Here is a 144,179-nt window from a genome sequence, read left to right on the forward strand (position 1 = left end):
TTGTTCCACAGAGAACACTGGCCATCCCAGAGCTCCTGATCTGAAGAACTTACTGGGTCTTTATTTTGTGTGCTATGTTGTCAGGTGGGAGACTTGAACCCTCTGTGGGGGTTTCAGTACCTGCTTCCTCCAACTAAGCCCTACCTTCTGATAGCCCATTCAGCTATGAACAATACAATCGCCACTCCAGCAATCACTTAATCTAGCCAAGTTGATCATCAAGATTAACCAGTAAATTATGGAAAGGCTTGTTCTTAGGTAGTCAAGACTAGAAATATTGTGTATCCATGATTGTGTATCTATGGATAGTTATCATAATGAAGAGAGGAATATATAAGCAAACTTATTACATTTGCTGTAGTAAAGTTTCACAAACTGAATGGTTTAAATAATAGAAACTTTCTAGTGGCTACAATTCTGAATAACGATGATGGCGTTATTTGTTCCTTCTAAATGTTGAGAGAGAATCTGTTCCATGACTATTGCTGAACTTTCCAGTCATTGGCATCCTTGGTTTGTAGAAGCATCATCCTAGCTCTGTCTTAACCTTCACATATGGCAGTTTCCTTGTACATGTGTGTCTGTTCTTCAATTTCCTGTTTTAGTAAAGATACCAGCCATGTTAGATCCAACCCTACTGACTGCATTTTAATTTCATTACATTCACAATGACTACTTTTAAAGAACTTTTTGAAGTACATACAACATACATATTTTTGGTGACACAATTTGTAATATGAGGGTTCTCCAGAGAAACAGAACCAATAGGACAGATACATATGTAGGATTTAGTATACTGGGCTTATAGCTGATAAAACATAATTGCTTTGGGTGTGCCTGCTGTCTGTGAAGGTGTTTGCAGAAGAGATTAGCATTTGAATTCATCAACTAGGGCAAAGGAGATCACTCTCACCAACATGGGTGAATAGCATTCAAACTATTGAGGGTCCAAGGCACAGGAAGAGTGAATTTAGTCTTGCTTGAGCTGGGATATCAATGTTCTTCTGTCCATGGATGGTAGTACTGTTAGTTTTAGGTCTTTCAAAATCTGATGGTGATTTATTTATGCCTCGGTTACTCTGTATCTCAGAACTTTGGACTTGAACTGAATTGTACCACTAGCTTTCCTGGGTCCACAGCATTCAGAGAGCAATATATGATATTTCTTAGCCTCTACAATGATATAGGTAGGTCAAGTCCTATAATAAATCTATATGTGTTTATAAACATATGTATTTGCATGTTTGTGAGTATATGTGTAAATATACTCTAGGAATATTGCTATCTTAGGACATTATCTTCACATTTACAAATATAAAATATTAATTTATTGGAATTTAGTGCTTTAAACAATGTATTAAATATTTCAGTTTACAAATATTACTCTTTTTGTTAGAATTTATCCCTACATACTTGTTCGTCCTAATGCCATTGTAAATTGAATTGTTTCTGTAATCCCTTTTTCAGGTTATTCACTGCTAAAATATATTTTTGTATATGAATTGCATTATGTATGTATGTGTGTATGTATGTATGTTATGCTATGTATCAGGGTTCACAAAAGTAATAATATAATATAATACGATATAAATAGATTTACAAAGTAGGCTTACAATGGTCACTTACGGTCAGGGGTAGAAAAATGCAAAATGACTGAAGAGCTGGAGGATGCAGAGTTGGAGGATGTGGTCAAATGTCTGAAAGGTGAAGGTGTGGAACCCACTGCTGGGTCTGGTGTGAGTCTGTAGTAGGAACCTGAAGGGTATGTGTTGTAGGCTGGAGTCTGTGCTGGACCTGAAGAAACTAGATGCCAGCATCCAAAGATGATGGTACAGACTAGAGCACCCCCCAAAGAAGCAAAAAGGAAGACTTTTTCTTGACCTTTTTATTCCATCCTGGCTATAGGCTATTGCTGCCACCTACATCCCAGTGGGTCTTCTCTCCTCAGTCAGTCATCCACAGATGCACCCAGAATTGTGCTGCACTGATCAGACAGACATTTCCTAACCCATCTGAGTTAACATCACAATTAACTATCACAGGTGGGCTCTGACACATACTTAGGTTTAGAGGAGAGAAAGGCCTTCTGTGCTTTTCATACTTTTTGCCCTTCACCATTACTCTAAATGTAGGAAGGGACACACATGCTTAACATGCACATATGGTGTGATTTCAGCCACCTGCATGCCAAGAGAAACAGGCTCAGAATGAAATCTACCTTTTAGGGCTTCATGTGGACTTCCTAGCATCAAGAAATGTGAGAAACAGGTTTTTATTGTTTCAGCCACCCAGTCTATGGTATTTTGCTGTGGCAGTCTGAGTTGATCCTTGCTGATCATGTATAATTCAATCTTAGTCAATATATTTGCATTAAATGTTTGTGTATATATATATACATGCTTCTTAATATTTCTGTGTACAATATTTCTATATCATGGATCTGTAAATAGATAATTTTATTTCTGTCTATTCTGGATGTCATTTTTCCATTCTCTTTTCTTGCCTAATCACCCTGCCTAAATAAAATATTGAATAGAAATGGTAAGAGTGGACATTTTTCTTCTTACTAATGTTCAGAGAATTTCTGTTCTATTCCTAGTTTGAGGGGCTACAGAAACATAAAAAATTATGTTTTTCAAATGCTTTATCTATGCCTATTGAAATTATATCATTTTATATTTTATTCTATTAAATGGAACATGATTAATTGATATTTGGGTGTGAAGTCAACTTCACAATTTTGCAATAAATGCCCTTGACCATGGAATCCAATTCATTTTTACATGCTAGTGATTTTATTCTGCAGGTATTTTGCCTTTGATGGTTTTTGCATCTATTCACAAAGGATATTTATCTAGAATTTTTATTTCTTATACTTAACTGTGTAGTATCAGAATTCTTATCTTATGCAACGAACGAATTACAAAATGTTCTCATAAAACTTAAAACTTTTAGAATAGTTTCTGAAGCAGTATTCTTTAAATGTTTGGTAGCATTTACTAGTAAAGCCACTGAATTTGTGTGACGTTTGTTTTTGGTGGGGATTGAAAGAGCCTCACACATGCTAGGAAGTGCTCTTCCACTGAGCTATATCTTCTACCCTAACTTAGATTTTTTTTCATATTCGTTTTAATTTTTAAACTTAATTTTGAGTCAATTTAGGAAGTCTGTTTCTTTCCAGCAATTTATTCATTTTATCTGTGTTAACAAAGTTTTTAGCATATAATTGTTCATAGCTTTTCTTCTTAGTCCTGTTTATTTGTTTAAGAATGTGGATGTTTCTTTTTAAATTTTTGATGGTTACCGAGTTTTGTCCTCTATTATAACATCTCCACCCCCACCCCGTCTCAGTAAGTCTGCAGGGAACAAACTGCAGGTTTCAATCATTTTCCCTGAGGACATTCTGTTTGATTTTGCCCTAGTCTTTATTTTTCTTCTGCTTGCTGTTTTAGTTTTCTAGTTCACACCGCTAATCTTGCCTCACCTTGTCTAATTCATTTTTATCATCTCTTAACCAAATTGCTTGTGTATCTGAAACACAACTATGATAGTGTCATTCAGATACTTAAAATTATCTAATTGCTTTCATTCCTACGGTGTAAAATTCAAATTGCAGAATGGCATGCAAGGCCATGAGTGTAACTATAACCAACTACTGTGTGGTAAGAAGTTTCTATCTTACATGTGTGTGTTTATTATATATAAACAATGATGTAGAAGAACTACTGTAGTTATGTGCTCGCTCAACTCGTTATGCTCCCTTTACCCTCACTTTTTGGAAAATTCCATTTTTAATGTCAGCCACCCACAATTTTTGGTGAGTCGTTTCTTAGTCCCTGCTACCAGAGCACTTTGGACAAAGCTCTGTTAGAACATGTGTAAACACATTATTAATACATGCTTGCATTATTCTGTGACTTCTAGAAGGTGAAATCCTATGTTACAGACTGTGTCTCTGGAACTGACACATAACGAATGCTCGCGGAGGGTAAGTGGAGAAAGCGATATTGTTTGCGATCACTTCTGGGAAAACGTGAAAACAGATGAATTTAAGCAGCGAAATACAACAGAGCGATGGAATGTCACCTCGCACTACGTGCTGATTGGTTCAGAGGCAGAGAATACTGATCCTTGTGATATGAATTAATCTTTGCGGACGAGAGCTCTTGAGATGATCCTCAAGCCACATTAGACAACTCATTTTAATAACTGCGGAAGATAAAATTACTAAAGATTAAGCAGAGTAAGTACACTTTTCTACAAAACAACTATGTCTGACGACTCTTTAGCTGTCTCGACGGGTTGAAGGAACACAAAACACTTTCCACATAAACTTTCCACCTGCTTATCTCCAAACCTGATCTCGACCGGCGCGTACTCAGTGCGCACGCGTCGATGCTTCCCTTTTGGGATGGGCGGGACTGAGCCTTCGCTCCCTCCGTAGATCCTGAGCGGGTGGAGCCGAACCGTCTCCAAGGTGACGGCTTGTGGCCTCGACAGTCGATTGAGCGGGTCTGAATGAGGTTCTCGGCGGGCAGAGTTCTGTTGGCTCATATGCGCTGTCATGGCGGGTGTGCTGAAGAAGGTGAGACGAATGGAGGTCGCCGTTGACGTTTGGCCTGTAGAGCCAGTCTGCAGTCCCCTTTACGCGGGTGATGGCCATGACCCGCGCGGGCGCGGCGGTGCATCCGGCCGACTTGCTTTGTGCTGCCCTCGGAGTGCTGGGGGTAGCGTCTGTGCTCTGTCTCAGAAGCGGAAAGGCTCGGAAGAAGCGGCATTGGGAGGACGGTAGCGGGGCTTAGACCTGTTTACCCTGGGGAATCGTAGTTTTGCTTTTCCTTAAGAGGGGGGAGCGCCTAGAAACCATGGTAAACAATTTATGAGTCGTGCTTTATTTTTTAACAGACCACTGGCCTTGTGGGATTGGCGGTATGTGAGACTCCACACGAGGTATGTACCTCTTTCTTTCATCTTGAGTTCCAAGGAAGTCTAGAAGCCTGTGATCTTGTCTGTGTCAAGGCTAATGAGATATGGTATTTCAAGTCCCAAATCACAGCCGCTTGTTTTCTTGTTGACTTTGACCTTGGGACGGGCGCGATTCTGTGAGCCTTATCAAATCCAGCTCCTTTTTCTGTCCTTGCCCCACATCAAGTTACTGCCTAGGAACTGGCTTGAGTGCATGTTCTTGAATCTACCTAAGGTGCTGTCAGACAGAAAAACAGAATCAGATCCCTTGTTGTTCCTTCAATGAACGTTATCAGTTTTCTTCTTGTACAGATAACTCAGAAGAGTTATCAGTGCTTATTATCTCCGCTTTCTCTTTTATTACCCCTATAACCCTTCTACGCGCTTCTGGCTAGAACTGCCCTTTTCAAGGTCATCAGGGAGCCCTGTGATGCAGAATCTGATAGTCAGTGCGTCCTAACTAATGAATAGTAGCGCTTCACACGTTTGATATTCACCACCCAAGTATGGCTGGCAACCTAAAGTTTTCATACACTTTTTTAAAAAAAATTACAGAATTTCAAACAAGAAAAATATATAAAAAAGAATTTAAAGAATTTACAGTGTCTAGGACTGTGATTTGAAATATGCTTATTTGCTAAATGATTTGATTTCTGAGAAAGGTCATTTTCTGCAAGTTAGTTTTATTTCTGCTTATTATTAATCCTTTGACCTGCACAACTTTTGTTATATATACAACCTGCAAAAGGAGTTTCCACATATATTCAAATGTTTTCTAAGGTGTATTGGGGATAAGCAATAGACATGAAGAAACTGCAGGAGAGAAGAGTTAAATGTTTTCAAAAATCATGAGAGTCTTTTATTTGTCTGGTGATATTTTAACCTATAGAAATTTATATGGTTTGTTTTCTCAGAGGCTAAGAATATTGTACACGAAGATTCTTGATGTTCTTGATCAAATCCCCAAAAATGCTGCATATAGAAAATACACAGAACAGATTACAAATGACAGGCTGGCTACAGTGAAAGCGGTGAGTAACTAAATCACTTTGATTTCGTTGGATTTATGTATCCAGTGTAACATTTGACAACAGCAACAACAACAAAAAACCTTAGTTGCTTACTTTTGCGTATTTTACACTTTCTTAATTCAGTGCATTTTCTTCAATCTTTCATCCCTTTTCTTTAGCAAACTGCAGTTTCCTGAGTGCTTTCTATATACAAAGCACTTTTAAATACTGTAGTACATATTCTTGCCCAGATTAACATGATAGCTGTACCTTTTACCTCTCTTTTTTGAATAGTTCTTTGTTATCTCTAGATACATCAAACTGGTTTTTGGGGGTTTTGTTTTACTTTGTTTTGATATGGTTTTCTGATATAGGCTGGCCTTTACCAAATGGTTCTCCTCAGTGGCTAGGGTTGTAGTCTTGTGCTATTACACTCAGCTGATATATCAGTCCTGATCTCTTTTTGTCTAATCACAGAGTGGAGAAGAATCAAAATAAAATGTTTTATTTTGTTTTTATTTTTTATTAATATAGTATGTTTGCGGTATGTAAAGATCACATTCCTTGTGGGGAATTGGTATGTGTACATAACATATCTTAATTCATTTTTTATTCCCAATGTCTTCCCCATTTACAGCTTCCATTTCTTGATCCCTGCCTCATTTGAGGAAAATCTATCTGCCTACTTTCTATTATCTGTCTTTTGTTTTGTTCTTTGTTTATATTTTGGATTTCTTTGTTGTTTTTAAATAAACTATCTAAAAATTATTTTAAAGAGTGCTTTCTTCATAAAGAAGATCAAATTAGTTTCTCTTAATGATCAAAAATTATATCAGGCATTATGTTCAGACTACATGTTTGTCTCCTTGGGAAATTCATATGTTGAAGCCATAATACACAGTGTGGCTTTATTTAAAGATGGCACCAATAAGGAAATAATTTGAAGTCATAAGGCTTGAGCCCTGGTTTTGTAGTGTTCATGAAAAGGAGACACAGACAACTCATCATGCTCGCTGTCTTTCTCCATGAACACACAACAAGGAAAGGCCATACAAGCATACAGCAAGAAGGCAGCTGCCTTCAACTTAAGGGGAAGAGCCCTTACCAGAAACCAGCCCACTTGTCATTTTGATCATGGACTTTAGTCTCCAGGCCTGTAAGAAAATAAATTGCTGTTCCTTAAGCCACCCAGTCTGTGGTATTTTGCTGTTGCAGCCAAGCAAACTAACAAGCATTTTAGTTTTTGAATCAAAAGTGCTAGACAAGCATACAGTAGACTACTGCTGGTCTTTCACACCAAACTCTTGCACTATTGTTAAATTTTCACATTCAAATTTATGAACTTCATGTAATTATCAAAAATAGTGTTCATAGACCCTGGGTATTTTACATATGAGCTCAGGTGATCTTACTTATTATTATTAGATTATTAAACTCCCAGTTAGTGAGAATTACTTTCTCCTTAGATATGCAGCAGAACAGTACAGTTTATTTGGAATATTTATCTTGGTAATTCTGGAAGTTATAGATTAAAGTCTCTAAAGAAGTTCACATTTCTTTCATTTTAATGTCTTGCTTGAGAAAACAACACTTTTTAAAAATCTCAGAATAAGTTTTCCCTTTTCTTTTCCTGAGATGAATCTGTTCAGCTCTACCTTTTTGTGTTCTTCCCAATAACTTTGTTGCCTTTTAATCATTTATTCTGTGTGTTTTCTTTTTAGCCTTTCCCATTTTATCAGCATCTTCAGTAACCTCAAGGTGTTTTTAGTGTGTTCCCATTTTAGAAAAAAAAAAACTATGTCTATATTTGTACTTAGTTATTACCCTATTCTTTTGTATGCTCACATAGCCAAGGTAAACAAGGAATAGTTCACTGTTAATATGTCTATACTTAATAAGCTCCTAAATGCTTTTCTTTGCTATTTAAGTTTCATTCTAACTAATTGAAATGGTTCCATCTTAATTATGTGTCCCACACTGTCAGTAATAGTGCTTATGTTACTTCTCAGAATCTTTCATTTTGCTTCAGTGTTTCTCAGAGGGCGAGTTTAAGGACTTGTGCAGAGCTTGTTGTATGACCTTTATTTGCATGATTTTACTATAGAGTCAACCGTGTTTAGGAACCATGACTGTGACAGGATAAGGCTTTTAGCGTGGCATGTAAAGTCACCCAAGGTCTCATCTTGCCATCCTGTTCTGTCATTTCCTGTTGTACCCTATACTTCAGTACTATCAAGCTGCTGGCAATTCTGTAGATTCCATGGAGTTTTTTTACTGTGTTTGTTTTTATTTTCTCTTTTCCTGGAATGCCCTTTGCATCTTATCTGTCTGGCAGTTTATGGTTTGGGTATGTCTCCTTCCAAACTCAGGTGTTGAGCCCTCGTGGTCAGTGAGGTAGTATTGATCGATCACTGGGCCATGAGATCTTCTCTATCTTAATGAGCTTAATCTCGTATAAATAAATGACAATTCATGCAAAGTTTAATTCTGTCTTTCCTCTATTGCCATCATGTCAGAATACAATAATGTTTCTCACCTCCTGAAGGTGCAGTCCTTACCAGACAACGAAATTTACCAGTGCCTTGATCTTAGACTTCCCTGTTTCCAGAACTATAAGAAAATAAATTTTTTGAATGAATTACCTAGCGTTAAATATTTTGTAAAAGCAGCACAGATGGACTAACACACAGTTCTTACTCAGTTCTCAAGTCTTTACTTCCTCTGTGAAACTTTTTCTTACCTCCTGAATAGAGTTTTATCTCTCAAACTGTTCTTTATTCATGCCTCTTCTAGTAGTTGTAAGCTACTTCCTAATGATAGTGTAGTGATCTTTATATCCTAGGAATCTTGGGATAGTTCCTGGCACATAAAATCCATAAGAAATATTTGTTCACTTAAAAGATTAAATACAAATCAGTTATAACAACTCCAAATACTTCATAATAGTTGTGTCTCTGATTTCCTGTTTTTTGATAAAATTATCAGAGATTTCTTTTAACCCAATATACAGGCTTCAATATACCCAACATAAATATTGTTGTGATAAGGCATCTACATATTTACTAAACATAAAGAAGAAATGACAGTAAATTTATTACTGAGAAGATAGTAATCAAATATTGGTAAAAAAAAATATTGGCTGTGTCCTGTGCAAGATTTTTATCTCAATTCTAATATTTGCTGAATATTTTGACATATTACTCATTTTCTTTGTCTCAGTTTCTTCATCTGTAACTTGGGTATAGTAATGCCTGTCTTGAACACATACTGCTAGGATGAATTGATATATGTAAACAGTTTGATTTGATCTCATAGATATAGTAAACACTTAGTAAATTATTAAGTACATTACAAAGCTTTATGGCATTATATGACTGGTAAACAAAAATTATACTATTGATTGATTTTCACAAGAGAAACTATAAATTATACATAGGTCTTTTCTGAATTGAAAATAATTGTTAATATTTCCTTGCTTTACTTTACCCTTCTTGATGTCTTATAACAGTGTCCAGTTTTCTTATTTTTTTTTTACTTTAGGCTTTGTAGCTGAATTAATTCTGTGCTAAATAGTCTTTCTGAAACATACTTATCTGTTTTCTTTTCTTTTCCATTATTTTAAAATGTATTTATTCAACCAAGAAACATTCACTGCCATGTGTAGTTCTTGGCATGGAAGCATGTACCCACATAGCAATGAGCAAAACAGGTAAAATTCCTGGCTATATGGAAATGATATGTTAACAATGGGAGACAAAAAGACAAGTCAAAAATAAGTATTGTGCATATTGTTGTACTTACATAGTGCTATACTTGTTAAAGGGTAACAAGCTGTGGAGAATAAAGCAAGGGAAAATGATTTGTGTCATGATAGGATGTCTTGATACATATAATGTGTATCAGCTTCTTATGGCTGCTTTATAATAGTTACCATAAACTTTGTGACTTAAAATAATAGAAATTTACTGTCTTTTATTTCTGGAGGCCAAAAGTCAGAAATTGGTTTCAGAGGCCCAATCAAGTTATGAGGACTATGTTTCTCAGTGTCTGTGCATTAGAATTTATTCTTATCTCTTCCAGCTTCTTGGCATTCTTTGATTTTTTTGTTGCATCATTCCAATTTCTGCCTACATGGCTGATTACCTTTCTCTTTTTCTGTGTGTAATTTCCCTCTGCCATCTTTTATAACAATATTTATGATTTCCAACAAGATTAAGCCAAGGAAAAATTTTCTCCTATCAAGGTCTTTAACACTCCCACAGTATTTACCATATAACATTCACAGGCCCCGCAGATTAATAATTACATATTTTGTGGCACATTGTTCAGTGTACAACAGTATAAGTTATGAGTAAGCCTCATTAAGAAGGTGATAGTTGAGCAGAGGTTTGGAAGACAGTGAAGAAATAAACCGTGCAGATGTCCTAGGCCAGTGGTGGCAAACTTATGGCACACATGCTGTAATGAGTCATTTGTGTCATTGAAACCTGTAAAGAATTTGCTGTCACTGTCCTGGCCTATTCAGATTCTGTAAGGCAAGAATATGCCAATTCCTATAATAAAAAAACAAACAATTCTTGTTTTTTTCCTTTTTATTCTGGTAGTAGAGCATAAAAATCACACTAATAAACTTTTGTCTACATATGTGTGTATAGTGCATGGTTCTTAGATCTCAAAAAGCTCAGTTTACTGAAAAATAAATACATGTTCTTGATTCTAGATGGCATATTTATTAGCATTTAAAAATGTTTTGTGAAAGAATAATTACATAAAAACCATAAAGATAGAGCTTGATCAATTTTTACAGCGTGGTCAAACTCAGTGCCAGTCAAAATAGGACATTTTGAGAAGATCAGAACCCTCTCGTTTTCCTCCCAAGATGCTATGCTCTTGTCTTTACTTTTCTTATTGTTGTGACAAAATGCCCAAAACCCAAAGTTAGGAGGGAAAATTTTTATTGCAGTTCATAACTTGTAGAGTTCCCTGCCATAGTCAGCTGGCTCCAAGTCAGGGTGGCATGGCAGAAGGGCATCAGAGGAAAGCCGGGCAGGCAGAAGGTAGCAAGCAGCAAGCGAGAACAGCAACTGAAACAGCGGAGGATTACAGCAGCCCTCTTTCTGTCCCTTGTATTTTATACAGGCTACCTGCCCTAGGGTGGGCAGCACTCACACTGAGGCTGCCACAGCCTTAATCCTAGCATTGCACCATGAATCAGTCCCCGCATCATATCCTTAATCCCAGCATCACACCCTAGATCCAGCCACCTCTGAACAGCCCCACCTCTGACTGCCTGGGCCTTTGGGTAATATCTAGATAGAAACCATAACATTCCTAACTATAACTACTATTCTAATCTCTAAGGTGACATTATTTTGACTCTTTTCAGCTGTATATAATTGGGATAATTATTATATACTGTTTTGTTTCTCATTTCTTTTCACTTAATATTATGTTTAAGAGAATCATCTATGATGTATATGGCTGTAGTTTATTTGCATTGCTGTATACTATTTTATTATATTGAACTATCACGGCTTACTAATCCATTCTATTTTAATAATTTCTTTTTTTTTTTTTTTTTTTTTTTTTGGTACCGGGAATCAAACTCATGACCTTGTGCTTGCCAGGCAGGTGTTTCACCGCTGAGCTAAATCCCTGGCCCCCTTCATTTCTTTGGTGTTGGAGCCACAAGCTATAATGCTGTGGATCTATTTACTAATATCATTTGTTTATGTATTCATTTTTATTTGATATACAGAAGAGGAATTTCTATATCATAGAATAGCATTTATTTTTAATGTTCATTCTTAGGAAATATGAAAAATATTAAGAAAAGCAAAGTGATTTTTAAAACGTACTTTACAAAGACTGAGTTAGATATATTTGTCTTTTGCTAAATATGTCAATAAATGTGGAGTACTTTCAGTATTTAGATGGAAAAATAATAAAACAACAGCGAAATAATGGCTTTTCACTAAATATTTGGTGAAGACTTCGCTTGAAAGAGAAATTATATTAGAAGTGCATTTTATATATGAGTTTCAATATAAGATATTGAAACATTCAGATATTGTGCTTCTATGTTTAATTTTTTTTTCTTTTCCTGAAATTACAGGAACAAGATATTAAAAAATTAGAAGACCGACTTCAACTTGGCCAAATAGAGGAGGTGATTCTTCAGGTAAAGGAAAAATTCAACATTTAGATATTTGATTTCAGTTTTTCGTTTTATATAGGGGTACAAAATTGATATTCCAAGAAGAAAGGAAACTGAATTTATAGATTCACTGATCAGATAGTCATGGCAAATTGTGTCATTGATTATAACTTGACTTTAGTGAGGCTTTTTTAAAAGAAGATTGCAGTTTGATGCTCTCTTTCCACTTAATCAGCAAGTTCTTGATAGCCTTAGATTAGTAGCACATTGTTACTTTTAGTAATGTTACTTTTTTAGATACAGTTATTTATTTTAAACTTGGAGCAGGCCTATAATCCCAGGATTTGAGGAGGCTGAGGCTGAAGAGTACAAGTTTGAGTGACACTAAGTCTGGGCAACTGAGTAGGACTGTCTGAAAATAAAAAAATAAAAAATGGACAACAATACAGCGTAGTGGTAGGGAGCCCCCTGTATGAGACAGGAAGGTGGGGTGAATTATTTGATAAGTTTAAAACAATTTTTAACTGTACATATTTTACAGAGATTCATTTTATAATATCTCTTTGCTAATGTTATGAAAATGTTATGAATACTAAAATATACACGATTATGAATATTATGGGCAAATTCTCTTTCTTTAGAATATTTTTCCTTTTAAGTCTTTTTCTTGTCCCTCTTACTACTTATACAAGAAAAAATAATTGGCTGAGTCTAGAAGATCACAAGTTTTGAGGCCAGCCTGAGCTGTGTAAAAGAGCTGGACTCAAAAAGAAAATGGAGTGCTGGTGTGTCTTCACCACAGGACTTTCATTGGATATGTGCACAGTAGTGGAACTGTTGAATCATATCATACTTCTGTGTTTAAGATTTAGAAGAAATTTCTATACTACTTCCAATTAGGCTGTGTCCTAGTTTTTAGTCTCATGAGCATTAGAGAATAGTAAGATGAGAGGGATGGGGAAAAATTGGTCAGTCGGTTTTGCTTTTATAGTTAGAACAGTTAACTTACTGTGTTTTGGCCCGTGTGATGGTACATGCTTGTGGTCTCAGCACCTGGGAGGCTGAGGCAGAAGGATTGCCCTGAGTTCAAAGTCAGCCTGAACTACATAGTGAGACCCTGTCTCAAAAAGAGGGAAAAGAAAAGTTATTGCACAGAAGGGTGACTATAGTTAATGATAATGTAATTTTTATTGAAAAACAAAAGCTGATAAACAGTATTTTGTACGTTTTCACCACAAAGAAAGAATAAATGTTTGGGGGAATAATTAGGCTTACCCTTATTGAACATTATACCTTGGACATCTATATTGAAACATGGTATATATGCATAGTTTTTATGTGTCAAGTTAAAATACAGGATAATTTAGAAAAAGGGATCAGTTCAGTCAGTAAATACTTACTGTGTACCTGTTGTGTTCCCCTGTGTTCTACAGATCACTATTTTCCAAACTGTTAAGTTTGTCAAGTCTCAAATGATTGAGTCATGAAATTAACATTTTTAAAAGAAGATACAATAGAAAATGTCACAGTAAAGATAACGATTTTTTTAGTTTTAGTTATATGTGTATATTGTGGATCCCAATGTAAGAGGTGTAGTGGTTCTTATTTAAAGTTTATCGTTCTGTGATATCAATTACCTGTGGTCAGACCTGTTCTGAAAATACTAAGTGAAAAATTGTAGAAATAAGTAAGTTTAAAATTACATGCTGTCTGTAACAGTTTGATAAAATCTTACACCATTCCACTCCATCCTGCCAGGGATGTAAATCATTGCTGTGTTCCCTGTTGCTACCCTTTACACAGTAGCCACTCATCAGTTACTTAGTAACAGTCTCCATTATCAGATCAGCTGTCATGTCATAGGGCTTGTGCTCAAATGATCCTTATTTAATACAGCAACTGTTTTATTATTAGTTGTTTTGTTGCCAGTCGCTTATTACAGTAAATCCTTGACTTACGCCCAAGTTCTGTTCTGGGAGAACACTGGATTTGTTAGTACCTATGACAAGATGAGTCTTACATCCTTTGGCCCATTATACAATATGTATGCATTGAGTTTCCTAGTATCTCCTCCACATCACACTGCTTTTCCTCTTGCTTCTAGATATCGTAGGCTCAGTTTGAGCATAATACTACTGTATCCTACCACACTGTACAGTAAACAAACAGCAGCACAACTGTGACAATGTCTGGTAGACACGTGAGCTACTTCCGGGATTTGTCCCCATCTATGAATGTTCATAATGCAAGAGGTCCCTTCCTTGATAACAGTGAAGGTTAGCAACTCGAATGTAAGTCTGGAACTTACTGTATCCCCAGTTCATAAATTAAACTTTATCACAGTTTTGTGTACATATGAAAAGCATATAGGGTTCAGTGTCACATATGGTTTTAGTAGTCATCCACTGGTGGTCTTGGAATGGTTCTCCGTGGATAAAGAGGGGTCATTGATTGTATTTTTTACTGTGAGCCATGGTGAAGTAAAGTTTGGAAGTCAGTGATACAAATGAAAAGACATACTACTGATCCTGAAAGTTCTTGTGAAGCACAATTAAGATTGAAAATTCACGAGCTGAACTTGAGAAGTTATAGCAAACTTCACTCAGACAAGAAATCAAAAGATAGTCTTTTGTTATTCATGATTGTCTACCTATAAAAATTAAGGTAACTGAACTGCAATATCCAATACTTAATAAGATATTAGTATGAAAGTAGTAGTTCTAATAGTTAAATTTCAATAAAATACCTGTGAAACAGTTAAATGATCTTTGAAAAATTTTTATTAACAGGCTGAAAGTGAACTAAGTCTGGCAAGGAAAATGATACAGTGGAAACCATGGGAGCCATTGGTGGAAGAGCCTCCTGCCAACCAGTGGAAATGGCCAATATGACTGTCATTTATTGTCTTTGATGGGTTGATATGAAACTGATATAATTAAATGTTCTGTTATATTAAAGGTGTTTCTGTTATTTCTTATCAATAAAAAGGGTACAGGATATTTAGGAGTTGTTCAACTCAGTGACTATGGCAGTAGGGTCTTGTGAGTCACTTTTTGGTTTGCACCATATTCACTCAGTTTATTGCACAGACAGTATTTTGAGCAAAAAGGTTGTGGGAGGGTTTGAAAGTTAATTGGAAATTCCCACCAATCATAATTATAGATGCTATAATCAAAAGATGAAGTATCTTCAGTAATATCTTTATCCAAAAAAAGGAGAAAAGATACTTTTATATAAACACACTTATTGGTCACTATTTAAAGTATGGTAGTAAAGTCAAATATGAACTTATGAGAAAAATGACAGGAATGACAGGAATAGTTCACATTAAAATTTTAAACTCTGGCTGTGATCTGATATGTAAAATAAAATTTAAATATACAATTATATACTGACTATCAAATCCACTGTAAATGTTATTTTAGTCCAGATTTGGATTCTTTATTCTATTTGTTTACTGTGTGTGCATGTATGTGTGTATGTACTTTGATGTCTTTTATGGCAGGCAATCATAAGAAAATTGCATTCTTTATTTTACATTTCTCATCTCACTAAGCTATAATGTAAATACCGAGCAGACAGAGGCAGATGGGTTGACGTTAGCAGTCAGATTGCAAGAAAGCTGCGTTTGATGGGCAAAAGGAGATGTGCTGGGGTGTCAGAAGCCTGAGGCTCATTCCTGTGATCTAAGCCTGAGGCTCATTCCTGTGATTATGAATTCAGTCATGAAGTTGAGGCAAGTTGTTGGGCTCTCAGGCAGCCTGTTCCTACTTCTTAAAGCGAGTAGAATTTATGATTTATGACTTTCAGTTATGACATTTACTTTAGTGTATTTATTAAGGTTAATATATGATCCTAAAGCATGTGTGCATGGATGCTTTCAAGTCAAGGTTATAACCAACCATTTTTTCCAGGTCCTTTGAGTACACAAAAACAAAATTGGTCTGCCTTGCCTTTGTCACACTTTGAGTCCCATTTCTCTCATGATTTTTGAGGAGTGTTTATGTTTTACCAAAAATACTACTATTGCTTTATTGCTAAAAGAAAAGTTTATTGGTGTTTGTGTTAGAATTGCTACTTGTAGAATAATGGCTAATATATAAAACAATGTTTTATGAGATTTAAATATGAATTCTAGGTACTGTTAAGTACTTTACTATTGTTGCTCATTAGATCTGTTCCACAAACCTAAAGAATGAGATACTGCAAATTATTATCTCCATTGTCCTAATAAGGAAACCAGAAGCCAGCCTGAGTTCTGCCTTGCAGTTGTGTAACGTGAGAAGCTGGAGAAACTGAGGCAAAGAGATGGATTTAACAGCACATCAAAGGGTTAGACAACTAATAAAATTTGGAGCTAAATTTTGAAATTAGTCTGGCTCTAGAGCTCTTGTTCCCAACTAAAATGTTAATCTTTACTGTTGTACTTGGGATGTTGTCATTCCTACCATGCTATAGGAGTTGTATCCATGAAAGCTAGATCTTGCTGCTTTGAGTTTTCCTATTAAAGTATGTACAATGAACAAATATGAACAGAAATAGTAAACTGGATTTCATTTTTTGCAGAGATCTTCATAGATACTTTTTTAAAAGACATTTGTAACTTGGTTCATCATTCTTTGGCATTTATTAATGGCTCACACAACCTTACACCTGTAGTCAGAGTTTGCAAGGGAACAGGTTTAATTCAGGACACATAAATCTATAGGATTACCTCATAGTATTTACCCAAAAAGTCACATGTAGAACAGTGCAAGAGATCTCTCTGTGTGCTTGGAGACCTAAAGAATCCAGCTAAAAGCCTGAATACCTTGGCAGTGTTCTACAACACAAGTCCAGTCGAAGGCCAGAGCCCATGGCATTTGTTATGATTTATATCAGTGGCCTTCAAGCCTCATGCAATTACGGGTTTGTGATTGGTTCATTGTCTAGTGCTCTGATTGGTGGTGTGAGTGCTACACTTGCCTAGGAGTGGAGCCAGGATGTGATGTAATGGTGGGAAGAGGATATGTCTCTTGCCAGCTCCTCCCTTGCTGTTTGCATCCGCCATGAATGGCTGCCCCACCATGCCATGCTGCCTTGGAACCAAATGAGTATGGACTGAAACCTCCAAGAACTGTAAGAAATAAACCTTTCCGTCCTTTATTTTGGGTGTCGGGTGTTTTGTCCCAGTAACGAGTAAAAAGTAACTAAGACAGCATTATCCTCCATGGGTCCAGCTAGAGGCCTAGAGCTCGTGGCAGTGTCTCATGTAAGACCATATCAAAGATTGGACCAGAAAGACGCAAGGGCCAGTAGTGGAAGCTAGGAAAAGTGAAGGCTCTGCTAGCAGACAGGGATCTGCATTGGAGCAAGGTAGTGGTGCTCAAGACAGGTAAAGACCAGAGCTCCCTCAAAGGGAACAGCAGTCATCCCCAGGGCCAGCGAGGACCTGAGCTCCGATAATGGAAACAGTCAAGTTTGAATCAGAAAAGACAGCCACAGCAGAGCTTTTCCTGGGAAATAAGTAGCATGTAGTCTGCCTCTCCTCATATGCTTTCCAGCACAATCCTCAGATGAGTCTTCCATGCATAGAGCTATGTTTATGTAGTTCGGCTGGCTGTTGCCACTCAAGTTGACCATTAATTAATCTACCACATACCTGATGGCTTTTAATCCATCAAATCTTTCTACCTATCAACTTTTAGATTAAACATCCTGATCAAGCACTTTGAAGATGGTGGCTCTTTCATGCATTTTCAGGGCTGCTAAGTGCCTACTATACTAATTTGAGTCATTTTCGGAATAGAAAATGACAGAGTTGATACTCCCTCCCACATCTGGACTTACTTCGGAGCATTTCAATTTTTGCAAATTATCTCCTTTGGAATGAAATGGCTCTTACTTAGGAGAACGTATAGCATACTATGCAGTACTTTCATACGGATGACACTGTGACTGTCCTGGACCTTACTGAACAAGGGTCAGCAGTCAAGGGTGCCATAGTTCTGTAAGAGGAGGAGCTAGGCAGCTAATCTGCCATCCGCATAGAATAGGATGTATCGGGCATCAGGTTTGACTGTGTCCTTTTATTTTCCTCTGGCTTCTCAGAATTGGTACAGGAAAGGGAACTTACCTACTTTTTTTTGACTTTTGACTTTTCCTCTTTTACCCCCTCTTCCTGTACTGGAATTGAATGGTGGGTGTTCACACTGAGCCACATCCCCAGCCCTTTTTACTTTTTATTTTTAGACAGAGTTGCCTGTGTGAAACTTGAACTTTCGATCACTCCTGCTTCAAATCCTAAGTGTAATTAGAAAAATCAGAGGCTAATTAAGCTGGTAAAAGTATCCAGGAAGAAAAAAATCCATGAATGTGTCATTTTTCAAAGAGGAAATATCAACAATGTCAATACATGGAAACTTCTACATATAATCTAATGTGAATTTTTTTTTTTTTAATACTAGGTTCTGTCATTTAAACAAAACCTAACACCCAGGAGTTTAGGGTCATGTACCATATTGCTGAACATACAAGTTTGTCTTTCTCTCTTTCCTTCATTTATTTGTTCCTTCCTTTCTTTCCCAATAAAAGTCACATTTCATGAAATTCTGGACTGTAAGAGATTCAAATATCAATGGGAACTATAGAAATGCATTTGGAATCTGTTTAGAGTCAATAAGCGAAAGCTCCAGATTAAAAAAAAAAAGAATGAAAAAGTGATTTAGCATAAGCAACTCCTAAGTCTCATGTCTTAAACACAAGTTTATTTCTCCGACGTACTATACACCTAAGAGGGACTGAGAGTGCTCAGAAGAATCATACAAGGGATCCAGACTGCACGGCACTAACTCGTTTCCATGAAGGATACTAAACATGTGAAGAAGACAGATTCATATACAGAGACAAACTACACACAAAAAAGTTACAGATATTGAACATGTCATAGAACTCAAGTTGGGTTCGCTATACATTGCTAACAGTTTTCAGAGTGCTCTTTAATGTCAGGATAGATAACTTTTTTATGGTGCACTTAAATGTAATTTGTGATAGATGAGAGTAAAGAAAAAGCATTGCTGTGATTTTTTAAAAAAATTCTCATGATTTTCAATTTTTTTAGGTGAACCTTAAGCTTTTTTTCTACATTTTTAAAATTAGTGCATATTGGTTAAGTTTCATTTTGGCAGATTTCTACATGGCCACGATAGACTTTAATCATTACCCCTGGAGCCTCCCTTGCCCTGCCTTCCCAGATAATTTCACATGTTGGGAGATTTCATTTTGTATAATATATTTTGATTATATTCACCCCCCATTAGTTTTATTAAAGATTATTATTGCTCTTTTATTACAGAATATTGCATTTTACCTCCTCTAACTGCAGGGTAGATTCTCTTTCTTCAAGGTAAAACAGGTCCACAATTTCTTATCTGAATTTCAAAACTTTCTGAAAATGGAAAGGTTTTCATACCTCATTTGGAAACAAACTTGACCTCAATAGATGCAAAGATACTTATGGCCTTTATCCCACTATAATATGAATATTTTGCCACAGAAGTATTAATGTGTTTGACTCTGGGATCTTATCTCCAAATTCATGAATTGTTACCTAATGTAAAGCATATGCCCATATTACCTTTCAAAGCTAAATACTATCAAACAGATTGGACCAACTGAAAAAGTTTCAGAAAAGTGATGATGAGCCTGTACTTCTGTTATCCAGCTCACAATAAAGACCCAAGTTGAATTCATATAGATAATTTCCAAAGCATACTTTTCAGGTCCTTAGTTTTCTAAATAATTACTCAAATACTTTTTTTCCTAATATCCAACTACATTATGATATGTTTTAACCCATTTAATCCTGTTCCTTTTTAAAAAATTTAACCTTTGTCTTGGATTTCTCATTAATAAAGTGGAACTAATTGCAGTTTCTGTTTAATAAAATCTTTGTAAGGACTAAATTAGAAATCTATGTAAGATGCTTGCTTAGTAATAAGGGAACTACTTTAAGATGCTCAATTTCATAAAGCCACTAGGTGGCATCTTTGTAAAAGTATAGTTCAAGAAAGTTAAAACTAATGATTATTATATAAACATACTGAGGTAGATGTTTCTTGACAAAGATAAGCCATTTTGGACAATAAACTCTCAGAAAATGCATACATGTAGGGTGAAAATGGAAAATGATAGCAAAATATATGAAATATGAACATAGAATGGGTATCGTTACATTTAATTCTATGAAATATCTCCACTACCCCTCTTTCTTCTCTAGTTTCTTGCCTATATTTGTAACCCAGTGTTTTCCTACGGCCCCCAACATGGATGACAAAGAACGATAAATTTTAGAGGATACCTAGAAAAGTGGGGATTAAGATTTACTAATAGGATTTATTTGTAATAATAAGATTTACTAATAGGATTCAAAATACATTATGATTTTGGAAATAGAAGTTGGTGTTTGGAGAAACCTTTTTGCAAACCTCTATACGAGGTCTACCTGGTAGACCTGGTCTATGAAAGACAAAGATTATTGATTGTTTCTATCACCTTTTTCCTGAATGTGTAGAAGTCAATAAAATGCTAGCTTTTGCTTCTCTTAAAATCATTACTAAAACAAAATCAATTTTATCTGAGAATATAATATGCCTTCCATACTCTCATAAGAAATAAGCATTTTTAAAATGCGTTGACTGGAAAAAAAAACAGCATTGAACATCAGGAAGTTACAGGAGAGATGAAGGTACAATTTTAGGAGCATGGTATAAAGAAGTGAAGACCATCGTAAATGAGGGAATAGACTCACACAACATGTAGAAAAGCTTTAGTGTTGCTAATTCCATTATCTTTTAAAAATACTTTAGGCTGTTAAACATAGTTACAAAAATTAATGGTTTAAAATCTGAGCGCTGCCTGGGTTTAATTCTTTTTTTTTTTTAATTTAATTTTTGTGTGTCTTAGTTTTCTCATTACTAAAATGCAACTAATAGCAGCTCTCCTTTGATAAAATCTTTGGGAAGACTAAGTTCGCAATCTATGTAAGGTGCTTAATGACAATAAGCACTATTTTGAGACTATTAGGCGATAGTCACATGAAATTTGTTACTGCATTTTGAACAGGAACATACTTGATCCGTCCCCCAAAACTACTGCGTTCTTCCAAAACTTCCTTAAAGAAGCTAATTATGAGGAGGACCATTTGCAATTTTAGAAAATATTTTGTTTGTCCTTAGAAATGGGCAACTATTTAATAACTGTCGTCTCCCTTTTTTCTTGGGCTGCCAAGAAACCAAAAGCTGAGCTTTAAAATTAATAAAATCGAGAAGTTAGTGCTGTATACTTATGCTCTCTCATTAAACATTTTTTAAAAGTACGCTTAAATTGCTACTAAAGTTTGGATGGGAGAGCGGTGCCCTTTGACCAGGGCAGCAGAACTCCTGGGAGCCGGGTCGGTGCAGCTCCCGGACCTCGCCCGGGTGGGCGGGGCGCCGGAGCGTTGCTAGGACACGGCCGGCAACAGACGCTCCCCGCGAGGGCCGGCAGCTTGCGGGGAGCTGGGGAACCGCCTGGTACGCGGGGCTGCGTTTCTCAGCAGGTAGGAGGCCGAGTCGGGCTGCCTTTGGCCGGCCGCCTATCCCAGCACTGAGCTGGTGACTCCAGTCGGCCCGGTTCTGGGCTGCTGGGCCGCTGAAGAACTCTAGCCTGGGCTTTCAAAGTCCCGAAAACCGCTCCTGCTCTAGCTCCGCCTCTGATTTGGGATTCCGAAGCTGCAGTTCGGAGCTGGGAGGTGTGCATCGCCTCTCACCCTGAGTGAATATCCCGAGGTAACAGCATGGAAACAAGACCCTAGAAAACGTGGAGCCTGTCCTCGAAATACTTTTCAGGCTAGTAACTCCAGGGCTCTGCAACTTTCCTCAGCAGGCAGGCTCCTTTTCTCCACGTAATCTCTGTAATCTCTGCGTAGTAAATTCACATTTTCAGTAGGCCAGGCTGACTGGAAGAGGGCAAGACTGAGTCCCTAACTGACTACCTACACTCATAATCTAGGTGATCCAAGCCTTAAAAGATAAGAAATGAAATCACGCACTGCAAGCGAAAAGGAGAGCTTCCTTGTATAGTCATCATAGAGAGTGCTTTTTTATTTTATTTATTTTTAGTAGTTATTTGCCACGCACAATGAACACATTCATCATGGAGAGTTGGCAAGGATACGTATTACCTTTTAATCCTTTTTATTTCCCTCCCCCCAACTCCCTCCATCTCCAGATCCCCCTCCCATCAAATCATCTGCGACCTTGTTTCCTATAATCTCTTTTATTTTGGTCTTTAAGTGATTTATACTTTGGTATCTCATGAAAGAGGAAATGGTGTAATAATCAACCTTCTGTGTCTGGTCTATTTTACTTAGTATTATAGTCTCAGGGTGCATCCATTTTTCTATAAACGACTCAAATTTATCCTTCCTGATGACCGAGTAGTAACCCATTTTGTACCTGCTACATTTTCTTTAGCCAGCCGTCTGTTGGTGAACATATGGGCCACTTCCAAGATCAATCCATTATGAGTTGCACCCATGCACACATGGGTGTGTATCTTTCAGTGTCACATGATGTCTTTAACCCTTTCAAGATGAATTTCAAATAGAATTTTTGTTTCTAGTTTTTCTGAAGAATCTCTACACTAATTTCCCCAGTGGTCGTACGGTTTTACATTATACCAACAATGTGGAAGAGCTCCTTTTCTCTTACAACTTCATCAGCACTTGTAGCTTTTCAAGTTTTTCATGATAAAGCTACAACTTGTTTGAAAAGGTAATACATAAAATGATTAAAAGTTTAAATAGGAAGAACGAACATTGAAAATCTGCTTTTTACTTATTCTCCTTCACACCTCAAGTTCAATTCCAAAGATGAGCTTATGTACATACAATTCTGTAGTCGTACCTTTCACTGTATATATGGTACTGTTCTCAGGTTTATAATTAACACTGTGTATCTTGAAACCATAGTCTATCATTTACAGACATGCCTCACTATGTGTGGATGGACGTATATGTGTTTCGTTTTGAGGTGTTCCTAAGCATTTTATGAAATTTGGAAACTTTAGTAAGCAAAAAGGTGAATAAATTTCACTACCTAACAATTTAAAGCTTCAGTATAGTAAAATAGGACTCCAATGCAATATCAAATATATGATGGGAAACACAGTGCACAAAAACAGGACATTTGGTTAAGCATCATAAAACAGTATAAGCATGGGAGGAAACCTGCTAAGTTGTAAGAGAAAAGACACTATATGATGCTTCCTTTTTGCAAAACAGTTTGATGGGATTTGACAGAATTTAGTTCTGCATATACTTTGGTTTATTAATTCTAATTCTAGGTAATATTTCTCAGCAGGTAGGAGATACTTACATGTGTATACAGAGTAATATGTACAAGACGATTATTGTAGCACTTTGTGTTTAATCATTTTATGTATTACCTTTTCAAACAAGTTGTAGCTTTATCATGAAAAACTTGAAAAGCTACAAGTGCTGATGAAGTTGTAAGAGAAAAGACACTATATGATGCTTCCTTTTTGCAAAACAGTTTGATGGGATTTGACAGAATTTAGTTCTGCATATCCTTTGGTTTATTAATTCTAATTCTAGGTAATATTTCATGTGATACTTACATGTGTATACAGAGTAATATGTACAAGACGATTATTGTAGCACTTTGTGTTTAACAGCAAGGAACTGGAGACAGCTTAAATGTCTGTAGTAGGTTAAACGGCTGAAGATGGCTGACCCTTGTGTAGTTGACAGGAATGAGGTGGAAAAATAGGTTTATGCAGAAATAAATGTTAAGAAATATGTGTATTAAATTTTAAAAAGTTGTGAAAGAGTACGAGGCTTTAAAATACATGATAATATGGTTTATACATTTGAATTTGTACCAATATAAGCTATATTACTGGCCTTTTCTGTTGCTAGGACAAAATACCTGATTGCACAACTTAAAAATAAGAAAGGGTTATCTGGGCTGATGGTCTCAGGAGTCTCAGTCTGTACTTTGTTGGCTCCAAGATGTGGGAAAAATAGAAGGATATAGTGAAGAAAATGCTGTGTAACTCATGGCATTTGGGAAGCAGAGCAGGGGAAGAGCCAGAGATATAGGGGCCCAGGACCAGATAGCGTCCCCAGGCCATGCTCCTGGGACTCCTTCCTACAATGAGGCCCATGCAACTGTGAACTCATCCTGCTGAGGTGAGTTCCCGCCTGTCTCCCAAGAGCACCCTAAAAGCACCCAGGAGCAACCTATTCCAGCCAAGTTGACAATCAAGACTAATGACACATGAGCATAAACAAATATGATTAAATATATAATTATAGATAATTTCTGGACAGATAAATTTTGAACACTTCCAAACACTGAGGAATAAAGTTAAGGTGTCAGGCCAGTAAGATGGTACTTTTATGTTCTATTTTATCTCCTTCCATTAGGTTTACTTTATTTATTTATTTTGTAAGCATATACTGCTCTCTTAAAAACAGCAGTTGCGTTACTCAGAAGATTGAAACAGGAGGATTGCAAGTTTGAGGCCAGCCTGGACACCTTAGCAAGATCCTATCTCTAAATAAAATTAATTTTTTAAAGAAAGGTTGGAGATATAGCTCAATGGTAGAGTGCTTGCCAAGTTGCCGAGGCCCTGGTTAACAACAACAAAATTAACAATAATAGTAATGAAACATATTAATAAAACCTTTCAGGCCATAGCTATGATGCTATCACTACCTGTTTAGGCTGGAATTTCACAACATTTTATGTTTCACACTGTGATATCTGTGCTTTGTCTTTGACATTTAATATCTACTAACTGAAAGTTTATGCATATTTATAAGTATGAGTACAGCATGTTAATATACATCTGGGGAGTATTAGGAATCACTGTAATTATTTGCTTATCCTAGAAGGGTGAAGAAAACAAAACCCTGCTGAATTTTCTACTCAATTTTTAAATCAATCATGTTTCTCACTAAAAAATCAAAGAAAATTTCTGATTTTAAGACTATAATTTAACCCTTGAATCTGACTTCACTAACATTGCATTAGGCATCCTAGAGGTTCAGTCTCCTAATCTAGATTAAGATCAGTGATTCCTAGATTTTTCCTTAATTACCAGAACCCTTACCTGTTCTCCCAGATCTCCATAAATTCTCACACAAAAGCGGGGCACAATATCACAATTAAAAGCTTGGATCCAAATTGACTAGATTTGGATCCAGATCTTCTTTTTTGCTGGATGGTATTCAAAACATTATTCAAGTCTCTTTACCTGTAAAATAAGCACAATAACATCAATTATCCATAAGAATTAAATAATTTAGCATAAATATTTGCTAATTTTATGTTATATTTCTGAAATGCTTTTTCTTGTTTCTTTTTTATTTATTTATTTTTGTACCCGGAATTGAACTCAGGACCTTGCACTTGCCAGGCAGGTGCTGTACTTCTGAGGTATATCCCCAACCCTTATTTTTTCTATTGAATAAAATAAGTAATTATGTAACACCTGGAGGCATTACTATTGTATAATTATCACTAGCCATTTTGAAATTTAGAAATAGTCCGTTAGTAGTTGGATAACATTTTAAGTACTTTCTGTGGGCCTGGAACTTTTTGCTAAGTATTTTTCTATGCAATATTTTTTTTAATTCGTAAGAGAACCTTTGATGTTGAAGCTATCAATAACCCATTTCACAAATGAGGAAAATGAGATTTAAGAAACTTTGTATCTTGAAGTTAAACAATTAGTAAGAATCTAGAACTTCAAAAGTTTGGATTTTACCTTATTTGCATAGGAGTACATTTACCTATTGCTGTTTCTAGTATGCTGGCCAGAGACGAGGGACTCATGACAGAAGTAGCCAGAACTTCAAGTTTATGCCAATTTCCTATTGTCTCTAAGTCTGCGGGAGTGACACAGGTAGATATATTAGTCTGTTTTCTGTGACTATAAATCAATAGCTTCTATTGAGAAACTCATAGAGCAAACAAGTTTATTTAGGTCACAGTTTTCAAGAATGAAAAGACACAGTGCCAGCCTGGTGAGAGTTCCCTGGCTCCACTGTAGCTCATGGTAATGGTGGGAGGTCATGTGAGAAGGAGCCACACACACCTCCAGGTCAGAAGCCAGTGGTGGTGAGGAGTCTCTCCTGAGCAGCTCATGATCTAACAGCAATCCTTTAGCCTTTTCCAGGGCAGAGCCCACAGTGACTTCCCACTAGGCTCCGACTCTTAAAGGTCTCCTACTTCCTGACACTGTCAAACTGAAGGCAGGTTTCTCCATATATGAATCTTTGATAGGCATACTCAGAGCATGTCTAAGCAAAACCTGCTCTTTGGGGAAGAAATTATCTCAACTTTTAGGGCTCTCATCACAGACATACCCTGAGATATGGCCTTGGTAAGCGGTGGTCTTGGCCTTTCATTTTTGCTGTGCTCAGCCAGAATGCATCGGGACAGTTAGAACCCATGGAAGACTGCTTCTCTCACCAGGAATTTGCTAAGTGAGGATATGAACACAGATATAGACTGGCTCTAGGGTTGATTTTTTCCTGAAATCCCACTTTGGAAAACTCAAGTTGAGAACTGCAGTACTAGATAGCAGTGAGTCCTTTCTGATCTATAACTATGATTATATAATTTAGAAATTTAAAATTTCTTATTTTTAGGATAAACAGAGCTTTCATTACTCTTATTATTATAAGGACAGTGGGTAATCACTTTCTTTAAAGACAGCTAACATCTTGAAAACTTTTTATGTACTACTTTCTTTTTATGACTTAATCATGTTACTAATTAAGGAGACCCTATAAGCTATAGATACGACCATACATAGAAGCTACAGGTTGTAAGGAAGAGATACTATCAGTACTGTCTTCCTCGCAAGGATACATCTTGCATACAGGAGGGTAATCAGATCATATAATAAACTAGCAATGAAGTGAGTATGTGCTTCACAAAACATAGCAAGTAGGAAATGGAGTCAATTGCATTGCCAAGAAAGGTGGAGAGGTGTTGATTTATATAGTAGCCATCAAAGGAACTGCTGTTGAGCATGAGGCTGCTTTTTGTAACTACATAGATGTCACATGTCTCATACCATCTGCACACTTCTAACTCTCCAGGTTCTATTTCCTGGACAGCTTCTCAGAACTTCAAACCACCTACCCTACACTGATTGTTCAGTGGGCATCTCAAACATCTGCTTCTCCTAAACCAAACTGTGATATAACTCCCACTCACATTTCAATCCTGCTTTATTTTCAGCTTTCCTCATGTCTATAAATGTAACTCTATCCTTCCAGTGCTCCAGCTAAAAATATTAGCAGTATCCCTGATTCATTTCTTTATCTCATAGCTATAGCTGGTTCATCATCAAATCCTTTCAGCTCTATATTTAAAATATATGCAGAATGCAGCCACTTCTCACCACCCATCCTCCGCTATGACTCTGGTTCTTTCCCCTCCATTTCTTGGCTACTGCCATAGATTTCAGGAGACTCCTAGTCATCTACCGGCTAAACTCCTCTTTTTCCTCCCATAATCTCTTTGACAACCCAGTAGTCTGGTTAGGTCTATTGAATCGTAAGATGTCATTATTTCTTTCCTCTATTGGCTTCTCTAAGGCAAAGCCAAAGTCTTTCTGATGGTCTGACCTGACCGGCCTGACATGATGAACCGCTCTCCCATAACCTTGTTCCTGACTTCGACTCCCTTGGCTCACTACATCCAGACACACAGTCACTAGTTATTTCTTGGGTCTTTGCTTGCTATCATTCTCCTATTTGTCCTCGTGCTTGGCTTACTTTCTATTTTCAGGATTTTCTCGAATGTCACCTTGCCCTAGGTGAACTGTTCCTTTCCCAGAACACTGGCTCCAGCAAACCCCACCACTCTACTCCACAATGCTTTCTCTGCAAACAAATACTTCTGAGGTGTCTTTGCTTTATTAGCTCCCCGACACTTGTCTTTATCTGACCTAATACATATTTTGCTAACTTAGTTGTTTCTTGTCTTGTTTGCACATCAGAATGTAAGTTGGATTGCTGCAGGGATGCTTCAGTAACTGTATTTTGTTCATTTCTGTGTCCTTAGACACAGCTCATTGGTAATGAGCAAGAGTCCAGTGAAATTTTATTGGAAAAATGAATGAGATCAGTTATGACTAAGCTTTTTTTTAAAGGTGGTGATAGAATAAAAGGATGGAGAATGTGAATCTATGTATCCTATTTTCTAATTTCTGAGTATTTCTTTCAATAATGGATGTTCATATTAATTTCATTATTCTCACTTAAGAGGGACTCATAAATGACAAAATTTTGGCGCTGTCTTCAAATATTTATATCTCATTTCCTTTTCCTTTATGGTTTTCATCAGCAGCAATAATTGCATCTTTTTTCTGTTCCTACATTAAATGAGATTACATTTAGTTAGTGTTTAATTAAATATTTTGCAAATTGATGCACTTTATCAGAAAAAATAAAGTTTGATTTTACTTTTTAATTCATAGGTTTTTAAAATCAGGAATATGTGCAGATTTTTAACATATGTACAGGTATTTTTCCTTTTGCTCAGTATATTGAATTATATCAACAGTTCTCATAATGTTGATCTTTGCATCCTGTGTTTAACTATAGATCAAAGCCAAGATTTTTTTTTTTTTTTGGTCTTTTTGTGACAAGGTTTCCCTATGCAGTTCAGGCTGGCTTTGAACTTACTGTGTAGCCCAGACTGCCCTCAAATCCAGTGATTCTCCTACCTCAGCCTCCATGTGCCGGAATTACAAAAGTCAAGAATATTTGAGCATGTAACGATTGCTAAGCCTAATTCTCATCGAGGAGAACCAACACTGATAGGGCAGAAAAGATTCTTCCTCTCATGACAGCATTATTCTACTAAGGGATGACAGACAATAACCAAGCAAATGAATGAAGAAATTATGCTTTTCAACAATGATTAAGTCTATGAATAAAATAAAATAAGGAGGGGAGTCAGGTGTGGTTAGCCATCCTCCCGAGAGAAGTTGAATTTGAGCTGAGATGAAGAAGATTAATAGAAGTTGGTGCAGACCTGTGGTAGCACACTTTTGACAGAGAAAATGGAAAATGAAAATGTGGTGTGGCAGTCCACCTCTGTGATCCCAGCTAGTTAGGAGGTGGAGGCAGGAGGATTACAGGTGTACAGCCAACCTGGACAACAGTCTAAAAATAAGAATAGTTGAGGTGGTGGCTCAGTAATAGACTGTTTGCCTAGCATGTTCAAGGCCCTAGGTTTAATTTGCATTAAAAAGAAAGAAAAATAAAGAAAGAAAGAGAAAGAAAGAAAGAAAGAAAGAAAGAAAGAAAAAGAAAGAAAGGAAAGAAAGAAAGAGAGAAAGAACCTCCCAACGTGGAACTCAATATATATTAAGATTGGGTTGGGGGGTGGGATGTTTACAAAATGAGCTAAATCATTTAGGACGTCTCTTGGAGTACATTTTATTATAGAGGTATTTAAGCATGAGAGGTCCATGACCTCTGTGCCTGCTAAGGGCTTAGGGTGCTCAGTGATAGAGCAGGTAACAGTATGCACAAGGTTCTGGATTTGATCCAAATCCCCCTCCCCGCCCGCAAGTCTCTGGCTGCTGTGGGAATAATGGTCTCTTTCTGGAGGTAAGGGTTTCAGAACTGAAATTGAAATGATCAACAGACTCTTACTGCTGAAGTATAACTAATACTGAGCTTCTAGGTCGGTATTGGCAGGGCTTATTGAATGACTGAAAAATGTTAGAGAGAAAGGGAAGAATTGAAGATGATTCCAATAGCAAACCTTATGTGTTTATGTGGTTATTTTCTTACTGCACAGTTTGGTTAATGTTCTGAACTTGACATCCTCACTGAACAGCTATGAGATAAGAGCCTGACTCTGGAGACTTCTTGGTGCTGGCTGATGTTTCTCTTGGGAGACAATTCTTCATATCTTTGTTGTATTTCTGCTTGAGAGACAATGGTTGCTTTCATCTGGACTGTCTTTTCAAAGATATTTGTATGATGAGCAGCCTTGGGAGACAGAGCCAGTCTCCTAGTGTTAAGACCATCTTTTTTTTTTTTTTTTTCCCCAGCACTGGGAACTGAACCCAGGGCCCATGCATGCTAGACAAGTGGAAAATATTTCATTTATTCCTTTTTAAAATTTAGATGCTCTCCCTCTCTTCCTTCCATTCCTTCTCTTTTTTTCTTGTCTAGTTGTTTTGACTAGAATTTACAGTACTCTGTTGAATACTAGTCAAAACAACTAGACAAAAAAAGAAAGGAAGGAAAAAAAAGAAGGGAAGTACCCATCAACAGATGACTGGATAAAGAAAATGTAGCATCTGTATATTATGGAATACTAATTGGCCCTAAAGAGTGATACATTTGAGGAATTTGTAGGAAAATGGATCCACCTGGAAACTGTAATGTTGAGTGAACTGGACATACAAGCTTAGATACTGTCTAGTATCTTTCATGTGAGTGAAGCAAAGTACAAAGAACATGAGAAAGGACTGATAGAAAGGGAAAGGGGATGAATATCTCACAAAGTGGTGCAAAGGAAAAAGGGTAAAGGCTGAGGAGGAAAGGAAGAGGAAATAAGAATAAAGTGTGTTGCATATTGGCAACACACTAATATCCCCAGTTAATGTAAACACTATATGTCATAATATGAGCTAACACAAATAATAACAAGCATGATAAAAGGGATTGGGGAAGGAGAGGGGAAGGAATGAGGGGGAGGCAAGGGAAATGAGACTTTTTAAAAAGGAAGCTGTGCTATGTACATGGAACCGCTCCTCAAGATGGTTGCAACATGCGAGAATCTCAAACATGCACTAAATACATAAGATAAATGCTGTTGAATTCAGTTTGCCTAACATAGGTGGAGTATTCCTTTCCCAAAATAGAACAGAAATATTTCAAAATTCAGAGTTTTTCAAATTTTGGAATAAATTTAAAGTTTAGATTTAGTAGTATTTTTAATTTTGACTTTTTGGATTAGGAATTTCAACCTGTACTTTGTTAAGGATTTTTTGCAACTGTGTTCATAGGGATTTCGTATGTAATTTTCTTTTCTTATATGGAGTCCTTGTCTGACTTTATTTTCAGTATAATATTGGCTCACTAAAATGAGTGTTGAAGTATTTCCGAAAGATTTTTGAGAAGTTAAAACAGATTCATATAATTATTTAAATGTTTGGCTGAATAATTCTTCCATGAGCCCATTGGTTCTGGGTTTTTCTTTTTTGAAAGACTTTAATTACTAATTGAATCTTCCTATTCATTACTAGTATGTTCAGGTTCTCTGTTTCTTTGGTATTGTGTTTCTACCAATTTATTAATTTCTTCTAGATTTTCCAATTTGTCGATATATAATTATATAGTAGTGTCTTACCTGTACTGTTTTGATTTTCTATACTAATTTTGTACTAACAATATTTGTTTGAATTTATCTATATATTTGTGGCTTTATGTGTTCATCTTTCCTTGTTTAGATTGCAGTTTGGAATCATTTTTCTTCTTTTACATATATTCTCTAGAAATTGCTTTAAACTAGATATCTTTGTGGTAACTTATTGATGTTTCCATTTTTTTTCTTGAATGATAATTTTTCTGGGTTTATGGTGCTCCAATGATAATTATTTTCTTTCATAATCCCTTCTTGGCTTTTATTTTTTTTTTTTGGCCTTTTTTAAACTAGCAAATTAAAAATGATTCCAAACAAAAGATGATTAAGCCCTTTTCTACTGTTCTCAGGATTCTGTCTTTGGCTTGCTATAATTTCATTATAATATGTGTGGCTATAAATTATTTATTTTATTAGCTATGCAGATTTATTTTATTCATACTGGATTGGTGGATTCATACATTCTCTTGGTTTTGCAAAATTCTCAGCCACTGTCTTTTAAAATATTTCTTCTTCCATAATCTTGTTTTCTCCTTCTGAACTCTAATTTGACATATGCTAGATCAGAAGCTGACAAAAATTTTCTGAAAAGGCCATTTTTAGGCTTCACAGGCCACATGCAATCTGTGTTACGTATTCTTTGTTGCAATTTAAAAATACAGGGCCATTTTTTTGCTTGCTGAAAAATAGCAAAACCATATGCCAGACTTTTTTCCCTCTTCTCCATGGTTCTTACAGTTTTATATCCTAATCTCTTTGTGGCCTTTAATACAAAATATTTTCTCCCAGGTGACTAATCTTATCTTCAGCTCTTTCTAGTGCTTTATAGCTTATTCATTGAGTTGAACAATTATATATTTTTATTTCAGATGTTTCTTTTTAAAAGCTTTTATTTTCTAGTAGTCAGATATCTCTACTAAAGATGATTTTTCTTTCTCTCTCTAAGAGAGAGGTTTGTAGTTAAATCAGAAGCCTAACATATAGCTTTTGCATCTCACTCCTTTTCCCAGGTCTAATCTTCCGCTTGCTGTTTTCTAGAAATGAAAGCTCAGGGCTACCACCCCATCCTCCCTTCCTGGCTGCCAGCTCCTGTAGCTTGCTCTTTGGGCTCTCAATGCTTTCACCCAGTTCCTACTCTTTGTACCCTAACTCTGGGTTACCTTGGACCACCCTGGCCCATGCTTACATTTGCCATCATCCTGTTTCCCAAGTCCAAGGACTCTAGCTCCAGTGAACTCTAAGCTCAACTCATATTTGCATGTTTGTTCTGGTAGGCACAGGTCATTGGTGATCTGTGTTGGAATCTGTGAGCAAAGAGCTAATGCAAAGACTACAGCAGCTAAGAAGCAGTTGCTGTGGAGCTGACTGGTCTTTGAAGTTTCTCACCAATTCTAATGTCAGAAGCATATGTCCACGTCAGTTTTGAATTTAGAAAAGAGTACTTCTGAAAGTCTTTTTATTATAACACTTTTTACTGACTTACTCAGTAAAAATGAATAACAAAATGTATTCAAGTACTTTTCCATGTATTATTTATAGAATGTCACTCTCAAGATTCTTGTTTTGAAGTTATTTTACTTTCTGTGTTTTAAAAATTCACCGATACATTTTAACATTGCCATTATAAGATAATCAACACTTAAGAAATGAATGTATTAATTTATGAACATCACTGTATACCAGCAAGAAGATTGACATTTGATGTAGAAACCCTTACATGTGTGATACATGTGTTTTTTTTTTCTTAATTTAGAAAAATGTCTAATCAAGAGGAGCAGTTGAATACTCAAGACACAGTTGATTTAATAGAAGAAAATGATGAAGCTGTTGATATTATCAATATCCCAGTTCCCTCAGATGCACTGGAAGAATCAGAACCAACTGAAGAAAATAGATCTGAAGCAGAACAGTTCAGTGCAGATCGTGAAACACCTGAAGAGCAAAGTCACCGGAGTGTCACAAGTCTGGAATCTAATGAAGAACAATTCTCGGAAGAGGCTGTGTCCCCAGGACAAGCTTCCAGTTTTCTGAGCCATGAGGAAGAGCAGCATGCAATGGAGCTGGATGAACAGAATCTAAGTTATGAAAATCTGGCTTTTCTGGATAAAATAAGGGCTCTGAGGCAGTCTTTGAAAATATCAAGTAAAGAGTCTTCAGCACAAGGTATTACCTAGAAAAGATAGGATATTTTATTTTCCCATTTTTAAAAAACGGATGCTTTTTCTGTTCTGTTTTCTTTCTTTTTTTGATGCTTTTTCTTGTTTATTTTTGTTGAAGATGCATTTACATCTGATACTACTTTCCCGTTCCTTTGTCTACCAGTCTTCTGTGGTTACACCATTTGAATCTATTCAGCATCTGTGAAAAATTCTGTCCCACGCTCCACACTGATATTCTCTCTCAATAAATGAGCATCATTCAATTCGTATTTGTATATTTTTTCAAAAAGTATCTTTTAAAATTGCTCACGGAACATCAGAAATGGTGGACAAATGCTTCAGCATAATTGGAATTTCTTTGCGTGTCAATTTGGAACTATTTGTTGCACATAGCTAGCAAGCGGTCAATGATTTTCTTGATTTTTCTAGTTTCTTATTCAGGGTCCATTCCACTAAGCAAGTTGCTTTTGCACATGACTATACTCTGTCTGCTTTGTGTTAACTTCATATTTAGCTTTGGAAAAATCATTGCTGTCTTTCATTGTAGACCCGTTTTAAAGACATTTACCAAACGATACTGATGGCAGTTAATGGTTACTATTGCATTCTTGATAGCACAGAATGGGAACCGGGAATAAGGTGTTTGCACAGAAAACCATTAACTCACTACTCCTTTCCCCCTTATTTTGAGTTTTAAGATGGTTTCCACCCACAGGGTGGAGAACATGGCCATTATTTAACAATAATAGCAGCAGCAAAGGTTTTCTCGTCAAATGTAGTTTTTGAACACAGAGGGTAGCTTATTTTTGTGTGGTGTGTCCACAAAAGTAAAGAATGAAAAGGAAACACAGAAAAATAAGCCATTTGTATTTGACAGAACAGAGTATTTCTCAGTTTCATTAATTAGTGTAAATTTAGGTTTCATTTTGAGTATTTTTGTAATTCTCTGATATTTTCACTTATAACACATGGTGGTTAAAAACGATTGTGTTAGTCCCATGAATCCTGAGTTTGAAAAATCTCTTAATATGACTGCTTGCTGAATGCTCAAGAAGACACTATTAAGGAAGTTTTGAAATCTGTTATAGTTTTTTATATTCATGAAACAATTCAAACAGTTATTTGACAATGTTTAGCTCTGAAAATATTGTCTTTATTTACATTGAACTATTAGGACAGATTTTAGCAAGGTCAAAGAACCTTAATAGTACTAGTGCTTAGGTAAGTTTTGTTATGGGATTATTTATTGACAAATATTTCATTTAGCTTCATGAAAAACTGTCATGTCTGACATTTAGAAATACACACAATCTTTTCTTTAATGTGAATTCTTTACTCCATCTTATTAAACACTCTCTAATAAAATTTAAAGTTTATAGCTATAAAAGAAAAAAGTTTATTCCATGTTAATTAGGTTATAAACACTATTCTTTTTCATAGTTTTTGAACAATCATTTTCTGATAACAATTTTTCCTTTTAAAATTAAGCATCTTGGTGCCCTGTTTCGTAGAGTCTGAGTCATTCAGTTCCAATGTTTGTGAAAAATACCTGTTGTGGGTGAGTGATAATAGTCATTTTTTTAAAAAAGTAGTTACACTGCATTCTAATTTCTGGTGCTTACAACACAAAAATGTCTGATTTTTTGAGATGTTTCCTAGGCTTCTATCAGAATAATATATACCAGCTGTTGAACATTGATGAAAATTTTTGATATTGTAATGTTAATTTTTAGAGCCAAAGTTTTCAAGTCAGCATTGGCTATTTCTCCTTACATTTGACTGGATGGAGGGGAGAAGCAATTTGCATTCCATATGATTAGAAAGGGGCTCATAATTTTGCATGTCTGTGGAGTATAAGTTGTTAGTCCTAGCTATGTTTGATTATGATCATTTTTCTCTTTTTCTCTACAGTAAAAGTTGTACTTATTCCTGTGGGTCAGGAAACTATAATATTTTTTAAGGTTGATACCATTTTAAAATATCTTGTGGATCACTTTTCAAGATTATTAGCTATCCCAGCTTCTGAATTGCAGATACATTGTGCAGGTAAATTTGAGGGTAAAGAATTTATTAAGTCTTCTCTAGTTTTAATGGTTAAACAGCATCTTTGATTTCTTAAACTAAATATCTTGATATTTACTATTTGAGCATACTGTGGTTATATAATCATTTAAAATAATGATGAATATTAAATATTAAAAATAATGATGAATTTGTGCTACATATTTGGCTAATAACTGAAAATGCAAAGAAACATGAAATGAGATACTTATTCTCTAGTTGTCAATAGAGGAGTAAAAAGAATTGCATACAACAGTTACTACATAATATGTAAATGCTTTGGTAAATATATGCACAAAAATCGATGAAAAAGGGATAAAAGAGCTTCAGAGACTTAAGAACTATCTTTTGTTCATTCATTCATTCTTTCTTTCTGTACTGGGGAGCAAACCTAGGGCTTTGGACATGCTAGAGAAGTACTATTTTACTGTGCTACATCCCAAGCCACTGAAAATATTGTGTTCTCTATGCAGTAAGGTCATTACCATGTTGTTAGGTTTATTTCTATTTTGTGGGTGATATTGAAAAGCTTCATAAAAGTTATGTTATCCTTGTTTCACGATTGGACGTAGTTTTTGTAATAGTTTTATTGGATTAATATATGTTTCTATAGAATATATCTGAACAACACTTAATATTTTGTTTCAAGAGCTTTTGTACTGACTTAAGAAGTTTCCATAAAAAACAATTCAATTGAAAAATTATTTTAAAAATCCACTATAGTGAATGTAGTACTCAGAAAGTAAAATATATTCAAATAACTGATTAGATGAAAGAAACAGGATACATTTTTAAAAAATTATTAGTAAAATGATAATGGTGATGATCATAATCAGTTTATTGAATCTTTATTATGCATTAATACTTCTACAAAATATTTTGTCTATACTACCATTTAATGCATATGACAATCTTTTGAGAGAGATATTACTATTAACCTTTTTTGAGAGAAGAAAACTAAAACAGGAAACTTTCAAAAGTCATGCAAATGATAAATGGTAGAGTCTGTACTGAAACATAGGTATGACTCTAAAGAGGAAATCTGAAATTGCTTGCCATTTTCTCAAAGCTGAAGTTCAAAACTGAAGGAGAGAGCATTAGAGACTGAGACACATGACCAGTGGTACTTATGGAACCCTCAATCCTATGTACTTCATGAGCAGGTATTCTTTCTAAGCACCAGGTATTATCACTGGGTGACAAGGAATGCCAGCAGCAATGACAGAAGAGCTAGGTTTTTTACCAGCCATTCTTAGAATAGGTGGCTTCTAGGACTGGAATTGGAGTTTGTTTGCTGGGATCATGCCCACTCTAGAAACAAGCAGAAGAAAGAAAGGAGCTCTGGAAATTTATATTGTTTTTCGATGGCTGTTGTACCAACCATGAGTTTAGGGGCTTAATGAAAGTAACACGTGTATTTCTCTTACAGTTCTGGAGGCCAGAAACTCTAAATCAGTTTCCAAGGCGTCAGCAGCTGCTGTCCCTCCAGAGCCTTGCGGGGAGAATCTACTTCCTAGCCTTCCAGCCTCTAGAGTTGCATTCCTAGCATTCATTGATTCATTGGCCTCTTTCCATCCTCAGAGGCCCAACCAGATAGCTTGGATAATTGCTTTATCTCAAAACTCTATAAAGTCACTTTTTCTGTGTAAAGCAGCTATGCTAGGAGTAGGATATGGATACATTTGGCAGCCATTATTCAACAATCATGAAGTTTATAAAAATTCATATATATTTTTAAAATTAAGATATAGGGTATGACATTGAAGCTCAAAGATCTTAAAATGTGTTTTCTGGAATATAGCCAAAATAGATGACTAGTGTTTGATATGTCTTATGAATATGATTGTTGCTGTGTTCAAATTCTTAATTTTAATTGAGGAAGATTGTACATTTGAATATTGATATAGATTCCATCATTGTTTCCACGACACAAAACAACAGCCAGTAACATTGTTGCACTTTTGTATGACTTAAAACAGAGTAAGACAGTTAATTTATTGAGGAGCCAGAAAAGGGGCATACAAGTTGAGGTAGTTCAACAACAACAAAGAATAAAGTGATGGAGTGGTATACACTTTTTCCAGCATAAAACTGAGGTTAACTTTCACTCTGGCGCTTATTAGTTTCTGTGAATTTCTGACTATGGAAAGAGAAAAAGGAAAGAATTCTGTGGGATTTTGAGTCTATGCTTTCAAGCCTAGAGGGTTTTTTAATAATTTTATAATAACCCTGCTTTCCCTAATATTGTTATATCCCATATTTACATATAACACATTGTGGTTTTCCATAGAGTCAAGGTTTAATGCATGATCCTGTTCATACTATAGAATATTTTTGTTTTTAAATGTTTCATGGTTGTTATATGATTATGTATTTAAAGAATTCAGAGTTGTAGATTTGTTTATAGTGCTGAATTCCTGCACAAGAATTCCACTTAGATATATGTACATATGTCCTCTTGTGGTGTTTAAAGTTTATTTTATTATTATTTTAATTTTTATACATATTTATGGAGTTCAGTGTGATAATCTGACACATGGATTCAGTGTATAAAGATCCAGTCAGGTAATTAGCATTAATAGTTCCTTAAATAAATTTTTTTGATTAGTAAATATGTATATTTATGAAGTAAATATATATATTTATGAGATAAAAATAATACTTCAACACATATATTCACTGTATATTGGCCAAATCAGAGTAACTAATGTTTCCATCTCCTTGTAATTACTCTAGGGCCAGGGGTATAGCTCACTGGCTCAAGTGTTTGCCTGGTAAGAGTAAAGTTGTGAGTTCTATCCCTGGTATAAAGCAAACAAGAACCACAAAAACACCTTATAATTACTCTGTACTTGGAGGTTTTGAACTTCCTGCTTATAGCTATTCATAAAATGTATAATACATTATAGTAGTCTCTTACAGAGTTTTCTGTTCTAACATTAAAGCAAGAGGCAGAAACTATTAGCTATCTATTTAATAATTAAATAATGTATGTTTATATAAACATCCTCAGTAATTTATATAACATTAAGATGAGTTTACCTGGTTATGTACTTCTAATGACTGTTGTAATCATGGTGACTATAATTTATAATGGTATATTGCCTACTTGAACACTGCTGAAAGGAAATTTTAAGTATTGTCACCACCAGATAATAAATATTTGAGGTAATGATATGTTAATGAGGTTGATTAGCTTTATTTTACAATATGTACATAAATTCAAACATCATGTTGAACATTTGAAGTATATAGAATTTTATTCTCTCTTAAAAACACCAACCAAAAATACAGCCATTTCTTTGCCATAAAACTTAAACTTTTCATTTTTAGGTAAAATTCTTAAAAATAATGAGACTCTCATACAACATGGAATTAAGCCACAGGAAAGTGTACAACTGGAAATCTCTTCTCTAAATCCAGATCTGTATCCCATCAAAAGAATACCTAAGTTAAATGATGTCTCTCAAATCATAAGTGTCATTGTACAAACTGGTAAGTTATTTGATGCCTTTTAGATAAAGTATTTTCAAGTCCCTCTTCAGCTGAACTTTCATTCAGTCTTGGGTTTTTTCTTTTTAGGCACTGATCAGTTCCAAGAGGTCATTGTTCACATTGTAAAATCTGACTTTCATAAGCCATTTCTTGGTGGATTTAGACATAAAATAACAGGAATAGAATATCACAATGCTGGAACACAAACTGTACCTAAAAAGATTCCTGAAAAGCTTAATATATTTTGTAGGGACACACAGGTAATATTTTAATTTTTCTACTTAGTTTTTTAAAGCTATAAAATCAATAATTTGTTGCATGCCATATGACTCTTAAATTCTCTAGTTAGTTACATGATAATATACCTAGTAAAAGAACTTAACTTGAATGTGTAGAAAAGTTCCCGGTATATGTACATATGAACATGTGTATATATAGTGAAAACCCTCTATGGTGAAGACTTACTTAATTTTTTGTTTATTTTAGACAGTTTTTGAGAGAAAAAAGATCCAACAAACTGCAAATACAACATCCACACAAATGACTAAAATTGGTGTGTATGTATCAAACATCACAGATAAACTTAAAACACCAGGAAAGTATTTTTCAGCGGCAGAATACCATGCTTGGAGATTAAAGGTGGTAAGATAACTTTTGTTGTGGGCAAATGCTAAAAATCAGCTGTTCTCTGTGTGCTTTTCTCAACCACACTAGCTTGAGATAGAACCTGGATGAATGTGGATCACTTTTCATGTGTACTAAACCAAGTCTTTATCTGAAATATCCCTCTGGAAAAGCAACCAGAATCCTAAATGTTCCTAATCCTCTGTTTCTCCTTAAGACCTCTCAAGCATTTCATGTGTTGTCTTTGGTCACATTCTGCTGATCTTACTGAGTTTTACTTGGTCATTAGTTTTAACACTTCTATCTGTTGGCCTTACCCTTGTCATAGCTGAATTACGTAGGGACCTTTTCCAACGAATTGCAGCCAAACAGGACATTAAAAATCTATTTTGTCTGACACTCGTAAAGTCTCTATGACTCTATCATCTCCCCAGTTTATTCTTTCAGCTGTTTATTTTCAATCTCTTTGATCTCCTGTAGGAAGCACTAGTTCAGTCTACCTCCTAGTATTATTTTTTCATTAGTAAAAATAACCTCAAAGCAGGCATTTCAATAAGATTTTCTCTTTTAAGTGAAAGGAAGATTGGAGCTAAGTGTGATTAGTCCATTCAGCCCAAGACTTCGACAGGTGAATCTGCAGTTCAAAGTCAGGTTCATTGACTCACTCCTTGAAGTAAATTGCACACAAGGGTAACCACAGAATCAGCCTCATAGTCTGCAGATGAGGTTTTCCTTTTTCTAGTCCAAACTTACGTTCACTAACACAAGGGTTAGTATACAGAGTTAGTATAGAGTTTGGAAGGCAGTAAAATTTAGGTGTGATTTAAGTGATGGAGTCTCTTGTTAGTCTCGGTGCAAAGGCTGTGCTTCAGTGGGTCAGCATCCAAGTGTAGCCTGCAAAGTGGGTCAGGGGCTGCTCCCTTGGGAACACAGTTAAAAGAGTATTAAAATGTTTTTTCTCTGAAGTTCTCTGAACTTCATCAGCTGGGTTGTAAATCAAGGCTGCTTCTCTCTGTTAAAGTGACTTAGATCCTCTTGGCAAGAGTGAGATGTTTCATTCTTACTGATCCAATTTGAAACAAAGTTTCTGACACTTTATGATTTTAGAGAACAAAGTGTCTCAGGGAGTAAAAAAGTAGTAGTCACTCAAAGAAAAGGATTGCTATGACTTTATAGCTGCAGCAGGTCCTCTGGGGAAAGTCTGTTGCCTGTTAACTTTGTAGCACATTCCATTGGGTCCAGTTATTCCAGACTGATGGGTTCTCTACTTTCTTGGTCCAGACTAATTTTTACTTAACTAGTGTACTGGGTTTGGATGGTAGTTTTACAATATTATCAGGAACCTCAACCTGACTGCATTAATCTCATCCTGACCTTGTTGCTGTGTGATGTGGAACTAGTTGCCTGTTGCTCATCACCACCGCTGCATTCTGTGCACAGAGAAGGGGAAAGTCAAGGGTACATGTCCCTTACAGTTTGCCATCTGTAATGGTGATACTTTGTGTCAATTTGAGAAATCTAGATATTTAAGTGACTCAGCAGTGAGACAGGGTCCTCATTTTGTAAACATCTTCATCATGTGCAAGAGGAGGGGGGCATGGAGGTAGTGTGAGTGCTACCCTAGCCGTAGAGGGGCTGGCCTGCTTCCAATATAAGGGAGGAAAAGAGGCCTGCCCCCCAATCTTTTGCTCTTGTTGCTTTTGCTGTATTCTGACACCTTCAAGTGTTGCTGCTTTCCCATGCCACCCTGCTTTGAATCCAGCTTATTACAGTCTGAAACTTCCACAAACTGTGAGTTAAATAAACCTTTCCTTCCTTAATCTTGGGCGTTGGATATTTTGTCTGAGCAACAAGAGAGAAAACATCATCTTCAAAGGTTTCCCCCATGAAAGCCTCACCCGGTGACTTTCAATTACATCTGATTGGCCTAAACTGTGTCATGTGACTATCACTATGACAAGAGTATGTGAAAAATACATTTTAAAAGAAGTATGGTGTTTCTCAAGAGAGTTGAAATTTTCTTTGTAAGAGGAAGTAGAAGAGAAAAGATATTAGGTAGAGAAATAGAACTCTATGCCACTTTTGCAACTCCAGTCAAATGATACTAAAGGACTAGAAAAGTATAAACATGCAGGGGCACAGAATACATGAGAAAAGAGTAAATGCCAGCTGAATGTTTGAACTCATAAAACAGAGCAAGAAGTGCTGGCTTACTGGGAGCTGAGAGAGTGACAATCTAAATGCCTACCAAAGACGATGACATCAAGAACCACATGGATCTGCCCATGAAATCTTGGAAAGTGAGTTGGAGCCTCTGTGGGAGGAGGGCTGAGCAGTGAGCTGTCAAAAGGAAACGGTTAAAGCCAGGGTAAGGAACGCGGTTCCATTTAAGAAGTTCCTTTATCTTCACAACTTACCTTTCTACTAAGGCACAGTTTATTTTAATCTTTGGTTTCTAGAGTTCAATCCTTAGTGTTTACTTAAACGTTTCTTATTTTAGATGAGATGGTATGATGTATGCCTGTTGATATTTTAATTTATTCTTACCATTTCACCTGGTTAATTTACAGATCATTTCTGTGGATCCTTTACTGCCTTTCCTTCTTCTTTTTTTTTTTTTTTTTGCCAGTTTCGTTAAACTATTCTTCTTTTATTATTTTATTAGCCAGAAGTAAATATTTAATCTGTATATTTTAGTAATCACTAATAAAACATTTAAAGACACATCTAATTGTTTTTATGGCAAATATGTATGTAATCAGACTATATATCTTCTCTATGAGCAAGTAAATCTTTAGTAGGCCTTTCCATTTCATATTCTTTCTTTCTTTCTTCCCTCATTCCTCCTATGAGGGATTTGATCTTATAATTATATATAATTTACTATATAGTTACATTGTTAGCCATTTGGTTTAGCATGTATACTGATATATAGGATTTTTTAAAATAAAATATATTTAGGTTAATGAGTTTTTATTTTGCAGTTTTTATTCACTGCTCTAAACTACCCTGTAGAATTTATTAATTTTGCTGAAATGTATTTTCTAGTAATTCTTTCAAAGATCATGCATGGAAAGTAAACAGTCGAAGTCTTTACTCAATAAAGCTCATCCACAGATTTTTAGTTTGAGTAGATATAAAGATTAAATTCAGACTTATTTCCAGAATTACTTTCCTTTATAACTTTGAAGCTCCATTTTATTAGAAGTCTGATATCAATCTGATTCTCATTTTTTGTTCCTTGTTTTCTAGAAGCCCTTGGTATTTTCATTTTATCATTGTTATTTTGTAATATTACTGTGATATAGTTGAGACTAAGTAATGGACTCTTTCTATCTGAGCTCCTATCTCCCTTTGGAAAATGTTCTTGTATTATGTTTTTAGTAATTTTAGTATTCAACTTTCTGTATTCTCTTGGAGTGTCCAGAATCAGTCATATTTTAGAATGTCTGAATTAATTGTTCACATTCTTTATTTTCCTTTATTCTCTATAATATTTACGACCTTTCCTTTTACATTGTAAAAGATTTTCTCACCTACATTTTTACTACTAATTCCTTCATAGGCATTGTGTGTTCTCCAACTATGATTGTACATTCCAAACACCTGGCTCTGTTTTAAAGTTCATTCTTTCCTTTTCCCATTACGATAATGTTATCTGAGCCACCTGTACAAGGCTACGTTTCTTAACCTCTCTTTTTAGTCGTTCTGGGCAGTGAGGACTGAGGGGTGGCGATGTGAGACATTGCCAGTTATGGCTTGTAAAGTGACCTTTGTCCCTTTCCCCTTCTGCTGGCTGGATGAGTGGACCAGCCAAATGGACATATGAGTAGGATGAAATTTGTCACCTGTGGCAGAACTTTTCTCCCAGCTCAAAACTGATTGCCAGTCTCTCATTGTTGTATAAGAAGGGGGAGTTTTCTGTCATTTAAATATGCTTTGGTTGATGACAATATGTAATCCATTAACTAGTGATTTCCTACTGTTTATTTTTTTCTGTAAATCTGTATAACTTGTACCCTTTCTCTGCTTTTTTTTTTCTCCTTAAATAAAATTTTTAAAAAATATGCTTTGGTGTCTTTAAATTTAATAAATTTGGCAGCACTCAAGATAATGCATATTTTTTTTAGTTTCACAAATATTATGCTGTAATTTTTGTTGTTAAATTTTACATGATGATTGTTTTTTCTGATAAATTTTTCTCTAAAAATGTTAATTACATTTAGTGTGGTTTTGTTTTACGTTAGTAAAGTTTGTTAATGTACAGGATTTTGGGTTGCACACCAACTTCTACCTCATCAACTCTGGCATTGGTCCTGAGAGTTTGCAGGGCTGGTAATTTTCCAGATAATGCTTATATTGCTGCACAGGCCACTACTTTTCAAGACCTACTATTTTAGTATTACAATCTAGGTGCAGATGTTCTGTTACTGTTCCCTAAATTGTCTTAGAGGACCCTGTGTCTTTTATTTGTTGATTGATAACTGATTGAGTGAGTGAGGTCCTGGGGACTCATTGGAGGGCCTTCACACTAAGCTACAGACCCACATCTTTTAAAATTTATTTTGAGTGAGGGTTTGGATAAATTGCTAAGTAGCTCAGGCGGGACTCAAACTTGCAATCTCCTGGTACAGCCTCCCAGTGCGCTAGAATTATAGGCATGCACTACCAGGCGTGGCTATCTCTTTTGCATTTTCCAAACTGTTACCTTGATAGCGGGCCTGCTGCCCAGAGCATCCACCAGTTTGTAGCTTGAACTAGTCTTGGAGCAATTTCTATGTTTAGGTTGCTTTCCCACTGATGACTCGGTTATATATTTCTTCTCCAATTTATTTTATGTAACTTTTCTAGAAGAGATTCCTCAAAGTTTCTATTCTTTTGGTGACCCTAGAAGTATGAACCAATGTCTTTTCCAGTTTTCCCTTTGCATATCTTTCTGTAATCATTAGATATTAAGATGAGGGAAAGCAATGTGTCAACATCTATCCTCAATGTTGATGCAACCTCTTCATATTTTGTGTTTAATAAATAAAAAGACAGACTGTCCCTTACCTTTTTGAGGGTTATAGTTTACCATAATACCCAATACATGTGTATAGCTTGCAGTTTAATATGTATCTGCTTAAATGCCTCTTTTACACAACCTATCACACAGTACTATGTGTTTAAAACATACAGTTTTGTTTTAAATATATTTGTAAGCTAATGGGAAGCTTGAGATAATTATGATTTATAATTGATTCATAAAACTTGTAGCTTGGGCTAAACACATTATTTTATGCATAGTATGCTCACTGTTTTACAGATGAGGGTACTACAGCAGAGAGATGGGCCTTACCCAAAATCATACATGTATTGTAGAGATGGTAAATGTACACTAAGTTGTACTCCACAGCCTGGACTTATATGCACTGTATTAACAGTCTCCTAAGGTTGTTAGCGTGTACTGGATATCTTGCATGTACTAGATTTTAAAGAGAAAGAGCTGCAGTGTACATTATCTCTGGTTTTCATTTAATAGCTATAAGAAGCCTGCCACCGAACTAAAACTAGACTCTCATTATTTTGTTATCACTGAATTGGGAGCAAAATAATCATTGCTGCCTTCTTTATCATCTGATCACCAAGTAGATAATAGATACTTTTTATTTCTTTTTCATTTAACACAGGTCATTGTAATACAGACTTACTACAGACGATGGCATGCTAAACTCTTCACAGAGGATTTAAGAAGACAGAAAAGGTTGAGGTTGGAATGGGAAGCACAAGAAGAACTAAGGAAAAGAAAAGAAAAAGAAGAATGGATGCAACTAGACTATTACCGAAGGCATAATCCTAAAACAAATGAAGATTTTGAACTTCTTTATAATGCACTGGAATGTAAGTTTGCCATAAGTTTTGCATAAAATACTAATTTAAAAAATTTTTCATGACTAGGAAATAGTTCATTGAAGACAAAAGAAAACTTCTCTTATGTTAGGAAGATGATTTGAGAATTAGGGCTAGAGAATTTAGAAAGATGAATATTATTTTACATTTAGGATGGGAATAAAGGCTGCAATAAAATTGAAAATGTTATTAACAAGAAACGTGCCTACTGTTATGTGGTTTTATTATCTTATTTCATTTGACTCTCCTTCACTGAGATAAAGAGAAAAAATATTTTCTCACCTGGTTTGCTGCTGTTTTGGACAGTTTGTCAAGTCAGAGACAAATTGTTTAGTGTCTCAATCCACCAATGAATCTGGTTATGCTCTTCAAAGGAAGAGGTTGGCAATAATAATAGCAGTAATAATAATAGCAATAATAATTTATGCCTTATTTTTTCTAAATATGTGTGTTGGGCAATGATAAACTAAAGGCTTCAGTTGCTTGAACAAGTCAAGAATCCTTTACTCGCAGCAATGCTCACCATTTCCCTTCCTGGAGTCCGTCTCCCTTTTTCAGTCTGCCTCGGTAAATGTTGCCTGCCCAAAGAACTCCATGCTGGTGGGCTGTCTTGAATGTTTCTGATGTCTTCTCATGGCATTCATCACACCCCACTGTGTTCATTTACTGCATCACAGCTTATAATAATACATCTTTTGTTTAACATTTATTTCCATTACTGGATTACAAGCACTCTGGAAATATAATCCTTTTATTTTTGACAATCACTTTTTTTCATTGTTTAGTTCATATACTTAACAAATATTGGTAAAATGAGTGAGTCGAGGAGGGAAGCAGGAGTCCAGAATGCAGTTGTTTCTCCCACATCACCAGAAACACTCACTGAAGTGGAAATGACTGCCAAGAGGAATTATTATTAAGTATCTGAGAATGAAAAACTGGACCCTTGTAAAGATGCAGAACTTTTAAAATAACAAATAGCTTCATAAATTTTTATTTGAATGTAGGGTCTTTTTATCCAAGGAAATAAATCTTTAATCTCTCTATGATTATTCAAAGCATGAAGCATATTTTTTTTTAACATAACTTTGTTTCTTCACACGCTGTTTCTTTGTATTATATGTTCTGTTCTTTCAGGTCATGATTTCTACTCTTAATTGAATATATTTTTGAGTGTCCAGGTTTTGGATTTTTTTAAATAGCTATATGACGGTAACCTCTTTACTAGAGACAATATAATAAAACTGTAGGGCTAATAATCAATATTCACATATTAAACTGTTTGGTAATATATACCATCAAGTGACTTCACTGTTTACAATGTCAAGTATCAATGTTTGAGGTAACTTTAAGATGTCTTTTTACTTGTACATCTGTTTTCCTGATGCATTTAAAATGTTTGTTAGGAAAACTGATTGTTTTATTTTAAATTTCACTTGTATTTCACTGTTTTGTCAGATGATAACAATGGTCAAGTATGATAATTCAACAGAGAACACTTAACCACGTGTCTGTGAAAAGCCTTACATAGAAATACAAAGCTAACATTGTGCTAAAGTAGAGCCCAATAAAAATCACATCCCAAATTTATATCTGAGTTAATTACAGGTTACAATTGTTATACTTCTTTTGTTAACAAGGAAATGTGAAAAAGAAACATGTTGAATGCAACTCTGACTTGTCTATATATTTGTGGTGATAACTAGAACAGGGACTCTACTGGGCCACACTTTTTGTATTGATAAAAGGCAAAATAACTCCTGCTATATTTATTTCATGTAGCTTAATAAAGTGAAAAATAACACAAAATATTACATTTATGAAAGTACTTAAAAAGCACCATACATATGTGAGTTACTGTTATATGGTGTTTTAGTTATTTTCTTAATGCTGGGACAAAATACCTGACCCAGAAGTTAAAGGAGGAGAGGTTTATTTTAGCTCATAGTTTGTAGAGGTTTCAGCCCATAGTTAGTTGTCTAAAGCAGGACCATGTGGCATGGCAGAGGAGAAGCAATTCATGGTGTGACAAGCAGCTACCCTTTCTTCTTCTCCTTTCCCTTTTTATTACATCCAGGCTACACGCCTATTGGTTGGTGCCACCCACACCAAGGGTGGGTCTTCTGTCTTCAGTAAGTGCATCATCCACATCCAGACTATGTTAAATCAATCAATGGAGTGATTCAGTATCATGCACTCATGATGTGGTCATCCCCCAAAATCCAACCTATGAGCACATGAAGCTTTGAGGGGGAACATCTAGGCATAAGGCATATGCTAAATAACTTTTTTAAAAATAATTTTTATTTTAAAGAGAATAAAACCAAGCTAAATAAAATAGAATAAAGCCAATCAAAATAAGATAATAGAAAATCAACAATGGTTACTATATTGCCCCTTGTCTTCAAAATAGCTGCTCATATCTTCCGACATAGTAAAAATCAAACAGAACAGAATATAACCATTAAAAAACATAACAATTGGGGCTGGGGATTTAGCTCAGCGGCATAAGCCCCTGCCTTGCAAGCAGGCAGTCATGAGTTCGATCCCTGGTACTGATAAAAAGGAAAAAACAAACAAACAAACAAACATAACAATGAATGCAATAAAGGGCTTCAAAACTAGATAATAGTAAATCCAAAATGGCTACCATAATATATCTTGCTATCTGTGAAATAGCTGCCTGTACCATTGTATATAACAAAATCAAACAAAACTGGGCATGGTGGTGCATGCCTGTAATACCCAGCACATGCAAAGCTAAGACAGGAGGACTGTTGTGAGTTCAAAACCAACCTGGGCTACAAACTGAGCTCAAGGCCAGCCTGAACTTTTTAGTGAGACCTTGTCTCAAAAAGACAATAAATAAATAAAATCAAACAAGATAGAATCAGCACCATTTGTGGACTTAGGAGGAAGAGAAGCAGGCCTTACCAGGAGGTGAACCCAGCCTGGAAACCAATGCCAAGGGTGGGCTGCTGCCAAGCAGGGACAGCTAGACCCAAGCCTCTCTCCATGAGTCAAGCGCTATTTGCAAACTGTGGAGGGAGAGAACCAGGCCTCACCAGGCAGAGATCCCTGCCTGGAAACCATATCATTTCCATTGTTTTGTTGCGTTGGGTTTTATTCTCTTTTGTTTTGCTTATGTTAAATCTGATGGCATGAGCAGCTAATTAAAAGACAGCAACACATATTATGGTAGCCATTTTGGATTTACTATTGGCTTGTTTTGAACTCCTTTGTTGCATTCATTGTTTTGCTTTTATTGTTTCTATTCTATCTGTTCTGTTCGATTTTTACTATGTCTGAAGGTTTATCTGCAGCTATTTTGAAGACAACAAAAGGCATTATGGTAACTATTGCTGACTTTGTAAAGTTTTGAAGTTCATATCACCTCTACTGGTTTATTTTGATTGGTTTTATTCTGTTTTATTTTTAGTTTTATCCCCTTTAAAATAAAAAAAAAATGAAATAAAATACAAAATCAAACAAGACAAAAAGGAACAAAACTCAACCCAACAAAACAATGAAAATGATACAGGATTTCCAAACAAGATAATGGGAATTAACAATGGCTACCATTTTCAGAAGGAGATCCTCCATAGGTTCCATATTGTGTATTGTTATCCTCCAAACAGATGATCAGACTGCTGGCTCTAAGGCCTGCAAACTCAGTGAAACAGTAAACACCACAGGCATTAAGCTGTATTCCAGGTCAATAGGTGTCATTGCAGCCTTGTGTTTCTCCACATCAGCTGGTCAACTTTATACAAAATTCTATATTAAAGTGGAAAACATGTTTTATACGTCTACATAATTTGAATGGAAAAAATGTAGTATGTTGTGTAAGAACATCTTTTAGTTTTTTCCAACTCTAAAGTTATGAATAAAAATACTTAGAACAATTATTTTAAAATTATGATGTAGTTTAAATCTGTTTCACATGCTCAGTAATTTATATTGCCCTGTGAGTTTGTATTTTGTAACTCTAGTCCTTGAAACTTCTGCCCGCTTGTGACTCATGGTGACAATTGTAAAGTTTGAAATTAGAATTCGTGAGATGTAACTTTCTCTCAGGACAGCTAGTCCTTCAGCAATCAAAGAAAAATGATATCAATTTAAGAAAATAAATGTAACTGTCTAAGATATATCAAAGACAAGACTGTCTCCAGCTAGCATTTGATTTTTATGTCTTTTTCTTATAGAAATATATTGAGAGTGACATTTTTCTCTAGTATGAATTGTCACAAGGACTAGTAGTTGAAGAAAACAATTTCTAAGTGTCCCGAATTCTTTAGAAATAAGCCTGACATAATTCATAATATTGTGCTTATTCTAAATTCTTATGTAAGTGGAATTATTTAGGAATTTTTGTATCTAACTTTTAAAATTCAATATTATGTCATGAGAGTCATCCATGTTATTGGGCTAGTTCAGAAAGTATACCATCACATGAACACATCATGATTTATTTATCCATTTTACTATGTGGATTTTTTTCTCTCTGCCCCTACTCCAGTTTTGCCAAGTACACATAGTGCTGTTAGAAATGTCTTTTGGTGAGGATAATGTGTACACTTGTCTTAGGTGTAAATATAGATGTAGAGTTTGTGGTTATAGAATATAAATATTTTCAGCTTTAGAGGATTCTGCTAGATAATTTTTAAGAGACTACACCAGTTTATATTGTTACATGAAATAGTGAAAACTGTAGCTGCAGTAGTATTATCTAAATCCTACCTCCAGTGATTTTGTTTTTTCTTTTTTTCCTAATTAATTTGGCTAGGGATTTACCAATTTAAATACTCTTTCACTGACTTTTCTCTTTTATATTTTCTTGATTTCTATTATTACTCCTTTATTATTGCTTCCTTTGCTCTGTTTACCTTTGTTCAACTTACTCTTTTGTAATCATATAGTGAAAGCTAAGACCCTTGGTCTAAGACTAAGCCTTTTCTTTTTTGGAACACAGGTGTTTGTGCTAAAAATTTTCCCCTGGTATAGCATCAACTGCATTACAAAAATTTATGTGCTGAGTTTTTAATTTTCTTTCAGTTCCAAATACTTTCTGATTACCCATTTGATTTTTTTGACCCATGGATTATTTTGAAGTATGTTATTTAACTTCTAAATATCTGGGAATTTTTCAATGATCTTTCTGTTAGTAATTCCTAATTTTATTGTGGAGAGGACTAGATGACTTAAGCCCTTCTAAGTTATTTAGACTCATCAATAAGTATATAGATTATATTGAACTTAAAAAGAATTTATATTCTGCTCTAGTTGAGTGGAATAGTTCATACATTTCAGTTAGGTCAAGTTGGTTAATAGTGTTGTTCAAGTCTATATATTTACTAATTTTCAATTTCTTTATCAGTTTATATAGGAAAGATACTGGAATCATGGACCATAATTGTAAATTCATGTTTTTCTTTGCAGTTATATCAGATTTTTCTAATTCTTTTTAAATAGTTATTGACTATTGTGTGTTTATATTCACCCACACTTACTTGTTTTTATCTTGCTTAGAATTTCTTTGCTTCCTAAGCCTGAGAATCTATAAATTTTTAATTGTTGATGATTTTTAACTCCAATCTCACTTGAATATCACCTTTTCTCTAGTCTCTAGTTGTTACCTTTGCCCTATCACTTCTTTTATGTCTCATTTTAAAAACCGTGTTAGGCATATGCTGGATCTTTTCATGCCATTGTACCTTTCAGTTTGTGACGAGAAATTCACAATGCAGATGCATGTAAACTGTCAGTAATGGAAACAATATGATGTCCTCTGATATTTCTTGCTTGGAGGTTGCAAGTTTACATCTCAGAAATTTTAGATGAAATATGGGCATATAGTTGAACTTCAGATTCTGGAAGTTAGATTTTTGTCTAAAAACGTAAATTAAGGGGACATATATATATATATATATATATATATATATATATATTGGCCATTCCAAAACAGTGTAGCACTATGCAGTCCAGGTTGGCCTCCAACTTACTTTGTAGCCCAGGCTGGCCTCAAACTTGCAGCAATCCTCCTGCCTCAGCCTCCAGAGTGCTGGGATTACAGATGTGCACCACCATGCCCAGCTAATATAAATACATTTGAATGAACTGTTAGGATGTGAATCAAGAGCCTTCCACACTCAGGCAGTGCTTCCCGAAGGTTGCAGAGTTATGTGGGTGATAGATTGTTGCAGAGCTGCTGCTAGGAGGAGGGTCTGGTCGGAAGAGGAAGGTCCCTGAGAGTGTGACCTGAAGGGTCTCTCTCCCTCTCCAGCTCTGCTCTTCTCTCTGCTTCCTGACCCCATGGCATAAGCAGCCTTCCTCTACTAGGCCCTTTTGCTATGCCTTTTCTGTCTTGGAGCTAGCAGACCACAAGAGCCTTAAGTCAAAATAAACCTCTCTTTCTTTGAGCTGCAGTTGTCCAATGTTTTGTCTCAGGGATGAAGAAAGTGACTGAGACAATTGTTTACATGTATTTTGCTTTAAAAATATCTGGGGTTACTTTAAAAATGCAGGCTGAATTTGTGTTCCTACTCAAATTCCTATATTGAAGCCCTAACACTTTGCACCTGAGAAAGTGGCTGACTGTATTTGGAGATAGGACTCTTTAAGAAGTGACTAAGAAAATAAGATCAAATGGCTGGGGCTTGACATTCGGTATGACCTTTATCTTGTAAGAAGAGGAGATTAGGACACAGACATTTATAGAGCAAAGATCACATGAAGACACTAGAAGAAGATGAACTTCAGAAAGCTATCAGAAGAGAGGGCCCAGAAGAAATCAACTGTGCAAATAACTTTTTTGGCAGATAGATCTAGAAATGCAAGGAAATTTCCTCTGTTTATACCACCTGTGAAAATTTGTTGCCACAACCCTAGAAAACTAATATAACATTTCAGTGTTTGTTAGTTTTTGTTACTGTCCCCAGGAAACATTTTGTAAAAGATGGACAACTCTTATTATGCTTACATAATGTTATCTCTGTATAGTTTTGGAAACTCTCATCTCAGATATAAAATGAATTTTGCTCAGCTGTTTCTGTTCTTTGGTTTTTCTGTTCCTTTAGTAGTTGGGACAAAGTATTTTTCTCTTGACGTATTCTATCCCTTATCATAGATGTACTATCTTATCTAATTAAGAATTTTATTGGAATCAAGTACATTGTATTAATTTCTAATTAGCTTGGTTGGGTCGATTCTCTTAATACATCATATTAATAAAGTAACCAATGAAAAACTGTGTATATATTACATATGTATATATTCAGACTTATCAAGAATGTAAGTTTTTATATGAGAGTATAGTATAATGGTTTCTGAGGTTTCCAGAATAGTTTAAATAGTAATTTATTGGCCTAGATTTATTAGTGATTCTAAATATTTTCTAATATAAAACTTGTGTATAAATAGGCTTACATATCATTAAATTTTTATTTGCTTTTTTGAGAATATTTATATGATCCTATAACAAGTACTCACAGTTATTATTTCCACAAGCAAGTGGTTTTTCTCTTCATTACAGAACTGCCTTTTGGTGTATAGATTTTGTCATATTTCTTAAAGTTCTTTTGGTTAGTAAAGCTACCTTGAAATAACAAACTCATCAATCACAGATTTTCTGAACTTTCATAATATAATTTAGCTCTTAAATTTATAAATCTTCTTTCTGGGCAGATCAGGCTGCACAGTGTGTGAATAATGTATTCCTGATAAAGGATGGAGAGGATTCTTATAAAGAACATGACTGGCAAGTCCTTGACCAGATCAGGATGATTTCAAATGAAATCTGAAAGAAGAAAGAAATACCATGGAAAAACTAAAACTAAATAACATAAAAGGAGGGTCAAGAACAACGTTACAACTTCAGACATCTGTCTTCTAATTTATAGACTGATATTAAAGCCTGAAATTTTAATGATAAGCTTAAATATATTATGAAATATTTCTGAAACTTGATGAGAAAGTAATCAAGTCTGCAAAGCTACTGTATGAAAATACATATATTTGATTGAGTTGTATCTAATTGAATGGAAGGGAACTGTAGTCATATCAAGGAGCACAGTCTCCAATGGAAATCTTTAAATCTAATGGTGAAATATGTTAGTCTTTGGGGTGATGGTAAATGAGAAGAGAAGCAGAAATTCAATTCTTGCAGATTTTACCATCTGGCCAACTAGGGAAAGGAAAGGAAACGTGTTAGTTTCTTCAAGTAGAGACTGTCATTCTCACTTTTGTATGCACTGTACAATCTTCTGCAGTTCCTGTCACATAATAATTGCTCACAAATTGTTCAGCATTTTGAATTGACAAAGAAATGATAGAATTTTGACAAGTATAATAACCATATCAGAGGAACAGGCTTTTCAGAACTCGGAGAGAAGTAAGTTTGAGTCTATACCCACAACACAAATCACAAGACCCTAACATAGCATTCTGACAATATAATAATAAATTATTTCCATGTAGAAGGAGAGTTGGATGACCAGTTCAGTAAATGTGCCCCTCTAATAGTCAGCTAACTGATAGGTTCACATTGTAAAGGCCTATGCACAACAGAAAGGATGACCTTTTGAGAGACAGGATTACAGTGGTTATAAGCATGAACCACAGTTAGATGTCCTACGTTTGAGTCCTGGAGGCATCATTTATTATTTATGTGTCTTTAGACAAAGAATACAGGCTTTCCCCCCTTAGTTCCTTTTTCTGTGAGATGGGGGCTATTAGCACCTGCTTCACCAGCTTGTCAGAGGACTTAAATGGGCTCGTGTGTATACAGTGCTTAGGGCAGGGCCTAGAACAGAATATGCTGCACTGTGTGATGTTTATTATTATACTGTTCTATAATTTAATTAGAAAAAGAGAAGAATAAGAATTGGGGAGAAAATAGGAGGTAGTAGTAAAAGTGGTGCAGTTAATAAAAAGACGTTTTTCTGTAGTTGCACCTATAAGAATAAAAAGGAAATTAAGGCCTGCGCTAGTTCCACCTTGAAATAATGGTTTCTCTATAAATTAGGAGAGAAGGGAGTGGGATTTCTGTAGACAGAAGGCTGAGATAGTGAGTCCAGAGCATTTTGTATATTCTGATGTATTCTTGAGTTGCCCTAAGTTCAGGTAACCTGGATAGGATGTAAGGAACAGAATGAGGCCTTGAAAGAACCCAAATGTGGTGTCTTAGCTACTTTTCTCGTTACTGAGATGAAGTACTCAACACCCAAAGTTAAAAAAGGAAGATTTATTTAGGTCAGTTTGTAGAGGTTCCAGCCCCTAGTTAGCTGGCTTCAAATCGAGGTGGCATGATGGAGGGACATCGCAGAAGTGAGACAGTTCATGGCAGGCAGAGGGCAGCAAAGCAATAAAGTAGCACAGCCGAGAATGACAACAGCAGCCCTCATTCTGCCCCTTATATTCGCTCCAGGTTGCCTGACCTTAGGGTAACCCAGGGTGGGGAACCACACCCTTAGTGTCAGCATCGCACTGTGAATGAATCCCAGCATCACATCTTTAATCTTAGCAACGCATACCCTACATCCAGCCACCCTGAAAAACCCCTCCATGACCTCATGAGGCTTTGTAGGGGACATCTAGACCATCTAGACCTAAGCCATAGCAGATGTGTCAACCTCTATGATGAAAAGTGAATCTGTTCCTCAAGGGGACGAATCTCTGATATTCCTGTGTTGGAAGTGCAAGGCCAGAGGATGCACTGCAAATTCAAAACTAAGCTGCATCTTGTGAGAAGGATATTAATAGAAGAGGATAATGGAAATATGTGGCATGCAGGCATGTTCAGGAACAGTTCTGGAAAAAAAAAACCCACAACTTGGAATGAACTGAGACTTAACAATAAATGTCAATGACTACAATGAGTTTTTGAAATGCTCGTTCAGAACCAAAACTAGCAGGCCACAGTTCCAAACTCTTTTTTCATTTTTACAAAGAGGATAGACAAACATGGCTTAAACAAATTCAAGTCCCTGTCCAGATGAGTATCCCAAAGTGCCAGAGTCCTATCAAAACTATTCTCAGTAGTCTTTAACCAGTCACAGAGAACGGAAGAACTGCCTAGCTTTATATATTCATATTACTGCTATTTGTTCCTTTTTTGATCATGTTTGAAAACTTCTGTATTTCACATTTGTTGTTACATATGTCCACTGAGTGTCATGTCATTGAATTTTTGCAAAATTTTTCTATTTTACTTTCAGCAAACTATAAATATAACCATTTTATATTTGTGAACATACTATTGTGCTTTGTTTTGCTTCTCTCCATTCTGTTTAAAAATCATTTTGTATTTTTCTGCACACAGCATTTTAGTTGTACTGTCTTCTGCAGTCATTTGAAGTGTTTGACATTTTTCAAAAAGTATTTCAAAGACTTTCTTGAGGCATGATGAATTATCAAATAGCTCCAGAGCCTCCCCTTTTAGCCACTTAAATTGAAATTGACTATCTTTCACTACAATCAATGTCCACTCACGTAGATGACCCAGCAATAGTTTGAAGGACAATTGTGCAGTTCACTTCCATTTATTCATAGTATCTGCAGTGTCTCTTTTAGACATTCCTTAAGATTTACCCATAAAGGATCCTACTGCTTTCTGATTTCAAGTCCTATTTCAAATGTCTTTCTCTTCTTCCTCCTTTTATGTTTCTTGTACCATTTGTCAGAACTTAGGTGAAGGAAGGTAGCAGATTCTGTGGAAATTTCTATCTTTATATGAGGTGTGCCACATTTTAAGATGAATTGTGATAATTTGTGGTAAAACAGAGGAGTTTGGGCTTGATGGGAAAGGAAGTGATTTCAAATGATGTGCAAATTAAAAAATGCAGCTCTTCATGTCCAGGAAAAACAAAATATAAGTGGGATGTGTCAGCCATCTTCAGATCGCCAAATGTATATGCAGAGAATGGAAATAACTGGGACAAGTGGAATTTCTAGTTTCAGGGTTTTGAGGAATTTCCACACTGATTTTCAAAGTGATTGTACTACTTTATATTCTCACATCCCTTTGAGATGGGATGTGTCAGAGCAAGGTAGGGGTAATTTGCCCACCCTGGTCTTAGTTCTAGCTTTACAGAATGTGGTGAAATTATACCTGTCCACACTTCTGAGAGGGATATTTGCTTTAAAAGCGTAGGATTGAGAAATTTAATTTCTAAGATTATTTCCAATCCTCTGTTTCTGTTAGTGTACATCAGGTTGACATCCCACATTTTTGAAATGTGGGATCAAAAGATTTTCTTTCCCAAATTTAGTATATATGCCAATTAATGTAACACACACACACACACACACACACACACACACACACACACATATCTGAGCTCAGAATTTTTGATTCACTTAAATTTGAGGTTAGATTTACCAACCCATACTTTATGATACAGGTGATTTTGATAAAATGGCATTATTCTTTAAAAAACTTTTTATTAAGTGAAATAACTCAAACTCACATGTGTAGATATTATATTGTCTCCCTAGTATAAAAAAAAGCTGAAAGAGTAATAAGATTCAAAATGTACAACAGATATTTTGAAAATGAAAGGTAAAGAAAATGCTCAAAATGTAAGAACAGCTGGCATATGGGAAGGGAGGAAAGAAAGAAGGGAAAAGATGATGTGTATGTGGGTATACATAGATATGAGTGCATGTATATACATACAACATAGATAACCATAGTACTATTCTCTGTAAGTTAATTAAAAAGAACAGTTTTTACTCCTTTTTTACTTGTTTGATCATTTTTTATGCCTAAATCGTATAACCTATAAACTACTTCTAAGATAATCATATACAATATATTAATTAGTGTTAATTTCCTACTATTTTTTTGAAATTCTGTATCACTTGTTTTGTTTTACAAATAAAAATTGTGTTAGCACATTTGTGCAGTACGTAATGTTTGCATCTCTTGCAGGGAGTTGGTACACGAACACGATACAGATTAGTTCCCTTTTTCATACCCTCTCTCCCTCTTCCTCCCCACTACACTTACCTTTGATCTCCTTCCTTTTTGGCACATATTTGCAGTACATAATACTTACACTCCTTACGTGTAGTTGATAGACGTGCGTGCATGAAACGTAGTAATTCCTTTGGTCATCCCCTGCTCCTCGCCTCTCCTCTCTTCCGTCCTTCTCTTGTCCCCTTCCGCCTTGAGAATGACCTGTCTCCCTACTTCCTATTACTATCTATTATTTTACTCTGTATTTATACTTTGGGTTCCTAGTACCAGAAAAATGATGCCATGTGTAAGCTTGTGTGTATGATTTACTTCACTCAATGTTTCAGTCTCAAGGTGCCTCTGTTTCCTTACCTTTCTTTCTAGTAGAGTAGTACTCCATCATGTGTAAATACTACATATTTTTATTGATTCATGTGTTGATGGACATAGAGGACACTTCCAAAATTTAGCTATTAGGAACTGTGCAGCTACAAATATGATTAGATCTCCGTAATATGATCTCTTTAACCCTTTTAGGAGGATGCCAAGAAGAGGAATAGTTGGTTAAATAGAATTTCTAGTTTCATATTTTTGAAGACTCTCCACACCAATTTCCATAGTGGCTGTACAAGTTTGCATTCCCACCAACACTGTACCCCACAGACTTTCCAGCATTTGTTTTTATTTGAGCCATTCTTCCTGAGGCAAGAGGAGACCTCAGTGTTGTAATTTGCACTGTTCAAATGGCCAGCGATGTCAAGCATTTCTTCACTTATTTGTTGGTCATTTGTACTTCTCTCGTGAAGTGTCTGCTCATCTTGCTTGTCTGTTTTTATTAAATCTTTATTCTATATGAGGAGCAATTTTTTTAACTTTTTTTTTTAGATATGAGTCTTTTTGTCTGAGAAATTGTTGGCAGAAGTTCTCCAATTCTGTATACTGTCTGCACTCTGTTGGTTGTTTCTTTCACTGTGTGGAAGCCTTTTAATTTGATGTGCTCCCTTTTTGTTGATTCTTGAGACTATTTCCTGCATAAAAAGTTCATAAATTCCTTCTTATGCTTAGGCCATCAAGAATTTTACCTATTTTCTCTTCCAGAACACTGTTTCTGTTTTAACATTTGATTCTCTGATCTATTTTGATTTTAGTTTAGGCCATGGTGAGAAAATATGGGTCTATGTTCAATCTTTGTATGTGGATAGCAAGTTTTCCCAACACCATATTAATAAATCTTTCTTTCTTGTAGTGTATGCTTTTGGCCCCTTTGTCAAAGATCAAGTAGTTGAATATCCTTGTGATTTTTTTTCTGCGTTCTTTATTCTGTCCTATTGATTCTCATATCAGTTTTTGTGCAAGCATCATTTTTTTCTTATTATACTGGTTTTGTAATATAAATTCAGGTCCCAGATGGTTATGGCTTACACTTTGATCTTTTTACCCAGCATTGATTTTGCTATTCTGGATCTTTTCCAGTTCTGTGAAAAAGGCTTTTGGAATTTTGATTGGGATTGGATTAAATATGAATATTAATTTTGGACTATGATTTTTTTTTTGTACTAGGGATCAAACTCATGACCCGACACTTTCTAGGCAAGCACTTGAGCCTCTGAGCTAAATCCCCAGCCCCTGACTATGATCATTTTAAGTACATTGTTTCTGCCTACCCAGAAACAGGGGTTATCTTGCCATTTTCTGATGTCTTCTTTGATTTCTTTTCTCAGAGTGCTGATGTTTTCATTGTGGAGGTTTTTCTCTTCCTTAGGTTAGTTTTCAAGAATTTAATTTTTCTTGGTGCTATTATGAATGACATTTTTTCTTAAGTGTTTTCCTCGGTGGGTTATTAGCTGCAGGAGCAGTACTGTGTGTCGGTTTTGTATGTCTATTACTGAATTTGGTTATTATTTCTAAGAATCTTTTGATGGAGTTTTGAGTCTTCTCTATAAAATCATGCCATCTGTGAATAAGGTAACTTGACTTAAAGTTTACTTAACTTTCCTATACTTCCCTTTTTATTTTATTTTTTGACTAATTGCTCTTGCTATAATTTTGAGTATTATGTTGAATAAGAACGGTGGTAGTGGACATATTTGTCTTGTTCTTGATTTTCAAGGAAAATATTTCAGTTTTCCCCCATTTAATATGATGTTAGTAATAGCCGTGTCATAAATGGCTTTTATCAGATCAAGATAAGCTCCTTCTACACTTATTTTAATCATGTTTCATCATGTAAGGATGTATTTGGTCCAAGGCCTTTTCTGCCTCTGCTGAGATGATATGTGGTTTTTGTCCTTGCTTCTATTTATATGATGTATTGCATTTATTGATTCATGTATGTTGAATCATCCTTGCATTTTTGGGAAGTATTACTCTTTTGATAACGTGTTTAGTTAGAGAGAGTTTTTTGGCATATTATGATTTGGTCTTAAGTTATATCCGATGAACACCATCTTTACTGATAGTAACCAAAGCTTTAAAATGCCATAAATATTTTAATTATATAGCACACTGATTTGAGTACAGAGTAAATGCAATTACTTTACAACATTTGCTGATATTGCTTAGGATTTTGTGAAGAAATGGAAACTACCAAGTAAGTGACTGAGGGTAATAACCACAGTCAACAATTCTAAATAAAACTGCCATCCAGGTCCTCAGAGAGGCAAACACTGAGATGGACTAAGAAGTGAGAAAGAGAAATGAGAGGGTGAAAAAAAGTGGCAAAGAAAAAGGACTAAGCGAAACCAAGGAAAATCTTGAGATAAAGTTTGACAGTTGTGGAAGTTAAAAGAGTAAAAGAAAAAAATAGGGTTTAGAGGCTCTCAAAGTGAGACAGCTCAGATGATGTCTGAGTCAGCTGAAAGGTCAGCTCTGTTATGAGAGACAACAGAATAGTCCACTGTTGGAAAGACCCAGCCAGACCTTAATTTTCTCATAGTTCTAAGTCACTGAGAATTTTGTAGGCAGAGTGCGGCTTCTGTTCCAACATCACAGCAGATCTGAATTTCTAGAACTGCCAGATGCCTCTACTTCTTTTGACAGATACTTTCCCCAAGGGAGAATTTGTGCAGTGCCCGTCCATGACTGCCATAAAACCCATGTGATATGGTGCTGGGGAGTGTGCTTGCATATTTGGAGGCATAATTTGACATAATTGGTACTGGTTTCTTTTTGCTTTTGTTTGTTTCATTCTATCTTTATTGTGTTAAGTCTTTCAGATTCTATTTGGTTTTTCCTTTTGTACATCAGGTATATGACATGAATGGTTATATTTATTTATAATTTTGCCTAACTGATTAAAAAATAAAATGTCCTTTATTAGAAAGTGATGGTAAAAATGCTCTGTAAAGACACAGGGTTTTAAAAACTCAACTTTTTCATGTTTTTGCTCTAGTCTGGCGGAAAGAAGAACTTGCACGCATTAACCAGTATCTTACTGGAGCAGAAAGGAAAGCTGCTTTATGCGAACTTTTGGAAAAAGAAACCCAGATAATTGCCTCCATTGGGAGACACAGACACATAGCTCGTATGGCAACCCAGGAAGAAGAAATACAAGCTTTTTTGGATAAGGTTAGTGAAATAACTACTATTTGAAATATGAATATGTCCTCAGTTAAACAATGTGAAATAATGATCCAAAGGAGAAACTTAATGGTGTAAAACATTTACACGAATTTTGTATAGCATTTTGATAACATATCTTTACATTTTATGTATTTATTCTTCTAATATAGCTGTAGATTTTAGCTGTAGCCTAGAATAAAGACTGATAAATAACATGAAATTAACATGCTGTTAACTAAAGGTGTTTGGCCATGAAAGAAAAGATGGAGACACTTTCTTTGTGACTTTGGCTGACTACAGGAATCAAATGAACTGCACACTTGGATAAAATACAGAGTATTAAAATCACAAAATTTCAGGGGCCAGTTGCTCTCAATAGTAAGCAACCTGAGCAAAATGGCCAGAGCCTAGTGTTCCTGCTTTGACTCACCACACCATTAACTGATTGGAAATTTCTAGCCAAAAAGATATATGATTATTGAAGGCCATGAAAACATGCAATTAAAGGAAAAACTAACGTAATTACCCTTTTGTGGTCAAAACTGCCTGTTTGATATTGAATAGCCTGTTTCCATAGTAACACATTTCCTTTTATAAACCTGATCTTTCCAAACAATTAAAGGCCAATCCAGCCCAAAGAAAAGGATACCGTTCCCAATGGTACTAGCTTCTAATGATTCTAGTTCTGTGTGTCTTACTCTTTGAGGACATTTGTTATTATAAACCATTTTTTGATACCTTGTGTGTCCTTCTTGCATCTAACTTACATACTCTGCTGTTTCACTGTGGTTTATCTTTGTTTTTAGCTACAATTCTAGTTCCACATCAGTTCCTTAAAAGCTTCCAAACTAAATTCAATTTCCTTCCTACTGTGATTGCTTTAGATACCCCAAGAGTATACCTTGAGGTAGTAAGACGACTTAAGTCATACATCTCACTATCTCTTGCCCTCTTCACCTCCACACTGATCCTACTGTGTAGCACCCATATATAACATATCTCTGTGAGTATCCATCTTCCACTCAGTTGTTCTAGACTGAAACCTGGGCCTAATTCTTGATTTTCCATCTGCCCACCAATCTTTTTTTTCTTGCTTAAATATTTCCTTAATTCTTCCTTTTCAAAACTAGTATCATTGATTGCAAAGAAAGCGTTATGCTGTGGTATCCTGAAGATCTTACCTGTATCAAATGTGAACAACAGCTTATTTGAGTGTGTTGGGAATGCCCTGTGATTCTCTGGAAGACAAGGAAGGGAAGATGCTTTTGAGAATCTGCTGTAGGGAATTTCTGTTGTCTCTCAGTTTTCCCTGTGAGAATGTCATGAGACAGATGTTGCCCTTTCTTATCTTACATGTGTGAGATTAGCATTCATTTAATGGAATCTAGATTTTCTTCCCATTTGTATTATTTTATATGTCTGTATTGAACTATTGTCTCAAATTTTACTGACCAGTTTCCTCTTCTGTCATCCATACAACTGCAATAGAGGACTCATTAAATACACTTCTGATCCTGTCTCTGCCTACTGCCCTGAAAGAATAGTGATTTTCATCATCTGTTCTCTGCACCCCTCTTTCATCCCATTGCTGTTTGTACCATCTTTTCTTACATACTGCATGCTTATTGCTCCTGGGGTGCTCAGTTTTTCTCCTGTCCCCAGAACACCACGTACCATTGATGCTTTTGTATCTGGAATTGTCTCTACATGAAACATTCTTTCTCCGCTTCCCTAGTAGCCAGCCTCTCACATTTTAGAGAAAGGTCAGATGGCTCTTTTTCTAGGGGTTACCTACAGATCCCTGTACTCTAGCTTGAACTATGTGCTCACAGGGACCTTTTTTAAATCTCTTTTTTTGTACATATTGCTCATTTTTAAGTTGTCTCTATTAAATGTTTAAATCCTAGATTCTGAACTTCTTAAAGCAAGAGGAATGTTTTGTATCTCTATCCTTATCTTTCAAAGTACTGCTATATGCTTGTGGAGGAAGAAAGGAGAGAAAAATAAGGAACAGAAGCAATGTTGAATAGTTTTATATTCCAGATATCATCAAGAAATTATGTGATACAGATGGTATCATTCAAAATCTCTTAATACTTTAAATCTTGGAAAGATGAATCTATCATAGGAAAGCCATGAAATTCATCATGTTTGAAGTCATATTTCAAACTAAATTCATTCCATTAGCAAGTTGCTTTATCTTCCATCGATGCCCATCTTTTATGCTTGGTTCTGTCTCTGTTATTCAGGAGAAGTCAATATTGGTTTCATAAATTTTAATTGAAGTTACTTCTTATCATACAGGTTTTATGTTTGATTCTAAGAAAAAAAGACTTACAATTAATCGCTGAATCTATATACATAGCTTTTACAATTGTCAAAACTAACAAATAACTATAACATAAATTTAATATTTAACATCTGCATCTAAATTTTATATATAGGCCTGGGGGTTTAGCTCAGCTATGTAAGTGCCTGTTTGGCAAACAGGAGGTCATGAGTTTGATACCTGGTACCAAAAAAAAAAAAAAAAAAAAAAAAAAAATTTACATCTACATTTAATGCCATAATATATGGTTATTACATCTACATTTAATGCCATTATATATGGTTATTTAAAGAGAAATATTTACTTTCCTACAGTTTGGAAATAACTTTAGAGAATAAATTTTATGTTTGCATTTTAGTTTAAATTCATTGAGCTTAAATGCTATGTGGTCATTGAACCAGTATTTCGTGTTTGTCTTCTTGGTCTGGCTATAAAATTTCTCTGAATAATGAATGATAAGACTTAAAATTAGTTCAGCCAAGAAACCAAATGAATAACTATTATGGCTTTTATATACTATATTCTCATGATTAATAAAAATTTGCTCCATCTAAAGTTTTTTTGAAGCATAAAATAATTTGTAATTTTACACATCAAAGGTTGAGGTTCACAAGTTATCAAATATTAAATACTCACAGGTTGCATGAGATAAAGAAATTCAGGCTAAAAATTTGAATGAAAAATTATCAGCTGGTATCTAAGGTCTTGGGTACTGTTTACTCAAACTCATGTATTGATATTTGGGTTTTTTGTGAGAGCTTTTCCCTAGAATGCAGGCTTCTTTTTCCTTTCATTCTCTTTGATTTGTACTCCACTTCTCCAAATCATAAGCTTAAGAAACTGCAGTTCATGTTAACTGTGTCAATTTTAATGCTTTTTCTCTGCACTCAGGTGACCAACAGCTAAATGGGATGAAAAATGCTTCTACTTCTTCTGGGAAGTGCATTAAACAGGGCTGTCTCTGGATGAACAGAACCCCTGTGCTGTGTAGAACAAAACGCGATCTTGGCCAAGTGCTTTGGGAGGCTTAACATTATGTTTGATTTATGCCCTCAGGGACTTGAGAATTAATTTAGGAGGAAGAAAAGCCCCAGGCTCACAGGGCAGGCATTTCTCCTCTTTTTAGAGGCCTGCTGCTCTCAAGGTCTTTGTTATCCTTCTGCCTTGCCTTTTCTGAAGTGTGTCTCCCTGCTGTTCTTCTGTTTCTCTCTTCCAGAGTCTGTGCTGTGTCTTATTTGTTGCCAGCTAAATGGAATTTATTACACTCTTACTTTTTGAAGCATCTTAAAAACATGATTGTTGTCCATCTCTTATTATAACCAAGCACTGAAAGCGAAAACAAAAACAAAAACAAAAAAACAGGAAAGAGAAATAAATGAAGTTGACATTTTCCTGAGTCAGAGTAGAAAACACTTTCAGGTCTGAAATCAAAGAAGCTTATACTTGAAAACCAAGTTATTAGAGTTGGCAGAAATATGTCTAAGTCTAAAACACCAAACAGATTATATATATATTTCCCATTCCAGCTCTAGGGAACTCAAACTTCAAATCTAGTTCTCTTTGTTTCACTCAGTTTTCTTTACCCTGACTAACTCCTAGTTATTTTTCAGCTTTCATCCAGATACTATTTTATAGCCACCAATAAATAACTAGTTGTTGACAATCATTAGCCATACTCACTCTTTCCTTAATTACTTGCTTTCTTATCTTTACATGTCATGAGATTTGAGAGCTCTTGAAGTCAGGACAGTATTTTATCTATTCAGTGCCTAGTACACAACTATATATGACTAAATAGTAAATATTTGTTAAATGAACAAATCAATACTCCAGGTATCCTGAAATATACAGAATTATATGAGAAATTTATTTGTTATGTTTTGGGGCAAGCAGAATTAATCATAAAATAATCATAGAACAATTCATATATGAGTTTCACTGCCCTAGGTAACTGAAAAAGAGACCCTACAGATTTGTGTGTTTGTAATGTGATAGGATTTCAGATACAAGTGATGTCATTGGTCCAACACAGTAATAGAAGAATTTTCATGGAAAAGGCAGTATTGAATTCAAAATTAAAGAATAGGGAAAATGTGGATATAGAATATATTTAGAAAAACCCTAGATATTATCATATTATGGTATAATTCTTTGGACTAGAAATTTGGAGAGAAGGTAGAATCAAATCAATATATTTTAAGCCTCCAAAAGTCAATTTGCATCAACTGAAAAAACGTAGTATAAAGTAGACATTTCATAAAAACATCAATATAAATATTATTACAAATGGAAAAACTCAGTGTGCAGAGCAAAAGGTATTGTCCACATTACTGGTAGGAAGAAAATTACATTTAAAAAAGTCACTATGATTACAACTGCATGCAAAGATAAGATGTTAGTTAGACTCTAAAATATTGTAATATGAAAAGCCTCAGCTTCCGTATTCCTTAAAAGTTTTGCAAATAGTTTTGAGACAATATTGTATGCCAGTAGCACTCTGAGAATTACCCAAAACAAGGATATATCCATGTAAAGTTACATTAGTTCTGTGATTATAGCTAAATAATATGACATTTTATTACTGACCTATTTACATTTTACAATTCTTAATCAATTTACTTTATCAGTCTGCTAATTAACATCTTCCTATTAAATTTATAGTCTAACAATACAAATTATGAACTGCACTTCTCATTTTCTGAATTAAAACTTAGCAGTGAGAATCTAAATTTTCATAATAAAGGTTTCTATCTAAACAACATTCATTTTTGCTTTGACCTGAATTTAATGGCACTGTACTAAAAATGTACCAAATATAGTTTTTTAAAAGAGGTAGCTCCATAGTTTGAATGTAACTTTGCTAATATGAAATGTAAAAACTTCACAATAAATTGCTAATTGTTATAACTAAAAAGTTCTTTACAATACTGCCATTTTAAATGTAATTTTATGCCTCCATTTAGTAGTCTACATTCTTAATGATTTGTTCCAATACATAGAGCTTCTATTTCAATTTTAAATTATCTCTCAGCTCAGATTTAAATGGTTACAAATATGGCATAAGTTGGGTTACAAAAATCTCAAAATAATTACCAATTAACCTTTGAAAGTATCCAATATTTGAACAGCCAACAGCTAACAGTTGTAATCAACATAGCCTTGTTTCTGAAAGATTATAATCAGGGCAACTGAACTGCATTTTACCCTAAAGTAGAAGAACAAATAAACAGTACGTTATCACTGTGACATTTCTAGGTGGCTGCATCTTCTAGAGGGAACTGAAATAGTAGCATCCACAGAAGTATATCACTCAGGACTACATTAGTGTCCTCTAGTCTGTAGAGGACTTATTTGTCATCCTATTTGCTGGGCTCTGATTTCTTAGCCTGGGAGTCCTAAGATCAGCTCTGGGACAAGTGAACTCCATCGCTGGTCCTCAGTTGAGGAGGTGGGCTAGACTAGGAGGTTATCAAGTCAAATGTGGAGATAGTGAGAATGTTAGCCATCATTAGGGTGGTGAACATCACAACACTGCTAAAATAAAATACAACAGTTCCTCATAGGCACAGGGGTTGGTTCCAGGATCCACAGGATAGCAAAACTCATTTGCCCAAGTCTGTTATATAAAATAGCAAAGCATTCGCTGATAATCTATGTACATCTTCCCATATACTTTAAATCATTTCTAGATTACTTATAATATCTAATACAATAAAAATAAGAGTAAAGTATTTGTTATATTACATTGTTTTGGAAATCACCACAAGAAAAATAAGTCTGTACATGTTCATATACTGATGCAATACAATGCAATCTTAAAAACAATATTTTTGACCTGTGGTTGGTTGAATGTGAGGATTCAGAACCTATAAATGGAGAAGGATGACTGTGTATAGCATTTTTCTGAAGGATAACTGCCTGATGAAGCATTTTGAATTCTTTACAAATTCCTTTCTATAGTGAATACTAAACTATAACTCACAGTTCTTTTTTGAAACCATCAAGAGTTGTAACTTCTTCGCAAATGTTATGTTTAATAGAAAAGGCATGATTAAAACACACTATACACCCTCAGTATAACTGAACCAAATATATATGCCCCTCCCACATCATGGGGCTATCAAGCAATTTATGTACCTATTAAACCATTCAACATATCAGTATAAATTAGTTACAAATTCTGAATACTTTAGAAGTGTTTCTTCTTCTGCAGACTGAACAGCTCTTTTTTTCCCTAAAAATGTTTTATTTTTTGTGTTCTATAAATTCTTTGATTAATTTTAAGTTTTAGTCATAAATAACACAGAAGTAAACATCTGTCAAAGGAATATTATGGTTATTTTAAGCCTTTAGCTAAGTATAATTATAAACATTATTTTCAAGTGTTCAAGTCCAAAGGTGTGGAGAAGATTTGATGGCAAAATAGTTGAGATGGATACACAATTCACAATCAGAGCCAGAGAGTTGCAAAACATCTATAAATGCATCAAGCTACAAAATATCTCTCAAGATGAGCGATTGGATATACTTTTAACACTTAAGCACACTGTGAAGGTATGTTAAGTTTCTCTTAGAGTTGGGGTAGAGTTTCACTATCAATAAAAAATTAGTTGAATATTGAAATAAGCAAAATATTTTTTCATTATGTAATTATAAATATTAATGTGATTATACATTTTTCATATAGACAATTCATATTGTTTAGTTTGGGAAAATTAGGTTTATGAATTCATATTTATCTGAAAACATTCAAGATAATATGAAAAATAATAAAATGTAAACAGCATAATAAATATTTTAATATGCAGATGTGGCTTTATGCAATATATGAAAATATATGCAGATATACAGAAGGACAATAGTAATTATTTCAGTAAGACAGCAATACATTATGTACATTTTGGGCATTTTTCAATAAAGAACTAATTTTAGCAGTGTTAAAACAGGTAAACGTTTTGTATTTGTTTTTCTCACCCATTTTCGATTTTCTGTGTTTTTAAGCCTGCTTTGAATAATTAGTGGATATCAGACCCAGGTCAAGTTTCCTAAGGAAAGAGACCCTAAAACTGTGCTTTCTGTTCAGGAATTTCACTGGACAGTGCTCTCAGGATAACGCCTATCAGGCAGCACAATAAGCAGAAGGAGAAATTCACAGTGGAGCCTCAGCAATGACTTTAGCCAGCCAAATGAAAACTCTGCACCTGGACAGGGACAGAGAATTGCCTTGAGAGTTGTCCTGAGTTGAGGAAAGGGATCGAGAAGGTGTTCTGCTCCCAAATGGAGTCTTTTTTTTTAAATTTATTTTTTGATACTGGGGATTATGCCACAGGGCTAAACCACATGGAGCTTCTATTGAATGTGAGCTGACGTTGGCAAAGAAGTGTGATTTTGGATAAGGCATCTGTCTTCCTCAGCAATTCTCAGACAGGAGCTCATTAAGTATTTCCGGAGAATGGGAGCTTCCAGTTTGGATACAGTGCACATCACACATACTGCTTTTTGAACTCATCTGCTTCTTAGGATCCACAAGTTTTGGGAGCAATATCTCTGCTTTGGATAGGCTGTTTTTCCTGGAGAAATTTTTTGGGAGTAAGGTTAATGACAAAAACTACAGTTCCTATTGTAGTCATTGGCTTTGGCCACAGAAAATATTCCTTTGCTCTGCCATCCATTTTATATTTCCTTCACCCTCAACCAGCACCTTTACTGTTCTGGATGACCTGCCGTTTAGGAAGGACTCATCCCTTCAGCACTCTGTAGGTCACTGTTCTTCTCAGGCTGGGGCTGTTGTAAAAACCAAGTGAGAGTGTATCAAGAAACGTCCAGTGCCTGAGTGCCAAGCACATTCTTCCCTGCCCCACTGAGTAATAACAACCCTAGCTGTTGGAAGATTAGGGTCAATTCACTCCAGGTCTCTTGGCCCAGAGAACCTAAGTATAAAAGGACTCTTGCTGTGTCCTCCATTAGAAGCATTTTTCTTTCTAGAAACTAGAATCCCTAAAACTGATATTTCCATGGAGCAGGTTTGTGCTTCCATCTCCTTTGTCCTTAGGACCGGGCAGTTTCAGAGCCTTCCACATCGTCTTTTGCATCAAGGTTAGCTTTGAACCTACAGGTCAAGAAATTAAGAGTGCAGAGTCTGTGTCAGCTAATAACTATTCTATTCCAGTTACTAATCCAAGGACCAGAGAAATGAGCACTTGATGTCTCTGTGAATCCAGTGTATAGATTATGAGCTGGACTGGGGCCAGCACTCCATTTATTTTCTGTTTCTACCTACTCCTAACTCTGATAGGGTCCTGGACCTTTATTCCTCTACATTGATTAGTCATTTGATTCCGGATGCTCCGAGAAAAAAGCATGACCTTTGATGAGGCAATTTGGTCAAGATGGTCTTTTCAGTGATGTGTAACCCCAGAGAGAGGCTCTGTGGAGAGCTGTCAGGTGCCACAATGTGCAACAGGGAGACTGCTTCATCTGAGATATGCAGACAATCTGGGAAGCATCCCTAGCCATTCGCTGCAATGTGTATGTTTTTAATATTCTTAAAGGAGAAAACTGCAGTATTGTTAGAACCAGTGGTGCCTGTCTTAGTTATTTTCTCATTGCTAGGACAAAATGCCCATCCCCCAAAGTTAAGGGAGGAGAGGTTTATTTTGGCTTACAGTTTGTCCAAGTTTCAATTCAGAGCTAGCTGGCTCCAGGCAGGGCAGCAGGGCCGAAGAGAAAGAGTTCACAGCAGCAAGGTCGGCCGGGAAGCAGCAGCAATCAAGGGAGGAAGAGGAATATGTGTGTCTCCAGCCACACCCGTGGTGACCCACCTCTTCCCACTAGACTTTACCTCCCAACCTTACACCGCCTATAAACTCACCGGGGGACTGATTCAGTGTTGAATATCACACATCCATTTTCCAATCACTTCCCCCAAAAGCCTCCCCTACCAGAGCTTGAGGCCTTAGGAGCCACCCAGATACAAACCATAACAATCCTCTTGCTTTTTTAGCTCAATTTGAAGGTAATAATATATATATACTAATGTCAATATAAATTAATTAAATGAGCAGTTCAGCTGAAGATACTTGGTTTCTGAATTATGCTTTTGAGTTCCTGAAGATAATAAGATACTTGACTGCTGCTCTCCAGTTTGTGATTGATATATCAATTGTTTCTAAAGGATCATTTGTAGTAACTAAAATTTTTACATGAACAGTGGATAAGGTAACTGTGTGATCTGTTAGTTTGGATCATCAATAGGACCCAAATTGCCAGGGCATATATAGCATAGACATCCTAATGATAGCGAGTGGTTCACTAAAATAACTGGGGGAATAAAAGCCATATTTGGTCCATCTAAGTAAATTGCATGATTATAAGTGTTACTCTCCGACACCCCAGATATATCCTTTGCCCTTAACTACCAAAAAAACCTCATTCTGTTGAGAAAAACAAGACTAAAATATGTAAATGTTATTTTTGTGTTTTTTGTTTGTTTTGAGACCAGGTCTTTCTATGTAGTTCAGGCTGGCCTTGAGTTTACTGTGTAGTCAGTCAAGACTGCCTTGGAACTTGCAATGATCCTTGTGTTGCAGTTCCAAGTACTGGGATTATAGATATGTATCATCTACAGCCAACTGCAAGTCTTTTAAAACAAATTAAATAGTTAGGTAAACAGTTATTATCAGGGGACAAGTTTTTATAGATATTTTGCATTTCAGTCTTGAAAACAGAGGCACTGACTGACGGCTTTTTGTTCTAGACTACTTTTTCAAAGCTGTTTTGTTGCCACTAACCTTAACAGAGGAAGTCTCAGAGAGGAAGAAACAATAGGTGCAGAGCTAGGAAATAAACATGTTGTTTGCAGAGGAAAATAAAAAGCTCAGTTAGGTTAAAAGAGAGTGCAAACATCAATAGGACAAACAACTAGATAATTTAAAAAAGCCAATGATGGTCTCAAAAGATGATCCATGCACATAGATAATTTAACCAAGGTACTTATATTTGCCTTCATATAATAATTTTGATAAAGGATTTAAGCATAACTCCAAGTCTGGCTCTATGCATTTATGACTATACAACCTTAAGTAAATAACTTAATATTTCTGTAAATCAGTTTCATTATGTATAAAATTAATCACTGTGCTTTCTAAGTAGGATGCTCTCAGAAAATAATAGATATTATTCTGGTGGCAGTTAGAGTAGTGCATGTTAACCTGAGTACACATTAGAAAGACTGAGAGAATAAAGAAAGATTGTGAATGATACAAGAACAGATGAGAATGCTGTCTATTCCTCATTTGGGAGCAGTTAATTTGGATCTTTAAGCTTGATGGAAATGTTAAAATCTACACATCCTTCTCAAATTCCCCAAAGGCAAGGGACCACTGAAGCAGACTTGTGCTAACTTTACCAAGCTAAAAAGTATGGAAGAGCCTTGTTCTGTAGTCACCCACTACCTTCTGACTCAGTCAAACTGAACACCCTCTGCTTCTCCTTCGGAAAGTCAGGGGGACTTGTGTTTTACTACTAGTAAATCAATACCTGTACTACCTCAATCCCTTAACTCCTACCAGATGCTTTCTTAGTCAGCCATGCTCATTTTTTATCACTTCATTAAAAATTATTATGAACTCCAATGAACACTCGTAAAATACCAAACAGGTCAATGAGAACATTTCCTTCCCCTTTCTCTCCTTGGCAAGGCTTTTGTCTCACCTATGAGAGGTAACAACCCTGCTAACTTTCATGGGCGTCATTTTGTTCATTTTCCTCCATAGTTTTATTGCCTCTGTGTGAGTCTCTAAATAATATCACTCAGCGTTACTTAATTTTGAATTGTATTTAATGAAATTGTAGCACTGTATTATTTTATGCCTTGCTTATTTTTTCAAATTTACTGTGTAATATTTAAAAAATGCTATCAGTATGTAGCTATATAGTTCTTCTTATGTGGAACTGGGGATTGAACCCGGAAACTCTGCCTTGAGGTACATTATCAACCCTTTGCATTTATTTATTTTTTGAGACCAAGTCTCACTATGTGGCTCAGGTTGGCCTCCACTCACTATGTAGTTTATGGTGGCTTCAGTCTTGCAGTGATCCTCCTCCTTCAGCTTCCCAAGTACTGGAATTACAGGTGTGTGCCAACAGAACTGGTTATTTTTGTTTTTGAAAACAATGTCTCACTATAAATTGCCCTGGCTGGGTTCAAACTTGCATTCCTCGTGCCTCTCCCAGAGTGCTGAAATTACTCCACTACATCTGGCTAGTTCATTAAGTTTTACACCTTGGGTAATATTCTACCAAATGAATAGCTTATAATTTATTTATGTGATCAGTTTTTAATGGATACAGTGAAATGTTTAGCTACTATGAAAATAGCTCCACTTGCACACTCTAGGGCACATACAAATGAAATTCTGGGTCATAGGTTATGCATATTAACTAATATTAGAGAATGCTATTGTCTCCAAATTATTTCTACCAGTTTATATCCCTGTTAGCACTGTTTCATTTCTCCTGGAATATAGTTTCTGGGTCTGTTTGGGTGGTAATTTCAAAAGTGAAGTCAATAATTTTTATTCTATTTTGCTTTGTCTAGGAACATGAATGTGAACTGACCCAGGAAATCCTAGAATTGGTTGACAGAGAAGTTGACCTTATGATGAGAGGAGTCAAACCTGAGAACCTTGAAGGACTCAGAAAAAGAATTGCAACACTGTTTTTTCATTATATCAAAATACCTATGTTTAATCCCGAAGCTGCTAGATACCTTAAGGTACATTACTTTTTCTCATATATACTTTATTTCCCCATAATCCTAATTTCTGATCTATTAAACCGGAAGTTCTTTAAGTTTTGCTTTAACACTTCACTTGAAATCCATGTGGAAAGCTATCTTATTGATAACATCTCCTTGAATAATTATTATGTTGATTAATAATTATTCAATAATTATGTTGATGAAGTACTCATTTAATTTCTCTGTTTCTATGCTTGAATTCTTTCTTAATAACTGAACCAACTTCCCAGTTGTTAATGCTTTACGAGCATACACTGTGACCTCTCGCACTTCCGTGTTTTAGTGTACACTACTGTTACCATCTGAAATGCTGTCCTCTATCTCACCCAGCAAACTTCCACTTACATTTTTAAATACTTAACTCTCACACCCATTCTTTCATGAGTCCTCAGAGAAAGTTAAAATTTTCCCTTCTGAGAGCGTACATTGTCTTTCATTTCTCTTCCTTATACTACTTATGATCATAATTAATAGTGGAAGATTCATGTAGATATTCTGAGAGAACTCCAGATGTAATTTGGATTTGAATTAAACGGCCTTCTGCAACTTGCTTAGTTTCCTGGGGGATTTTGCTCTCTAGAGCCAAGACAAGGGCCTTGCTACTTTTTTACTGTGCCAAACTTTTAAAAATACTTTCAGTAAATCTGAAAGGGGGAGAAGATTTCTGAAAAATTACTAAGTGTTTTTCTTTATTTCTATAGTTATTTTAAGAGTTATAATTGATGAAGCTGACTACAAATCCTTGGCATTTTGACAAAACAAAATCCACTTAAAAATAAAACCTGTTTAATTTTTATATTTCTTTTTTAATTGGTTTTAAAAAACTTAGAAAATTGTACATGACAAAAGCCCAAATGAAAAGTTGCCCATTGCATTTTATTTTAGCCAGTGATTCATTCGTCTAAGCTAACTTCTAGCCCTTCTTTTCAGATGTATTCAGTTTATTATATATTTGCAATATAATAGAGTGAATTTCATATGTCACACTTTTACTGAATATTACAGCATCCTAATCACTTTTTAAATTTACCCTAACTGAAACTCCCCCTCTTTGATGAGTTTTGACAAATGACAACAGCATAATCCAGGCCAAAACAGTCCAATGATCTCTCAGAACTCCTTTGTTTCCACTTTGTAGCCAGTGCTTTCCCTGAACCCTCTACTGTTTGCAAACACTGATTTGCATTTCATTTCTATAATTTTATCTATTCAAGAATATCTGTTGCGGTTTAAATCTAAAATGTCTTCCAAAGTCTTATGTGTTCAGAGCTGGGACTTTGGGTAGATAACAGGATAATAGGGGAGCTACATCCGTCAGTGGATTAATCTATTTGCTGAGTTCATGGCTGAATGTGCAAGGAGGGAGCAAAGGCCTGGCTGAAGACGCAGGGCCCGGGGTGTGTGGCTGGAAGGCTGTGCTCCTGCTCCTGGCTCCTCCTCTTCTCTCACTCGGCTTCCAGCTGTCTTAGGTGGAGCAGCTTTCCTTCACCATGCCTTTCTGTCATGCCACTTCTGCCTGAAACCAGCTATCGTGGATTCCGGAACCATTAGCCAAAATAAACTTCTTCTTTCAAGCTGAAGGTGCCAAGTATTTTGTCCTAGAGACCAGACAATTAGTAATATGATGCTATATAAATAGAATAATACATTTAGGCCTTGGGAATGACTTCTTTCACTCAGCAGGTTGCATTTAAGATTCGTCCTTGTTTTTTAGTGTGTCAGTAGTTTGCTATAGCTGAGCATACTTTTTATTATCTGGACTCTGCAAGAAGTTTATTTTTTTTCCTTTGATAGCTATAGGAAGTCTGAGTTGTTTACAGTTTGGGGCTTTTCTGAATAGAGTTATTGTATACATGCTTTGACTTTTGAGTTCATTGATTGGGATTAAATACCTAGCAAACTGTGTTGCTGACTCTATAATAAATGTATATTTACTTTTATAAGAGACAGCTAAACTGATTTTTCAGACTAACAGTACCAGATTTTACCCTCATCTGAAATATAAGAGAGTCCTCACTGCTTTCTATTCTTGTAAGTACTTGGTATTGTCAGGATTGAATCTTGGAAATTCTTTTGCACTGTGTAGTGGTGTCCTGTTTTATGTTGATTTGTATTTCTCTAATTAATAATACTGAGCATCTCTTTATGTGCTTTTTACCATATATATTTCACATGCATTTTTCTATTATCCAATTTGTTGGTTGGGTTATTTTCTCACTATAAAATTTTGAAAATCTTAAACTTTCTGCATGAAAGTTCTTTTAAAAAATTTATTGATTTTATTGGTATATTTTAGATATACATAATGATAACATTCATCTTATGAAATTTGTACCTGTACATGATGTATCTTGATTTTTTCTCCAACCCCATCTTGCATCTAAGTTCTTTATCAGAAATGTGATGTGAAAATATTTTTTCAGTTGGTCCCATGTCTTCATTCTTTTAATAGTATTTTTAACAGGGTAGAAGTTTTAGATTTTGAAGAAGCTCTATTTATTTTCTAAAAAGATCATAGTTTTAATTTTGTATTTAAGAAATCTGCCTAGTCTCAGACACAAGAAGTTTCTCCTATATTGCATACTAGAAATTTGTCATTTTATATCCTATATTTGTCATTTTATTTCATAACTAGGCCTACAATCCTTCTAAGTTATTTTTATAATTTACAGAAGATTAACAACAGATACTTCCTTTTGTGCTTCAACAGTTATTCCTGTATAATTTCATGCAAAGATAATTCTTCACTGGATTGTCTTGGTGCTTTTGTTAAATATAATTTATTACTTTCTTCCACTCTGACCAAGCATTCTTAACTTGGAGTTAGCCACCTATCTGAAGGGCAATGGTTTGAGAGATACTGGACATCTGACCACAGAAGGCAGTAGTCCTTGAAAGACAAGAAAAAAATGAAGTAAGCCTATGATTGTCCTCTCTCAATGCCTTGAAAAACTTTTCACACTATAGCACAAAGAAAGAGAACAGGCTAAGCTCAGGGAATTCTTACAGTTGAAGAGAAAAATCAAGCCTCTTGTTGCTCCTTGAGACTAACAAAACTAAAGTTTTCAGAACATAAGGGCAGAAATGAAAATTGCACGGGGAAAGAATCTTTTTTTTTTTTTTTTTTTAATTTAAGGAGAAAAAGAAAAAAACAGAAAAAGGGTACAAGTAATACAAAATTTAAAAAATAAACAGTAAGAAATCACTAGTTAATAGATTCCATATTCTCATCTTAGAAATAGTTGTTCAAGTTACAAAATTGAAGCATATAAAGTGGACTTTCAAACAGTGAGAGTGCAATCAGTTTTGTTCAGTGATCCAAAAAAACTCAGTAATATGGTTATCTATCTTATACACTTAAACATATATGCAGTTATAACCTTTAGAGCACTTTCTTTTATTTTCTTTTATACAATGACAATTACACATTTTGGGTTTTATTACTCCCACAGTTCTTATTACTTTTTTTGAAGAGAGTAAAACCAAATGTGACATATCAGAACAGAGTCAGTCAAATCAAAAGGATGGACATAGTACATAATGTAAAAACAAAATGCCAGGTGATCAACAATGGTTACCATACTGCCTCTTGCTATTTTAAGAATTGCCAGTTATAATAAAATTGAACAAAACAGTAAAGAATAAAACCAAAGCATTAGAGACATTACAGGACTTTAAAAGAAGATAACAGTCAACCGGAAATGGGCGTCATAATGAATCTTATTGTCTTCACAGTTTTGCCTATACTTTCGAACTTGGTACTATCAAGCAAAGCAGAATAGGGGAAAATCAGTCAAAACAAGATGGTGAGGGCAATACAGGGTTTCAAATCAAGTTAATAGGAAATCAATGTAGGTTACTATAATGTATCCTGCTATTTTTTATTTATTTTTCCCTTAATTAAAAAGATGAAAAGAAAAAAGTAAATAATTTTTAAAAACAAGGGGATTCAGATAAAAGAGGGCATAACAACAGAACAGCACAGGTCAAAACATAACCATTTAAGCAAGATATCCTGACATAAAAATAATTACCATAGTGTCTCTTTCCTTGAAATTTTTGAGTATAACTTCGGATGCTGTAGCACCAAACATATCAAACATATAAAACCATTCAAGAGAATGACATTACTACAGTGTATTTAGAACCAATTAACAGAAAATGAACCATGGTTTCTGTATAATCTCCTTGTCTATAAAAGTTTTTGCTTATATTATCATATATAATAAAATCCAATAAGATATAACCTTTTAAGACCGATGGAGACAGAAGAATACAAGTTTGATGGGACTTCAAAACAAGATGATAATAAATGAGCACTAGCTATTATGATGTCTTGTTTTCTCCAAAATAGCTGTTCCTAACATCCGATTTTCTCTGCCTCATTTCTGTTGAGCTCTTTTTCTGTCATTTGTTGTCAGTTTGTCTTCTTCATTTCGCTTTCTGCTCCATTCATCGTGGCCTCTCTGCCACTGTTTTTGGAATCTTGGTATTTTTCTTTTTTAGAATATCCTGCAGTATTCTCTGTAGAGTTGAATTGGTGGTTGCAAATTCCCCTAGTTCCTCTTTATCCTGGAAGCAACTTATTTTTCCATCAATTTCTAGGGACAGTTGTGCAGGATATATCAATCTTGGCTGGAGGTTATTATCTTTCAAAGCTTGAATTATTTGACCCCACGCTCTTTGTGATTTGATGGTTTGTGTCGAGAAGTCTGCTGTAATTCTGATGGGTGTTCCCTTGTAAAAGATCTGTTTCTTTTCTCTGATGGCTTTTAATACTCTGTTCTTATATTGGATTTCTGGAATTTTGATTATTATATGCCTGGGTGTAGCTCTGTTTGGGTTGTAGGTGGCTGGAGTCCTGTATGCCTCATACATCTGAGTATCTTTACCTTTTGCTAAATTAGGGAAATTCTCTTGGATTATTTCTGTGAATAGCTTTTGTAGTCCATTTGTTTGTATCCCTATTTCTTCTTTTATATTCTTAATTCTTAAGTTATAGATCCTCTTATCATCTTCTAGCCTTTGTATTATGCTGTTTGTTTTCTTGTTATTTTAAAGAAGTTTTTCATTTCATGCTCCCACATTACAAATCTGCCTTCCAGTTCAGATAATCTGTCCCTAGTTTCTTTCAAGCTGTTATGCCAGCTTTTGATAGAGTTTTTAGTTTCCTGGTAATGTCTTTGAACCTGCTTCATGTATTCTATGTTTTCTCTATTTTTTCCATCAAACAATTCTCCCCTTTTTTTCTGTTCTTGCATTCCACCATTTTTTTTTCTTGGGCAGTGTTTAGCATTTCCCTAACTATTCTACTTATGTCTTGCTTTAGGTCATTAATAACTTCATTTCTAAACTCATCTATGAGGCTCCGGAGATAACACTTTATGTCTATAGGTGCCATGTCTGCTATTGCATGTTTCTCAAGATTGGAGACCGAGGACCCTTTCTTGTTATTCCCTCTTTCCATATTTTTTGTTCCTTTTATACAAGCAAATATAGGAGGCCCAGTTTCTTTCTTTGTCAGTTATGGTTTGTTTGAATTGCGCCGGCTAGGTGTTCCACCCACTGCAGTGTACTAGTGAGACAGAGACCTGGGCAGCCTCTGCTGGGCCCGCCCCTCCAAGTCAACCTACCGAAGGCTTCACTGCTAAGGTGCACCTCCAGGCATTGGGATCTGGTTTGGCCTAGCCTACTGGGTCTTAGTCTATGGCATCACCCTGGCCAGGCACTCCCCTCTTGAGAGGGGAATATACACCTAAGGACACTGCAGCCTCCTGTTCCGGCCAGTCTACCTGGTCCCAGTATGTCCTTTGCTGAAGCCTCTTACTCTGTGGAAGGGTCTCTGATCCACTCACTCACCATAGGTTGATGCTGGACTCCTGGCCAGTACTGCTCTCAACTCCACTCACCACTTCCCACTCTCAGAGCTTTTGCGCCTCTCTCCTTGCCGTGCTAATTGGGACGCAGCGGCTGCAGGAAGTTCAAATTGCAGCTGCCTGTGGCGTGGGCTCCAGCTTCCATGCTGAGACCTTATCTGTTCCTGTTATATCATCAGGATTGTGTTTCCAGTTGGCTTCTCTTAGTTTAGTCTGCTCCTGGGTTGGCAGGGTGTATCTCCCCTTGCTTAGGACTTTTCTCCAGACAGCATTCCTGGATTTTAAGTGTGGTTTCTCAGAGAGCCTCCGAAGCTGCTGCTATCTATCTACCATGTTCTCCCAAAAGTCCCAGTGGGGTTTTTCCAGAGATGGGTGAATCTAGAGTACGTGATGCTGTAAATCCAAGTACTCGAGGAGGCTGAGACAGGAGAATTGTAAGTTCAAGTACAACCTTCTCAACTTAGCAAAACTTGTATAGGAATGCCACAGCCTTTTTGACAATTTTTCTATCTTCACCAAGTTATTAGAAATGTTCTGTGGTGCAGAAGGGCTCCCCAGCTCTTATTCCCTAAATCCTCCTCCTCTCCTCCTTTTTCTGTTTCCATCAGACTGCCAGGTGCTTGCGGAGCCGGCCGGGCTCATCCCGACCTGAAAGAAAACAGGGCAGAGGCAGATGGGAAAATATAAGATTTTCACAATCCAATACAACATCAGCTTTAGATTTTTGCAGATGTCTTTTTTCTGGGGAAAAGAAGTTATCTTCAATTTCTATTTTGTTTTGGTGGTTTTGTTTCTGTTTTTGATTTTTAACAATGGATGGATGTTGTGTTTGATACATTGTTAAAAATCAAATGCATTAATGATAAAGATCATAGTTTTCTTCAATATATTACATCATTTGGACACTATTTTCTTCATCATCTACTTTTTATTTTAATTTTGTCTGTGTGTCTTAAAATATTAATAACTTGTTCTTTTATTTTTCCTACTTTATACCTGTGTACACAGTAGTGGACACTGTTACTGATTTTAGTAGCCTAGAAACAAGCTAAATCATCTTTGAATGCCTGAATATCTTCTTAACTTTTGGATTGAATCCCATGTGTTTTATTATGACAGTAGTAATGCATTACTCTTAATTTATCTCATTCAAGTACTTTTTAACATTGTCTGTGTGCCTAGTAATAAATGAGGCACAAACAACACAGAAATGCTCCACAGGAATCTGAGAATATCATTCTTGTTTTGTTTTTCTTGTCTTTATTTGTTTTGTTTTGGGGGCTGGGAATCAAACTCAGGACCTCACACTTGCCAGGCATTTGCTGTGCCACTGAGCTGTATCCCTGGCCCTTGAGAATATTATCATTCTAGCGTGGCAGGCAAACTCATGCAACTAAATCTATAGAATAACAGAGAATGGTTTTTATGCCATGTTCTAAAGAATATGTCATGGGTAAAAATATAGAGTCTTCCATTTAGTAGGAAATTTTTTTTAAAAATTCTATTGCTTTAGAAAGGTCTAAGATGGAAATAGACTTGGTTTTAGTAAGACTTTTATGAAACAAAGCAAATTGTTTTTGCTTTGAGGTGTAATAAGTTTTAGTTGGAAATTGTCAAAAAGAAACTTATTTGTCAAATATAATTAGTTATATTATTATTAAATTAAAACAATTTTATAAAAATGATCAAATAGAATCTTATAAATAACTCTTTAATTCATCAAGTAAATTGGAATGATAGTCCATATTGTTTTCTATCAAATTAAAATCACTTTTCTGTTTACATAAAAACAAACTGCTCATGCAATTGTGAAATATCACTTAAAAGATTTAATTTTTTTCTAGCATCTAGAACAAATCTAGGGGTTATTCCTTGGTCCTTTTGTATTTTGAGAACATACTCTTTAGTATCTCATACTACATGCTTTAGTAAAAAACACTATGACTGACTTATAAAGGTTGTGGCTCATTTGCACATTTTGAGTTTACCTGGTAGAATTTAAAGAAGCACCCTTATCCTGCCACTACTTTCTGGAAGAGAGCCAGAGAAAGCACTCAGTGTTCACTAGAAAATTCTCATATAGTTAAATTGTACAGCTTAATCAGTGTCTGCGGCCATCATACTCATAGGAATAAATTATCTTCTTTCTTCTCACTTTTGCATAGGTAGAGCATATCTTTTCATGGTTTTATAAATAATTTATCCATGTAGTAAGGAGGTGTGTTAATTGGTCTTCATGAAGTTTATGATATATTTGTCTAGTTTAATTCCTGGAAGGTAGGAAGATGAAGCAATTGTTCAAGAGAAACTTAATAAGTGAAACTCAGAATCAGAACCAGAAACGTCTTCTAGTTCTTTGATTGCATGTCTAGATCGTTCTTTAACTGGGAGGAATTGATGGTTTTAAATGTACGTACTGGTTTTTTTCTTTTCTTTTCAGTTCTATTTTATTTTAAAGAGGGAAACCCCCCAAACTTTCAAAGTACAATAATTAGGGGGTAACATGGTATATACATTGCTTATTGTTATCTTCAAAGCAGTTAATCAAAGTATAAAACATCTGCATTTAATCGTCCTAACAGTACTGAGTTCATTGAAGAAAAGGGTTTGTACGTACTGTTTTACTATCAAAAATTATTTTTTTTTTTTTTTTTTTTTTTTTTTTAATTTTTATTTAAGGAGAAAAGAAAAGAAAAAAAAACAGTGAAGGGTACAAGTTATACAGATTTACAGAAGAAAAAAAATGCGCAGTAGGAAATCACTAGTTAATAGATTACATATTGCCATCTTAGAAATAATTGTTCAAGTCACAGAATTAAAGTTTGTAGAGTGGACATTCCAGCAATGATACTGCAAACAGTTCTGTTCAATGATCCATTAGAACTCTGTGATATCATTTTCTGTCTTATACATTTAAATATACATGCAGTTATATAGTTTAGAGCATTTTCTTTTCCTCTCTTTTGTACAGTGACTATTACACATTTTGGGTTTCATTGCTCCCACTGTTCTTATTGCTTTTTTGGAAGAGAGTAAAACCAAATGTGACATGACAGAACAGAATCGGTCAAGTCAAAAGGGTGGATATAATAGATAATATAAAAACATAATACAAGGTGATCAACAATGGTTACCCTAATGCCTCCCGCTATTTCTAATAGAATTGCCTATATCGTTAGTTGTAATACTATTGAACAAAACCGTAAAGGATAAAACCGACAAAACCAAAACATTGGAGATATTGTAGGTCTTCAAAAGTAGATAGAAGTCAACGAGAATGGGCGTTATAATGAATCTCATTATCTTCTCAGCTGATGCCTAAACTTTCGAACCTGATACTATTCAGCAAAACAGAATAGAGGAACCTCAGTCAAAAACAAGATGGTGAGAGTAATACAGGGCTTCAAATCGAGAAAATAGAAAGTCAAAGTGGGTTACTATATTATATCCTGCTATATTTTTCCCTTTAATTAAATGGATAACAATAAAAAAGTATATAATGGAGTGGAGATTGAGAAAAAGAAAAAGAGGGCATAACAGCGAAACAGGGCAGATCAAAACATAACCTTTTAAGCAGAATAGTGTTTCACCACCAGATATTTCCGACTTAAAAATAATTACCATATTGACTCCCTCCCTGAAGTCCTTGAGTACAACTTCATATACTGTAGCATTAAGTATATCAAAACAATGTAAAACCATTTAAGAGAATGACAGCATTATAGAGTATTTGGAATTGACTAACAGAAAATGAACAATGGTCTCTGTATAATCTCCTTGTCTTTAAAAGGTTTTTGCTTATACTAACGTACATAACAAAATCCAATAAGATACAACCTGGTTAGACCATTGGAGACAGAAGAACAAAAGCTAGATGAGACTTCAAAACAAGATGGTACTGAATCAGCATTACCTATTAAGATGTCATTTTCTCAAAAATAGCTGTTCCTATCATCCAATCTTCTCTGTCTCATTTCTGTTGAGCTCTTTTTCTGTCAGTAGCTGTCAGTTTGTCTTCTTCATTTTGTTCTCTGCTCCATTCGTTGTGGCCTCCCTGCCACTATTTCTGGGTTCTTTGTATTTTTCTTTTTTTAGGATATCCTGCAATACTTTCTGTAGAGTTGAATTGGTGGTTGCAAATTCCCCCAGTTCCTCTTTATCCTGGAAGCACCTCGTTTTTCCATCAATTTCCAGGGACAGTTGTGCAGGATATCTCAATCTTGGCTGGAGATTATTATCTTTCAAAGCTTGAATTATTTCCCCCCACGCTCTTCGTGATTTGATGGTTTGTGAAGAGAAATCTGCTGTAATTCTTATGGGTGTTCCTTTGTAAGTGATCTGTTTCTTGTCTCTTACAGCTTTTAATATTCTGTTCTTGTATTGAATTTCTGGGATTTTTATTATTATATGCCTGGGTGTTTCTCTGTTAGGGTTGTAGGTAGCTGGGGTCCTGTATGCCTCATACAGCTGAGTATCTTTACCTTTTGCTAAATTAGGAAAATTCTCCTGGATTATTTCTGTGAGTAGCTTTTGTAATTCATTTGTTTGTGTCCCTACTTCTTCTTCTATGTTCTTAATCCTTAAGTGGTGGCTCCTCTTATCATCTTCTTGTCTTTGTATTATTGCTGTTTGTTTCTTTGTTATTTTTAAGAAGTTTTTCATTTCATTCTCCCATATTTCAAGTCTGCCCTCCAGTTCAGATAGTCTGTCCTTAGTTTCTTTCAAGCTGTTATGCCAGTCTTGTATAGACTTATTAATTTCTTGATAGTCCCTTTGAACCTGCTTCACATACTCAATGCTTTCTCTGTTTTCTCCAACAAGCAATTCTCCCCTCTTTTTCTGTTCTTCCATTCCACCATCTGTTTTTTCCTGGGTGGTGTTTAGCATTTCTCTAACTATTCTGCATACTTCTAGCTTCAGATCATTGATAACTTCATTCCTGAATTGGTCTATGAGGCTCTCAATATGGTGCTTAATGTATACTGGTGCGGCGTCCATTATTGCCTGTTTCTCAGGATTGGGGGCCGAGGAGCTTTTTTTGTTGCTTCCCTTCCCCATATTTTTTGTTCCTTATAAAATGCAATCTTACAAAGGAGGCCCGGCTTCCCTGCCTGTCAGCCACAGCCTGATCAAATTGCGCTGGCTAGTTGTTCCCGCCCACCGCTGCGCACCAGGGAGTCGGAGGAGGCAGCCTACGCGGAAGTCAGTCGCTCCTCCGGGCCATCGTCCGGCTCTGGGATCTGGGTTAGGCTAGTCTAGCCTAGAGAGTCCGCCAGCAGCGTCACTCAGGCCAGGCACTTTTCTCCAATCCCGTCCGAGAGGGGAATGGCGCCCAGAGAGATCTCCGCTAGAGTCAAACTGTGGTGGGGGGTCAGATTCTCACTCACCTCGCCACCAGTCAGTTTTCGTGTACACCTCTGTCCGTCCTTTTTTTTTTTTCGACTCCGTTCTCCCGTTCCCAGAGCTCGGCGCTCCCAGAGCTCGGCGCGTCTCTCCTTGCTGAGCCGCTGTGGAGATAGCCGGCCGCCGCACGGCGGGAAATCCAAACCGGTTTCCGATGGCGCGGAGTCGAGCCTCCGCACCGAGATTTTTCTGTTCCTATTTTAGCGCCAGGACTGTATTCCAAGTTGGATTCTCTCAGCCCAGTTCGTTCCTGAGTCAGCAGAGCATATCTCTACTGATTCGTGTCTCCCTAGTCCGCATTATTTCTGGCCTCTGAGCCGAACCTTTCAGAGAGCCTCTGGTAGTTGCTGTTGTCTGTCCGCCATGTTCTCTGGTCTCTACTATCAAAAATTATAAGGCACAGGACAATAAAAATTTTAGTCATTAGTACTTCTGTGTATTTAGTATTCGGCCTGACCTTTTCTCCCCTTCCTCTTCTCTACTCCGAGCCTGCCTTCCCTTCCTTCTTTTGTTCTTTCGCTTTTTTCTGTTATTTAGATCCCTCAAGACCCACTGAAGTTTTATAAGAAGATTTACTTTTGCCGCAGTTGCCAGCTGTACCTGCCTTCTACAGAATTTGCTGTGTCCGCGACCTCACGCCACGTGTACAAGTGTCGTAGCTGCGTTAACCTTGAGAATGAGGCAAGACGACGAGAGTCATTTTTGAAATATAAATGCTTACTTCGGCGGCTCTACTCTTCAGAAGCCAATTACGACGACGATGCTCAAATCGCGTTCTTGATGCAGGTATGATCAGTAAGGGGTGCCAGTGCCTAAAATTTGTCTTCGAAGGATTGTCCTCTAAGGAGCTGTAGTGACATAAAGTGTAGTGTGTGGTTGAACACATTCTTCTTGCGTTTCCTGATGTAGACAATGATTGTATTCCTGATTTTTACATGCAGACACTTTTTTGGTAATTAAATGCTATTCTACATTCTAAGTATGCACTTGTGAATCAGACCTTACAGTTTAGTAGGCAGACATTAAAATTATTATAAAATTCTGTAGCAACAATTACTAGTACTACAGGAGGACAGACCAAGTACTGTAAGGTATTAAAATGATGCTACATTATTTGTGGGTCAGCAGAGGCTCCTTTGAGGATATGACCTAAAGATGAGACAGAAGAGTGAACAGGAGTTAACCTGGTGACTTTGATAAAGCATCAAGGGCCAGGGAATAGCGTGCGTGAAGACTTAGAGGCAGAAGTGACACTGTTGTGTTGCAGCAGAGGTGATATACAGTGTGGGAATCTAATTTTTAGACTGGAAAAATGGGATACATTTAACACTGTTAAAAACAACAACAACAACAAACAATCCAGTCAGGGGAAGAGACTGAAGCACAGGAGCAGAACGTTGGAGCCAACATTACATATGACAGCTCTGTCTGTGAACATGTGACATGCCAAAGTTGTATGTACTTCAATCTACCTGTCTCTGAAATGGGAATATCTACAGTATCTACTCACAGAGAAATGATATGAACATTAAATTAATTATTGATTTTAGAGAAGGATATGTCTTTACACAATTATTTAAATGGCACGAACAAAGGGATACTAGAGGATATGATCTGAAGCATGATGTGTGAATTGCCCTTGGTTAAGAGGAGGATTACCTCTTTATTGAAATTAAAGTGGAAATAATCATTTCACATCCTATGGGTTGCCTTCTGATGCTATTTCCATTTGTTGAGAGATACTATAAAGGAGAGAATTATGAAATGCGTAGAATATTTGATAGTGAAATTTCAGTCATTGCAGCCAGAGGGGAAAAGAACTGTGAAAAACAAAACCTAAATTGAATTAAGATGCATGTCAAGAACTTTTGATGACTTCCCTGTTACTCAGACAAAATGCCCAATACTTACAGTTTAAAGGATGAAAAATTTATTTTGGCTCAGGGCTTTAGTGAATAGTTTTGTGGATCCAAGGCAGAAACAGCATGGCAGAACAGCATGGTTAGAGAGAAGTTGTTCATGGGATGGTGGTCAGGAAGAGAGAGAAGAGAGGAGTGAAAGATAAGAATGAACCCTTTAAAGTCACACTTCCTGCGACCTGCCCTTTCTGACCCTCTAAATGCAAAGTTTTGGGGGGACATTTTATACCTAAACCATAACAATGAGAAGTTAAGGTGAGTGACCATGACTTTATGTGGTACCAGAATGGGAAGTGTAAGATTTTCTTTAGCAAGGTGAGCACAGGAAGAATGTGGAGCATAGACATCATGAGTTACTTGTTTTACAAGAAAAAGACAAGAAACAAAGGAATGTTAGGCTATTAGTAAGATTATAATTGAAAGGATAGAATGTATAATATAGGTTGTGACAAGGAAGATAAAATAGGAAAAATAGTAATTAATGCAAAACATAAAAATTAACACTAAAGCTGATAATTCCAATGAAGCGAGGGAATTACCGCCTCATGGTTTATCACCATACAAGTTGGAGGAGATTGTTACAGTCAGACTGAAATGTCTGAATGGTAGATTGCAGATGGGAGGAGGCTGAATGGTGAGAAATGTGAGCTCTGATTTTGAAAAAGGGCAGCTGAAGGAGGGAAGCAAAGGCTGTTCATAGTGGAGTGGGAAAGGCTGGTTAATGACAGTAGTTGTAGAGGACACAGCGAAAGCCACAGAGAGGGAAGTAGAGGTAGGAATATAATTAGGTGAGTGGGAAGCAGGGGCTACAAAGATGACTGGCGAAGTAATGAATGACCTCTCTGGCTCATGCAGAGGTCCTCAGAAACAGAGGTAGAGTGAATACAGGTAGTTTATGGTGTCAAGGTGAATCCTGAGAGTGATCTGCTGTTGTGTGGGAATTTAAATTCTATTCCTATTGATGTTCAGAGAGTCTGAGGAATAGATTAAGAAATCTCATTTTAGAAAGTAAAGCTGATATCATGGTGTCACTGAGATCAAAGGGGCTGCCCCACACCTTCTGCTAGCCTTTCTTGGCTCTTAAAGACAGATAAGGACTAGACATTTACACTTTGACACGTCTATCAAGACTCCTTGCAATTCTTTTTGAAGTATATTCTAGATGATACTAAATAATAATAGAATATTATTTCGACTGATTTTTTTTCTGCCTCCAACTTGACAAGACTTCTGTTCAATTTTAAAATATGAAAATGGTTTGAAATTTTCCAAGATGGAGGAAGGAACAATGAGAAATTGTCCGATAACCAACTGCCTTAAAGAGGGGCAGAGGAGATGTAAGAGGAGGCCCATTTTATCTTTTTTCTTAACTTTCCCTGAGCTAAAACTGTGGGTGCTAATAGTATCCAGTCACAAATTTTGCTTCTTTCAGAAAAAGATAGGAGTAAGATTTTAAAAATATTCTTTAGCGGAATATTATTCAACTCAATTAATATTTCTTAGTAGAAACATTAACATGGCAAAAAAGCACATATATGTTCCTTATAAAAAAGGGTAGTCTTTTCTCATCCCACTTGTATATTATCATTTGAGGCTGGTGTTCAGTTTCCGGTATTATTTATTCTGTGTTCCTCCAAAGAGAAAGAAAATTGAGCGTACATGCAATGTGCTTAAATCTCCCCACACCAGTATGATTACCAGAACCTATTTTGTGAAAGTGGGCAAGCTCCGAACATCAACAACTTACTAATAAAAACAACCCATAAAGAACTTTTGATCTCAATAATGATACTGGCATTCACACACTATTAAATAGGTCAGGTTTTTTGTAATTAAAGTTATTAATTAAAATAAACAAAATTGAATGTAATAATAAATGCAAAATACTGTGAATAAAAAAAAAACTTGAGGTGTTTAAAAAGTTTCCAAATGTAATGCATTGTGTTAAACAAAGTCTCTAAATATTTTAATCATGATCTATATAATAATATGTGCTTTTATCAAAAGTTAGCATAGGTATGCATGACACTATTAATAATAATAGCCAACATTCAGATAGTGCTTACATGGCTTTGTGCACTCCATGTGTTAATTCATCCAACATTGTAATCCTATGAAAATAAGAATTATTTTCATTCTACAGATGAAGAAATTTAAGCTTTGAAAAGTTAACTAACTTTCCAAAATTTATACTAGTTAACATCACCACTGGAATTCAAAACTAGATAGTCTAGTATTGGCCCAAAGACAAAATTTTCCCAAAGTTACGTTTACTTTTACTAATATAAATGCCCTTAAATATTTTCTGTTCTGTCTGAATCTCCTCATTCTAATCTTTCTTTGAAGAATTTGGCATCACCCAGGAGGTAACAACCCACAGTTTGAAAACTACAGATCAAAAGTGATTAAATATCTTTCACTGGAATGAGCACTTTATTAATAAAGATGATGTTTATGTTAGAGTTGAAATTTTTAAGTGCTTTTCTTCAAGAATTGTTAATATGACAGATGAATATGTCCTTTGTGAGAATTATAGAGACCTTAAATTAACTCATCACTTGAATATTCAATATTGTATTAGGGTTAATTATTGAGAATTCATGTCTGTGATGAATGGATATATTATGAAGAACAGGCTTGCATGACTTTGGAGCTTGGCAACTCCTAGTTCTGCAAAGCCAGTGCCCGGTTCTGACCTGGAGACCAGCAGGCTGTGTTGAGTGAGGAAAGATAGATGTCTTAATTCACAGGTCATTAGGCAGCAGAGTTCATCTTTCCTTGAAGGGAGACTCAAGCTTTTATTCTATCCCACACTTTTACAATTGGATGAAGCCCACCCATGTGTGGAGGGTAATCTGCTGTACCCACTCTGTCCACCAGTTTAAATGTTATTTTAATCCAAGGATACTTCTACAAAAACACTCAGGATATCATTTGGTTGAATATCTGGAAATCCTTAGGCTAGTCAAGTTAACAAGAAACTAGTCACCACATATACTGAATGAAAACATACCAGGACAGTGTTTTTACCTGTCCGATAAGATTAGTATCTGATACTGTGCCTGTGTTGGATTTTGGCCCTCTTATCTTGCTTCTCTAGTGTCTTGGATAAGTAGGCACATAAGTGCCCAATAGCTTTCCTTCCTGTAATTAATATAATTTTGATTAATATATATTTTAGTAATATCATCAGGCATAATTTAAGTATTTGAACTTTCTCATGAAATAGGAAAACTTACTGGGAATGGTTAAAAACTTAATAGTGTTTGAACATGATGAAGAGATTTTGAATAGTCATCTGGTTTACCTGAAATCCATTCAGATACTACAGAATGAGCATCTATTTCTCATTATTGAGCAATTTCAAATATAATGCTTACTGCACATCAGAGCATGTTTGTTACCAACCATGCTTGTCATGTGCACATTTGACATATACATGCAAATATCTCATTCTATTTTTAACATTCTTAAAATTATTATTACAATTGATGCAATTTACAATAAAGAGTGTGAATGAGATTCACATTTTGAATATAAGTAAAAATAAATGAAACATTACATTTTAATATCCTATGAATTATTTTGCATAGCAGCTGTTATGGTATTTTTTCTTGCATTAAATGAAAGCTAGGCTTCATTAACTGAACTTAACATGTTGAATTATCCATTTATGAAACACCATAGTAGATTATGGTGACAAGCTTTTTGTCTTTTAAAGTTTGGAAAACTTAGGTTTATCTGCTGATTTTATAGAAAACGTTCTATTTTCTTACACAGCGTTTTAAAAGTAATAATTCTGTTACAATCTGTATACTTTGTCAAATGTGCTCCTTTCTTACAGTTCTAAATTTACATATAAAGAACTCATGATATAAAGTGATGCTGAGAGGGCTTGGAATGCAGTGCAGTGATAAAGCGTTTGCATTAGTCTGCTTGAGGTCTTGGGTTTGATCTGTTTTCATGAATGCAATTTTTAAGTTTTTTGAAGTTGAAATGCTTATTTTGTTTCCATGCCTTCCCTTGCTTTCATTAGGACAAGAAAATCTTATACTTAACATTAAATGAATTTTTTAATCTTTATTAAATGTCAGATTCCTCACTGGTAAAATAGCAGTCAATAGCTGGAAAAAAACTTTTATCATGGTCCTCAGAATAGTTACTAATGAATTTTTAAAAAGTATTTAGTGTCATATATTTATTAAAGTATTAATAAGTTATTACTAAGGTATAAGTAGTTAGCACACTGGAAGAAATATATCCAGCTTACTGCAGGTTAAAGATGTAGTTGTGACGTGAGATTAATAATGCAGTGAGGACACAATGGACAGAAGTTTGGTAAAATGTAAGGGTCTACTATATGCCACTGAAATCTTATGAATGTTGTTCATTAATGTAGTCAATATAATTTAATTATTTTCTCAAGTGATTTAATAATTGTAAAATATTTTAATTTAGATAAAATAAAATTATTGTCATACTTTTTTTGATTGCAGCTCCAAGATATTCAATACTTGATAGAGAACATCTGGGCATCCCAGTCTGTGCTCAGTGCCTGGGACGATCTCAATGACCTGGTCATGGTTAGATGGGATAAGTCCTTGGAGTGGTCCCCTTGGAATTGCATTCTTCTCACCAAAGATGAAGCAGCTGCTCATCTCAAGCTAGAGAGTATTGAAAAGGTAAGAAGTTAGACTTTATTTGGGAAGTTAACTTAGTCATTGGAATTATATGTAACTTGGTTAGTTTTGTAAAGGCATTCCATGGGTGATCTAAGTGCGTCCACTGGATTAAGAGATAGAGTTTATGGGTTAACAGTAACAAAATATGTGGATGGTATGTATCACAGAGATTAAAATGAAAAGGGAGAGATGACACATAACAGGTAAAGAGATATGAGTGTCTTAAGTATCTAAGTGACACCACAGTCTTCTACTAACAGCAAGTTTAAGCACGTAAATTGCACAGTGAGTTCCATCAAGGCAAGGACGGGTTTCACTTATTTGCATTTATAGGTCTAATACATACATTAGTGGCCGTCATAAAATAGAAGTTCAGTGCATATTTTTGAACAATTAATGAGTATTACCACCACATAGGTATTTGGAATCCAGAATCTGTCCTTCTTTGATTAATCCTCATGAGTCTACCTAAAATCGCTCCATTGTCAATTGACTGTCTTTCATAACTTTGTGTGCCACATGACAATCATACTGATGAAGCATCGTTTTTAATTTAATTCCATCTAAGTAGGAGTGGAAGAAGTACTGCAAAAATTAAATGCTATTTAATTTTAGTAATTTACAAGATATGATCTGTAAAACATTTTGATGAACAAAATTGAAAAGTCTCTGAAGAATCTGTAGAGAGCTCCATTTACTCAAAGCACGCTTAGGATCCCAAGGACTGATATTAGTTCTCTGCCTTCAGTGGATAAAACTGCTGCATCTTCAATTCCATGCAAGATGCCAAAAAATAAAGAAATAAAATCATGTAGTGGCAATTTTGAATACTAGTATTCCCTGCCTAGTGTTATTTATTTTATTTATTATTTGGAGAGGGGATGTATAAAGAGAAGGCATTAGTTAAATTTTATTCTTATTTTAAATAATTTTTTAGAGTTTTAAGAGGCCAGCCAAAAAAGTTTCACTCTAGGGATTGAAAAAGGACAGCAAAAAAATTGAAGCTGTGTTAAATGTTATACTTAGTAAACTAAGCTGCCTCATAAATATTTTATCACTAGAAGCCAAGCCAATTCTAGCAATATCATTTCATCTAGGATTCACAATGAGATTGAAGTTCATTCCCAAAGCTGATATTCCAGTGCTTCTTCAATCAATCCAGACAACTCCCTCTGTGCATTTAATCAAATTACTGCTATATCAAATTAAATGTTCTATTCACATGCATTTGTAGCTTCCAAGATGCCAATCTCTCTGAATTTCTGTAAATAAAGCAAAAAGAAACAACCAAACGCCTAAAAAATTCTGCACTTTGTATAGTTTTGGCCTGATATACTCTTTTAAGTATCAATATTCAGTCCAGTTAAACAATAGCTTATGTTTTACAGTGAGTATTCTGGAATTTCCTCACTACACAAAGATATTTGCTTTCCCATCAAGTAAAATATACATGAAATTTAAAATAATCTTGATTCCTTGCAATCTCACAAGTTACAAAAAAAGGCATGGAGAAAGATATCTGTCCTGTGAGCTCACTAAGTGATGCAGATCAGTCTCTCACAGTGAACACACTGAGCAAGGTAGGAGCAACCATAGACCAAAAGTCAGCAGTTCCCACCCAATTCTAACAAGCTGCAGGACATTGCAACCTCCCCTGTTTGCTTCCTCAACTGTTTTTTTTAGAAGATTAGTTAAAAATGTGGAATCAGTAATTCATTTCTTACATTATATCAAACTCTCCTATGGAAAAAAAATTAAAGATGATTGATAAGTAAATCTTTCTAATATTAAAAACCTCAATCTTTAAAAAGCTTTCCTGTAAACTTTAGCTAAATGTATATATTATATATATATGTTACATTAAGAAAAATCATTATAGTACAAAACACATTGCCATTAATCCCCCTCAAACTACTTCCCTCTCTCTTAGAGTTCACACTTACCCATCTCATTGTTCTGGTTACTTTCTGCAGTAGTTCTCTGCAGAAATCCTCTTTCATGAATGTCTTTACTAAGTGTGATAAAGAAATATGTAAATGCTGCTGCCAATAGCCATCCAACAAAATGGCAAGCTTATAAAAACAGTAGAGTGTGTCTTCTTCTCCTTTAGTTTGTAGATCTTGTGCTGTGCAACTTCTGACTCTTCCCAGATCAAAATGACTTGAAAGGTAAACACTTTCAATTGATTCAGGATATTAAAGTAACAACAGTACCATCAGACAACAAAGAGGTCCTTGAGAATACCTTCAGAAAGTAGCAAACATGATGCAAGAAGGGTATTTAAAGGAGTGGAAGTACTTTGAGGGGGATAAACGGCAATGTGGCTTTTAATGTAATAAAATTTTCAAGGTTTTTAATGCATAAAATGTTTTCTGATCACCTCTCACACATACACATACATATATTTATGAAAACTTGTAATCAGTTACATGATCACTCTTAGTTCAAATACAGCTAAAAAGGTGTGCACATCCTACTCTGTACAAATGAAATTAACTATGAATACAAATGAAGTTAAGAATGAATATGTATTGGATGAATACTTCCAGTGGTTTTGATTTAGAGAGTTTGAGAGAAGCCTTCCAAGTGGAAACATAGGAATTTAGTCTTAAAAGACAATATGCAAAGTAAGAAAAACAATGAATTTTGGGCTGAATGAACTGATAAGCAAAAACACTGAGATGAGACAGTTTTGCTCAGCATATGTATCTGTGACTTTTAATTAGGATTTGTTTTTCTTTCCTTTGCAGGGATATAAACCTCTGTTTGTTCACAAAGTCAAACACAAACATATTCTGGCTAAGAACTACTTCTGTCAGATCCCAGTGCTGGCATCATTTATAGTTGATGATGGCGAAATAGAAGAGATCAGAAGTAAATATCATGTGGATACAGCACCAAAAATTATACAGATCCAGAAGTCCTGTCCTTAGAGGATCCAGAAATATTTGTTTGATGATACGAAATTTTGTTCACTGCTGATAGAGTAATACAGAGTTCACATGATATGGAAATTTTTTCTGGTTTTTTGTAGTATTATAAATTATATGAAGAGAAAACAACCCTATATGGATAGTTGATTGTTAGGCAGTTAAGTGTTAAGTTGAACTGCAGTATCATTACTGAAATTAACAGGTAAAAGAAGACATTTTATTTTTACATATTTCCCACACTTAAATTTTTTAAACATTTAAATCTTTATACTTAAAATAGAAACATAAAGCAATCCTACTCCCAACTTTCAATATAATTAATCTCTTTAAAATAAAATATAATTGCAGGAGAGTAGTTAGTATAAGAATGAGAAGAAATGTAGAGTTCTCTCTTGAAAACCTGTACATGTAGGTTAAAAGACTATATTTTAGTGCATGGATTTGAATATTTGCCTTTTATTCTCTGCATTAGCCTTGTACCCTTCTCATATTTCAATAAAACAACAAAAACTATTTTAAAAAAACACCAAAATCTTCCTTCTATGCTAGGAGGCAGGATAAACTGTGGAACTCTTGTCCTGTGAGGAGAGGAAGCTCTCTGGGGCAACACTGAAACTATGCCAAAAGAATAAACTTGATCAAGTCAACTATAATAACATCCTTCTCAATAAACCAAGGAATAACCTTGACTATGAATCTGCCAGGCACCTGTGATGGTGAATAATGGTGACCAATTGGTCTTAACAGGAAAGAGATGGCACACTCAAACAGCGTAAATCAAGAGTGCTTTATTTACAAAAGGGCTTATCTTAAATTGTGTGCAGTATGTAAACTAAAGGAATAGCATAGGCATTCATAGCTGATATCTTATTTGCCATAACTGCCTCTGGTTTTAAATAAACTTGGGGAGAGAGAAGTCTGAGAACCCAGAAATATAGGATAAAGTAGATAATTATGATCAGTGATGAGTTGTCAAGGGAACAGCCAATCTTGGGGAAACAGAAAAAAAAAATACCCAATTTCATCCATCTTCCTGCTTCTACTCTCCTGCTTGGGTTTCCCATTGGCAGAACCCAAAAGGAAAGCAGAAATCATAATTCGTATGGCTTCCAGAAAAAGAGCAAAGTAGAAAAAAGGTGTAGTAGATTTGGAGGGCTAGAGAGTAGCTAGCCAAGGAAAGAATGCAAAATGCAAATCTACCAATAGAAAACAGACTGAAAAATTCTTTGGTTTTGATCAGTTTTGTACTATTTTGTTTTTTTTTTTTAATTCATTGTGTGTGAAGATATGGACAACTATTTAGAAGAAAACAAGAGACATTATGGTAAAAATATGCAAATCTATCGTTGAAATAATGGCATATCACTCACAACGTAATTATAGAAAGACATATAATAATCCTTCTTTTAATTCTAATCAGTAAAGAATGAGGATGGTGACTAAAAAATTCAAACTAAATATTCATATAAATATTTCACAACATTTTAGCAACTCATTTTTTAGGATGTCTACATTTTTTTCTTTATGTAACAAAAGTATATCCCTGGCAATTGTTCAAGACGTAAACATCCAGGACAAAAGTGTTATGATGCTGTTATTTTTGTAGACAATCCAGACATTATGGAAACTTTCCAAACAACAGATTATGTATGGAGCCAGAATAGGAACTGTTTTCCCCACTGGTCAATGAACAATAATTTGAAACAGATACATACAGATTTACACTACATGTAAAATAATGGATTTTCACAGTAAAGTTCAGGAGAATTTGATAGCCCTGAGAAAGAAGGGCTGGAGAGATTGTGTGTGTGTGTGTGTGTGTGTGTGTGAGAGAGAGAGAGAGAGAGAGAGAGAGAGAGAGAGAGAGAGAGAGAGAGATAAGGTGCATGCACAGAGTAGCCAGACATGGACAAATAAAGGATTTTAAGAAATACCTTCTTAACCCACAGATAAGCAGCTAACTAGACAATTTACTCATAAAAATAAAAGATTTGTGGAATAAAACTAAGAAGAATGAATAGAAACTTTAAGGCTTGAAGCAAAGATAAGACTTGTAATATTTATTGCTTCTTTATGTTTCTTGATTTGCTTTTAGTGGCAGTGTTTCTCAGCCTAAAACCACAGATTCAGTTGTGTAGTCATCTCCGATAATAAAACTCTAAATTCTGGAAATCATACTTTTCCTCCTTAAGCTTACAAGTTAGTAGCATCTTCATGTAGCTAGCGTTGCTTTTTCTTGTTGATTTTCTTAGGTCATATTCTCTTTTTTATGAACAGTCTTTTTATTAAATGCTTCTCAAAATAAGCAGCTTGTGTATACTAAGGAGTTCCTGCTGGACCCAAGTAGAAACAATAATTGGCCCCAGGAACTGTCTTAGGAAACTGGCCTGAAAATGAACTCCTATGCATAGATTGCTTACGTATTTGAATAGCATATGGATAACATCCTTATCTGGGGGTGGGAGGAGGGAACAGGACAATGGCACCATGTTGCATTTGGTAGCATCATACTCAAATTATCACCAACAGTGGCACAGTATGGAGTGCAGATGGAGAATAAAAAGCCAGGATATCCGATGGTTGAAACAATTAGTCACTTTCATGACGTGGATTGTGGTATGGGATAAGTATTTCTTATTTTAGAGAGAATTCATTTTTAAAAAGATTAAATTGAAAGCCTTGAATAGTAATGTAAGACTCTAATAATAACTCAGCCTTTATGATAGCTGTAAGAAATTCCTTATCTCATGTATATGCAGGGAAGATATAGTTGAGGATTAACTCTGGAGCTTAATTGTAAAAATTTCAGGGCTATATTCAGCTACATTTGTACTTTTAGATTTCAGACTAATATAATGATACTGGTGAGGAAGAGCAAAGGGTGGTCTGATCTGAATCAATCTGCACCTGAAGAGCATGTAGAACAAAAGATTCTAAAGGTATTAGACAAAAAACTGAAGTGGATAATTATATTCATCCAATTTTATGTTATTTCCTAGAATTCAGTTTTTAACATCTTTGAAGTCTAAAAAATTGTTGGATATCTACACAGAAGACTAGACTCACTAGAGGCCAATACCTGTGTGTTTGAGATGCTAGAGTTTAAAGCAGTAATGACTCAGGCAGTTGAGGTGGGTCTACCACATTCACCCTTCTCTGACACTTCCTAGAGATGTTTAGTAAGGCACAGAAATTAGGAAATGCCTTGATGATGCTTTTCAGCACCCTTGAAAGTCTCAATGATGGCTGATCCCTGAAGTCTTAACATGACAGTAGACACACTGAAATAGAATTTGATAACCTAGAACAGTGGAAACAATATGATCTCAGATGTTAGAAACCAGGAGGATGAAGCTTATCTATCAGAAGAAAAAGGTGGAGAATGTGTAAGAAACTTTATAGACAAAAACATCAAAATACAACAAGTGCTGGTGAAGGTTGCAGATAATTGGAACTTTTGTTCTTACTTGTGGAAATGCCAAAAGCAACCGCTGTGCAAAGTAATATGAAGATTTCTCAAAATTTGAAAGTAGAACCAGCATATGATCCAAAAATCACATCTCTAAGTATCCAAAATAATTGAAATTAGAATCTCAAGCAGATATTGGTACTCCCATGTTCAGTGAAACAATGCTGACAACAGCCAAAGTAAGAGAACCGCTGAATGTTCATAGGTAATGAGCAGATTTTTTTGTGTATACATACAAAGGAATGTTATTCAGTTTTCAAAGAAGAAATCCTGGAATATGTGACATATGGGTAAACCTTGAAGACATTATGTGTGCTAAATGAAATAAGCCTGTCAAAAATGTCAAAGGCTACATGATGCCATTTCTAAGAGGTACCTAAAATAGTCAGACTTGAGGAATTGTGGTTGCCATATGGTTAAGGATACCTGAAAGTGTTGATCAGTGGGTTCAAAATTTCATATATTCAAGATGAATGAGCTCTAGGGATTTTCTGTTCAATGTTGTACTTACAAAAACAGTGATAGTTTGTACACTAAGTATTTTTACTACAGTTTTAAGAAACCCTCAGACAGAATCAAATGACCCTGTAGGGATTTATATCAATGATACATGATCATTTATAATAGCAATAGTCAAATCTTCAGGAATGAAATACATAGATGTACTAGTTTTCTGGGGCCGTCATAACAAAGCACTACACATTTAATATCTTAAAACAACAGAAATGTATTTTGTCATAGTTCTGCAGGACAGAAATTCAAATTTAATGTGTCGGAAGAGCTTCCCCCTTCTGGACTCTATTGGAAAATCCTCCCTTGTCTTAATACCATCTGGTGGCTTTAAGCACTCCTTGGCTTGCTGGGCTGTATGACTCCAGCCCATTTCTGTGGGCTTATTACTTTCTTCTTTCCTTTCCTTTCCTTCTTTCCTGGTCTGCACCAGAGAGCAGTATTTTTGCTTACCAACCCTCACAGCAAACTTCTTCTCATCTACACCCTCACAATAAGGCATGAATTTCAGCCTCAAATCTGACATTCTTCCAAAATATTTTCCCTTTATCTGTCTCTACCAGAGCAATAGCGTGATGCCCACTACATTCACTGTTCTTGTAATTTTTAGAATTCTCTTTACAGTGGCTCATCTCTTGTTGCTAGTTAAGAATTATTTTTCTTAATTTATTTTAGAGAGCATAAAACCAAGCAAAATGAAGCAGAATAAAGCCAATCAAAACAAACCAGTGTGACACAGTATTTCAAAATGAGATCACAGGAAACCAATAATGGTTACCATAATACGTGTTGTTGCCTTCAAAATAGTTGCTCATACCTTCAGACATAGTAAAATCAAACAAAGCAGAAGCAGAATAGAATTAATAAAAATAAAACAATGAATGCAATACAGGACTTAAAACAAGATAATAGTAAATCCAAACTGGCTACCATAATAGATAATAGCTTCCCATGCCATCAGATACAATAAAATCAGACAAAATAAAACAGAATAAAGTCCAGCCAAGCAAAACAATGAGAATGATACAGGATTTCGATACAAGATAATAGGGAATTAACAATGGCCACTACCTCCAGAAGGAGATTTCCCACATATGCTACATTGCGTATTGTTATCCTCTAATAGGTGATCAGACTATCGGATTTTGGCCTCCAAAGTCAGTGAAACACTAAGCACTACAAGCGTTAAGTTGTATTTTATCTCATTAGCTATCATCACAGCCTGTGTTTCTCTGGATCAGCTGGTTGCTTATGGGGGCTGCAGGGTGAGGAACATTGGCTCTTTTTGTCTTCTTGTCTCCCTGCCCACCCACCAGAGGGAGCTGGCATCTGGCTCTCCCCCAGTCAGCCTGTGCTTGGCGCCACTCACAGGAGGTCTTGGCTTCTTGTTGACTGACTCTTTCTCTTTCCTCACAGTCTGTGAACGGCGCCAACTCCCAGGAGAAGGCTGGTGGTGTCTGATTTTCCCCCAGTCAGTTTTTTTTTTTATTTTAAAGAGAATAAAAACATAAAAATGATACAGAGTTTCAAAACAAGATGTTAGAAAATTAACAATGGTTATTATATTGCATATTGTCTTCAAAATAGTTGCTCAGATTACCAGATATAGGCGTGCAAAATTGATCAAACAATATAAGTACTTTCTTTCAATGAACTAATAGAATGAGTAGTACAGTTACCTTAATTATTTTCTGTATATGAATATTTTCCCCTCCCTTTTTTTCCTTTCCCTCATCCTACTTCCCTCATCCTAATTGTTCTTTCCTTTTGAGCAGTTTCTTTCCCTTTCACAGTATTTGTTGCATGTGTAAGCATCGTATTGTCTCCCTTTGTAAGAAACTGAAAGAGTAAATAAGATCCAAAAGAGAATTCTCTATGTAAAATTTCCTTGTTGGAATTATAATGCTATCTTCTCACTGGATATTGACTGATAAAGTTGAGAATATGCAGATTTTCTCTCTATAGTGAGAAAAACTTTGTTTCACTTTGTATCACACACCATAAAGAAAAGCACCGTGTTTACTAGGCTTCTTCGAGTCTGCAGGCAACATAAATCCCATTCAGGTATTGTGCTCTCATCTATTAACCAATACACTTTAAAGCTGCTAGTTGTAGGTGAGATGAAAGCACTATTGGCATACAAGCTTTCTTTCTACTGGGACCACATGTCTCAGTACAGGCAGTATTAATGCTAATATCTGCAAAAGGAAGAGAGATGCTGTGTGGAGTCTTTGACAAGCCCAATCAGACAATTGTGAGGTCAATATCAGGGTTATTGTAGTAAACCCTTGCTCTTTCCTGTCAAGTCATCTCATTTTCCTCCTCTCTTGTTAGGTAATTGTAGAAACTAACACTTAATTGTGATTTTTAAGTGACTAGGCTATTCAACATGCTCATAATAAGCTGTGTGTTATCAGATACACCCAGTCATAAAGTTAACTATGCACAGCATCATTTCATTGTAATGTGCAAATGGTAGATGATAGGTAACTAGATGATTATAAATATGGACATATGAATACTGAGGTAGATCTGGAAGTTACAAGTAAACCACAAAATGTAAGTAGTTTAGATTCTCCAGGGATAGGTTGCTTCTCCTTTCCCACTTTCTTGTGTATCCTTCAAATAATAGGTGTGGCTTTATCAAGATTTCCCTGTGCCCACTTCAATGAATTTTTTAAAATGAACTGATTTGGAGAAGACTCTGTGTAGTCTATCAATGGATGATCTGGTTTGGGGCTGAGTCTACATATATACTCAGCACTGTGCCACAGTTCAAATTAGAATGATTATGGAAGACAGAGATTAAGAGATAAAGCAGATTCCAACAAAGGCAGAATTTTAGGTAGTATATATGATTACGTGTTTTGAAATGGCAGTCCGTTGGTTTTATAAATCTGTATGTCCATGGAAGTGCCTGAAAAATTGATCAACTGGCAGCACATTTAAAAAGAAATTGGTAGGGAGTTCTGGAGGCAGGATAGATCTGATGTATATATTCCAAGGGACATTTACTCCATAGGACACTGTCACTAATCAAGTGGACAGAATGCTTTCTCTTGTGATATAAGTCAGACTCATGCTGTTCTTCCAGGAGCTCACTCAGTGAGCCCATTTCTAATCTAACTGTGCCAGTAAACATGGGGCTTATTTTTGGGTTTAATAACAAAGAGTTTTCTCATCAAAGCTAAATTTGGTATCATCTTAGTTACCTTTTTCATTGCTGAGATAAAATGCCTGACAGCCAAAATTAATTAAGAAAAGATTTTTTCAAGCTCATAGTTTGTAGATGTTTCAGCTCATAATCTGCTGACTGCAAGGCAGGGTGGTGGGGCATAGGGTCCACAGTTCATGGCAGCAGAAGACAGCAAAAAACAGGAGCCCAAAGGAATGGAGAGCAAGCACCTTTTCTTCCCTTATATTGTAAGAAGGCTATTCCCTAGGAGGTAGAATTGCTGAGTCACTTAGTTAAGTTTCTAAACTGCTCAAGTTCACCAAATGAATGAACCATTACAGAGACCATCATAGCTGAGCATGTAATCCACAGCACCATAAGGCTGCAATAAACTGCAGGAAAGTAATAGTCCTCAAGGAAATCAGCAGGCCATCTGGCGGTTCATTGATTTACTGGCTCCTTTCCATGATGGAATGGACAGAAATTTGTTCTCATGAAGATGCACCCTTAATATTTATTTACTACTTGTTTGCTTATAGTACTTTTGTCCACACAGTCATGAACTTGCTGAAAGCCTAACTCATCACCGTGGTGTCACGTACCACATTCCTTCAACAAGGGAATTCTTTTAGAAAGAATGGATTTAGAGAAATTATTTTAGTGTGATAATGGATTCATGTTCACAATTTATTGGCCATGCAATGTCCTTGTCACTCAGAAATATCTGTCATGATAAAACAGAAAGAGCGACTTTGCTAAAGGATCCATTTGGCACAATTGCATGACATGTCCCAGAGTTGCGGTGCTGTCCTACGAGATGCAGTGGACATCTAAAGTCCCTGCCAGTGAGTGTGTGGTGCTGTCTTCTTTGTACCACTGATGCTTAGGTTAGGAAGCCAGGGGCAAAGCTGGCTAATACTGTACAAGTTGCTGCCTCTCCTGTATTCATAATGCAAAGGGCAAGTAACAAAAACATGAAGATGAGTAGTGACCACTATTACTACTCTACCATATAACCTACATGAAGAGTTTGTACCTCCCATTCCTTCAGCCTGGAACTCAATGGATTTGAAGATCTGGCTGTCCAAAGGAGAGACTCTTCCAAGGAACACAGCAATATGTCCACTGGAGTGGAGTTTGAGACTCACAAAGCAAATATCTAAAGACCTTAAATTGTTAAGTAATGATATTTTTCTAAACCAATGGGCTATAATTTCTGCTTCCTACAGGCTGAGAGCTATCATTATGTAATTGGAAGGGAATATTTTTCACATTTTTATAAGATTATTTCGATCTTACTGAATTTCACAAGTCAGAATTGCTGGCAAATCCAAATGATATTCCAGGTAGGGTGCTATGGTCCCCTATTAGATTCAATAATTCAATATGCCATGTTATTTTATTGGATCCAAGAACTGCCTATACAAGAAATTATGTATCATTCTATGATAGGCATTAAAAAGTCCAAAATCTATCACATTGTCTTTTGCAAAAAGGCTATTAGACTCCAAAATCTATCACATTGTCTTTTGCAAAAAAAGGTATTATGTGTTTTAATGTGAGATTGTTTCAAAAAGAGACATAGTAAAGTTTTTATTCTAGAAAACAGTATATTGGATTATCTTAGCTTGGAGAGACTATTATATGTTTAGTAATTTCAAGCTAATTCACTGATTACAAAGTTTCTTATACTATAATACAGAATACAGGTATGAAATACATACAAATAAAAATGACTAAATGCTATTATTGAAGCCAAATTAAAAAGAAACATATACCGATACTTAATTTTCAATCTGGATGATTCAACGGGAACTATTTTCACAAATGCTACAAATTCATGCAATTAGGAGAAGAAAATGCATACTAGACCATGACCCTTTCAAATATGAGCAGTTTGTGATAATTACAGAATCAGTGTCTGTTTTTCATTATTACTGTGGTTAGCTGTTCTAAGATGTGTGTGAAACATATACTGAATTTAAATGTCCTCATTCCCACTTACAAAGCAGAATTAAAACATAATCCCAACATATACATGGCAAGAATGATCTTAGATTTTAGCGTTAACATTTTTATATCATGTCAAAGCACATTAATAGCATACCAACACTATTCACAAATTGCTGGTTCAAGTGACTTGGTGTGAATATGGATACGAGGATCCAGAAACAAATCACTCTTGAAAAGAGTATACACATTTGATACAAATTAGAATGCCCGTAATTTTCTTACTCTCTAACTAAATAAATTCCTGAAGGTTAGCATTTCCTGTCAGTATTTGGTTTGTGAATTTATTTAAGTGTAAGCACAGGTAGTGAAAGAAAGACATTAGACTTGTCTAGTAATCCTTCAAATAATTATTGATGTATACTTTTAAGCTAATCTCGGCTAAGATGTATTTTCGCATGCTGGAATTTCCACCTGATATTTTTTTCTACCTTACTCTCTACTTCTGCCTATTTCAATTGTGCACATTTTTCAAGGTCAGCCCGACTCATCCATTTACTTCATCCTTCCTTTAAAACATATTTCTTGACTTTCTTATGGACTGTAAGTGTTGGGGCTCCAATGTCAACCAAAACTGCTATCCATATCCTCAAAGACACTACATAGACATGCTAGCAAATAATTATAATTTTTCTGTGCCCCTCATCTATAATATGAGTTGGCAATACTCCTGCAGCAACACAGGAAGGTCTAATGTCTATCACACGAATGAGCAGTATTGTTTAAACTGTTTTTCAAGGTGGTGTAATTTTCTTGTTCAATTTGAAGTGTGTTGGTGGGAAGCTCGCGGAGAACTAGTTTTACTTTTAATGACTGATCATTTTCTTAGTGGCATATATGGTTATAAACTATAAGAATAATGATAGGGCACCGTGGAAATTTGACCAACAACCTTTGTATTACTTTTCTAAGTTCTTTTTTCTTGTTGATACATGTTTGTAACACATACTAATTGCCTTCATTATGAGGAATTAGCACATACATGTATTGCATGATGATCATTTTATTTTCCCTTCCCCATCCTCCCTAATCTCCAAGCCCTTCACTCTAACTTTATCTAAGTATCTTCTTCTTCTTATTGCTTCCCTTTAATATGTATGAAAACTATTGAAATCTTTTTATAGGCGAATTATCCAGGTGTATTATGTATGAACAGTTACTGCAGACACTCTGTAGCTATGAAATTTGCTAATATCAAAGAAGCTATTGTGGGATTTAAATGGTGAAGTCCTCAGAAAATACTTCTTTACCTCCACAAGCAGTTTATCTGCAAATAGGTTGTTCAGCCAGTCTCCTCCTGCTCAGCGTGGCTTCCTGCTAATGCTTCTGTTTGGCAGGTCCCAATGGTTCTCCTAACCTGTACTTATATTTCCCAAATTAGAGGCAGCTGGGCAATTTTAGGGAGACAACAACTCATTAATTCTCTCTTTTCTAATTTGCAAAGTCAATAACTCATTCTTCAGAAGACTGGTCTGCCTTTGAAACTAAGAATTGTAGTGTGTTTTAAAACTTTTTAGGCTTTATTATTTTACATGTATTCTATAATAATGTGAAAAATTTTAACTATCAACTACTTGAATAAATAAACATTATGTATTTTGATAGCTTTATTTTTTTGTATCTGTTTTTAAGCTGACATGAATCAAACCAACTGGCATTCATTTCTCATTTCAAGAAACTACTTAATTTCTATTATATGCAGCAAGTAGGAAGGGAACGACTCATGAGTTTAAAAATACTTTTTAAGTTTCTGTAGAAAACAGACTAAGAAATTCTTCCTTGCTGATTTATATTAAAGTATATTAATAGTACATTCTTTGTAAGTATTTTCTTTAGAGAAAATCCTGTAAATATTAACAATTTTTAGAACAGATTTAATGTCTGGTGTTTTCCCCAGCCCTTAAATTACATTATTATTTGACTTCTTTTTGTAGTCTGAGACAGGATAGCTCAGGCTGGCCTTGAACCCCTGCCTCAGCCTTTCAAGTGGTGAGATGATAGATGAGAGCCACCACAGCAGGTGGACGCAAGACATCTTGACTTGACTTTTTATTTATTTAGTTTTATTTGTATTTTTACTTTTTGTGTCTTAGGGAGGATTGAACTCAGCGCTTTTGCACTTAGAGACATCCTCTGCCCATTTTTCACATTTTTATTTTGCAACAGGCTTACTAAGTTGCCCACACTGGCCTCATACTGTGATCCTCACGCTTCAGCCTCCCAGAGTGCTGTAATTACAGGTATTGCTCTGCCTCTTAACCTACTTTGCAACTTTTCCAGTTTAGCAATTTGTGGAGAAAAACTTCACCATGAAAGCTAAAATGCCATGCATTAGGCTCTCTCTACAAAGTATGAAAATGTGCAAAATAAAAGTAATCTCGAGCACTTGAAAATTCATAACAATTACTTGGTTTGGAAAACATCTCTACACTAGTATAAATGCTATGAGTAAGGAATAACAAAATAGTAAAGCGCTATTCTTTTAATGAGTCATATTCCTCAAGAAACAAATTGGACAAACTATGATAAAGCACAAAAAGGAAACCAGATTCTTTGATATACTATCTTTGCAAATTTTAATTTCAATAATTGAAGGATATTTATTTTAATTGTATGATTCTATTGTTGGAGACAAACCTTACTTGCAGTAAAATACATAGATACTAAGTGCATAATTCAGTGCATTTTGAAAACTATATACATCCTTATAACCAATATTCTGATGAACTAGTACTCCCTTTAAGTGGCCTCCTATTGTCAATTCCATCCTCTGAATATTCTTGGTCCTTTGAAGTTCTATATATGTAGCTTTTAGGAGAGACTCATCAATTACTGTCAAGTAAGGTTTTGACCTGGATTACACTGAACCATAGATGAATTTGAAAAGTACTGATATCCTAACTAAATGTGGCCTTCCAATCCCAGAACTTTGTGTATTTACTTGGGTCTTTTAAAATTTCCATCAGCCAGGGGCTGAAGATGACCTTCAGTTATACAGTGCATTCTAAACATGAGAACCTGGGTTTCATCTCTTGCCAAAAACAAGACAAAATAAAACAAACAAATATAAATTCCCAAATCCAAAAATTTCTTTTTTTTTTTAAAGAGGGTAAAACAACCCATCACAAAACAGAGCAAAGCAGATCAGAATAAAACAATGTAAATGACACAGATTTCAAAGCAAGGCAACAGGAAATCAACATTGGCTACCATAATATTTCTTGTTTGCTTCTAATAGTTGTCCATATCTTCACACACAATGAATTCATACAAAACAAAATAGTATTAAACTGATCAGAGCAGAATAATGAAGGCATTACAGGCCTTCAAAACCAGACAATAGAAAAATCAACAATGGCTATCATAATGTCTCTTGTTCACTTCAAAATAGCTGCCCATACCTTCATGTGTATTGAAATTAAATATTAAAAAACAGACTAAAACCACTTTAAACAAAGAATAAAATCACTACTGGATTTCGCAGCATGACAATACAGAATCAGCAATGGATACCATAATGTCTCTTTTTCTTCAAAGTAGCTGTTCATTTCATCATGCATTATATAATCGATTTTCATTAATTGATTAGGAGAAGTTCTAGGCATATATAAGCCTCTACGTGTATACCTATCCTTTCTGCATTAGAGGTAAAAACAAAACAAAATAAAACAAATTACTAGAAAGACAAGAAACAAAAAGACAAATAACACAAGCAAGGAGCCCAAAACAATTATGATTTAGGCCTTCAAAACAAGGTGGTAGGAATGTAACTAAGGTTGTTATTTTACCTAGTGATCTTCAAAAGAATTGCTCAAATCACCAGACACAAATATGCAAAACTGATCCAATCCTATGAATGTTAACTATGTTGTTCCAAGAACTAATAGAATTTGTAGCACAATCATCTTAACTACCTTAAGTGTGTTTATACAAATTTAGATATTACTTCTTTTTCCTCCCTTTTTTCCCCCTTCTTTTTCATGAGATTTTTTTCCCCCCTTTGAGCAGTTTCTTACCCTTTAACAGTCCAAATCCAAAAATTTCATCAGTTGTTTTTGGTAGTTTTCCTCAGATTAGAAAAGAACTATATTAATTTCTTTAAATAAATATTCAACTCTTCAAATTTCCTATTGTGTGAGTTTTAGTAGTGATGTATTTTAAGTTTCCATTTCACTGGAGTTTATTTCTTGAATAAAATTTTTCACAAATATTTTAATTTTCCTAATATATATGTAAGAATTTGTAGAGCTACTTCTTTTGTGTCTGATCTCAACAATTGTGTTTTCTCCTGTTTGTTGTTAATAAAGAAGGTTATACTGCTAGATGATTATATTATTTTTATTTCATAAAGAATAAACATCTAGCTTAACTGATTTTGCATTGTTTATCTCATTTACCTCTCTTATTTTTTTAATTCCTTGTCTATTCATTTTGGATTAGTTTGTCTTTTGCTAGTTTCTTAACAAATTTGAAACCTTATTTTTTTTCTCATGTCAGCATTTCATGTTACAAAGTTCTCTCTTGACAGTGATTTAGCTCTGTCCAGCAAACTTACTGTGCTACATATTTAGTCTGATGTTATTTTTTTAAAGGCATAAGATTGCTATTATTTTAATAAAAGCTATCAATCAGTTACATGTCTTATTTACTTGACTCTGTGCATACTATATTCCTCAGATTCAAATACACACTCAAGGCATATTTCTGAGAAGAAAATTTTGAGGCAGACATACAATTATACATGTAATGTATAATTTCATTTTGGTTATTAAAATGACTTCCTCTAACATAATTTATGAAGCTATCATATTGGCTAAATTTGTAAGATTTTAAAAACTACCCCATCAAAGAAATGAGCGCTCCCTCAAGGTAAATCTATTTTAGAAGTTTGTTCATCTGTAAAATATAGATGAGAAATGTTTTTAAAATTTAATATTGAAACACTCTGAGATTGCTTTCTTCCTTTCCCATTCCTCTCTCCTGTTCTTTGAATTGTTCTGACGCTGCATTGTGGGCAAATATGCCCTAGGAAAGTCCTTACATGTTGGGAAAGATCAATGATATCCCTGAGAAGGCAATTACAATTAGGAAACAAAATAACATCCCTGTGCAATGGCCCGTATTTTCATTTTCCAGCATTCTTCAGGAAGGCAAGCACACCAGGACTTCATTGTCCAGAGAAAGAATGCCAGTTAGCATTCAGGACCTTAACATCTATTATCCACTATGCAAGTGTGACCTCATGGGTATTTATTTTATTATTATTTTGCTCAAACTTTTCAAGTTTAGTTTTTACACTCTTCCATATTTTGGTCTCTGCGTCCTTTTCACATAGCTTCAATAGTTCTCTCCCTCCACACCTTTGTTTTGTGTTGTCATAAAATGTTCCAGTCTCATCTGAGATTTTTCTCTACCGCAGTCTGAGATTCAGCCGTTCTCCAAGAACACTACGTTCTTTTTTTTTTTTTTTTTTGAATAATGATTTTTAGACACCAAAATCTGGTGCTAGGCTAGCTTATTGTTGAATAACATTGCTTCGATGACCTCAGAGAGGACACAGCTAGAAATGCACACTAACCCATTTCTGAATATATCACAGTCTACACTAAAATAAATCTGGGTTTTTACTGGTATCCTAGATTCAAATCCAGCATCAGAGTGACTATTCTGCCAATTCTCATTGCTTACTGGTAACTTCTTTCTTTGACACACCTGGTTCCCATTTTCTACAAAATATTTACATATTTGTTCAAAGTTATTATGCATAAGAAGCAGATTGCTAACACATACTCTAATGAAAAACAAGTTTTCAATTAGAGTACAGCATATACAGTTTGATTTGTCTTTAAGGTTACATTATTTGGTTAACACCCTATTTTTTACAAGTTCCTTGTTTCCCCCTAATCTGGAGCACTGGTTAATTTGTAATATGTTTATGTTCATTTATCATAGTTCCTGTTTCCTCTTGGGTGCCCCTAATGACCTGGATGTTTTAAACTTTGTATACAACAATACTCTGCAATGTACAATTTTCACAAATGCCTGGAGTCATTTATCTACCACTACAGTGGGGTGTATCTGGATGAAATGAATATTTGAAGACCAAGTCAAGCAGATTGCCCTCCCTACCATAAGTGAAACTCATCCACTTGCTGGCCTGAGCAAAACAAAAAGTTGTTTCCTCCTGCCTATTGTCTCAAATTGGAACCTCAATTTTTTTATACCCTCAAATTGAGACTGAGTTTTTCTGGGCCTTAAACCTATTGACATTTGAATGGGAAACACACTACCAGCTCTCCAGGTTCTCTAGATTGCTAACTGCAGATCATGGTTCTGTCAGTGTCTGTAATTGTGAGTCAATTCCTGATCCTCTATAATTTGTCTCTCAGTCTCTCTTTCTGTCTCTTTGTCTTTCTCTGTCTCTCTGTCTCTCTCTCTCGGTCATATTAACGCCGATTTTGGTATTAGGAGTAGAGGTATTATTGTAACAAATACCTAAACATGTGGAAGTGAACTTGAAACTAGCTGATGAATAAAAGATGGAAAGCTGGAAGGGTTTTGAGGTATGTGTTAGAACAAATTGAGACTGTCACAACTGTTAGCTAATAGAAAATAAGAATATTAAAATCAGGACTACTACCTCAGTATGTGTGAAAGGTGACACATTGAACAAAGAGGATTTTTCTTGCCTTAAAATAGAGTAGAATTTGTCTTGCTAGGTTTTGGACTTAGCTGTGACCTAGCATCCATTCTATTTTTTTGTTGTTGTCATTGGTTTTGCCTATCTACCTCTTATGAAAAGGAAGTTTTTTTTCTATATTCATGACTTGATAGCAACCAATTTTTCCAGTTTCTGGGATTGATAGTAGAGGGAAACTTTGCCTCAGGATGAATCATACTTAGAATTTCACCCATACTCGATTTAAATGACATTTTGTTGAGACTTTGGGCTTTAGAGTTTGGTGCTGGAATGCGTTAAGACTTTGGGAACACTCTGGATTGGATGTAACAAGGATATGAAATTTGGGGGCTCAGTGGTGCAATGCTATGGACGGAAATATGTATGCCTCTAACATTTATGTAGAATCTCTAACCTCCAGTGTAACTGTACTTGTAAGTAGGGATTGTAAGGAGGTTATTAAGATTAAATAAACTTCTTAGAATGGAGAATGAATAGAATAATTCTGACTCCCATAAAAGAACAGAAAAAGATTCAAGAGTTCTCTCTGCCATGTGAAAGTCAGCTGGAATTCTGATCTTAGGCTTTTAACCCTAGAATTGTGAGAAAATAAGTATCTTATGTTTAAGCCTTTCAATCTATAGCATTCTGTTATGTCAGCCCAAACACACATGCATACAAAATTTATGTATACATTGTACACACACGGGTATTGCAGAAATAAGGTTAGGTGATAGATATATCACCTAGATTTTATTTCCTTTTCAAATTCTTTTGTATTCTCTGACATTCTTGGATTTGTGGTTTCATGTCACTTATTCATTTGGGAAAATTATTGACATTATTTGTTTAAACATTTATTTTCCCCATTTCTCTTTCTTATCTTACACAACTATGGTCATGTTTTTTTTTTAATTTTATTTAAGGAGAAAAAAATAGTAAAAGGGTACAAGTTATATAGAATTTTAGAAAAAATAAACAGTAGGAAATCAGTAAATAGATTACATATTGTTATCTTAGAAATAGTCATTCAAGTTACTAAATTAAAACATATACAGTAGACTTTCAAACAGTAAGACTGCAAACAGTTTTGTTCAATGATCCAACAAAACTCAGTAATATGGTTATCTATCTTATACACTTAAATATATATGCAGTTATATCCTTTAGAGCACTTTCTTTTCCTCTCTTTTGTACAATGACAATTACACATTTTGGGTTTTATTACTCCCACAGTTCTTATTAATTTTTTTGAAGAGAGTAAAACCAAATGTGACATAACAGGACAGAGTCAGTCAAATCAAAAGGATGGACATAATAGATAATGTAAAAACAAAATACAAGGTGATCAACAATGGTTACCATACTGCCTCTTGCTATCTTAAAGAGAATTGCCTATATCATCAATTATAATAAAATTAAACAAACAGTAAAGAATAAAACCAAAACATTGGAGACATTACAGGACTTTAAAAGAAGATAATAGTCAACTAGAATAGGTGTCATAATGAATCTTATTGTCTTCACAGTTGTTGCCTATACTTTCGAACTTGGTACTATCAAGCAAAACAGAATAGGGAAAAATCAGTCAAAACAAGATGGTGAGGGCAATACGGGTTTCAAATCAAGTTAATAGGAAATCAAAGTGGGTTACTATAATATATCATGGTATTTTTTATTTTTCCCTTAGTTAAAAAGATAAAAATAAAAAAGTAAATAATTTTAAAAAGGAGATTGAGATAAAAGAGGGCGTAACAACAAAACAGCGCAGGTCAAAACAAAACCATTTAAGCAAAATAGTGTTTCACCACAAGATATCCTGACATAAAGGTAGTTACCATAGTGTCTCTTTTCTTGAAATCTTTGAGTATAACTTCGTATAATGTAGCACCAAACATATCAAGACACTATAAAACCATTCAAGACAATGACAGTATTACAGGGTATTTAGAACCAATGATCAGAAAATGAACAATGGTTTCTGTATAATCTCCTTGTCTATAAACGTTTTTGTTTATATTATCACATATAACAAAATCCAATAAGATATATAACCTGTTAAGACCAATGGAGACAGAAGAATAAAAGCTTGATGGGACTTCAAAACAAGGTGATACTAAATCAGCACTAGATATTATGAAGTCTTGTTTTCTCCAAAATAGCTGTTCCTAACATCCAACCTTCTCTGCCTCATTTCTGTTGAGCTCTTTTTCTGTCATTAGTTGTCAGTTTGTCTTCTTCATTTCGTTTCTGCTTCATTCATTGTGGCCTCTCTGCCACTGTTTCTGAAGTCTTGGTATTTTCCTTTTTTAGAATATCCTGCAGTATTCTCTGTAGAGTTGAATTGGTGGTTGCAAATTCCCCAGTTCCTCTTTATCCTGGAAGCACCTTATTTTTCCATCAATTTCTAGGGACAGTTGTGCAGGATATATCAATCTTGGCTGGAGGTTATTATCTTTCAAAGCTTCAATTATTTGACCCCACGCTCTTTGTGATTTGATGGTTTGTGTCGAGAAGTCTGCTGTAATTCTGATGGGTGTTCCCTTGTAAAAGATCTGTTTCTTTTCTCTGATGGCTTTTAATACTCTGTTCTTATATTGGATTTCTGGAATTTTGATTATTATATGCCTCGGTGTAGCTCTGTTTGGGTTGTAGGTGGCTGGGGTCCTGTAAGTCTCATACATCTGAGTATCTTTACCTTTTGCTAAATTAGGGAAATTCTCTTGGATTATTTCTGTGAATAGCTTTTGTAGTCCATTTGTTTGTGTCCCTACTTCTTCTTTTATGTTCTTAATTCTTAAGTTATAGATCCTCTTATCATCTTTTAGCCTTTGTATTATTGCTGTTTGCTTTCTTGTTATTTTTAAGGAGTTTTTCATTTCATGCTCCCATATTACAAATCTGCCCTCCAGTTCAGATAATCTATCCTTAGTTTCTTTCAAGCTGTTATGCCAGCTTTCGATAGAGTGTTTAGTTTCCTGGTACTGTCTTTGAACCTACTTCACTATTCTATGTTTTCTCTATTTTCTCCATCAAACAATTCTCCCCTTTTTTTCTGTTCTTCCATTCCACCATCTGTTTATTCTTGGGCGGTGCTTAGCATTTCTCTAACTATTCTACTTATATCTTGCTTTATTTCATTAAATACTTCACTTTTGAACTCGTGTATGAGGCTCTGGAGATACCGTTTTATGTCTATTGGTGTCATGTCTGATATTGCATGTTTTCTGTCCTTTGCATTTCCCTTTCCTGGATCAGTGTTCTCAGGATTGGGGACTGAGGACCCTTTCGTGTTGCTCCTCTTCCCATACTTTTTGTTCCTTCCATACAAGCATATATAGGAGGCCCAGTTTTTTTGTCGGTTACAGTCTGTTTGAATCCGCCAGCTAACTGTTCCTGCCCACTGCAGTGCACTAGGGAGACACAGACCTGGGCAACCTCTGCTGGGCCCGCCCCTCCAGGTCAACCTACCAAAAGCTTCACTGTTAGGGTGCACTGCCAGGTGCTGGGACCTGGTTTAGGCTAGCCTACTGGGTCTTAGTCCACGGCATCTCCAGGCCAAGCGCTCCATACCAATCCCACTTGAGAGGGGAATATGCGACTAAAGTCACTGCAGCGTCTTGTTCCGGTTAGTCTGCCCAGTCCTGGAATGTCCTTTGCTGGAGTCTGCTACTCTATGGAAGGGTCCCCGTTCCACTCACTCATTGCAGGTTGATGCAGGGCTCCTTGCCAGTCCCTCTCTCAACTCTGTTTACCGATTCCCACTCTCAGAGCTTTCATGCATCTCTCTCCCTACCATGCCGATTTGGACGCAGGAGCGGCCACAGGAAATTCAAATCACAGCTTCCAGAGGTGCAGGTTCCAGCTTCTGTGCTGAGATTTTATCTGTTCCTGTTATAACACCAGGATTGCATTTCCAGTTGGTTTCTCTCAGTTTAGTTCGTTCTTGGGTCGGCAGAGTATATCTCCCCTTGCTTAGGACTCCTCACACCACACCATTCCTGGATTCTAAGCGGGGTATCTCAGAGAGCCTCCGTAGCTGCTGTTATCTATCCGCCATGTTCTCCAGGAAGTCCACTATGTCCATATTAGGTCATTTGATATTTTTTCACAGGTCTTGAATATCTGTTTCTGTTTTACTATCCCTAGCTTTTTTTCTCTTTGCACTTCTGTTTAAGTATTTTTTTATTGATCTGTCTTAAAAATCACTATGCCAAGTCTATTGGTGAGCCAGTTGAAGACATTCTTGAGCTCTGTTAGTGTATTTTGTATTTCTAGTATTTTATTTGATTCTTTCTTAAAATACCCCTTGCTTTTCTGAAATTACCTATCTAATACAGAGTATAATTAAGTTCTTTAACATATCAATCATAGTGGTTTTAAATTTCCTATTAGTTTCAACATTTATATTTCATTCTATCTGGTGTCTCTTCTCTTGAGGATTTTGTTTGCTTTTATTCTTGCCTTATAACTTTTTGATTTGTTCTGAGTATCTTGCTTAGAGGGCTGGATACTGAAGTAAGTGTTACTGGCTGTGTCCACTATAGGTTGTACATTCCTCTGGTGATCCCGGCATGAGCTGTTTTCCTATTGGTCATTTTCTTAGTGTCTGATCCTTGTAGACTCTGAGTTTTCCTGGTTTACTGAGCCTGAGAGAATCTTGCTGAACTGCTATCCTAGCTCTATTCAATGGTCATTTTTACTTGAAAGTTGTTAATCTGGTGGCAGGAGATAATGAGTGTATGTTCTGATTAACCCTCTGTGTAGACAGTGCAGTATGCCTTTGAGTTTCACAGATGTGGCTTTCTGAGGAGCTTCTGCTTTTCCTCCAGCTTCTGTGATGAGTCTAGTAGGTACTCTTGTCCCAACCACAATAATAGAGCTTTCCTCTAGCTAAAGTGAGTGCTCATAAGTGCCCCCAAAATTAACAGGGTTGTTGTTGTGTTGTTGCTTTCTTTCACCTGAAATTTACGGGATGCCAGGAAGAGGGATCTCCATGGAGTTTCCCTAGTAACTGCAGATCTCCCTTCCAAAAGAGCACTCTTCCAGGTGTTTTCTCTCTATTTTTCCTAATCATTCACATGAATGGCAGCCCAGGCTTGTAGAGGAACAGCTGCCAAGGGACTGGGAAACCTAAGTGATCCGTGGCTCAGAGAAATTTCACATTTTCTGCTGGCCTGTGCTCATCCTTGTAATGCACTAAAACTTTGAGCTAACTCTTTTTACTTGCTGCATAGGCAGCATGGGTTCTAGGTTAGCAAATGCTTCTCTCAGGAGGGACTTATGCCCCCAATATTTCAGGTCAGCTGTTTTCCCTATACCTTCTGATTGCTTAAAGAAAACTTAGTTTTTATTTCTTGCAAGAGTGGAACTGATGCTTTATCAAGCTGTCTAAATCTCCAAGATGAAACTGATGTAACACCTCTTAGGTAGGTATCTTTTCAACAGCAGGATGTGTGCACTATGTATTTCCTCAATTCTACCTTCCTTACAGAATTTTATCCTTATGTGGTATAAATTTATATCTGGAATTATTTTATTGATTACGTGCCATATTTTTCTTTAGCAAAATATTTATATAAAGGAGAATTTTAAGGGTTTTTTTTTACTATGTTGCTCAATTTCCTTAAGTCTCATACAATACCTCCAAAACTATAACATTGTCTTCAAGACTTACTTTAATTTATACCTTAGTGGATAATTCAGTTAGGTTCTCTTTTAATTTTAAGGCAAAGGATTGGACATTACCTGTTTCACAAAAAAATTTGTTACCTACTCATTATAATAATGTATTTTTCTAATCCTGAGAATTAGTGACTACTAGTTGTTAACACTTAGGGTTTTTGTGTCAAGACACCTTTTAAACACAACATGCCTAGACAATTTTGTGAAAATTAAAATCATTTTCATTTTAAAAGCCTTTTCTTAGTATAATGCTTAAGGTTTCATCTTATTATGTAGACTCTTTTCAAAGCTTAAAACATAGATTACAGATTTAAGTTATTCAATCTGCAGAAGTTACAAAAGGCACCTCTAGGTCTCTTGGTTTGAAGGGCAGTGGGCTGGCGGCCCAGAGACTGCTCTTCATTTCCACCATGGATTTACATTCAGACTGGTCTGCTCTTGAGTGGTTCTCAGCCAGTGTGGTCTTAATAATTCTGGTTCGACTGAACAGGACTCTATGGCTACAAGGTTCCTCTAACAGGCAACTTGAGTTTAGGAGCCTTCCCTTTCTTAGCCAGAGCTTGCTCTGACATGAGCTGCATCTTCCTGCCCTCCTCTTCCCTCCTCTCCTTGAACATGTGTCATATCTGTCCTGTGGTCTGAAGGCAGTCCTGACATCTCTCAATCCTTCTCCTACACTCTGTAGAGTGCTTCGTGGAAGATCTGGGCTCACAAAAGTACATGTTTGCCGAGTAATATGGTTTTAAAACATGTCTTCACAATCAACAAAATAAGCTGAATCTAACTTTGTTGGAAAAAATCTAGCTTCTTTTTCTAATGCACATAAATGTGTTAATAGGGCTTTTCAGAATAAAATTGTCGAAGGTAAATTATGGACTACATTTCATTACAAATTACTTAAAAACACTAGATACCTGTTTATGGTGATAAAAGAACTAGTGTAATCAATACAAATGTAACTAATAGAATTTATGTTTTGGGATATTATAAAAACAATAAATGTCTATATTGTTATTCATTACTTCATTTTTAATAATGCATTGTGCGGTAACTGAAATTATAATTTATTTATTTATGAGGGAAAGATCATGATAAAAGGCATAGTATTCCTCTAAATCAGTGTTCATACATTTATTAAACCATGATGTTTAGCTTTGGGAAATAATTAAAAAAGAATTATGCATAACAGTCAGAAATAACTGTTAATTTCACTAGAGATTCTGATTAAATTTTTCTTATGTATAAACAAATTAAAGAAGCATACACTAATGAATAATTGATTCAGTAGGTACTAGAATTATATACACTATTAATAGAATGTGGTAAGTAATAAATACTTTATAAGATGAAATGAATTAAGAATGAATATATGTGGAATGAAGACTTCACTATGTATATAGCATATATTAAATTTGTATTTCATTATAAAATTTTTATAGTTTCTTAATTGTATTATCTTATTTTATTCTTAAATGAGTTTATGTTTGCATCTGCAGGTCTTATTGTAATCTGAATTATATGGAGTAGCATCTCTACTGGTCTCCTTTCTCTTTAGTGTTTAGAGGTTCTTTCCTTTCTAACTAAAAATTCTTTGTAGAATTAATACTGAGAAAAATGGAAAAGAAATGCTCATATAATTTTTAGCAATCCGTTTTCAGTCTTTATATTCTTTATTATTATTATTTGCTTTGCTTACACTTTTCTGAGCGGTGATATGTTGGTAGTTTAAGGATATAGGAATTAAAATTATAAAAGGAAAATCACTATTTTCAATAATTATGATCTACATTGTATCTGATTTTAGATCATTTTAACAAGCTTTGGAATACCCAATTTCTTCATTCCTGACTCGTATTGACATAATATAGAGAGACACACTGGGTCCATTTAAGATGGTTCTAAACTACTTTTATTACTCTTTAAGAGGTTCACTGGTAAAAAGTATTTGTAATTCCTCCTGGTCTTTTTTAAGCCACTGATGGAAGTTGTTTCATTCTAGAGAAGTTTTCTATTGTGGGATTCCTAGTGGGCAGACTCACGCTAGGACAGCGGATATTGTGGTAAGAGAAATGGTGTTCTATTCCATGCTAGGAAAGAATGTAGAAGTACCTGAGTTTGAGAGAATTACTCTTTTTGTTTAGTATCTCTTCATTTCTTTTAAAAATTTATTGGTGAATATTAATTATATAGAATAGTGGGTTTGATTTTGACATATTTGTACATACATTTAACATACTTTATTTATTTATTTATTTATTTACTTATAATGTATTTTATTTTAGCCCTTCATTACTCATCCTTCTCTTCTTTTCCCCTCTCTTTATCCTGTCTCTTCTCTACTGGTCTCCTGTTTACTTTCCTGTCATCTCTCTTTTCTTTAATTTTTAATTTTAGGCTTCATATATGAGAGAACACACGCTATGCTTTGAAAGTCTGCCTGTGCCTTCCTTGCCCCTGGCCATGCATTCCTTGGATTGTAGATTTCTTATTTTTCCCTTCTTTACCATACCATGCTTGGTCCTTAGCTCTTCTTGTATGAAAATTTTCTACTTAACAACATTTGCCTTTGTGAATCCGTATTACAGTCATATTACAGTCAGAGGAAGCAAGAAAGCTTAAAAAAGACAAAGAAGGGAAGAAAAATGAAAGGAAAGATGCAAATATCATCTGTCTATTGATAGCAAATGTGCTCCAGACAGAAAAATAAACATAACGATGATGAATCAACTAGAAACAAATATACTCAATAGTTTAAAAAAAATCTTTCTTGAGAAAACTTTTTTCGATAGATCACAGTGAGTTACAGTTTCCTTTGGAAATGTCTATTGAGCTAGGAGGTTGTGATGCTTAATCTTTTTTTTGTTTTAGGTTTTATTCTTATTAGCATATGTTTTCAATTCAGTACATGTCTACATTCCTCTTGAGGAGTTGGTACAGCTTCATCTTGGAGGAAGTGGGTATATAAGTACAGCACTCACTTGACTTCATCCATGCTGGCATCTCTATTATCTTTCTCTTTCTGCTCACAGCTTAGCATCTCACAAATTTTCCTCTCTTACATCAGGTTTCTTTCCAGTAATTAGCTACTATCCATGTCTTATTTTGGGGTGAACTCTTCTCATCTGTCCCTTAATTGGTTAGTAAGAGTGTTAATGAGAAGAGGCATGGAAATAGGTACTGAGCTATGATCAAGTAAATTTTCCTGCTATGCATCATTTAAAAAGAAGAGACTGTTTGGTGGGTGCATATAGATTCCAAAATGCTTTCACTGCTAGAACTCCAATCCCCACTTGTGAGGCCTTTCCACAATCCTCCTTCTTAGAACTTTCCAGTTAAGTAATGACTTCTATCATATTGCAGATTACTCTGTCTTTCTGTTCTATTCTCAATGAAAATACAGAGGTGTTTATTTATTTTTTAGCTTTTTTTTTTTTTTTTTTTTTTTTTTTTTTGTCTTTTTGAGACAAAGTCTCTCTCTGTATGCAGTTCAGGCTGATCTTGAGCTCACTTTATAGCCCAGGCTGGTCTTGAACTCACAATGATCCTCCTGCCTCAGCCTCCCAAATGCTGAGATTACAGGCATGAGCCACCATGCCCAGCCATTTTTTTAAAAAGCACTCTTGTGTACAATAATATCTCACTTAATGTGTAGAAATTCAAAGTCAACATTTTCATCTGATTTTTCCTCCTCATTTCCACAGATATTATGATGATTATTTTGAAATTTTTACATAAGAACATGACCTAGAAATCTTCCTCCATGCTACCAACTTTATTGTATGGGAGGTGCCAAAAGGTAGTTTTCCTCAAGGTCAGCCCTGATATCAGATCTCTCTCTCTCTCTCTCTCTCTCTCTCTCTCTCTCTCTCACACACACACACACACACACACAGGTTTGCTAATTCATGCTTCCCATTCCTCCTGCAGTCCCAAGTCACAGTGAGTTCTTTTGTAAATCTCCTTCGCTAAAGCCAATTGTTAAAAAGGTTAGCTAAACTGATGTGAAGCTAGGATGTTTTTTTCCAGAATACGTAATTTCTCAAAACTCTATTCTGCTATTCTTCATTTCAGCTATTAAAATTCATACCAGCAAACTCTGTGGACACTGGTTCTATGTGGGTTGGAGGTAAATTTAGGCCTTAATGGAGCATGTCACTCACAAGGCAAGATAATTTAAGGATGATCTCCCTGCATTTGAATTTTAAAGCACTACTGCAGGAAGAAAGAAATGCTGCCAGTGTAAATTTATGTATGGGTATGGCTTTTGGAAAGTATCTTTAGAAGCAGCATATGGATCCCAGGGCTTCTATAATAAGGTTGGATAATGAAAGATTGCTTATTTTTATTTCAGCTTATATTTAAAGAATATTTTATGTTTTGATACCTAAAAAAAAAACCAAAAAGTATATTTCCATGGGAGAAGGACAAAAAAAAAAGTTGAATTATCAAACTTAAAATTACAGGACAATCAATCTCATTTGACCTTTTGGAAAAGCATTATTAAATAAATTCTAAACTACAGTTATGACCAGAAAAGCTGTTTTGCTTTATTTGTACACTATCTTCTAGATAGGATGCCAACAATGCTACAAAGTTAGTTTCGGCACATCAGACATAAAAAATATAGAAATACAGAAATATAGAAAATACATTTTTATAGTAACTGTAGAAAGTGTTAACAGTATTTATTTTTAGTGATGTGACCAAAGAATATTTTTGTGTTCATAAGTTTTTTTTACCCCTCATACTGTCTTGCCATGAGCATGTATTTTGTTGAACTCTGAGGATTTTCAGTAACTTATCATTTTGGACTTATCAAATGAAAATGTCATTTTTTTCAAATTAATTTTACTTGAAAAACGACTGTCACATAATAATTATAATTGAATCCAGCCATGATTAGCAGACATGGATATTACAAAACAAATATAGGATAAACATTTTTCCTTCATCTAAAAACTGAGATGGGCAGTCTAGGATTGGAATGGTGGTCTTCTGAACATGGACTCCATATAATGTGGCTCAACACCCAAGATGGCACCTTAGAATGCCAACTCTTGTGTCCAAGTATCATCTGGGATAATAGAGGTAGCGACAAAAATGCAAAGAGAAAATGTAAGCAGCAGCTATGTTCTAAGTAAGATCTATGTACACTGCTACTTAATGCTTTCACCTTCTCTGTGTTGACCACAGTTTAGTTAGGTAACCAAATATAGACACAAGGGAGCCTAAAATGTATAAACTTTATTCTGAAGGGTGGAGCATTCCACTGAAATTGGGAGATCTAGACAGTAGGAGAAAGGGCACACTGTTATTGGAAACAATTGGTACTGCTTGCCATAAGGTTAGATATAATTTTTTGTTGTTTGGCAGCTAATTTATGAACCTTGTTGCTTTCCAATTATCTTACCTCTGTAAGAGAATTACACATATTAAATATTATTTCAAGAGAAGGGGATAGATGATAGTACTGGGTATGTGATAGGAAAAACACAGAATTATGCACCACAAAGACAGTTTCTCTATATGTCAATGAAAGAAAATTAATCAGGATGCAGAGGAAACTGAAGGTGAAAGCAAACAGGGATTATGCTAAAACCTACATCCTTTCCACTGTTGAACCATACGGTGAAACAGGAACAAAAATAAAACTAGATTTTTACATAAAATGTACAAGTAATAAAAAGTATAAAAATTCTCTTAAAAGGTATTTGAGCATAAATATTTGAAGTCTATTGATTTAGATGATTTGTTATAAGTGGTTTTAGCTCACTAGGCCCTGCTATTTCTTGTATGTTTATTTAGATGACTTGGGGTTGCTGTTACAGATAATATAGAGAGTCAGACCAATTCTAAGCAAACCTGGACCTCATCCAGATGAAATAAATGATTGCTGCTGACTGTGTATAAAAGTAACAGCAGAAGTAGATTATCAGTGGGAACCAGCGTTCCCCCTGGGTGTCTAGAGGGCAGGAGACTCACCCAGAAAACACATGCTCCCTCTAAAGAGGACAGCCAGTACTCAAAGCGAGGGCCCAAAGTCTGATCTGTCGAGCAAAGCCAGAATTGGTGTGCTCATGAGAATTGTCTCAGATTTAAAGTAGTGAAAAATAGCACATTTTAAAGTACTGTGCAGGCCAAACAAACCACATATACTTGTCTTTCTTAAATCTTCCCTATGTCTGTCTCCCTCTAGCCTTTCCTTTTTCATGCCTCTCTTGGGAAACAACCTAGAACTGAAGTGTAGATGCTTTTATTTGTGCAATACTTTTATATGCTCCTTTTCTTGTTCTTAAGATTAAAAACAATAAAGCATAACAAAGCAGAAAATTTGCTGCATTTTACTGGTAATTAATCTCCTAAAATTTTTATACATTGATTAAAAAAATTCACCATCCCAGGCCAGGGATATAGCTCAGTGGCACAAGTGCCTGCCTAGCAAGCCTGAGGTCATGAGTTTGATACCCTGTACAAAAAATAATAAAATAAAATAAAAATTCACCATTTCTTTAAAAATAATGATAATACTATTTTCCAAGTGGAAACACTATTCCTTTTCACACTAAATAAACTGAATCATTTAATATCAAAACAATTCTATGATGCACACACCGTTATTAATTGAAATACAGAAAAAGAGATTCAGGTTAACTGAAATTAAATTATTTACTAAGGCAACAAAGTCGTCTCTCTGTGGAGCCATATTCTTAACCATGGCATTAACTGAGGCAAGAAACCATAAGCAGAGTTGTCAAAAAATAAAAATAAAAGATACAGAATATGTAGTTAAATATTAATTTTCTGAATGTATTTTATTTTACTTTTAAATTTTGGTCAAATCTGGCAACTCTCCTATAAGATTTTGATGTGTCCTGAATCATTTGGCAAAGGGTAGAGATTAGAAGAGAACTCTCAGTAAACTACAATGAGTAAAATTATCTATATTATGCATGTATTTTAATAAGATTTCTGCACATCTCTTTGTTTTTTTAACCTCAAGAGCTTTAGAGTACAGCAGAACAAAGCTGAACAGCACATGGTGAAATTCACTGACAGTGATTTAATTTCACTTTTGTCTGTGCATAATTGTATTAATAATTTGTCATTATCAAGACAGTGGCAAGACAAGCTGTTTGTATTATGCTCCAACCAATTTGCAAAGCCGCGCAAGGGTAGCAGCAGAAGGCATCCTAATCTGGCTTCTCCCTGTCTTCTACTAAATGTTAGCATTTTGCATATATTTAGGAAATTTATGTGCCAACCCTTTGAACCAAGCAGCCAGGAGAGCAGTTCACTGTCACAGAGAAGCTTTGGAATCTGTTCCGTGTTTTTGTGAAATTTGCATCTTGTTCTTGGCAGGGGATGGGGAGGGAAAGGAAAACAAGTTTGGGACCAAAGGTCAAGAAGGCCCAGCCAGGGAAGGAATGTGTGTTGGCTGAGCAGAGGGAGAGGTAAAGGTAAGGCTGGTGACCTGCAGGTTTACTGGGAAGGCAAAAGGCGATGCTTCCTTCCCTCCCCGCAGCGGTGCCAGGGAGCAGCTGTTTGCTGTGGTGCATTCTGGTTGTGTTCACTTGAATTTCCAGCTTTTTTATCTTCCTGGTTTTATTTTTCTTTTTACTGGGAATTAAACTCACGACCTGTGCTGAGCTGTATTCCTGGTTCTCTTTCTGTTGTTAATTTCACTTGCCAGGTTTTTACTCTTATTTTTATCCCATCCTTTTTTTTCCCCTATGCAAGAGAGACTTATTTTCTACATGTGTCTCTGGGAGATTTCCCTGGAGTTTTTGTGAGCCATAGTGACTGGGGAGGGAGGGTGGGCCAGGGATTTCACAAATTAGTCATTCAGCCAGAGTTCTGTGTTAATTTTATGTTTAGCATACTTTATTTTTACTGGAGTATTTGGAAGTCTGTGTTTTGTTGTTTTGGTTTTTTAGGACCCAAGTTCAACAAGCCTGTGTAGAGGTTTCCCCCTACGAGGCTCTGTAAGGGTACCAGAAGCATTTCTTATGGGACATAGAAGTCAGTGACTTGTCAGAAGGCCAGTTCTAGGAAAAATTCAGGATGTAAAGAGTTACTAAGGGCCCCTTCCATCTTTTTTTAACATTTATTCATTCTGCTGCACTTCTCTGATTGAAAAGTGGATCTTACATCTTAGTAGTATGTATTGTTTTCCCACCAGAAAACTTCATCTAGGTCTTCAATGTTGTTTCCTACCTGTGATTTGTTGTTCCTTCATTTAATTGTATGTTAATTCTTTTTGCAAGTAAGTAATGAGTGTCTACTGTGTACCAGCCTATTGTAGGTGCCAAGACACAGCAACAAAAGATGTTACATCGCTGCCCCCATGTGCAAACAATCTATGAAAGTATAAGGTCAATAGTTGATTTATAGTGTGTAAATATATAAAATGTATAATGTCAGTTAGAATCTATGTTATTAAGAAAAGTTAATCATGGTGAAGAGAAGCATTATTAGTTATGGATTCCAGGAAAGTACTTTTTGGTGAGATGATATCTGAACAGCTACCTGCTGAAGCAAAGGATCAAGCCAGGCAGGAACCAGGGACACAGAGTTCTGGGTAGAAAGGTCAGGAACAGCAGGAAAGCCGGGTAGGAGAAGATGAGATCCAAGTTGTAGTGAGAGGTCAGATGACACAGGTCCTTGAAAGGACTCTGGGTGTAAAGGGAGGCAAGCAAAGAGTTTTCAAGTCCTCAAGAACAAGTCCTGAAGTCTATTCGACAGTGCTCTCCACAGAGAATACAATGTGGGTGCTAGAATTTGGGAGGCAGAGGTCTTGTATGGACGGAGATGTGAAGATGTGAATTAAAGGGTACACAGCAAGTTCTGGGGATTTAGTTTACTCTATGGCAGGTGATAAAAATGTGTGCTTGCTAACAGCAAGAATTTCTGAGAGAAGGTCTTAACTGTTCTCACTACAAAAGAAAGCATGTGAGGTACTAGAAATGTTAATTAGCTTGATTTAATTATTTCACAATGTGTTCGAATATATATCAAAACATTATAGTGTACACTGTAAATAACCATATATGCTTTTAAAAATTATATTGAGAATAATTTTACTTTCTTGTTTGCTTGCATTGAAAATTCAAAGTCATTTCACAAGCAAATATACCAATCACTCAAAAACTTACTTAAAAAAAATAGTACTTCTGAATTCATTACTTTAACACACACCTGTGGCTGTGCATTTTTCCTGTTTTCTCTATAACAGTTTCCCTTGCCTCATCTTTATGCCCCATATTATTTGTACATACTCTATAAATGAGGGCGATGATGTCTTCTGCATTCCTTGTAGAAGTCAGAACAATGCAAATAGCCCATCCTGGTCTTACTGCTGAATGGGTGAATGTTACTGTGTTTTAGTTTCTGGTTTCACTAAGAAATGAAGTTGATTACTAGAAACTTCTTTAGCTGTGAAGATTGGCCCAGTGGTAAACTGCTGAACTGTTTTTAATTTATTTTTATATACACAAAGTTTAAAAGCCAGCTAGAGTTAACTGCTTATTTTATTGCATTCATATTATATTCTATGAAAATCTTTTTTCCCCCCTTAAAACTATGCACAGTTTTTTGAATGGCATTTTTATTTGTATTAACTCAGAGCTTTTAAGGTACAAGTCTGCTTTAACAGTATCAAACCTACTTCACTCTTCTTACTAAAATCTGTTGGTGTACCAGGTATCATATGCTAGTACTCAGGGATAATCTTTGTCTTCCAGGCTTTTTTTTTTTTTTTTTTTTTTTTTTTTTTCAAAAAGACTGAAAGCATTTTCCTAGACCCTCTTCGGGGGCTGAATTCCAGGCAAGTGCTGCCAATGGAGATACTGAAGCAAAATTAGAAGGCAGGAGGAAGAGAGGGTTTCTGCTCTGGTTGTACAGGCAAGTTCTAGTTCCTCAGTGGTCTTGGATCCAACAGTCTCTAGGACAGCTGCATATAAGGTCAGCACAGGGCCCTCCAAAAAGGATACTCCAGGGCAGCTCCTTTCCAGCTGCAGGGGCTGAATCTCCTCCAGGGCCATGGACCAGTCTCTGCCAGGCAGTGGTAGCTGCTCTCCAGTTTGAGTACTGGGGATTGAACTCACAACTGCGTGCCTGCAAGGCAGCCATGTAAGCCGCTGAGCTAAATCCCCAGCCCCCACCCTTTTTCTCTTTTGCTCAATCAGAAGTCTTGACATATTAGTTGCCAATGTCCTGTATTAAATTCCTTTGTTCGGAACACATAGAATGATTTACAGGTTCTTTGTTGTATACTGATTGATAAGAAAAAGAGTAGACTATGTTACAGGCACTGAATTGGAAGGATTATAGGCAGTCAAACAAGGTTGGGCCCTCCTTGAAGGAACCAGTGCAGAAGGCCAGATACCTTGTAACCTTGGAGGAGACAGACACCTCTCACTGTAGGCCAGACCTCAAGACAAAAGATCAAGCGAATACACCCACATTCTAAGGATTGGTATTCTAACTAGGTCTCTGTCACCCTAAGGAAGCCAAGAGTCACTATCCCAACCCCTTACAGGAAGAGTCACTGCTCTGTATGCATGCCTGCTTGCTACATGACTCACTTCCCCATTTGTCCCTGATTTAATCAATTTTACCTGAGCAATTAATCTTATTGGTTGACCATAGTTCTGTCCCACTTTATGCCTACCTTGAGAATTCCCATGTTTCCCCCCCTGCCTCATTTTGTGGTTTTACTCTACTAAAGTCCCTAGAAAAGACAGTCTTTAGCAACATCCTCAGCACCCCTTCTGTCTGTCTCTGTCTCTCTCTGTCTCTGAGTCTCTCTCTCTCTCAGACAGAAGCTTTCTTTCTCTCAATAATCAAATTCTACTCTTAATTTCCATTGTTCCTAAAATTCATTCTTTGATTTTAGAGAACACGAACTCATACTAGACACACAGTAGCTGGGAATTTCATTCCCCCATATCAACTAGACCATATTTCTGCACTCTCAGGTATCCATAAGAACCTACCTTGGACATCATATTGTACAGTTTTTTTTTTTCTCTAAGTTCCTATTTCTGAAAATGCCATTCAAAATGATGAATTTAAAGTTAGATAATATTTCTGCTAATTCCAGAGATGAGGCTTTTCTGTTTTGTTTCGTTTTGAATCACAGGATTAAAAATGTACATGTTGAATTGAGAAATCGTAGAGCACAATGTTAATAAACTAGACAGATGATCTGTAGTCTGGTGTGTATTCATGACCAATCCAGAAAATTAGGGGCCTGATATAGAATTAAGGTAATTTTGATAATCTCTGTTTAAAGTTATCTGGTGTCTATAGAAGGGAACAAAGGGATGTGCAGAATTCCCCTTGTGTCCCATATAAATGTAGGTGAGTATTTAGTCAGTTTCAGACTCATCCATGGAGTCTGAAGCAACAATTATTTCTTCAGTGAATGCAATTCTGCTTACAAATCCCTTGTCATGTAACTAGGCTGCAGGTTTAAGCTCCATGGGAATTGTTTCTGATACACTTAACTACCTTGGTAATGTATAAAAGCTAGTTGCTTTATTATTCTGAAAATAATATATCTGAAATTAGTGAACCAGATACAGCACTAAGCTATGCATATTATATATTGAGTATGAGCCAGGGCTAAGCAGCAGAGAGGTAGCAAATCCTTGAAAAAGCTGAAAAGGAGTGAGGACTCCATATTGCTGGAGAGTATTACATATGTGGGTGAGAGAGGGGTTTTTGAATGTGACTCACTGATGCTGAATTTTGCCTACCTGGTTTTTCTTTCTTTCTTCCTCTATTTTTAAAATAAATAATCCAAATAAATGGCATCTATCCACCAGAAGTCTACGTGACAATAACTAGTTTGAGGAATTTGGTATAAATATGAAAAAGTTGAGTTCACACCCCCAAAATAGAGACACAGTAAAGAAATAATTGGGGACAAGAACTGTTAAACTTTCCCAAGATTTTCGAATAAAAGAAGGAAATGCTATACCCAATTTCCTTTGCATCATTCACTGGAGGATGTTTACTGTGTACATTGCAAATCAGTGTCACCTCTGGATTTGATGGAAGAAAGGGTCGGTACTATAACTTTTCTTCATAGTTTTAACTAGCTATAATTATTAGGACACTGGAAGAAGTAAAAGGGACTAGACTCACTAGAGACCCATCATGGCCTTAGAAGAGTGCTAAATCGAAACAGAAAGATCCATATAAGAGGTGGCATGAGATGAATCAAAAAGACTAATTGAGTTGTGTTATAGAGAAAGTGATGGGGGAGGAGTCAAAGAGGAGCCTAAGTATTCAGATCTAGGAGGCTGGTATATTAAAGGAAGTGGAACTGATAAATTGTTAAGGTGTAGAAAGGAGTAATGGGACCAAGTTCCTTAAATGCCTTATATGCCCAAGTTTCCAATGACTTTTAACAATTCTCTTTTAACAGTGAAATAATCTGCTACTCTGCTGGGCTTGGTTCAGCACACCCTGTTAGAGAAACGATGCCAGAGACAGAGAATGTCTTTGTTGGAGAGCCAGGGGTCTTCACTGGAATGGAGTCAAGCCCTGAACTGTCTCAAATCCCTAGATTTACTGCGGAACAACAAAGGCACTAGAGTTCCGCTGAGTGCACATTTGTTTTAGGTAGTAATAGGCAAGCAAGCAAGGTATGGCCAAAGTTGGGCTGAAGTACTCTGACGGTTCCCAAGGGTACACCCCTCCCCCCATCAGGTCCATCTCTGCTCCTTCTGGTAAAACATCTTGATTCACGACATTTTGGTCCCTTGGGGTCAGCAGACTTTCACCTCTGGAGTCAACACAAGCAGACCTGGACTTAGTGGGTGGTGCAAGGAACTGCACGCTGTTGGATTGGATAGTTGGTTTATTCATGCGTATTCTTCTTTAGCTCTCAGGAGTCTGGTGCACACAGTTTCAGGAGGTTTTTTTACTTGAAAAAGTGCAAAACAATGACAACAGATTTTATGAAATTCAGAAAGGCATAATATAGAGGTCATACTTCAAAGAAATAGAGAAGTCTGCAGAAATGCAAGGGATTTTCTTCCCCTGTGGGAGTTGCCTATAATTGCTAATTTTTAGATTTAGCAATTCTAATGTTACAAATTACTTTTCTAAATAGGGAGATAACAGCAGGCTTCTATTAGGATGGAAAATTCGATTCTAGATGGAGCCATTACTAGTAATGACAGGATGAACACTGAAATATTTAAAAATGAATGTTTTTGAGGTTGGTATGGAAAACACTGCAAAACCTCAACTACCAAACTAGTGATAGCCTTCTGTGTCTTCTTGTGTATAGGACAACGAAGACTGTATTTTATCTGATCCAATTATTGCAGAGATTGTGGGGAAATGTGGTCAACTTCTTTCACCTCTCCTGCAATTTCTTCAATGGTCTTATGCAATTAAGAGCATGCAAGTTTCTATTTGAATTTCTTTGTCTTCTCAAAGCTCCTTTTGAGCACTTTTATCAATAACTGACTCATAGTTTAGACTGATTTAAAGTTGTGAATTATAAGACAGTGGCTACTAAACCTATGATTTGTTTGAGCAGTAGTAAAATTTATAAAATTTCAGTAACAAAGTTTGACTTTCTGTAGTAAAAAAGAGAAGGAAATAAGAAAGTTCTGAAATAGTATAGTCTAACTGTTGCAGTTAGACTTATTAACTTATTTCCAGTCTTCCTGACTATAGGGAATAAAAGTAAACATGTAAATTTAGATGCCATTAGTCTTGAAAGGGTGACATTAAAAGATATACATTCCAAAAAATGCTGATAGGTATTTGAAAATATATTTGACACTGATGCCATCTTTTTTATTGGAAAGTTTGGCTCACTGACTACACCAAAGGACATTCAAGGAGGAAAGCTCTGGCCCAGATCCAAGAGAATAGTTATGCAAATGATGTTCTGAAACAAAAGAAATAGAACATTCTTAGAAGAAAAACACAATAATCACCCACAACACTGAGATGCAGCATGTCCTCAGAAGTTCCTCTCCTACTACTTGTGACATTATGACACTGATATTGGTGAGTGAAGGAAGACGAATGCCACATTAGATGACAGCTAATTAGTAGAGAAAATCATTCGGCAAGATGAATCTGTATCTCAGAGAGGCGCTATGGTTGACACATGATCATGAAAGATTATGGTGCTATTTTTGTGGTTGCTTTACTCTGACAAGAAAACCTGGAGATAGGACAAGTTAAAGCAAAACAGCTTTTCATTTTCATTTTCTTAAAAAAGGAGCACCCTGTGGATTTGTAATAGAAATTATTAACATGAAAGATTTAATTAGAGGCATACAAATCATACATACTGCTTGCAATGGGAAAGCTAGTGTGTACAAAATGGTATGTGCTTGATTTTATATATAGTGATAATTTATAGTCTCTTGGTGGCAGTTGGACAGTCTACCTCAAGAGTTTTATGTTATAAGAACAACTAACATTTCTTATGTTTTGCAAATATTCTTGCTGCTATGACTCAACTGCATTCTGGGTGAACTCTGGGTTAACTGATGAGAAACGATCTTGGCTCTGCTCTTTTTTACTTTTTTCCAGTGATATTCTGCTCCACACTCCTCTTCCCATATGTCTCAACAAATGTTGTAAGAGGTTTTATGGAAGATATGTGTGTGAGATTTTGTTGAAAATGAAAGTCTAAAATATATTCTGAGAAAAGCCACAGTAACCACACTTTGGGCATAAGCAAAGGTGACAGATGTTGCTAGGAGGAGGAGGACCATATTTTACATGACTACCAAGCACCTTTCTCTGGGGCCAACATTATGTTCTTTCCCAACACACCATGTGTCAATGATTCCGAATTCTTCTGTGACAGTAACAAAAGCACTGATCCTTGTGGCTGCAGTCACTCTGACTGTAATTGCTCTTGTTATGGAAGATGAAGTTCCATGTATAGCATTTTCCTTCCTCGTGGTTAAAGGCTGTCATGGTCATGGAGAGGTTCTGTTGTGCTGCTTCTAGAGTCTCAGGTTTACATGCCAAGTCCCTAATCTCCCACTCCTAGGTAGGTGGGCTAAACTGAGTAGGGAGGACTGTGACATTTTGAAAGTAGTTTGACCCTACAACACAATTTTTTCAATTAGATCAACTTTGCTGCTTTTTCTACAGAGAAGGGGGTATTGCTGATTAATTCTGAATTATTTTTTTGCTCTCATTGATTTTCTTGGAATGATTTAAATTTCTTTCTTTTTTTTTCCTGTTTATCTCCCAGATACTTTTATTTTTAATGAAATCTGATCCACACTGTATTTTGGGCTCCATCCATCCAGGCATGCTCATCAAATATCTCTTTAAAATACATCTGGGAAAGACCCATTTCCAGGCAAGTTTTTGCCCTTGAGATATAATCCCACTTTCTTCTTTTAAAAAATTAATTTCATTTGTGCATTTTAGATACATGTAGTGATCACATTTATCACATTCTAATTCCATTTTCTTTCTGTCCTGCCAGAACAATTAGGTCTCTACTGTGTTCAGAGTAAAATCTTTCGCAAAAAGATAAATTAGACAGAATAGTGTTTCATAATAATCTAATGTCATCATGATCAAATGAGGGATATCAGTTGCATCACAGACACTGTCATCTGGAGAGGTAGGAGAAGATTTTCTGTAACTTCCTCCCAATCATTTCTTGACAGTTGTCAATGAGGGAAGTCAAAGCAAGCCAGCTTCAGCTATCCGTGAATCCAAAGAAAGATGATCATGAGAACTGTTGACAGAAGCGTCTAGCAGCTACTAGGGTTTGTACACATCAACCAAACCAGTAAAAGGGATGACTGAGGTCCAGAGCAGGCCACCAAGACAGCTTGTGCAATTTATCAAATGTTTCTACTGGGACATGAATGATCACTTCAAATTACAACAGCTCCTGGACTGTCACGAATATTTCAATCAAAATGTGTTATTCCCTTTTCTCCATGTTTACAACATTACTTATACTGCTTTTAAGACTTGATTAAGGCTTTCCAGTTATTTAGTTGTTATGTCTTTCTATCCTATCTTAGTTATACATTCTTTGAGCACAGTCATTTTTTATCAGATCTTGCAATAGGAGATAAGTAGCTTTTAATATTTTTAAAAATGTGATGACATGCAACAGAGTTGGCAGGACAAGTCCTATAGTGAATTCTTTTTTTTTTTTCTTTTGTAAACAAAAAAGTTTATCTTTTAGAAAAATCTGAATCTCTGCATGTTTTGTTTATATAGTAGTTGTGTATGATAGCAAAGGGCCTTGAAATAATGTGGTTACATATGCATATGACCTCAGGAAACTTAAGAGGGTTTGCTTTGTACCTGAGATGAAGTCAGTGTTAATATCCTTGGAAGAATTTGTGGTCATTTTTCTAGAGGAAGTTCTAGAGGAAGAATGATCAATTAAAATAAATATGGAGATAATGCTTACTTGGGTAAACTTTAGCAATAGCTGGAGAAAAACTAAATGTACCTAGCGAATTTTTTTTTGTAGGTTGATGGAGCTGCTACCAAATTATAGCAATAGAGTGTAAAACAAACAAACAAAGACTATGCTTCTGTAAAAAAAAAAAAAAAAAAATTTAAAATGTGAAGGAGACTTTTAAGTTGATAAAAGGGCAAATGAGACCATGAGAGAATTAAACTGATTCTCTTTGTAACATAAATCTTTTCTAAAGTGGGAGGGAGGTAAATAGTTTTACTAGTTTATTTTAAGGTGTTTCCTTTTCCAAAGCATATAATCTAATTTCCAATAAAAGAAATTTATTCTTCACATCAGTTTCCTAGCTCTGTTGCACAATACCTTTCAGAAGAGGACACTGAGGTACAGAATGAATAGGAGGTGATTTCCAGGAAGCCTGAAGAGGGGGCTTTCTGGGGCCGGGACTCTACATGAGGGTCCGTTATTTGCATGTTACCCTGGGCTGTGTCCTTGCTGTGACTCTGAAACTCACCACAATTCTCCAGTCTTTGAGTCCTGAGAAAATTGATTTGGAATTGAGTTTTCCCCCTTAGCATCAAAGCAAAACTAAAATAAAGGCCTAGATACAGTCTCTAGTAGATGCGTAAATGCTGCAGCACTAATGTGTGCGCTCAGGCAAGCAAAACACAGCCATGGACCGCAGAAATGAAGCACTTCTTGCTCTCAGAATGATGGTAACTTTTTCTGTGGTTACCATAGTAATAAATATTTTGTCTTACTATATTATTATTTAAGTTTAAGTTTATTTAAGTTTTTAATTCAAGATAGAATAATTAGGATGTAGTACTTATAAAAATTATAATAGACTTGCTCAAATATACTTTGGTTTAGCTGAGCACATTTGAAAACACCTTTGAAGCTCATGAATATTTTTGCCAGCAAAGACTAAGTTAAAAGTACCTGTTTAATGATTGAGAAAAATAGCAATTACATTTTTAGACAGAGTTTGTATTTTGTCACATTTAGGTTTTGTATCAAACCTGAGTGTATTCTTAAATGTGCTATAGCTGAGAGCTCTCAGGTTAGTTCCTTCAAGTTTTTTTGGTTCCACCCAACACTAACTTTCTCCTCTACCAGCAGGCTTTATTTTCCCCATGCCAAACACAGTTAAGACCCAACTAAACTTTCACATATAAAGAATTGGAGGAAATAAAACAAATGCAATTTTACTGTGTTTCTCTCTCTGTCTCTGTCTCTGTCTCTGTCTCTGTCTCTCTGTCTCTCTGTTTCTCTGTTTCTCTGTCTCTCTGTCTCTCTCTACTCTCTCTCTCTCTGTCTCTCTCTCGGCAGAGGTTTAACTTAAAACATAACTACCCATAGTCCCTCCCTGTAATTATTCCGTCTTATAAGGAAACATCTTTTAGCTTCTGTTTGCTACAGAGTAGAATTACCTTGTGAACATAAAGCATTATACTGCACCTAGCAGCATATTTATCAGAATAAATTTTTATTAATATTTTGGCAAGTTTGGTATTCGTACCCCATTACATAAACAAGGAAAATGAGGCTTAATATTTAAAAGCAAATGGAAAAGGTAGAATTCAAATCTTTGTTTTACTCTGAGTTCACGTTCTTTTCCATTATTCTAGGAGGTGTTCCAGATCCTAAATGATGAATTCATGACCATTTTTATAGTATGTCCTACTGCCTTTTAGTTTAAGAAAGTCTGGGTTACTCTGTCAGTTTGATCCCTGGAACAAGGCTGTTTCTTTTATGGCTTTTAGGTATAACACTTGTCTCTTAGGCTTGTTCTGCTTAACTGAACAATCTTAGCTGATTATTCTACTACCTTCCAAAAGCGTGTGCTCTAGAATAGGTCACCTTTGAGTTTCAAATTCTCAGCAGCATTTTCTTCTTCCAACTTTAACAGGTAATTTTACGTTTTTAAGCAAAAAACAGCATCCAATTTTGAACTCATACATCAGGCAAACCTGCTGATCCTTTCTCTAGAAGCACTGGAGGGGAGAGACTTTCCCTGTCTCTCTACCTACCCGATGTCTGGGCTACTATATAATACCTGACAGGATGGAGGGAAGAGAACTTGTGTTCTTCCTAAAAAGGAACTGAAGCACTGAGCCCCTGTAAGACACTTAATTCTCACTGTGGTAAAGTGACTTAAGACTCGGGGAGGGTCCAAAAGTAGAGATTCCTACTCCCATCAAAAGAAGGCAGTAATAATGTATGAACAGCAATGTCACCATCTCTAACCTCAATTTAAAGTATGCATTTCCTTCTAAGACTACCACCTTCTAGCTGCCCAACTCCTAGCATTTTATCCCAATTTAAATGGTCCTTTGATTCTGCCAGAACACACAGATCCTATGATTCTTCACTATCCCTCACTGCCTTCTTCAACTCCCATTTCTTGTCACAATTTAAATTCCACAGTCACTTTTATAATTAACCCAATAGTCCTTAAAATATACTTTGAAATACCTTCCCATTCCTTACTTTATAACGCTGCTCTTGTGTGAGAAGAAAATGCCACAGAAATACTTTCCAGGTTGTCTTAGGGATAAAGTAGTAAAATAGATCCATGACATGTACATGGAAATACTTACAAAGTACAGCAAAAAACATCACAAAACCTGAACCAAACCCTGGAGGATGACTTTATACCATTTTGCCAGTGGAAAAAAAATCCTTGTATCCCTTTCAAAACAATTAACACTTCAGAGTGATGCTTTAGTTTGAGTGTTTGCCCCTTCCAATAATACTTTAATTGCCATTATGATGTGATTGGGAGGTGAGATTCTGAGGCCTTTGTTTTCCTGAATACTGTTATGCTGGTAGTGCGTTTGTTACCAAAGGTGTGGGGTTTAGCTGTTTTTACCTTTTGTACTTTTCTGTGATTGTATCATGAGATGCCCTCAACCATTTCATGTAGAGTAACACAGCAAGAGGATATTGCCAGAGGCAGGAACCTAGACGTTGGAGTTTCTAGTCTACAGAACTATGAATTTCTTTTCATTGAGGATTAAGGCTCAGGAATTCTGTTATAGCAACAAAAAACAGAGTAACACAGGTCTTATAGGAAATTTTAATGTTCCTGTCTTCCACTGACCTATAACTGGTCATTCTCAGTGTCTTGACCCTTTTACCTATTGTCCAGTCACACTAACTCAAGCTCATTTCCAAGAATAGCCTCAATGTGTAGGTGTATCTTTCTTCTTGGAATAGCTCTTACTAATCGTTCTGACTGATTAGTCTGTGTGCATCTTTGTGGACTTAACTTGCACATCATCTGATGTGGAAGGCTCTCCTGGACGTAGTCCTTGCCTTACCTCCTGCCTGGGGTGGGTAACATTTTCCCGGGACTTCCATGGCCTCTGTGGTACCCATGTTAGAGGTACCTTCACAATGTAATCTAAGTGCCTCAACTGCTTTTTTTTTTTTTTTAAGGGAAAAGACTACATTTTATTTATTTTAAAATTTCTTTTGTGCCTGGTAAAATACTTTATGCCTAGAATGTGTTAAGTCCCTTAGACTCAGTGAATTCATCAATAAATGAGAACATTGATTCAAAGTCATGCACTTATTCTGGGCTGAAGAGAGTGGCTCCAGAGGTACACCAAACCATAGTCTCCATATTTTTGTTAAACAAAATCTTTATATTCTCTCTGATGTGTGAGGAAAAGTAAATCAACATTCTATAGGACTCTGGGCTTTTAAAATGAAGGTTCAGTTGAAGTCCTTACTACTCATTAAAAACTAATTTATTGAGCCTTAGTTATAGATGAAAGCAGACATTCTGGATTGATAGTTCTGAGGAAGGTTTTACAAGGTTAAAGACCACAGGTTTGCCATTTCCCAAGGTGTCTAAGAAGTTTCAAAAGAAAGTATTAAATCAACTTGACTTAAAGGCACAGAAGCATAATCAAAAGAATACCAAGCATCTTTTAAAAAATTGTTATAAAGGATTACAGTTTCTTGATTCAATGAAATTCTGCATCAGAACACTTGACTTGTTACTGTAAATGTATCTGTGCAATTTAAAGGCTTTAAACCACCATCATTATGGTCTACAATAAAAGTGTTCACTACTTCTTAAAATTCTAGTTTAATTGTCATTAATAATAATTATGTGCTTTCTTAGCTATTGTTACTGCTCATGGTAATATTTTGATGGCAAGAAAATTTGATACCTTTGTTAACGATTCTGTAACAAAATTTTAACTACTTGTGGACAATTTGGTTTTAATGCTAAATCTATTCTCTTGTTTCGTCCTATCAACATTTTGGAAAATCTCAGAATATTTATACTCACATAGTCTAAATCAATTCAGTAATACATTGCTAACCTTTATCAACACTCAATGCAAACTTTACCGATGAGTCAAGTATTAGAGGAATGAAGGCAGGCATGGTGGTAGCACACTCCTGTAATCCCAGCACTCCGGAGGCTGAGGCAGGAGTTGCAAGTTTGAGGCAAGCCTGGATTACAAAGTGAGCCCAAGGCCAGCCTGAATTGCATAGTGAAACCCTGTCTCAAAAAAAAAAAAAAAAAACAAAAAAAAAAAAACAAAAAAACATTTTACTTTATTTATTTTGATTATGGTACCATTTAGTTAACAGAAAAATTTAAACCTTGTTTATCTATTTATGTTGACTGCTTTAAAAATTCTTTAGATACAGATGAATGCCAAATGTGATTATTTATTCCCTTTGAAGAAAGTAAGGTAAAATTAGGAAGAAATTTATCTTTTTAAAAAAAAATAGTTTCAACAAATTTTATATTTCTAGAAAATCCAGCACCATGAAACTTACTAACTAGAGTCTTAGTCAATGCTAATTAAATACAAAAGTAATTCAGACATTAGCACAGCTTTTAAGGAAATCTCAGTAGAACAAGTGCAACAGGTACCAGAAGATAATACTTACGAGTCAATATAATTAATAGTGTAGGAAAGCAGGTACAAAGAGGAAGGGAAAAGCACATAAATTACTCTTCATGATGCATAAGAATATACAGTAAGGTTGCTAGGAATTGGTGTCATTGCCTTGACTATAGCTCAGCAGCACAGAGCCTGCCTGGCAAGTAAGAGGCCTTGTGTTCAATTGTAGGCACAGTAAAAGAAAATTGGTGTCATTTGAAAGAACAAGAAATCTTTTAGTTAGGGATAGAGGAGAACATCCGTGATCAGGGAAATATAAACAAAGACTTTAAGATGTGGAAATAGTTTGGGGGGAATGTGGCTAGAATCATTCAAACAGTGATGAGATTTCAGGGAAAAATAAGTTGAATCAGGTTATGAAGAATCTTGTAAACTTTGCATGGAACTACAAATCTCATGCGATAGTTAAGAAGTAATAGAGGATTTTATGGGTCACTGTGGCACAAAGTCATTCTTTCACCAGAAAAGCTCTTGTGTCCACTATTTGAAGAATTAGAGAGCAACAGATTAGAAATCATTTAGGACTCCAATATAATAGTCTTAAGAGGAGATATGAAGTGCTGGAACCAGGATAAGTCTAAAAGGATGGTGAATGCAAGAGACTCCTGGGAAACAGAATGTGTGAGATTTAGTGATTGTATCATGGAAGCAATTGTATGGGAAAAAAGATAACCATGATGCTTTCAGTTTGAGAGCCCTGATGGCTGACAATGACATTGATCAAGAGAGAGAGCACACAGGAGGGCAGAAGTGGTTCTGAAGCAGGGTGGTAAACTGGCCTCCAGCAGAGGGATGTAGAAGGCAGCTGAAATCAGCAAGTGGAACTCAGGAGAGGCTGAGTGAAACTTGGGTTATACATTCAGTCATCCAAAATAGATGGAAACAGAAGGACTCACACAGGCTGCAGAAAGATGAGAGGAGGGCCAAGTCCAGAATCCTGGAAAATATGGTAGAAGTTTTAAGATACGATAAAACTGGGAACAAAGAGGAAATTTTAAAATCTAACTAATCTTGATCTTTTTTGTATGTGTAGGGCAATAATGTGGAATATTCTAGTAATAACAGATTTGCCTTATCATTACTATTCGGAAAAAGGTGAATTTGCCAGGTCATGCTGAATATATAGAAATGGTATTTGTGGCTTAAAATGTTTCCACATCTGCACCGAGAATCAGCATACCAAGGCTTTCAGTTTAAGAGGCTGTAAGGCAGCCAGTGGCTAAGAACTTGGAATTCTAAGTCAAATCTCGGCTTTAAAATGTCAGTTTTGCTACTTATCTAACTGGGTGTCAGGGAAAGTTACTTAAGTTTTTTACAGTTTATTTTTTGCTACTTCAAAATGGAAATGTCAAAATGTTGCATAAGACACTTGACATTGTGCCGATCAATGTGAGTCCTATTAAAGAGAAACACGGTTTTCAGAATAAACCTTTGATTTTTTTTATTTTTAAGCAGAATTTCCATTAAGCTGGCTTGGTTTTAAGTCTCATCTCCATTATTTAAAAAAGGATGACCACTATAGTGTGCAAAATCATTTTAGTTTATTTAATGACATTTAAAAAGGATTTTGTCTGTGAATGTAAAAGTTTAAAGGAAACATTTTTTCTAAATTTTTTTCCAGAAATCCAATAGACAGTGTATAAAAAGAAGGCATTAGAAGGAACTGGATATATATTTTGAGATGCTAAACATGCCACTGTCACATATTTTTTACTGGATATTTTCATAAAAGTGGTTTTGACTGGTCATGATGTCTCTAAACACAAATTATTTTCTGAAAGCCACTAGAATTAACTATTAATGTTACTTGTCATACTAAACCCTCAACTTTGAGAATTAAATCAGCAAATTACCAATTTAATTGCAGCTTATTTATGGAAACCTTAGTCTTCATTTCAAAAAGAGTGTACAAAAAGCAAAGAAGTTGAACATGTCTCTACGACAAGCTTTAATTTGGAATTTCAATCTGTGTTTGCTTCTTTCAGACATGATAGCCACTTTTCACTGCTTTGTAGGTTAGGATAAGAGACCCATTTACCTTAATGGCTGAAATATCCTTATGAACTGATGTTATTTTACCTTAAAATGTATTTGCAGCTCATAAAGTAAAGACGAGGAACTTCATAAGGCATCCTGCATTATTTTAGCCAATTACTTCTCATCAGCATGCTGTAAGTTTTTAAAAATTAATTTTAAATTTGAATTGTAAAAATTAACTGACAAAATCTTAAAGAGCATCTAGGTGATGGAGAATATGCATATATATTTACGCAAAGAAAAATTAATATTAATCCAAAAGCCTCAATCTAAGATCACTGACACATTAATTAGCACTTATGGGAGGCACCCAGAGTCAGCTTTCTGCTTTTGCGCTGGCTTCTGATTGAAGTGTTTTGTGTAGTTACTATCTAGGGCACAAATTTAGGTTTATTGGAGGACCAGCCATCAGATCCTTGGCTCCGTGGGCAGCAAGCTCTTGTGTCTTTGCAGGGAAGGTGTTTATCTGGCCACTAACTCCCAGATGTGTATCTATTGGTGGGCAGATGTGAACTACTGAGGCCATGACTTTGGCCTTGTCCTCCTCACTCATGTCAGTGATTCTTCCTCACTTGTCCCAGCATTAACGTAAAAGTTAGAAAGTTAAATCTCAGTCAACCCTAGGACCTGCAATAATGGCTCTTACCTAGAAGATCACTTATTTCATAACTGGAGCTTTGGCTGTTTACTATAAAAGTCCTCTGACAATAAAGTAGATGAGGGTGCCAGGAAGTAGAATAAGGAGCAAATATATAAATATATTTGCAGAGGAGAGATCCAGAAGGAAGGTTTGAAATTGTAATCCCTTTCCATATCCTAAATTCAAATACATTAACAATATGTATGCGGTTTGTTTGGTCCCCCCCCCCCCGCCATTTTGTGCTGGTTACTTTTAATTTTTTATACTTCTTTCATAACTATATAAAATGGATAGCATACTTTTCCTGTTCAATGGCAAGAAGCTGAGGCTTATGCGTCAAGGTGAAGGGCCTGATTGGTTCCCATCCATCCACTCTAAGATTTGGCTCTGGAGTATTCTGCAGAGATACTAGAGGCCTAGATCATATGATGGTAAGGTTCTTTGCATCATGGCCGCATTTCCAATCTTCCATATGGCTTTGGGCAAAAGGAGGTTATGCTTAAACTTACAACTCATTTGGTCTGTAGTGAGTAACATTAGACTGTAAGTGGTCTCTTTTTCATGCTTTAAGGTCCTTGAAAGGAAGAGGGCACCAGGAATGTGAAGGTCATTTCACACTTCTGTTATTCCACTGCAGGAGAGATGGTTTATTTCATGTCTGATTTTACAGGGCAATGCCAGATTGATTCATATTCTGTCTGCAGTGGAAAGAAAGAAAGAACATTTATTTAAAAGGGAAAGATTGTTTAAGTTAGTGGGAAATGAATAGGCTTTTTAAAAAGGTTGAATTTTGGCTTTGACATTTTCTGCTATGTTGACATTTTCTGTGGTGTTTGTTTGGGGGTGAGACCTTTTATAGTTTGTTTTGTTTCTGCTTGTCTTAAGCAAATCAAGCCCTTTGTTTCAAACTATTTCCATTTATTCATTTCCATTCTGAAGGAGTATGTCTTCCTGAGAAAACATTAAGTTATTTTTAATTTGTGTGACTTTAAAATTTAGTTGTTGAAATGATTTCTATAGTTCTGTTCTGAAAAAGTGCATATTACATATTTAAGTATCCCAAGGAAGAAATGAAGTTTTCCCTATTTTAAAGAACTTTAAATATTTCACTTGCAAAAAATACACATTTGTGAACACCAAATCTGTGTTTATGTAATACATATGGTTTAGTTGAACCCTGTTTTCATGAGCATGATGGGCAATTCAGGGCCAAACTCTCTCCTAGTCTAGAGAAATATAACATATCTTTTCATCATGGAGCATAACTGAGAGCTTCCTGTCTCAGACCCCAAAGCCAGCATTGTGCTCTCTAGTGGGATCCTGCAGTCATAGTCACAAGGACTACATGATGTGGATGCCTACCTGACTGTGTGACTTTCATGGTTTAAGAGTTACAGAACAATAGCTATTTAAGAACTGAAAAGACTCTCAGCTTGGTTTGGTCTTTCTATGAAGTAAAGCATGCATATTTTGTTATATCTTTTGTTTTTCACTTTAGAAAAATGGCACTATACATTTACAAAAGAGAAAATATCTCTTGTGACCTTTTTCTTGCAGATGCACTCATTAGCACATATTACCTAGGTTTGTCAAAAGCAAAGTGCCAAAACAGGATAGCTACAGAAAGAAAGAAAGAAAGAAAAAAAGAAAGAAAGAAAGGAGGCCAGAAGTCCAAAGTTGGTGTTAACTGGGTTGGTTTCTTTTGAAGGGTCTGATTTAATATTTATCCCATGCTTCTCTCCTTACCGTCTATGGTTGCCAGTTACCCCGGGTACGCCTTGGTTTGTACATATATCACTTCTATTCCTGCCTCTATATTCAGATGGATTTTTCCCCTCCGGATAAATTTGGCCAAATTTCCCTTTTGTAAGAAAAATATAATGATTTTCATAGTTCAGTACCCACCCCAAACCAATCTGATCCAATTTTAAACTGATTTCATATCTGAATACCTCATTTCCAAATAAGGTCTCAATTACAGGTTCTGAGATTAATAGATAAGCATGTCTTTGGTAACACAATTCAATCTACACTTACACTCAATCCAACACATTAGAAGTGAATTTCTACAGGAGTCTAGAGTCCATGGTTGAATGGGCCATCAGTGAACTATGGATTATACATAGCTTCATTACTGCAAATCTTACAGGGCTATTCAAATGTATTATTTCTCTAGAACTGTGGAGGCATACCTATGGTGTCTGTGTCATTTGTTTTTTCTTTAAGACAAAATATGTTAGCATATGAATAGTTTTTTCTAAACTGAAACCTCAGTATTCAGGTTTAATTGCAGTGTGGCACTTTGCAGCTAAGTGTGTTTTGGGTTGCACTTTGAGCACTCTCTAAAAGGTTCTCCATCTCTGCTTTAAAAGGATGTTGACTTTAAATGATTCAGTGGCAGAATGGCACATGAAAATCTAATATCATACAGCGATTTCATGCTATTGACAATTGCTGTAGTAAGATTTTTTTTCAAGGTGCTGTTTTCAGTAGTCTATATAGTCTATAGGAACTAAGAATATGAGCCAGGATATACATATGGCCAGATGAAGCATTATAAATTTTGAAGTTTCCATTGCTCAAGCTTGATCACAGAAGATGTGGCGGGTCCCAGAAGCTAACAAAAAGTTTGGGAAGCAGGGGCTTGGGACCAAGAGTGCTGTGTGACTTCGCTCTTGGACAAGATGAGATCTTCTCTGGCTTCTTAACCAACTAGTGATGTCCTGAAATGCTATAGGAGAACTATACTTCCTCAGTTCAGAGTCCCCAGGGGTGTAAGGAGGACTGCAAGAAGATCCTACCTGTTAGGTTCTGTCTTTAGGAAATTGAGGAAGTAGAACAGGATAGGAAGATTCCTTTGGTATAAGGTCTCTGCCAATAAAAGGCAAATCAGAGGATTTAAACAACTCACTGAAAAATAAGGAAAAATTCCTGAACCAGAGTCCAGCATGCCACAGGGACTCATGGTCTGACATCTTGAAACTCTTAAGAAACCATAACTTGTTCGGTAAAAGGAAACATCTGTGGATTTCACTTACTGTCAATTAAAATTCTTCTGTGTGCTGAGTCATATGCTTACATAATAGGGAGTCAAGAGTGGCTTCCTGCGCTCTTCAGGGGAAAAATTATCTGTGGGGAGGGAGGTTTAAGCTAAGGAAAATGTTTCATTCAAATGAAGTTTGCTACATCTATAATGTTAAGGACAAACCAGATTTGAACATTACTCTGTGAATCCTCTAAAATAGTACATAAAATTTCACTTAAGTTTTTTATGTATGCTTTTTTTGGAGGTGAAACTCTATAACTTTCAATCAACATTCTAATGACTCCATGATGAAAAAAAAAGGATCTAAATTATAAGAATGCAATAAACTGTAACCTACTCTTATTTTTCTGATCTAATGACATTTTTTTTCCTGCTCTACATGTAATTTCTTCTTTCTCTTGGCCTTATTCCACCAACCCTCATCTCTGTGGGCTTCTTCCTAGACTTCAAATCTTAAATTTCACCTCTTTCATTTTCTTATGTAAAATAGATTCCTTTTCTGATTATTGTCTCCTCAGCATTCTATATACTTCCTCAAAAATGCTTATTGAAGCATGTACAGAATTTGTTTATTTTTACCCTACCTTCCAACATGTAAGGATCGTGTTCATCTACCTCTTTTCAAATTCCCAGTGTCTACAACAGTGCTCACATCATAGATGCTTGAGAAATACTTTCTAGTGCACTGTACATGGAGAAACACACTCTAACATGCACTTTTAGTATTATAATCCTGAAAGACATTTCCAGTTGTGCAATTTTTCAGCTCCATTAGCAATTGTTTGTGCTGATGAAGTCAGTGACTAACCAAAATTAGATCTTAATTTCTTTTTGCAAAAGAAATAGAATTTCTTAGGGTTTCATTTTTTTAAAAATCCAAATACAACCAATGATGCAAACTCTAAAGAGAAAATTAAGAAAATATTCCTTCAGCCTAGTATAACTTAAAAAAAAAAGAATCTAAACAATTTCTGGATACCAACATCCCCATTTCTTGGCACACAGTGATAAAATGTATTGTGTTTTTTAGGCACCAGTGATTTCAGTCCTAATGCATATTTAACCTAGAACAATATACTCACAAAAAGATCAGGGAAGACTATCTTTATGCTGATTCATTAGTAGGTTTCAATAGCTTGGCCTTTCTGTGTCTTTTTTTTAAAAAAGAGGAATCAACATCTACTAACGTTCACTGCTTAGAAAACCTGATTTGCAATCGTTTTACTTTCCGTAAGATAGTGTATGTGAATGCGAATCTTTGTTGGTACTTGACTT

General features: G+C 35.6%; 2 protein-coding genes across 6 annotated transcripts; both read left to right on the plus strand.

Annotated features, from left to right (window-relative positions):
- Positions 1 to 4,432: 4,432 nt before the first annotated feature.
- Positions 4,433 to 15,089, plus strand: Ndufa5 (NADH:ubiquinone oxidoreductase subunit A5). 3 transcript variants are annotated; one of them, XM_003475152.5, is made up of 5 exons: positions 4,433 to 4,585; positions 4,906 to 4,950; positions 5,880 to 5,996; positions 12,091 to 12,156; positions 14,922 to 15,089. In XM_003475152.5, the coding sequence occupies exons 1-5, from the start codon at positions 4,565 to 4,567 to the stop codon at positions 15,021 to 15,023; spliced, it is 351 nt and encodes a 116-aa protein (XP_003475200.1). In that variant the 5' UTR covers positions 4,433 to 4,564; the 3' UTR covers positions 15,024 to 15,089. The 3 variants fall into 3 exon arrangements, with proteins under 3 accessions (XP_003475200.1, XP_063097430.1, XP_063097439.1); XM_063241360.1 differs by lacking the exon at positions 4,433 to 4,585 and adding an exon at positions 4,592 to 4,788 and having other exon boundaries at positions 5,882 to 5,996; XM_063241369.1 differs by lacking the exon at positions 4,433 to 4,585 and adding an exon at positions 4,641 to 4,727.
- Positions 15,090 to 21,602: 6,513 nt separating this feature from the next.
- Iqub (IQ motif and ubiquitin domain containing) lies at positions 21,603 to 95,414 on the plus strand. Of its 3 annotated transcripts, none has more exons than XM_023567333.2 (13): positions 21,603 to 21,709; positions 33,337 to 33,746; positions 35,654 to 35,788; positions 39,137 to 39,298; positions 39,386 to 39,558; positions 39,785 to 39,940; positions 45,592 to 45,802; positions 61,159 to 61,334; positions 68,041 to 68,211; positions 73,256 to 73,432; positions 85,273 to 85,521; positions 91,151 to 91,336; positions 94,087 to 95,414. In XM_023567333.2, the coding sequence occupies exons 2-13, from the start codon at positions 33,341 to 33,343 to the stop codon at positions 94,267 to 94,269; spliced, it is 2,385 nt and encodes a 794-aa protein (XP_023423101.2). In that variant the 5' UTR covers positions 21,603 to 21,709; positions 33,337 to 33,340; the 3' UTR covers positions 94,270 to 95,414. The 3 variants fall into 3 exon arrangements, with proteins under 3 accessions (XP_023423101.2, XP_003475091.2, XP_063097472.1); XM_003475043.4 differs by having other exon boundaries at positions 21,624 to 21,938; XM_063241402.1 differs by lacking the exon at positions 68,041 to 68,211 and having other exon boundaries at positions 21,624 to 21,938.
- The last annotated feature ends 48,765 nt before the right edge of the window (positions 95,415 to 144,179 follow it).

This window comes from Cavia porcellus, unplaced genomic scaffold, assembly GCF_034190915.1.
Source record: "Cavia porcellus strain 051 isolate PalLab524CR breed Dunkin Hartley unplaced genomic scaffold, mCavPor4.1 scaffold_2, whole genome shotgun sequence".
NCBI classification, from domain to species: Eukaryota; Metazoa; Chordata; class Mammalia; order Rodentia; family Caviidae; genus Cavia; species Cavia porcellus.

Excerpts from the sequence above, each read along its gene's own strand:
- Iqub (XM_023567333.2), top strand. The coding sequence starts at position 33,341 with ATGTCTAATCAAGAGGAGCAGTTGAATACTCAAGACACAGTTGATTTA. Across the intron at positions 33,747-35,653 it reads TAAAGAGTCTTCAGCACAAG|TAAAAGTTGTACTTATTCCT; the intron begins GTATTACCTAGA and ends TTTTCTCTACAG. Across the intron at positions 73,433-85,272 it reads AAGCTGCTAGATACCTTAAG|ATCCCTCAAGACCCACTGAA; the intron begins GTACATTACTTT and ends TCTGTTATTTAG.
- Ndufa5 (XM_063241360.1), top strand. The coding sequence starts at position 4,595 with ATGGAGGTCGCCGTTGACGTTTGGCCTGTAGAGCCAGTCTGCAGTCCC. Across the intron at positions 4,789-4,905 it reads GAAGCGGCATTGGGAGGACG|ACCACTGGCCTTGTGGGATT; the intron begins GTAGCGGGGCTT and ends ATTTTTTAACAG. Across the intron at positions 12,157-14,921 it reads TAGAGGAGGTGATTCTTCAG|GCTGAAAGTGAACTAAGTCT; the intron begins GTAAAGGAAAAA and ends TTTTATTAACAG.